General features: G+C 41.8%; 2 protein-coding genes across 5 annotated transcripts; one reads left to right on the top strand and one right to left on the bottom strand.

The window, feature by feature from the left end:
• Positions 1-8,376: 8,376 nt before the first annotated feature.
• Positions 8,377-16,786, bottom strand: LOC104344454 (p53 apoptosis effector related to PMP22). The gene is made up of 3 exons (XM_009948587.2): positions 16,576-16,786; positions 9,247-9,390; positions 8,377-8,612 (listed from the first exon to the last, which is right to left on the bottom strand). Exons 1-3 carry the CDS (start codon positions 16,784-16,786, stop codon positions 8,377-8,379), a joined length of 591 nt encoding a protein of 196 aa, XP_009946889.2.
• A 25,605-nt stretch (positions 16,787-42,391) lies between these two features.
• ARFGEF3 (ARFGEF family member 3) lies at positions 42,392-134,669 on the top strand. 4 transcript variants are annotated; one of them, XM_086461191.1, is made up of 36 exons: positions 42,392-42,476; positions 43,632-43,683; positions 58,228-58,309; positions 62,050-62,181; positions 77,661-77,729; positions 86,994-87,116; positions 88,720-88,762; positions 89,779-89,857; positions 93,206-93,310; positions 96,046-96,370; positions 97,771-97,883; positions 98,650-99,560; positions 102,783-102,866; positions 104,084-104,250; positions 105,501-105,666; positions 107,081-107,188; positions 107,422-107,637; positions 107,897-108,007; positions 109,408-109,558; positions 110,161-110,475; positions 111,993-112,126; positions 113,657-113,802; positions 115,379-115,558; positions 115,928-116,072; positions 117,224-117,346; positions 119,611-119,714; positions 121,269-121,413; positions 124,094-124,222; positions 124,759-124,935; positions 125,514-125,628; positions 126,264-126,366; positions 127,010-127,141; positions 128,745-128,875; positions 130,522-130,530; positions 132,486-133,716; positions 134,478-134,669. In XM_086461191.1, exons 1-36 carry the CDS (start codon positions 42,392-42,394, stop codon positions 134,667-134,669), a joined length of 6,633 nt encoding a protein of 2,210 aa, XP_086317317.1. The 4 variants fall into 4 exon arrangements, with proteins under 4 accessions (XP_086317317.1, XP_086317319.1, XP_086317318.1 ...); XM_086461193.1 differs by lacking the exons at positions 102,783-102,866; positions 130,522-130,530; XM_086461192.1 differs by lacking the exons at positions 86,994-87,116; positions 102,783-102,866; positions 130,522-130,530 and adding an exon at positions 80,409-80,540.
• The last annotated feature ends 211 nt before the right edge of the window (positions 134,670-134,880 follow it).

Genomic DNA, 134,880 nt, shown 5'->3' with positions numbered 1-134,880 from the left:
TCACACTGTGAAAGAAAGATGAGTAGTGTTCAGTCACCGTGGGTGTTTCTGCGTCTTGCCCATCTTTGTCATACTTAAATAACTTAGAACTACAAGCAGTCTTCACGTTCTGTAATTTGTGATATCTGGAACAGCAGAGAGGGAGATGTATTCAAAGGTGACAAAATGAAGTATCTTGTGTAATTCTGATACTCCTGTGGCGAACACGGGAAAATGATTGGAAACTATGGTTAAGGAGTCTGTGATTTGAAGTGATGACTGACCCTCAATGTGCTTTGTCTTTCGCAGTGTACAAGCTGGGTGTTCTCATGAAAGCAAATGTTTGTTCTCCTTTACTAGTATCTGTGGATAATCCCTCCTGGTTAACACCAGCATCATCTGTTGAAAATGAAGATACATTATCAATGTTGAAACTGTTAGACTGCAGTGCACTTTCTGCATCTGAAAAAATTCCTAATGAATCTTCATTGATGCTTGAAGTAACCAAGTAAACAGTAGGATACTAATAAAACAAATAATTCTACAGCATTAGAGCTAAAAATAAAAAAAATGCCCTTTTCAGCCAAGACACAAATGGTTTTCCTAGTGTAAGAAGAAGCTAACATATGATTGGCAGCACATTTTCATCCACTTTAATCTGCTGACCAGGTCAGCAGAGCTATATAAATGACTGGGTCGACAAGGTCTGATGAGCTGTGGTGCATGTTCATGACTTTTGCAGCAAGCACATCTGCATTCTGATTTCATACCACTTATAAACAAGAAGTCCCCGGAGTTTGGTTTTCTAAAGCTTTGCTAAGATTATTTAATGATCTGTTCTCTTGTGTGCTATCTTACATCTAACAAGTCATGCTGAGCAATTGAGAAACATTTTCTGCATGAGCTATCATAAATCTTATGAGTATTATTATTATCATAGAATGGTTTGGGTTGGAAAGGACCTTAAAGATCACCTAGTTCCAACCCCCCTGCCATGGGCAGGGACATCTTCCACTAGACCAGGTTGCTCAAAGCCCCATCCAACCTGGCCTAGAACACTGCCAGGGAGGGGGCAAACACAGCCTCTCTGGGCAACTTGTTCCAGTGTCTCAGCACCCTCACAGTAAAGAACTTCTTCCTAATACCTAATCTAAATCTCCCCTCTTTCAGTTTGCAACCATTACCCCTCATCCTATCACTACCCTCCCTGATCAAGAGTCCCTCCCCACCTTTCCTGTGGGCCCCCTTTAAGTACTGGAAGGCCTCTATAAGGTCTCCCTGGAGCCTTCTCTTCTCCAGGCTGAACAACCCCAACTCTCTCAGCCTGTCCTCATAGGGGAGGTGTTCCAGCCTCCTGATCACCCATCTATCTCTTTCTTTTGCTGGGGGTCCTAGTATTATCTATTAATCCATTTACAACCACAGGTCCTTTTTTCCTAATGCCAATCTGCCTTTTCCCTCTGGAGAGGGCTGCACCTTGCCTTGCAACTGGAATATTGCCCTGCAGTTATTGTTATAATCACAGCCTATACAGTCATGCAACTCAGACAGCCAAATCCTACTTGGGCTAAATTGTACCTTGTGGCCACTTGTTGTACCCTGCATCACCTGGGCACCAAGGCAAGAGCGTTCTCAATGTGGCTAATATTTCATCCACTGTAAGCACATATATAAAAATACCTTTAGACACCGAAGACATTCACAAGGCTATCCAAGCTGCAATTCTTTTATGTTAATTAGAAGGATACTGGAAATGCATTTTGAACGAGGCCTGTCTTTAATTCATTGCAAAATAAAAAAACCCTCCTAAAAAAATGAACCCAGTTGAGGTCTTGTTTCCCACACACTGGGCCTTTCTGAGGGACTCTTCCATGGTGGCTGGACACTCAGGTTTGTCTGTGACACTTGTGGTCACCCGCCAGTGGTTGGTGCTCCGTCCTGCTGCCATGTATCTGGGAAAGCCTTCTTTTAGCTGCCTTGCACAGCGCGGGAAAGCTCTGTAGAGGTTTGAGATCTCCTCTGTTCCCTGGCTGCTGAGCTTGGAGGAAAACTTCCACAGAGTTTTGTTAAGACTTTTAGCAAGAGCCGTTCAGGACCAGCTTGCTGTCAGACCTCCAAAGCCTGCTCCCTGCGCAGTACTCGCTGCTTCTTGTCAGTAAAGTAGACCTGCCTCAACAAGACAAATGTTTAGGCTTAAAAGGTACTTTCTACCTTCCTTGGTGAGGGTAAATGTGCAAAACCAGAAAACTATCACAAGACCAAGGTTTAACAGCCAAGACCCAAATGTGAGGCCGAACCCAGGATTGTTATTTACGTGAGCAATTCAAGACCAAATTAGGAAAATACAAGTCTCTGTGTGTCTGAGCGTGGACTTCATTTCCAGCTAGTTTTTGCTAAATAACATGATTTCTTCGGGGTAGGCTCTGTACTGGAACAAGGTTTAATCCCCAGTTATTTCTTGCAGATACTCTGTAGAAGCTTGATGACTTCAGTTGACCCCCTCCCACCACAGGCAAATAGCTGAAGTCAAGCATGTCCTGTAAACCTACTAAGCAGTTACCAGCTAAGATGGCTTCTGGACATTTGCAACCATGGTGAGTATCTGTATCCTCTTTGGGCAGCTGTCAGGAGCACAAGCTCTCTGGTGAGCACACACGAAGTATGTTGCATATCGGGTTTTTATAAAATTGTGTGTTAGCAGTTAGAGTGGTACAGCACAGCCCTGTTCTACATATGGGATAATTTTACTTAAACTACTTGCTTTGGGCCCCACAATTTCTCTGTGGCATAGCTAAGCTAACTAAATAGTTGTCCTATCGTAGTGGATGATAATGGTAACTCCTTGTAAAACTAAAACGTATACTTCAGCTGCCTTAGGAGAGGCATAAAATCAGCCTTACCTATGTAATTCCCAGATGCCACACTTTTGCTACTTACATTTCTCTGTCAAAAAAATGGCTTTCATTTAATGTGCCTTATGGGTCAGTTGGGAACAGCACCAGGTACTTCTTTAAGGACTTTGAGATTTACAGATAAGACATGCATACCAAGCATATCTTTAAGAGTTTCGACCATGAATTTTCTCTTTGAGATTCACCAGCCAAAAGTAGGGTTTCACTGAACTGAAAATGTTATATGGAAATGATCTCTTAATTTTTAAATGTTTGATATGGAATGGATTTGAGAAGTAGGCTGAAATGAAAATGGTTGTCTCCTACGACATTTTCAATTATCCCTATTGTCTTGATACTAAATGCCAATTACAATTTTAACGACTTTTGGTTTGCAAGTTGTTCTGTCTTTCAATTGCAAATCAGAAGAGAAATTAATTTTCCAGTATCACGATCTATCTAAATCCCTTTTTCATGATGAGTTCTGCTTAGTTCTTGTCCTATGGGATTACTAACACAAAGAGAGATTAAAAACAGGCTGTTTACTGAAAAGGGATTGTAATGGCCACATGTCAGCTCCTGCCCCAGGTATACGCCTCCAAGTGTATTCAAGACCGTGACAGTCAACTAACGTACTTCAATTCATGATCATTTCCCAGGGCAGCACGCTGAGGACAAGTGTTAGGATAGGAGTTAGCTGGCTTTTAGGGTCACAGTTTCATGTCAGTTCTCACTCCAAACCTTTCTGGGATGTCTCCGACTCAGTCAACACTGATTTCTGATGTGTCCCCTTGATGCTGAGCAATTTCTAATACTTATAAAACACTCCATATTCACAAAGATCTCTATGGAAAATAGTATATGTTGCTCACATTCCCATAAATAAATAAAAAACATCAGTCATACCAATCCTTCTAGTAAATATTATCCAATCCTGCAAAGACGAACCCATGAGGAATGTAAATCATGGAAACATTTATATTTATTAATTATATTATACAATGTATATTGCTTATAATACATTATTATTTATTTATATTGTTTATAGTTATAATATTTATATTATAAAGCTCTAGATACGCCTGCATGTTTTCCACTACAATCTTTATTATCTCCATTCAGCCTCACGAAATTTAGGTATTCAAAAATCATAATAGAAGAACCTTTGCATCATTCTGGCAACTCTGTAGTAATTTAAATATAATTTTATAGAGGCAAAATTTGAGAGCATCGGCTTTTTGCCTGGGATTTCTGGATGTCAGGCTCCATAGTTGGAGCAGCTTGGCCCACGCCTTTGGACAACAGGAAATACCAGACAAAAGGCTGCTTACCGTACCAGTATGGACCTGCACTGTGGATGCACTGGACCTATCGTATAAATATACTGCACATGCACAGCAAAATTGACACATTCTTGGTCAATGGGATCTACACATATAAACTGCTGCACCCGTGCACTAATGCTGACATATCCTAGGTGCTGTGAACTCACGGCACATGGATTTTGCTGCTCCTGTACAGACCTGTTATAGGAATCACATATTTCAGAACTTCAGCATCCCTATTTTTGGCAAACATATCCTCCAGATTTGATTATACTTTATTCTGGTTGTGAGTATCGTCTCCCATGTTAATTTTAAAATCTGTTCAGCTTCACCTACTGACACTGAAACCCCTGTTTTTTCAGGGTGCTGTTCTGTATTGCCAGCAACGTCCACTGCTCTGCATTGTGGGACCAGCACTTCAGCTCTCCCTGTTGCGTGCATCCTAAAGAATTTTGGTTTCCATCAATATATGTGCTTGGTTCATTGTTAATCATCTCAGTAATTTTTGTGTGTGTGTGTAACTTTTCCTTGTAACACATGGGTGGTTTTGTTTCTACAGTGCTTATCACCATAACAACTCTCCCCCACAAAAAAAATTACCTTGAATGACCTGTTACTACACTGTCTTGATTGATGTAGGTATTCTAGGTCCAAAAGTCCTTAGATGCAGGATGTAAACGTCAGGTGAACACTTTGTAAGCATCTACCTTGTCAAAGACTTGTCTAAAAAATTAGTCACTTGTTACACCAACTAAAAATACAAAATCCCAGTGGGGTGTGGCAGTTGTTTCCCATATCCATGAGATTTAAGCATTAGTCATCCCACTCAGGTCAGTTAGCCTTCCCTAGCACCCAGTCATGCGCATTTTTGATATCTCATAACTCCCCCTGAGTTGAAAGCCAAGTGCACTTGGATTCTCCTAAGCTGCTCTCTCTTCTCCAGGTTGGGTTAGAAGGAGCTACCCTGCAGCCTGAAGCTCGCTAGAGTTGTTCAGTAAATTATAGTAAGCACAGATTTAGGCTGCAGCTGAATAAAGACTGGTAGGTAAATAAGAGTACAAATGCTCTTCATGTCAGAAAAATGGGCATTATACAAACCCTCCAATTACCTTCAAAGCATTTAGGAAAGCCTAAAAAGAACAAAAATATTTTCCTTAACTCTATTTAAAATTAAGAGTAATTAAAGGAGGGGGGAAAAAAAAAACAAACCAAAAGAAACTCCTGCAAGCCACCAGAATGCAGGGTGGTAAGTTTGTTTTAAAACTAAGACATTTAAGGAAGAGAACAGCTATAAAAATCAGGAGAATGCTGAACCTGTCTTTCCAGAAATTAGAAGCCTCAGGCTGGTTTAAGACAGCGGTAGCTGACAGGAGATTTGCTCTCTGTAAAAACACAGAGGGAGAAAGTGTGGTTCAGGATACAGAATGCCACTAGCACAGGGCGATATGCAGGCCATGCATAATCTCAGGTTAGAAATGGAAGGTTTCTAATCATGGGTGAAGTGCAGTCTTCCACTGAAAATGGCAGACGAGTACTCCACTTTTTTATCACTATTTAAAGTTCTTCATCAGTATAGAAAAGGTACTTAGCACAGTTATTGAACAGGCTTCCCACAACTGAGACCTCCTGTAGACCATTACGTACTAAAAATGTTTAGGGATCCCCCTCAAGCTGTGATGTATTTAAGAGGTTTAGGCTTTGCAAAGAGCTTTCTATGCCTGGTACTTCTGATGAAGGTGCACAGACATGGTTTGTGGTGTATACTCAAGCTTATTTGACTGGAAAATGAAGCTGTTGCCTCCTGGACATGAGGTCTTTAACTTCACTTCATTAACACAACACTTCATGGATACTGATATTCACATTAAGAGAAGGAAAGAATGGCTATTTGCTTGAGTTTATGAAATGAATCTGTGAACCACAAACACCACAAAGTTTCTACAACCACCAGTTGAAACAGTTTTAATTAAGCCACCGCATTTGAAAGGAGTGCCACATACATTAGTAACACTTGAGAGTAATTAATGACTATTTGCAATAGCTTTCTCCCAAACATCTTAATCTTGTAACATGCTGGTTATGCTTCTACCCCTCCCAGTATATTCAGAGCCAAGTTTACTTTACATTTGTGCTTTTTTGACAAGTTATGACAACACTTATAAAAAAATATGAAATACTTCAGTTATGCTAAACCCCATTACCATACCATCTTCCCTCTCATTAGGAAGGGTTCTATTTTCTGAAGTCTTTTCTCCTTCTCAGTTTTAGCTGTGCAAGGATTTTCCAGACTTGGGATTCTATGCTGTGTTTTCAATTTCACTAGAAAGTAGGTTCTATCATTACTCATGATACAGAGAAGTCTACACAGTATTCCCCACCAGCCAGTACTGTACAGAAAAGAAAAAAAAAAAACAACCACATTTGTCACACGATTCTCTTCTTCAGCAGGAATCATAAATACAGTTGATTGTATATGCCACGACTGAGCTTGTAACATGGTTCTGAAGTCTGTAGATGTTTACTCTCTGTAAAGTTATAAAATACAGGCCTGGAAGGGACCTTCAGAAGTCACTTGGCCTTTCCAAAGCAGGATCACATGCAATATATAGAATTACCAAATTAAAAAAGGTGTTTTGAAACAGAAAGCTATACAATATATAATACAAGAAATATTGGGCATTGAAAAAGCTTAGTTCTAAATGACCTTAGCTTTACAGTATGCTGGTTAATGCTTTCTAAATTCTATTTTGTACATGTGCATGAATACATATATCCACACACTTACCCTCTCCTAAGTACTGGTTTCATGATAGTAAGTATTAAGTCTCCAACTGCTCGTTACAGAGTAACACACAGCATTTGCTCTCCACCCTACCTGTACCCCCCCTCAGAAATCTGTTTCTGCTAGAGCTACTTGCCCCATGACTGGAAGAGGAGCTCCACAAATGAGTTTTTTCCTTCTTCCCCTGCTGAAAAAAAGCTCTGGCAAAGACTACAGGCCATAATTAAATATGCTGTAAGCTGCTGCAGCTCCATGATGAACACAGACACCGCTCTGCCTCGCTGGAATGCTTAGTGGGAATTGCTGGCTCCAGAAACACAGGCTAGGAGTCGGACAGATTACTCTGCGAGACGGGTGTCTGTATGAAGTTTGCATGCATAAACTGCTCACAGAACTGCTTTTCTATTCTTACCTGTTATCCCTAGTGACTCACAAAGCATCCCCAAGTTTACTAAACTCTGGAGTACCTTCAGTGTGCTTTAGAAACTTTTGGAGGTTTTCAACACCTTATGCTAAGATTTTCCTCCAAAGCACAGCTGACAATTAAAACACTGCAGTTTTAAAATGGTAGACATAAAGAACAGTGTATGTTTCTACTCAAAGGTATTTTCTAAATCAGCATCCCTCAAATACCATGTAAAAATGTATGCAGTTTAACATCTAAAAGTTTATTGATTCTCTCTGTGATAATGTATATTAAATTATATGTGGCTCTGTCAAATTCTGCAGTGGCCACAGAAACACCAATAAGTGTTACATTAGCCACTGTTACACGCAAGAGCTCCACGCTTTAGAGGAGAGCACTGTCCAACAGCACCAACTGGCGGAAAATAAATTTTAATTTTACTTTCCCTTTAATTCAAATAGCTATTAGTCAACAATGGTCCAGTAATAGGAATGAGAAGGGGTTCTTAGGCAGCAGACGACTGCAATAGTCTCAGGGAAATTCCTTCCTTGGGACTGGCTTTGGTGGAAGAAAAAGTGTTCTTTGGCAGGCTGGTTTTTTTTCTAGTTCCATTTAAGGCAATTTTGTCAGAGGTAAAAACAAAATAACTTGCAGGGTTGTTAAAATCTCTGCTCTTCCTTTCTACACTTGAAACACTACATCTTTATTCATAAGCAAATGTTAGAAAAAAAAAAATAAGGATGATTCAATTAGTTGGGAGGGGAAGGAGCAATTAAACTACCCAAACAGAATCGACATGAGAATACATAAATAATACTTTAGGTAAAAGCTATTTGCTTAAAGATGCCAATGTTTTTACTAATTTATTGCCAGGGCTAGTAAGAAATACTCTTGAGAAACAAGGTGGTTTTTTTCAGTCTCCTACAATCGCACCAAATTTACATTAGAGGTGCTCCTCTGTTTTGACAGTTGATTGTACTTCAATTTAATATTTCAATTTAAGTATGGTGCTCTCTCTGGGGAGGAGTAGTAATAAGTAGGCTTGATGTTTCCCAGGACTTCATCTTCCCAGTTGGGGAGGCAGCAGAAGAAGAAAGCACAACCTATTACAACAACAGTGCTGGCCCAACCAAAGCCATATGCCCAGCTGAACATATTATCTCCCGTCAGTGAAATATCTTCTGTGAATTTCACTGGGTAGATGACCAAGCCTATGATCTGGAATGCAGCTAGAGAGAAAAAGAAAGAAAAGCAGGAGTAAATGACAACGAAATATATTACATTTCCCAATAAAAAAGGTACCTGGAGATAACTGCATATCCTCTTAAGGTATGTGAGGATTAGCCTCAGCCTGACAATCAAATCCGCATTCTTAGAGAGGTACGTGACTTCTGGCCAAGGCAGATCCCCACACCTATCTGACTGAAGCAGCTATGGCTGATATTGCCTGGTTGCTAAGGCACATACCTGCATGCCTTGACCAGCCCTGTCCTGCAGCCAGGCACCGTGAGCCCTGCGGAGCCAGTTACCTCCAGCATGTACCATAGCCCCGTTGCTCCTCTTCCCCTTGGGAAGGTGGGAAGCACCTGGGGCTATCAGCTCCTAAGTCTTAGCATGTGATATGCAGGGTTAAAGGTGTTGGTTGCCCCCATACACTGCTTTTGGGAGAGTGCTAACTGACAAAGGCCACTGGATCTTCCTTAACCTCTCAGAGCGTAAATCAACCTTCCCTTGTTCCCCAGGAAAATGAGTCACAAACCAGACAAAGACAGCTTATTTCATAAAGGAGGCTCCATCTAGCATGTTTTTCTGCTGATGCCCATTTTACATCTAAAATAACTTTGCCTTTGTGCCCAGCCTTACCAACTACAAAGAGCAAGCCTCCGATTCCTCGCACAAAGTTGAAGCGAAGTATCTCGATTGAGAACGCGATGACTGCAAGGGCAAAACAGATGACCAGGATCACAAAGCCAACAAGGTATGTGGCAGCTGCTGCTCTCCCCCATCCTTGAAGAGAAAACAAGAAAGATGTTACGCACAGCAGTGCACTGAACTGTAGGTCACTTCAGGTCTTTAGTTTCCTTTCATCATTTTTTGTTGAAATCCTTTACTGTAAGAAACATGCCTTATGTCAAAGCAATACTGGATGCCTCCGAAGTGCACAGAGCAGAGAGGCACCATTGTTGGCGGAGCAGCACAGAACTCCCTGCCCGCTAACTTGTCCTGCCGAAGACAGGGATATAGTGCAGCATGGTAATGGAGATAACATCTCTAAATTGTGTATCTGTAAGAGACCCACAGACATCTGAGCTGATAGGGCACACAACCGCTGGGAAGGTACTTTATCACTACCATTCCTTTTTGACATGCAAGTTTACAAAGCCACTTCCACACATGGGGAAGTATGAGAGCAGGCAAAAGGGCACCACCACAGGAGATGACTGCTGGGAAATCACAGTGCTGTCAGCATACAGCTTCTTGCCTGTTTGTTTATGACAAGAATAATGCACATGGATCAAAATTAGCATGACCAAAAAGAGATAGATTTGGAATAGCTGAAGTGAGAGATGACAAAGAGAAAGCTCTTGAAGATAAACTATACCCAGCTGAAAAAAAACAACTTAGTAACAGCTGAAATGTAGCAGGTGGAAGAGAAACAGCAGAATCTGAGGTGAAGTGGAAGAGTCCTCTTTGAATCACTGCTTTGATATTTGATGGGACAGGCTGGTGCAGATTCTTAGGATCAAGCAACTGCAGGCTGGAGAGGCTCAGGCATGAAGCAAGTGGCCTTAATGCAGTACCAGCACCCAGAACTCACCCACCACAGGCCAAGGCTGGGGCAACAAACGTAAGAAAACCTCCCAGAAAAACAGCCAGCAATTCCCCTTTCACAATTTCATAAGCCCGTGTTAAGGCCCTCATTACGGCCAGACCCTGCCCTCTTTAGAAACCAAGCAGGAGTTCAGGTGAGCCTAATGCAAACAACAACAAGCAAAGGTGTTCCTGCCCCAGAGGTAGGATACCTACCCACATGAGCTAAGCCATACCAGCTAGTGCTTTGTTTTCCAGTCAGCTGTCATCACAGCTCACTTCCCACATCTGTGTAACATGGTTTCTACTTTCACACATTCAGAAGTAGGGCCAGATCCCGAGCTCCCTCTAACGTAGGTATAAAGAGAGCAATGAGATCTAGGTCAGAACATTTTCAAAAAAATTTTTTTCATCAGAGCTGTCTGTTCCAAACACAGCTGAAGTGACTCTGGGGACACCCTGTTTTCAACATAGCCTCCATTCTTTCCGTGCAAAAAACTAAGAGGAAAAAGACACAGAGACAGAGAACCTTTTCCTAAAGAGTTAAAATCCTCCACCCTAACTCACACACTCTACTAGTTGCATAAATGGGGAAAAACTGGTAATTTGAGTCAGAGAATGCAGTAGAACTATCTCAGACACGTCTACTACATACATCAATTTACTCTCCAAAAGCAAACCATCATTTTACAGTTATTTTTGTCAGATTAGCCTGAACTGGTTTCTTTTCCCCCTATTCCAATGGCAAAAGTGAAATACAGCAGCCATCCATCAGCCAAATCTCAGCCCAAAACCTCCAACCACCACCACTACCACCTGAATTCATGCTGGCACAGAAAGGGTAAGGAAAAGGGTTTTCCTTCTCCTCTCCCTTCTTGGAGCTACTCAAGACAGCAAGAACTTTTCAAATCAGACCTCCTTCAGCCAGTTGTGCTTGCTTCATAGACCTTCCCTAAGAGAGTGCTGTGGGTGAGGAGGGAGGGAGGACACATGATGAGCGTTTGGAGATTAAAGCTACGTCAGTGGTCTGATAAAATCTTTTCGTACAAAATACTCCCTGACATACCTAACACTGGTACTGGATATATCTCCACAATAGGATTTATTTAGGGACAACTAATATAAAGGGATATTTAACCATTACACAGCCAGCCCAGGAAAAGCGATTCAGACTAAATAACCTAGGAATGCTATTGATTGATATTTGCCCTATTAAGAAAAAAAGCACAACAAGAGTAAAGAACACTTAGTTATCAAAGTATATTCCTCTTCTGATGCATTACTTATGCTAGCATAGTATAGGAAGCCAAATCTGGCATCCGCCTGACAAAACTTAGCTTGCAAACTCAAATACACCTGCAGATTAGACATCTTGAGGTTTGGTGCAACACGAACATGACTGGAGGAGAAACAAGCCACAAAGCCCCCAGTGCGCTTTCTGCTATTTCCATATCCCCTGTGCTTACTCTGCAAGTGTAACAAGCTTTTGGATACAGGTCAGCCACGGCTCCTCTCAGAGCGGTTTATTTTCTCATCTCTGGTGATATGAAAATGACAACACATATAGCTGTAGGAGATCTCTTGTCAGGAAGATTAAAGTCAAGCCCAGCTTTGTTTCAGGTCTTCAGAAACAGGGCAGTAGCAGGCGCCACCGTTATGAAATCCAGTGGGATTTGTGCTCACATGTGACGGAGGTCAGTGCTGGTGACCCTGTATCTTCCTCTCCTTCTCCTGCTGGATTATCTATGTGTCTGCTCTGGGCTGGACTAGACAACAGCCATCAAACAGCCAGCCTGACACATGAGCACCAGTAGGAATCACGGGAAGAGCAGTGAAAAGCTGTGGGCTTGTATATGTAGGCAATGTCTCAAATATAGGGAAGTCTCAAAAAATTAACCAAGTCTTTTAACAGATGACTAATAGAAGAAGTTGGGGTGGGAGGCTGCACCCTTACTGAGCATAGGGTGTAGCCCTGGCACGCTCCTTTCCCACACAATCTGTCGCTACCCCTACTGACAAGGAGAGCTTTCAGTGGAGGAGCTGCTACAGGGCTCCGACTGAAATTGCTGTTTCTCCATGCACGATTCCCCTCCTCCCCACACCTATCAAGTCAGGCTTTCCTGGCTCCTTTTCCTCCCAGAGGCTCCTGAGAGCTGAGCCCCACAGGCACCCAGCTCTCCTGTCTCTGTCTGCAAGATCCTCCTCCTACAGCTCCTAGCTGCCAGGAGAGGAGAGGTGTGGGTTTACACTCTCACCGTTTGCTGCCTTCAGAGCTGGAGAGACCAACTCACACCCAGAGAAAGACAGATCAGCCTCAGTTTCTTGCTGGTTTGTGCTCAGAAGTACCTTGTAACCATGAGACATTTAGCCAGAATTTAAGTTTTCCATAAAACCCAGAAAATTCTCAGGGCCCTTCATTTGGCAGAGAGAGTATTTCTTACTCAAAATAGGCATAAATATGATGTCTGCTTATGAAATCAAACAATAACACCACGGTAACTTGGGGCTGCATAAATAAGAGAGCAGAAAAGCAGAAGAACAGTTGGAGGTATTAGCGTTCCCCAAGTCAGCTTTGCTTCAAAGAACAGTCAAGTTCTTTGCATCTAATCCGCAGAAAAGTATTTGTCAATTAGGTGGTGTTGAAAGGACATTTAAAAAAATAATGATGTTTGGGAGCTGAAGGTCTATAATTATTAGGAAGGATTAAGAGTTTTATTACATAGCTTGATTAATGATGACTATGGAAAGCAACTACACTGCAAATGTTATCATGCAAATAACTAGGAGGGGTCAGGATTATTTAAAGCTCATGATGAGCACCAGTAATAAGATGAAATTAAAAAAAAAAAAAAGCAATAGAGCCTTAGTGTTAGGTGTGTTTCCTGATCTTATTCAGCTGTGCCTCAGGCTCACCAGACAGGAGATGGAAGCTATACAGAATAGGATATTTAAATCTAGATTTGCCTTTAGAAATTAATAAAAGGACTGGGAAAATAACCTAGCAGGAAGATGGACTGCTACAGGATTTGAAATAACAAGCTTTTCTCATCTTTGTTCACTTACAAAAACAGAAGCTAGTTTGTTAGCTTGTCAGTAACTGGAATCTTAGTGTAGAAGTTTTTACCGAGACATGCATAGCTGAGGTACATTTTTGCACTGTAGTTATAATATTTTTCTGTATATAAATGGCAGTAGCAATTCTTGTTCAGCCTTGAAAGCCTGTTACATAGAATGCCCAAAAATATCTGCTTTTGGTGATGAAACAAAGGAGTAGCGGACTGCGAGCAAGAGAGCACTGTCAGTAATATTTTCCTGCTCATATAAAGTTCCGTGGTAGCACAACTGGTGAAAAGAAGGTACATGCATAGCCACCAGGAGCACAAGACAGCCCAGAATTGAAGGCTTGCCAGGAGGGCTGCTTGGGAATGAATACTGGGAATCACAGCTCTGTTTTGGCTTTAGGAGTGCAGAAAAGCAATTGCTATACTAAGAAACTATTAAATGAAAGCCCACTAGCACAAACTTGGCTTCACTCACTTGGCTGTGCTGGGAGCTCAGGAGAGGCACAATCCTATAAGTTTCCAACTTTCAATGTCTCCAGGTTGCTAGCAGTAGAAATGCACCTTCCCAGGGACCAGCAAAGCCCACCAGCAGGGATGCCAGCCTCACCTGCCCACTGGGATCTTTTACTAGGAAGGTGCAGTAAATGTGTTCTGGGTGTAGACAGAGACACCAACTGCTACACCTCTTCCATTAGCATTTGCCGAGTGCCTACGCTCGGCTGACGGTGCAAACTAAGTTAGTTTGTCTCGAATACACCCTGGCATTGTAAATCAGACAGACGCATGCCTGAAAAGAGGCATACTGAAAAGATAAGTGTACATGTAACATTCCTCCTTTATTTACCTGGCCCTTCAGTGAAGTCGACCCATGCATTCAGCTTCACCAATAATCTGTGGTATCAAAGTCCATGCCTCTAGGGACACAGGTACAGTGGCACAGCTGCGGTGAAACATGATTCACAAAGGCTGGGCTCCTACTTCTAGGTTCCACCTTTTTTTTTTTTTTCAGCACTTACTAAGGATCCAGATGAATGCTTCCCTTTTTCTAGGTCGGCTGTTGTGTAATTAATGAATACCAACTGGCTGTTAGGAATATAAGAAAAAGCTAACCTCCATGGCATCACCTTTACTGCACGCATACAAGCCCATCTTTTACAGCGATAGTTCAAAGCAAAGTCGCTGGGAGCAGCTGTTCAGAACCAGGAGGACACTGCCACCCACAAAACTGCTCCTAAACTTACAGCCTCATTACTATGAAGACAACCACCCCCTCCAAGTAACCATATTGCAAACAATCCCTGTCATATCTGATGGCTTACTGGTAAGTTTTAAACTCACCATCAACAGTTTAATCCTGAAATGGTCTAGACTAAGTCATCTTGAGTCATATTACAGTGCAGTGCAGCAGCTCTGCATTGCAACATTTTGATAATACACAGACGCTGCCAGCCAGGTATTTCCCAGACACAAACCAGTAGAGCTCTAAACAAAATCCCTTTCCCACCTCCCTATCAAATGACACCCTACTCTTCTTTTGCCCTTTCTAGTTCTTCCCTCTTATGTGGCATTTGCAAATGTGCATTAAGAAGCAATGCAGTTTAGGAGACATTCCTGTTTGCCAATCTTTCTTTGTCTGTTCTGGCCCCTTCCCCCCTCCCATTTAAATTAGGTGACTCGGCTGCTTTTTCTCTTCCTTTTCTTAATACATATTTCTCAATTAAGAAACCGTCTAATGGAGCTTTCTATTAACAGGTATCCACTCTGAAGTTTTGGTTTTATCAGGAAAGGTGCAGGATAGTAGTTATTGTATGCAAAACACAAGTTACGTATCTCAATTAATTAACTTTTATTTTCCTGCAGCAGTGCTGTAAATGCCTGCTAGGCATTATTTCCTTTGTAGATGCCCTCACCTATTTTCAGCCTAATTGCATTAGCATGGAAAAAAGGAAACAAAATAAATCAAACCTGAACTCATATGTTACATTGTGTCTCTAGATGTAAACAGTATTTGAGTAGACAGTGGCACTGATGTCATGAAAATTAGAGAAGAGGCGAAGTCAAGTTGATATAAATAAGCCAAGGATTTACATAAATTTTTTGGTTAAATAAGTGAAGTTAAGGACACTGTTCTTCTCTGACAGCTTGTTAACTAGAAAAACCAGCAGAAAGTTGCTTTTGCCCCACAACACTCAGGGCTCACACAAAGAACACACCCATCAGCACTCAGGGACATGAGAAGCAGTGTCATTACAGGAGAAAGCAAATTTCAGCAGCTCTACTGTATTACCACTTCTTCCGTGTGCAATGCAAATTTCAGCAACTCTGTACTAGTTCTTCTTCTCTCACCTGGCTGAGAAATGAAGCCGCTGCTCTTACAATACATTCAGGATTTAGCTTACTCTTGGGCGCTGCAATGAAAAGCTTCTGGAAGTCAGTCTGCCTGGACAGTAAGGGATCTGTGCAGGGAAGCAGTCCCAGCTCTCCCAGCTGAAACACACCCTTCCAGCTTCCCAGTCCCCAAAGCACCCTCATCCAGGATCTTAAGGCGGGTCTGCTTATTTGTCCAAAAATATTTTGTTTGAAGGAAAAGCAGATGTAATCAGGCCCACATGTTCTAGCAAAACCCAAAAAGTCCCCAAAAAACCCCAGAAACCAGGAGCGTGCAGTAAGAATATTACACTGGCCAGATACAGAAGCAGCTCAACAAGTTAAAACAGAGGCACAATTATCCTGATTCAGGCCTCAGTGCAACAGAGGTATATAGAGGAAACGTCTTTTTTTTTTTTTCCTGCAAACCCACATCAAGCCATTTTAAGCCGCAGGTCAGGAGGCAAAATAATAGCCACGTTCCCTTGGCCGGGCAGGGTTAAAGCAAGGTGCTCTTTCCCTCTGGAGGGCCAGGAGAAGGGCATTTGACTGTTGTCCAGGTGTGCTTCTGCATAGGACACCCTGCATGAAGGTGCCCATGCCCACCACCCGATCAGCGAGGGGGAGCTGGCTAGGGCCAGGCGAGACTGCCTGGACTGCAGTTGAGAGAGAGCAAACTGAAGAAGCGACTTGTGGCCAGTTGGCTCTTTGGTTTGGTTGTAAAATAACTTTTTTAAGAAAAACCAAGCCACCAACACCCTGGCCCCTCACTGACAGAAAAGATTGCCCCGTCTCAGTCTCGACCCGTATTCCTTCGCTGGTTGAAGCCCTCAAACAGCATCAGCACTGGTTCTGCCAGGGAAACCCCACCTCGGGAAGGAGCTGCCCTCCTAGCAGCGGTGGGGAGGCCGCTCACGGTGCCAGCGCCCACCGCCCCTCACCATACGCTCACCGTAGTCCATGAGGGACACGCAGTTCCAGTTGAGGTCCTGCTCGCCCCGCGTACAGCTCTCCCACAGCGACGCTTGCTGCACGTAGGGCTCCGACTCCGACTCCAGCCAGCCCCTGCCCGCCAGGGCGATGATGCCCATGATGATGGCCAGGCCCAGCAGCAGGGGCAGGAGCCACCTGCACCTCCAGCAGGCGAGGCCGCACACCACCATCCTGCCCGGCCCCAGCGAGCCCGAGAGCCGCGGGTAGGGTGCGGTGCGGTGCCGTGGGGTGCGGTGCGGCGGGGACGCTCCGCCGGGACGGGAGACTGCGTGTGTGTCGGTCCGAGCAGGTTTTTAAGGCGCCGGGGGAGGAGGGAGTCCCACCCACATTCCTCTGACTAAGCCTGGCGGCAGAGGAGAGGAGGGAGAGCGGGGCCGGGCCCCGCTCCTCGCCCTGCCCCGGCTCCCCGCCAGCCCCGCAACCCCCCGTCCCTCCACTCGTCCTCCCCGGACCCGGCCTTGCGCTTAACCCCTTGCTGGCTGCCACCCTCCCGCGTCCTGACCCGTCGTGGCCCCGCCACCGCGACGCGGAACCACGGCAAAAACTTTCGGTTCTCACTCGGTTTCCCAAGCCCTGCCTGCCTCCCGGGTGTCGAAGCTCATCTTTCTCCTCCCTGTTTGCTGGATAGACAGACCAGAGTTACCCAGCATCAGTAATACTCACGATGTTAGCCACCTTAGGTACCAAAAGCTCGCAATAAGTTGCTTGTCAGTTGAAATGGCCACCTCCTTGCCCAGCTTTTGGACAACTTTAGAATATTGTAGAATAGTTTGGCCTGGAAAGGACCTTTAAAGGTCATCTAGTCCAAGGCCAAGGACCTGGAAAGGACCTAGTCCAACGCCTCAACTGCTTTAATGCAAAGGAGAAGAAAGGAAGGCATTATATGAGGATGGGAATGTGACATTATCAACAAGGAAGCCATCATTTGTCGGGCATCAAGCTCAGCATTCATGTTCCCTAATGGCCATCTAATGAGTGCCTGATTGCAATTGTGCTCTAGCTTCCGACTAGGCTATGCCAGGCACAGGGCAGGAGCAGTACTCAGGACTCATACGCCCTGATATCTCCCCGTCCCTTGTCTGGAAACGCACCCCCGAGATGACCAAAAAAAAAGGCTTCCGCATCACTTGGCACAAATGAACACCTAAAAATCTGGTCATGGGAGAAACACTCCTCCACAACAAGATCAACACACATCCCATCACATCATCCCACTGCCCAGCACCTATGCAAACTCTCATATGAGCGGACACGTGCCTATCACAGGACTAGGGGTGCATGCGCTTTGGGGATGTAACTCACACGTGTTTGGTCGAATCTTGGAGCAGCTTCAAGGCCTCAGCAAAGAGGATGAATAGGAGGACAAATTTTGAGATCTGAAGGGCTGAAAAAGAATAGTGGCTATGAGGGATTACATGGGTTTCATGGAGGATAGGGGCATATGAGTTCTTATTGGACTGCATCAAACGGGTTTTTGTGACAGCTATGTCAAACGTGACCAGACTGTGCCCAATGTCAATTCCTCAAAAGACACTCAAGGGGAAGTATCCTGTGAGGAGGGACGGTCAACCTCATGTGCGTATTGATTGCTGGCAAATGCTAGGGAATATATTGTGATGCTAGAATCAGAACAATAAGATGGTATCACCATAGACAAGTTGCAAAAATCTCAGGCAGGTTACCTCAAATCACTTAGTTTCACCAGCCCTCTCAACATCCTCCTCAAAGTTCCCACCAGAAAAATCTAGAAGGAAGCTATATGTATCTAGAAAGTATGTACTTGTAGGTACTTGTCGATACAATGGGATTGCAAGAAGTATTAATTCTGTCAATAATAATCAAAGCATACAATATCTATTAAAAAGTTGCTTTAAAAGATTGCCTATTTGTTCTGTAGCATGCCTTTTCAAAGAGCACAAAATAAAAAGCTATAACTAGCAATTATTGTAACATTTCCTAAAAACTGGAAAAAAAAAAAGGTATTTTTAAGTTGATGCTTTTAAGAACTTCCAGTTTTGAATACCGTTGAAGAGCTACTTGCCATTTAACTGTCTCAAGGGATTTTACTGGCAAGCTCATATTGACTGGCAAAATAATGAAGGGCTGGTTTTAAGATCTAATCTAGTTTTAAATCACCTATCTGGAAAAATTAGTGGCCTGCGTGTTCCTGCATAGTAAATTGCATTGTGACAAGGTATCAATTTACTGTTTAATTACACACACACACGTGTGTGTATATATATAGTTTTACACATAAATGCTTTTTATTCATAACTGCTCTTCCACTTTTCAGTTTTTGTCACTGTTTCCTTACAATATTAATTCAAACTATATCTAAGTTTGTATTACTCTTGAAGCCTTGATTACCACAATGTTGTCCTTCCCAAACCAAACAAAATCATCAGTACCACACTACAACCAAAATAATCTTCCTTCTTTACTCCTGATGGTCATTCCCACCATTCATATTTTACTTCAAATTCATAACAAAATAGAGCCATAAATAAATTTCATCTGAACTACTTGCAAGCATAATTCATCAGCACACAATTTTTGGTAGAGGAGAAGAAACGGCAGAACTGGGAACCGTGATCATCTCTTCTTGTCACTATAGCAGAACCTCATTTGTGCAGTGCCAAGAAGTGATTTTCCAGCAGTTTCACTGTCAGCACTAAAGTCACCTCAGAAGGAGTGGCAGAAGGTATTTTCTTCAGCACAAAAGGTGAGAGTTGTTGGAATAGAAGGGAGGTTAAATTTCATCCATTTTGCGAGAAATAGAGTAGGAATGCACTGCTCAGGAAAAGTGCTCACGTCATGACAAGGTCAAAAGTTAGAAATTTCCCCAGTTCAGACAGGAGTGTAGAGCTGGCTGCCACTTTTAGTAGTTGTATTAATTGCTTTCCCAAGGCTGTGCCTGCACCTGGACTGCCTCAGCGCCCAGATGCTGCGGTGGCTGGGGTGGCATGACGCAAAGCACCGAGGGCATCCTCCAAGCCCACTTCTGGCATTAGAGGCTCTCGCGGCCTACCCTGCGGCTCCCAGTGACTCCATGAAGAGAGAAATGCCATCTTCCCCTTTCTTTCTAAACATCTGGCTTTTAAACAACTTGGATATCTAGCTGAAGTTAGAAGATAATGCACCGAAGTTTTCATTCTGTATGACTGAGGGTCAACAACACAGTCAATTAAGTTATCTGCCTTCAGTGCCAATGTTGCCTGGTTTTACTAGTAAGGAAATCTAGCAAGCGAATAAACCAGTGCCTCCTGCAGCAAAATCAGCAGCTCCAGCAGCATGTGTAGTTTTTCTCACCTCCAGGCTGTGTAGCCCGCATCTTCACAGAGACCAGATGGTAGGAGTCAGCTCTGTGGGGCTGCAACAATACACACATGAAAAACACATAGTGCCATGATCATGAGGAAAAAAATGCCTTAATACTAAACAAAATAAACTGGAGGTTTGCTTTACTAAAACAATCAAAAATGCCTGAATCTATCTGGGTGTTCTGGACCAAGCTGCTCCGTCAAAAGCACATTATCTTTGGCTAAGAACACACCTGCAAGTCGTGTAATAATTATGAAAATCTAGACAGTTTTCCCAAATTTTTCTTCTACCATTGAAAAAAGGAATCATAAGCTTCTTTCACCACTATCCTTACCTTTAATTATTTATTATGTAAATAATCAGATAATTTCATAATCTTTGGGGCTCTATAGCAATATTTTTTCTCTGCAGTGAAACGAGGGATATGTCCCTCAAGTAGATGGTGCTTTACATGGAGTAAATCATTTACCACTGCTGGCAATCATTCACTCGCTATCAGAGAAAACCAAGCAGCACTGAGTGAAGTTCGGGCATCAGCTCCAGCCCAGACAGGCACGGCTGGGCTCTCACAGGGACATCTTTGAAATGGGCCAGTGGGAAACTGCAGGCTAGTTCCCAAGAGTGCATATTGGAGGGGGAACACGGCAGGCAGCCGTGGGGAAGGGCAGGGGGCACCCTTAGGGATGGGGTTCCTTTCCTTTTTCCATTTAATCTGAATGTATTTTTCTAGCCTGTTTACCTCTCAGATAAAACCATTAGGAAAAAAAGCAATGTCCGCAGACTGAATACCTGTTGTAAGTCAAATTATTTTATAATTCCTGGGTGTTGCCCTTCAGCAGCCTCTTATGCTCACTTTCCTCCATGTCCAAGTGCCCTAATTCTACTTAATCTCTCTTTAGGCATCACAGCCATAATACCTAATTAGCATCACCAAAACAAGGTAGTCATTCAACCCATAAAACAGGATAGGGATGGGAGAGGTACTTGGTATAACCCACAAGAACCACTCCAGCAGTATTTCCAGATCAAACTTCAATTTCCTCATGTGTGTCAAAAAGCTGCCATTATCTGAATTTAAAAGAAAGCAATTTTTCTGACCAGCTCTTGTCAGTAGCCCTTGGTTGAACTCAGCTTACATTAGAGATTCATCTAAGGCTGGCACAGCTGAAATAAGGTGGCTCTGTGCAATTGATGTGCTATTGAGCCTGCTTCAAAAGCCTTGTGAAAATACTAGGACAACAACGTGGCCCACAGAGGTGTGACTAACCCTTTCTCATGTCAGCAAGAGACAACTTATGTGCCTCCATCAGCCTGAGGTAACCTAAAATCTTAGAAAAAAAAAGGATCGTAAAAGCCCCTCCTCCTTCTGTGCACACTGTGCCTATGATTGCCTTACAGGTAGTCATCAAGGTGCATATCAGCTCACTAACTCAGGGTGTGCAGAGGCCTCTGTATTGTCCTGGAGTTGCACTGGATGAAATCCCGTGTCTATTGACGGAAATGGCAGAATGGCTGGTGGCTGGGATTTTACCCCAGAGCTCTCTAGAGGCCTCAGGCTCACTTAGATCATGCCCATTGAATAGTCAAGGTGTTCAATTAAGGTCTACGGACTTGTTGCTGCAACTTTTCCTTCTTTACCTCACCCATACATTTGCATTTTCAAAATGTAAAAAAGGAAAACATCAAATAAAGAACTGCGTCATCCTTGACCTCCATATTAATTTTGGTTTTGTCCATAAGTCCTTTTCAAGGCTGCAAACTGACCATCTTTGTGCATGATGTGGCAACAACGTGCTAGCAATCGCCTAGCTAACATTGAAACTGCTCCTGCAGGAACAGGAGCTTGGTGCAGCGTGTGAACACTACTCCGTAGAGTTGCTAATATTTCTTTTTGAATCGCCCCTCCAAGAAAACCAAAGGTATAGTGTACACTGATGCATGAGAGTCTGGATTTTTTCACTGGGTTTTGGCTTTCTTTTCTTTTAACATAAACTTCTATTTACTCAGAAGTACAGGAACCACTAACTCTTGCAGAGCAGCATGATTGTATTATTCTGAATCGTGTATTCAGATCAAATAAGCTGAGAGAAGATGTGTTTTGGAAGATATGGTATTTGTGCGGTATCAGGTACAAAGCTGGAAAAGCAGCTACCGTAACTGGGATGCCGTTGGTTTGTCACACCATTCTGAGTAGGGGCGTCAGATCTGAACCTCTGCTCGAGACCCGAGATTTCTCCCACGATGACGCCGTTTTCAGGAAGAGCAGGCGGTGCCCGTACCCTCCCGGCAGCCCGGAGGCACGGGGGGGCCACGCCGCAGGTTCGGGGTGCGGCGGGGGGCGCGGGCGGCAGGCCCTGACCACCAGGGGGCGGGAAGCACCGCGCAACGGCCGGGGCTGCGCCGGGGAGGGCGGCGGGCACCTCCCGCCAAATCCTACCCCTTCCCCCCGGCGGAGGGGCTCCTCGCTCCCGGGACCCTCGGCCTGGCACCGCGCGGCCTCCCCAGCAGCTTGGCCAGGCTCGGCGGAGCCCTTCTGGGGGCACGACGCCAGCTTAGTCCCGCTCCCGTAGCTACGAGGTGTTTAGGTGCTTAACTCCCCCTGAAACTGCAGGCCAGGAGCCCAAGGTGGAATTCCTCTCACTCAGCTGTTTTAGGCTGGAGCTGAAGTGAACAGAAACGCCTGATTGTCTCCCCACTGGTGATGGGGAGTCATCCAGTCTACGAGGTTAGCTCCTGCCCATGCACCCGTGCCACAGGCATGGGTAAGGTAGAGCCTAATGCCTTTGTGCCTTCCAGTGGGAGTGTGGCACTGCCTTCCATTTGTGGGTAAGAGTTCATATAGGGAGCCAGAAGCCGCTGTCCTGCTGTCCATTCTAAGCACTGAGATTTTATATACATATTGACGGCAGCCCTGCGGAGAGAGACTTGGGGGTGCTGGTGGATGAAAAACTGAACATGACCCAGCAATGTGCGCTCACAGCCCAGAAAGCCAATCGCATCCTGGGCTGCATCAAAAGAAGCGTGGCCAGCAGGTCAAGGGAGGTGATTCTGTCCCTCTGCTCTTGTGAGACTCCACTTGCAGTGCTGCGTCCAGCTCTGGGGCCCTCAGCACAAGACAGACACGGACCTGTTCAAGCGGGTCCAGATAAGGGCCACAAAGACGATCGGGGGGCTCGAGCATCTCAGAGAGTTGGGGTTGTCCAGCCTGGAGAAGAGAAGGCTGTGGGGAGACCTTACAGCGGCCTTCCAGTGCTTAAAGGGGGCCTACAAGAAAGGTGGGGAGGGACTCTTGATTAGGGAGGGTAGCGATAGAATGAGGGGTACTGGTTTCAAACTGAAAGAGGGGAGATTTAGACTAGATAGGAGGAGGGAGATTTAGATTAGGTATTAGGAAGAAGTTCTTTACTGTGAGGGTGATGAGACACTGGAACAGGTTGCCCAGGGAAGCTGTGGCTGCCCCCTCCCTGGCAGTGTTCAAGGCCAGGCTGGATGGGGCTTTGAGCTACCTGGTCTGGTGGAAGGTGTCCCTGCCCATGGTGGGGGGTTTGGAAATAGATGATTTTTGGTTCCCTTCCAAACCAAACCATTCTATGATTCTGTGATATATTTTACTCAATATTTTTGGGGAGTCAAATCTAGAAAGACTTTTTCATTCAAATATATTGAGGAAAAGATATTTGGTTTGATAGATTTACAGAAGCTTTTCTTTCCACTGATATTTGCATTTGCTTGCATTAGTCCATATTTCCTGTCTCAGATTGTCCTTCCCCTCTGTAAAGCCATGCACATCTCACACCTGCCCACACAGCACTGCAGAAGATCATCACCTTTTTGTTCTTTCCAGCTTCAGCACATGCAGCTCTTGTAAAATGGTGTCGTGGTTCCCAGCAGCAGCATCAGGAGCTTTTGGGATAAAGTTAATCTCCACATGCACATCCAGAAGCAGACAGGGTATATTTCATTGCACAGCTCCACATTAAAGACCCCGTTTAGCTTTTATAAATGATTCACTCAATAGTTCAGTCCACCGAGGCCTGATTTCTGAGACAGTCTGGTCTTTAAGTACATGCTCAAATGAGGGATCACACCACCAAATTAGCAGCGCATGTGGACGTGACACTGGATTAATGCAGCATGCATGAACGTCAATACTTTGAGTCATTATTTTCAGGGGCAAATCAGGGGTGCTGCTTCTTATGCAATCTCTCCCAAGCCTTGTTACAGCAGGAGCTGCCTTCGTGTTCCTCCCTGGCAATGACCCACTTTGCTCTATTATTAAGCAAAGCAATAGTTATAAATAGTTATAATGCTGAGTCTTCTCTCCCATAGTGCTGGGCAGCTTGAAATATCTGTTTGTTCTGCTGCAAAAAACGTACCATCTTCAAATCAGCTTGATCACACTTACAGGGTTAGCTTCCCCTTGCAGAAACAGTACTGTACCTCTGATTTTAAAAGCATGTCTTTCTTGTGCACCTTGCTGTGATAGGCAGAGCTGAGTGCAGGAAAATGAAAGAGGACTTTGCAGAAGGCACTGTCTGTAAATGCCTAAAAAAATGGGAGAAAACCTAATTTTAAAAATACACACACAGGCAGAGCCAACACAACCGTGCATGACCAAGACTAAGTGTCAGGAGCAGTAGGAAAGGGCTGGGAGATGGAGGAGGGAGAACAGGGAAACACTGTGCTTGGGATGAGTAGTTTCCATTTTGACAAGTGTGCTGCGGGGAAGTGTTGCTTCAGCTCATGAAGTGTGACAGTATCTACCCATTTCCCTCAAGTGTTGGTGAGCTTATTCTGTATATACTTTTGCGCTTTAAAGTAGTAAACACCAAGATGGAAGCATTAGATTCATGTAGAAAAGAGTAGAGATGAGGGATTTAGTTCAAACACTGTCACGGTTTACAAGTAAGCACTGAAGATATGTGCTTACACAGAAAGAGAGGAATGGTAGGCAAGGGAAAAATATCCTCATCTTTTTGCTCCTCTTTTTCTAGTTTACACATAATACAGTAGACAGAAATTAAATTGAAATATAACCTGTGGTACAGTGTGATCAGTTGGAAAAGTGAAACCACAAGAGACTTCAATTGATCACACAATAACAGATGGGGTAATAAAACCTTGGACAATAAGGAATATTTGCGGAACAAATGAAAGATCAACTTCCCTTCTGTTGCAGAGGCAAGAAAATAGGCAAGTGTTAAAGAACAATCTAAAAGGCAAATTGATGAGGGAGAGAACATATGGCAAAGATGGAAACTGTTAAATACACACAGAGGAAAATGTATGTTTTTAAACAGTCTTTACAGCATGCTTGTTTCTAGCCTTTGCATGGGTTTTTTTGCTACCATTTCTGAAGAAATAATTCCTTGAATCCCTGTAGTACAAAGCATGAAGTAACTAGATACAAAATACAGATTCAACAAAATTTAAAGAAAAGCACAACAGACAGAGGAAAGAGAAAATGAGCCTTTATCACAGATGATCTGAACTAAAATGCTACCAGGAGTTTTTTTTTCCCACACATATTATTGTAAAGGAGATTATGTCATGTTTAGAAAGTGAATGCAGTTATAAATGGGATAGGAATCAGCCCTGTCTAGGCACTGACACTGTATTTTTCAATGCAGTATCTAAACAGCAACATCCAGTGTATCCCATACTCCATTCTCCTGGGAAAAGAAGAAACGCAATAAATACGGGAAGTATCAATAAACTACTCAAATATTGGAATCTCCTGCAATTACTCAGTCTGTCAACACAGTCTGCTCCAGGGCTGGAGGAGTGCCCGTGCAGAGATCCAGCCTACAAGGGCAGCTCCAGGCACGGCCGGAGCTTGCTCACTCTCTGTGGGACATAGAATCATAGAATGGTTTGGGTTGAAGGGACCTTAAAGATCACCTAGTTCCCACCCCACTGCCATAGGCAGGGACACCTCCCACTAGACCAGGTTGCTCAAGGCTCCATCCAACCTGGTCTTGAACACTTCCAGGGATGGAGCATCCACAACTTCCTTAGGCAACTTGTTCCAACATGCAGGACCTCATATGTCTGGCACCTCAGCAGCCCCAAATGGTCTTCAGCTTCTGGGTGAGGCAGATTTGAGGGAGACAGTTACTCAGATCAGTGCTCGCTGCCATCCCCAGCTCAGCGCATTCAGAGCAGCATGGGTGCGGCCACTGCTCCTCATCCAGCAGTGACCGCTCCAGGTCCCGTCTGTGAGAAGTTCACTGCAGATTCAGCACCGGGCAGCCTGGCTCCTAACGTGGGCAGGAAGGCTGCCTTTGAACACACGCTGGAACTGCACATTTCAGTGAGAACACCAGGCCCTCTTGCTGCCTCACTCTGTGCTCAGCTCTTAGCTAGGAAGGTCCCACAGAGTTCACTGGGACTGTCCTATATTTAAAAGAAAGACCTGTCAGCTATCTGCCAGTTGCAGGGGTGACAGAGGGTGACAAGGCTGTGGCTCATGCATGGGCACTGCCCACTTGTGTAGTGGGATAAGCAGCAGAGATGTATAAACCCTCCCCGGGCTCCATTAGCAGGATCTAGCCTTGTGTAATTTTTTGCAAGATCAAAAGAACAGTTGAACAGGATTGAGGTCAAACCCCCGAATTTAGAAGTAACACCTTTTTTTTTCTGTAATTCTATGTTTGTTCTAAACAAGTAGCTATTTTTCTTTATGCTGCATTTACTCTTTCTTATGGTCGTATGAAAAAGACAAATATAAGAAAATGAAATGGAGAAGTCCCTACCTATCCCTACCTACAGCCCCATTTGAATACATCATTGTGAATCTTGTCATTCATGGTAATATCAGAGACTGACAACATGGAGACAACAGCAACACTGATGCTTATCACCTGGGCTGCGCTGCAGAGCAGCATGAGCTGCATTCTCAGCAGAGCTTTTTCTGGGTTATGACTCATGCAGAGCCCTGATTTTCTGCTTCTGTCCCACTCACCCTGACAAACAAACAAGTTCCAGATCACAGAGTGGTAAGGGTTGGAAGGGACCTCTCGAGATCATCTAGTCCAACCCCCCTGCCACGGGCAGGGACACCTTCCACTAGACCACATTGAACAAAGCCCCATCCAGCCTGGCCTTGTTACAGGCAAATAAATAAATAAATAACGACCTATTATTATCAACCGGAATACAAAAAAGAAATTTAATACGCTGCTACATGTCCTGCATGCAGCTACATCTGGATATCGACTCCAACATCACACTTGTGCAATCACTTCTGCCTTGCCCTCTCCCACTCAGAAGCCTCAGTCAAAGCTCTCTGGTTTCAGGCCTTCTTCTCATTTATGGTCATCTAGCTATAGCAGTAGGCCAACTAAGAATGGAGGTTTCTGAGGACTCTACAGCCAGGGAAGAGTAGGTGGAGAGGTTGGGAGGAAGAGATGAAAAGGCCCGAGGATGGAAGCAATAGGGTAAGGCGGAAGCGATCGGGTAAGGCAGAAGCAAGTCTGGGCATTGGGTGAGAGCCTGCTGACGGCAGCTCTGTCACTGTGCTTAAAATCTTTCCAATGATGTAGGTAGGGTTTGGGGTTTATTTGTAAGGGTTTTGCTTTTCTCTTTTTTAAAGACAGGCATGTCTATGTGTCTCAGCACAGTTAAAAGTAACCAGATGGAAGTTACACGAGTGAGCCAGAGTTTATCTGAAGTTGGTGGAGACTCCTCAAAGCTGAGCCTGCAGAGATTTCAGAAGTTGAATTTGTGGGCCCAGCAATCTTGTACCATCCGGTTAACTTTGACAAAATGAATTAACATAGGAGGCATCTGCACATCCGGATGGGAGAGGATATGTGCTCCGAGAGCCTGCTTTGCCTACGCCATGTTTCATCTTTTCACCAGCTTAACAAAGGGGTAAAATGTTGACATAATTGTAAACTCTTGACTACAAAGGTAGGCACTGCCTTTATAAGGCTCACCAAAAATGGACCTCAGTGTCTGTTTCACATGTCTAGGCACAACCAGAATTTAAACAGTAATAGTAACACAAGTGCTCATTAGGATAAACCAGGCTGCATAGCCAAGTGACTTAATCTTCTATGAAGATACTTTTATTGGGAGCCCATTAAAAAGCTGCTATAAAATCATTCTTTCAGCTGAACTGACATAAGCACCTCAAAACACAGCAACAGCTTTCCAGTTTCTTGAGTGTTACACTTTTGGGCTGATCTTTCTGAAACACTTAGCAGTTTCCTCTCCTCCAGTCATTTTATGTTTTGTTTTTTTGTTTTGGTTTTGGGTTTGGGTTTGGGTTTTTTTTTTCAGGGTGCAGGGGAAGATTTCTGGTGTGCTAATACTGTAACAGTGAAGCTCTTCCCTCGGGCTGCTTTTATTTTGTGGACATCTGAAACATTTGGAATCAGATTACATACTGGCAAGTAGGACAATGGCATCGCTGTAATGAGCTGGAGGCTAATTTATAGGCTTTGCAGATGTGAATGCATTAGCATGCAAATCATGAGCAGCCCCTGCCTATAAATAAAAGAACTTACCTTGCCAAGAGATGGCTGTCCCAAAAATATAATGAGTATTATAAATTATAGGCAGGTGTCAGATTTCCACTTCCTTTGTATTCCTATTTGCACTTCTCTAAGGGAGAATGAAGAGAAGGGAGAATAAAGACAAAATGTATAATACATTGCATGGCACAGGCAGTTATAATCCTTGCTGCCCAGTGCTATTACTACCTTTTGCCTACTGCGACTCCCTCATTTGTTAGAAAAAGAGCTATTCTGACTTGATAGCAACTTTGAATAATACGTTACTACATGGTAGTAGTGCTCTGAAAAGGAAGGATGAGCTGTGGTGAACGCACGAAACTGTGGCTCAGGAGAAGTTTTCTGATCACAGCTCTCCCTCAGACACAGCTATTCCTCAGACTTTGTGTGTGGCCTTGGGCAAATCGTTTAAGCAGTCTGTGCCATGATTTCTTTAGCTAGGAAATAGGCAAAAATAAAGTTCGTTTTACTTGTGTTTTCTCTTTAGATAGTTTTTGGGGTAAAGCCTGTCTTTACTGTCTGTCTGTAGAGGGCTGTATATGTTGGCACACGCTTGGGCACTCCTGGCAGTGGAAATAACAGCAGAAATAGCTTCTGAAGTTACAACTTCAGAATGTATTTATGAATTAGCTCAAATCCTAAGGAAGCAAAAATCTAAGGTGTTTTTTTCTTTTCCTTTGGAACTTGATGAGAGGAACTTAATGAGACTGCACTTACTGATGTGATTGGCTTTATCAAGCCGTGAACACATACAGTGCTGATGTCTCTATGACTTTGCCAGCTTCCTGCCATTCCCTACTTCCCCAAAATGCCTTTTAATAACAGAAGAGTAGAAGCAGCAAAACTGAGGAATTCCTTCAAGTTTCATCAAAACACATTGCCTTGTGCAGGAGAGAATCCCAAAGTATTACCTTCCTCCACCAAGGAAGCAGCTCTACAGTGAGCTCAGACAGAACATCAGAACTGTTAACTTTTGCTGCTCATAGAGCTACCCATTTCTTTCTGAACTCATATTTTTCTGAGGTTCATTGCAGTGGAAGAAAAATCCTCCTGAAAGTGAAATAGGCTTGCTGGAGAGAAGGCTCACTGACAGCTTTGCTTGTTTTATGGACATGTTACATCAAGCTAAGCCTTTGCCATCTGCTCTGCCCCCGATTGTAAATGGAAAAAAACCTCCAACCAAACAAAAAGAACAAATCACAGGACCATCAAGGAGATAAAAGTGATTTAACCGCCTGTATATGCTCCACCAACAATGCAGCTTGCACTGAAGATGTTCTTTCTCATGATTCAGACACAAATCTTGAGGAAAACAGTTCACACACGACACAGTAAATTTTCTGCTGGGCTGGAGTTTTCTTGAAGCAAACCTGACTCCACAAGAGGGTTCAATTGTACTTAGATGAAATTATGTGAGCTTTATGTAAAGACTGTCCTTAAATATTTTTATATTGTTTGCAGCTCAGGCAGTAAGGCACAATGAGGTGTGAATTATTTATAGGATAATGCCCACGGTGGAGGAATGCGTGAGGCAATAAATGGCTTTTATAGGTAACTGAACACCACAGCAAGGCTGTGAGATATCCAAGAAGCACAGAAGGCATTCATTGAAAATATGTCCCAGTGCCATGTTCAACATGGAAAAAATTAAACAAAAACAAATGCGAAGACTGTGGTTTTCTGGCCATGTGAGAATTTGCGAAATCTATGCAGCTAGTTTGCTAGAGAACAACCATCAGAAAGCATTGAGGTGAATAGATTAATGGAGCAAATAATTAAGAGGGGGGAAAAAAAAGTGATGGGATTCAGCACATGCAGGTGTCAATAAAGATGCACCATCCATGGGAAGCTCACATTTTGCACCCAGTGATAAATCCTCGTATTGACATGCAGCTTGTTATATGATATTCTTGCTGCATTGTTAAGCACAAAGACAAAAGACATGAACCATCCACACAACATTTCATAAATCACTGTAATGCCCATTTTCCCTTAAGAAATGAAATTATAATCTAATGTGTTGTATTCATCTGTGGAATGCAAATTCCTGTAGAACTGGATTCACTGTGATCATAATGGTGAAAGATCATTAATTAAAAGATTAACCAGCACTATATCTATTCCTCTAATTTCTCTTTAAGTTAATTCAGTTAATAAAACTTAATTAGCATCAAGACATTCGATTTTCTCTTCAGATTATGAAACTAGAGACTCTAAATTGTGGTATATATGTATGCTTCATCATAAAAAAATACAGGCCTACCTCTTCTTCTGGCGTCACTCTACTGGATCATCTTCTGTGACACTGAAGGACCTGTGTCAGCTCACAGTCTTGCAGATACCTACAGTGGTTAACTTCTATTTACAGCCTTTGAGAATGGAGGCAGAGAATACAGGAATTGCTGCTGCCCTCCTCAGAGGGTAGAGTGCGTGCACATACCCTGAAGCACCCAGCAACTGCATGAAGTATGTGAGGTATGTTAACTTGTGTTATTGAAAAGGACTGTGGTAGGTACAGTGCTTCCACTTCTGAAGGGAAATCCTAGAACAGTGACTGACCCTTGCTGCAGGAAGGCGTGTCTTCATTCAGTGGCCAATAACAGTAAATTAATTTACAACATTTTGCACAAGGCTGAATGGAACTTCAGAGCTTAATTTAAAAAAAAAAAAAAAAAAAAAAAAAGATACTAATCTGTATTTCATACACTTTGTATTTATATATCCTTAGACAACACGAATAAATCCTCTTATTCTGATATCTACATTGCTATTTGCTAATGAGTCAATGATGATCCGTTCTTCCGCACCATGAAGATCATCTTACCCTTGACATGAGCAACTATTGGACTAATTAGGTCCCAAATGAAGAAATTATTCAAGTTAGACTATCGGTATTTAAGAAGATAAGGTTTTCATCTTCCACACAGATCACAAAAGACACAGTAAATTAAATGAACAATGCTCTCATTACTAATGACACATGACTGCATGAAATAAATATTGTATCTGTAACATATACGCCATTTATAAAGTTGGCTGGCATTATAGGTGGGGCCACCTTAAGGTTACCTGGCAACTGCCACAGTACAACATAATTTTCACTCACTGCCAAATACTAACCGAGGCTGAAATCTTCCATCTGGATGGGAGCAGGGGTGATTGCTTTGCATTTTGATCACATTAGTTTCACTATTTCTAGACAAAAGAGAGAAGATAACGTTTTGCCGATGTTAATACAATCTGATAAGCTTTCTTTGAGAAAATGTACTGTCCCTGTTTGTTGTCATGAGGAATTAAACCAAATGTATGAGTGGCTTATGTATCAGTTATGCTTTTTGCTGCATTGTTGAACACTTGTCCAAATCTGTCCAAGTTTCAGAAAATCAGTCTACACATATTCAGTAAGGTCACTAGTTTTTATCAGCTAAAATCTCTAAAGAGTGGTTTTATAGTTGTATGTTAATACTCTACACTGTATGGGATTAAACACAAGCTGTCCTGTATTTGTAAACCTGCACACGTGTAGGAGGTGACTAGCAGGTGATGCAGGAGCTGAAAGCAAGCAGACTTGCTTATCTTGTACTGTGATGGGGTCCAAGTGCCCAACTGTCCTGGTTTGGGCTAAATCAGAATTCTGTTTTAGTGCTTTCAGTCAAGTCTCCTCTAACTAACGCCATTTTCTGAAACAGCAGCCTGTTTTTCCAAACAGTGACTGCTTCTAGCAGTGATAAGGTCTGATGTTTATAGATCGTACCAAGGAATGGGATGCAGAAAGCCCCCTGCCTCTATACTTGTTCTTATAGCGACCAAGGTCACTGCTAAATCTTGTACTCCATGTTGGGGTGCCAGGAGTGAAAAGCGTCACAAGCACGTAGAAGTTCGCACCTGCAAGGAGGAGCGAACTGGACAGGTGACCCAAACCTGACCTACAGAGTATTCCATCCCATATACATCATATTCAGTATAAAGCTGAGAGATCACAAGGGTCAATCTCTCTTCTTCGATGGCCGACATCTGAGGAGAACTCTGTCTGTTCTTCTGTCGTCAATCCCGATCCATGCAGTCTTTTCCAAACTGTAAAGTCTCTCTCCCTTGTTCTCTCTCCTTTTCCCTTTTGGGAGGGGAGAGGAGTTAATAGAGACCGTCTGTCATTTGTTTGTGGCCGGCCCAGCCTCAACCCGTGACACCAACGTAGACATAAATTGGTTACCCATGTGCTAAACAGAGTACTGAAGTAACACATAGCTCAATCCAAGTTATTCTAACTTAATTCAGACTAGAACTGTCCCACATAGAGGAATGTGTCATCTAACTCTAAAGATCTATGAAGGGATAGATTTTTGTGGTTTTTTTTTTTTTTAAACAAGAAAGCCATAGACAGAAGGGCTGACTAAAGTTAGACATTGGCAAGGGGCAAGGCAGGCTGATGCTTGAACAGGACAAACTGGCCTGGAAAGAAGTATGAGACAGGAATCACCTGTAGAAAGAAAAGAAATGTGCTGAAGCACAGAGGAGCCAGGGCAGAACTGGGCAGAGTCAACAAGGAGGCCGGGACTGTGAGGAGGCATGAAGGTGGATGAACATCTAGACTTTATCACAATGCACAGGCTGCATCTCCATGGTCTTTTAACAGCTGCGATTTCTGTGTACATTCTAACTAAATATCAGAATATATGAGACAGAATGGTGAAGACAGATGAAAAAGAGGACAGTCATCAGTTCTTGCAAACTAGATGTCCTAAGAACAGCAATATTAAATCTAAACACTCTTTAATTCAAGCTAAATGTCAAACATTATTATATATGTCTGAACATTCATTGGTGTTTAAATTTTACACAGAAGAACTTCTGTGTAAAGATCTAATGTCTTTTTGTAAAATATGCCATATACACAAAATTATTCTGAGAAATTAAGTACTTGGAAAGGCAAAAAGATACCTTATCCTCCAATAAAAGAACAATTCTCTTCAGTCCAGTGGTCTGGCTTCTTATTATTCCTATCTCCCTAATCCCTGCAGGCACATGGGGGAAAAAAAAAAAAAAAAAAAAGAGGCAAATCAGTGCAGCTACTCTGCAGCAAACTAGACTCTTCAGATCAAAGGAGAGAGAAACAGCATATTGCAAAAGTAAAGGGCTATGGTGGAAAAGCCCCTCTTTTTTCATATCAGTGAGACCTGAAATCAGACAGTTCTGCTGGTTGCAATTGTGGCAATAAAGCTTGAGGGAAAAGAGTAGCATAGGTCCAGTCGTGTACCGCTGAAATCAGGGAGGCTTACAGCAGTACTGAAAGCAAGACTGCTGCTAGGTATGTTTAAGACCAAGCCAATGAAATACATTCACACTGTATCCCTATAAATAGTCATTGTTCTTTAAAGAACCGTGATTTTAATAATCTCCCAAATGTTTTCATCTTTTTTTTTTTTCTTTCTGCTTACCCTATAGTATACTGCAGATAGCAAGGAATCCAGCTTGATTACTAGAAACCAGATGAATCTGTAGCCTTGGTTATTAGATCACTTTTCCCCAAGGTTTTTCATTTATAGACTGAGTATATTTAATCTAGAAGCTACTGAAATCCAAAGACAGATGTCTGCAATGCCATTCTTTGAAATCCCTTTTCAAAATACATATCGGGAGACACTGTGTCTTTCTGCTAGATTTTCCATTTAATGCAAGAGCAATTTCCAAAAGCCTTAAAAAACCATACATTTGGGTAACAGTGCTCCCCCTCAAGCCTACAAGTCTGCATGCTTGTGAGACTATTGCTGTAGTAAGAGCTTTTGTGCGGTTCAATATCCATTTAGCACTGGATTTTCAGATCATGACTTAGAGGCAATTACTGTCTACTCTTAGCAAGTTCAAAGCTGAATGCGATATTCCCTCTGATTATATCTCCAGAAAGTATATGCCAATAACCATCTGAGCATTGATTTCACACTGATTAATACCAGTAGTGAAATATAAAAGTGCATCACTCAATGTGCAAGTCCATTGGTCAGTTTATAGCAAACTGCTCTCTTGAAGAACATTCCAAGAAAGCCTCCAAGCATGTGACTATACCACAGGCCTACTTACAGGTCAACTTTAGTGTTAATTTGCAATTTAAGTGTCAAATTCAGCAACTCAGTCCTGTGCCCAGTCAGATGGCAGAGACAGATGCATAAGTAATTGACAGTCTCTTAATTCATGTTGAAAGTATTGAACATGCTCTACCTTTGAGATGATGAGAGACAAGAGCATACAGGGAGTAACAGATCCTTACAACCTTTGGAAGAGCTTTTGGAGTCCAGGGCTTACCTTCCTTGAAATAAGTTCCCACTTATTGTGAAGAAAAAAAGCACACTAAATAGGAACCAAGCTGTGTTCTGGAGCTAACTTGCTCTCTTAATTCAGAGAATTTTATCTTTCAGATCTTCTAAGTTGGTAAAATAAACACCATTGACTAACAGAGTCAAACCACATCCCAGGGAGTTTGAGAGCAGCATAGAGAAGAAAAAGGGAGAAATTTGCCCATATTTAGTCTTTATATGCGAGTATTATATGAATGCATAACAAGAAGGCTCTGACTTGAATTTTGCCACTGTTACATTGTAAAACTGGCAACAATCCCCTGAATCAGGGAATTAATTTCTGATAGATCTATCTGTGGCAGAACAGGATCTGTAAGTCAACACTATTAAATAAACTTCTATTTAACCTGTCCATTTGTGCTTCTCTTTACTTTATGCTATACTTGAAAAACTTAGGGATCTGTCACAGAGGAGCCATACATTAAAGTTTGAAATAGTGGCACTAAAAAAATCTATGTATCTATTTTAAAAAGAGCATATTAGGTTAAAAACTTACACAATTTCAGCCTCTCTAGGAGTATTTCTAGTACTTTAACCCATTTATTTATATGCTTAACACCAAACAGGGTAGGCAAATCACAATCCATTTCCAGCAATGTATTTAGTCAGGTCTTGCTGACCTTTCTTGACTTTGCATCACAAGCATTTGACAGCTGTAGATGCCATGATGTCCTTGTTTCCTCATAATGAGAGACATCTTTTACTCAGTGTCACAGGTTGAGGCTGGGCCAGCCACTAACAAATGACAGATGCTCTCTATTAACCCCTCTCCCCACCCAGGAGGGAAAAGGGGAGAGAACAAGGGCGAGAGAGACTTCACGGTTTGGAAAAGAAAACTAAAACGACTTTAATAAAACAATAACAGAAAAGATAATAAGAATAAGGAAATAATGAAATATATACAATATGTACAAATAGATACAAACCCAATACCGAACCCAACTCCCCCCACCCTGATGACGATACGTCACCACTGATGCTGCAGGGCTGGCACTGGGGCAGTCCCAGGCTGGACTCGGCAGCAGACAGGGACGGGATGCAGGAGCTGGACTCAGGCACTGGATTCAGGGATGCACGGACTGGGATCGATGACAGAAGAACAGACAGAGTTCTCCTCAGATGTCGGCCATCGAAGAAGAGAAAGAGACCCTCGTGATCCCTCAGCTTTATGCTGAATATGACGTATATGGGATGGAATACTCTGTTGGTCAGGTTTGGGTCACCTGTCCGGTTCGCTCCTCCCTGCAAGTGCGACCTTTTTCATGCTTGTGACCCTTTTCACTCCCGGCACCCCAACATGAAGTACAAGATTTAGCGGTGACCTTGGTCGCTATAAGAACAAGTATAGAGGCAGGGGGCTTTCTGCATCCCATTCCTTGGTACGAACTATAAGCATCGGACCTTATCACTGCTAGAAGCAGTCACTGTCTGGAAAAACGTGCTGCTGTTTCAGAAAGTGCCATTAGTTAGAGGACACTTAACTGAAAAGTTAAAGCACTAAAACAGAATTAGTCCTGGTTTAGCCCAAACCAGGACACTCAGTCAAAGGCCACAACAGATTTCAAAGCAGTTTAGGGACCCAAATAAGTATAATGCATTTGTAACTTTGAGTGACATACATTTTATATAGCTACATGACAAGTTATCAGTTCAGTCTCTTTCTAGACACAGCTTCAGAGTTTGGTTTTACCCATTTTGCATATTTCAAATATATGACAGCCAGATGGTACAGTCCTGACTTTTGTATTCAGCCCTCGAATGTACTGCTGTTACACTTTCAAGATCTCTTTCCATAGATTAAGACTATGGGAATCCCCTGGATCACAGGCAGAAAAGTAGGACACAAGGAGTCCTCTGAAGTTTAGCTTTCTAGCAACTTGGAACTCTTGTGATATTAAGCTTAACTCCACAGTTACTTGCAATTTCCTTTCTTCCTGAAGCCTTTTCAGTAGAGTCTGGGGGAAGAAAAACAGCTTTTATAGTTCAAATTTCATGCTGCCTTTTCCCATGTATTCACTCTTCTTCACAAACTCTTGTATTTCAGGGTAAAGCAGAACTGGAATTGGTAAAAAGAAGAGCAATTAGTACAACCGAAGATCATATAAGAAGAAAGATAAAATAGCATAGTCCACTGTAGACTGGAATAAAAACAGCTGAAGGAGGATATGGTCAATGCACAAGGAATCATGAACAATGGGGAGAAAACAGGGAATGCTTATGCAGTACTTCTCACAGCACAAAAGGTAGGTAGCACCAAAAACCTAAACAAAAAGCAGCTAAAACTGTACAAAAAGTATTCTTTTTTGTTTGTGTGCAACTCAGCTGTGGAACTTGTTGCCACAGGATGGTTGTAAAGGTCAAATGCATAAAGAGGTTCAAAAGGAACTAGATACATTCACAGAAGAACAATCTGCCAGGTATTACTGAATACATAAAGATAAAACCACTGTCTCAGGAAGTACCTAGTCTGCAAATTAATAGAAATTAGGAGAATTTATCAGAGGAAGAGGCACTTTTGTCTTTCTACTCTTTCTTTAAGAATCCTCAACTAACTTCTGTCAGAAATAAGCTACCGGGTAAAAAAAGACCTTAATCTGACCCAGAATGCTCTTCTGTGTTCCCAATAAGCTCTTCATTTGCCTTTGCAATTCTGCAGGGAGAGGAAAAGATTATGGTAGATCGAAGGCAGTTACGGGGATTTTTGCTTTTCATCTGTCTTCGCAGAAAGTACGTCTCAGCAAGGCCAGAGAGTCTTGTCTCTTATTTCTATCCTGGCATGGATCTAGAGACTTTACTCTTGCTTCAGCTGTTCTTTACAGAATAAACGATGGCAGGTTATGTTGAACAGACAGTGCTGAATATACACTAGTTTTATTCACAGCTCCTACTCCAGAGGGTTTTTCTCCCTAACTCTGTGGTCCCTGTGCTCTGCAGTGCTTTGCTTTTATTCAGCAAGGTCATCTTGTGGAGGGTGCAGAAAGCAGCACCTGCTCAGGAACGACTTCACTGAGCGCTCAGCTAGCCTCTGGTAACTCACTGTGTAATCAGGCAAGAAATGACAGATGCCACCCTGTCATCAATGATGTGGTTACAGTCTAGACAACTAAAACTGAAAACAAACCCCAACAAGGGTCTTGCTTGTCTGAATCTTGCTGCCCTCAGGGAGAGGGAAGGAAGGGTACCTTCCTCTGGCATCAGCTATCACAAAGCTGCTGGTGAGTCCACATTCAAGCTACAGCTCCCTTCACTTCCAGATTTTTTGAGTAATTTGTCCTACATAAGGGGAGTCACACATACTGAGCTTCCTGAGGAAAACAGAGCCCAAGATTCTTTCGCAAGTCTGGTCAGTCCCGTCACGGGGGCGCTTCCAGGAAAAAAAGTAATTTTTAAAAATCTGTATAAGCACCATTTTTGAGCATGGAACCGGGTGGCTTCCTGCCTGCCATTAGAACATATTTCTTAGTACTTTGTAATTAAACTTGAAGGTTTTGGGGACACAGCCCATGTCTTTGGTCCACGCTACCCAGCATCTGCAGGGTGCAGTGAGACCTTGACCGAGCACATTGTTAGAATGGCCAAAGCACAGGTAATATATCAGTGATACTGACTAATAGCAAACGTGTGATTATCTCACAGCCTAACATGCCTGACTTCCCTTAGCTTGTATCCAGGGCTGAACTGTAACAGTTGCTCTATCAACCAATGAACCCTCACCAGCCAGGGAGGGGAACTGGGGGAAGGGGGAAAAAAACCCCAAAACCCAAAAAAAACCAGCAGACCTATAGGTAGAAGTACAACAGGTTTAACAAAAACACCACAAACACAAACAGAAATATACTTAGACAAATGAACATGCTGTTGTCACAATCTACTGGAGAGCAGTCCTCATCAGAAGCTAGGCTAGAGGAGGAGCAGGAGGATTCCCCCCCCCCCCCCCCCCCCCCCCCCCCCCCCCCCCCGAGCTCCTTCTCCTCAGCAAATCCTCCCCCTTTCCAATGACCATGACATTATGGTATGGTCTACACCTGTAGCTGACTCAGGGTGGCTGCCCTGGCTGGCTTGAGCTTGCCTAGCATGGCTGGCCTATGACGCTAACCCAGCCAAACCAGGACACATGCCTTTGTCTCATATTTTTCCACTATGCATTTGGTTTTTAGGATCTCAAAGAGTAGAGTGATAAGGCAGGTGTGTGCATGGGCAATATGGATATATTCTATGGGAAGAGATTTAAACTAGCACCACATTGCCTTCCTTGGCTACTGGAAGGAGCAGAGCCATAGTAGCATGGAGATCTCTAAGGGCAAACATATGCTGCTCCTTAGCTCTGTTTACTAGCCTAGACAGAGAATTGTGCTAATACAGCTCTCTTACTCTGGGTACCTTGAGTAGCTTGGCTTTGCTCACACACTTCTTGGCTGCGTTCAGAGCTATGGTTATATCCTGTGATATAATCTGCATTCATGTAATGCAAAAGATCAGTAGCCCTGCCAGGTGAGTCACAAAAGCACGCTGCATATCTGCCACTGCATCTTAGTGATAGATAGCCACTTCATCCTGCAGATACCAGATCTGCATAGGATCCTTCTGACTTCCAATTGGACAAGGCTTGAGCTGTGCAGGGGATCTTCACAGTAGAGAGTCCTGGGTAGCCTCTACCACTGCAAAAGGCTGCTGGCTCTCTACAGTCAGGATGTGGCAAGGAGGACTTATGAGCTGTAAACACGAGCACAGAAAGCTTAGCTGTCTGTTCACGGCAGAAGGTAGGAGGCTTCTTTGCCATCATCCCTACTCTGTACCTGGACTTCCAGGTCTTGTGACATTCTAGGCCACATGCCTTGAAGGGGAGCCCAAAGCGCATGATTAAATGTGAAGCACATTCAGTGACTGACTTCCAGCAGGACACGGTTCCTGTGTATTTGTGTGCTTACTAGAGACCACAGAGACAAGGACTGATGGACTCCTGATGGAGATGGAGGGCCTCGCAGGAAAAGTGTCAGCAAGCTGACTTGTGGTACTCTGACACATGCTTCCTCAGGAAGATCCATCATGGCTTACCTGTTTTTCCATCTGTGTAATCTTGTAGGCAGACCGTAAGATGCTCTAGAGAGCCTGAACATGACCTTTGTTTCTCTCACTCTGCTGACATAACTACTGGGAGAAAGTGTTTAGCAGCACAGGATTCATTTTGCTTGAAGACATTGGACAGTGAGTGAAACACAAATAAATGCAAATCTTGATTCAGTGACATCAGCATCTATGAAAACACTGTAGCTCTGGCAAAGATTTTGGCTGCAAAGGTCTTCCTGTAGAGATCACAGAGAAATTAACCAGTGAGTTGATGATGCATATAGCTAGAAAATAATCTAAAATTAAAAATTAATTCAGTTTCATCAGTGGCTTCCTGAAAATAAGCAATTAATTATTTACTATGAATAGATACATCTTTTCTTTTAGTGTTCCACAGGTCCAAATGATCGCTGGTACATTGTTTCTACATTAAAAATACCTCAAACACCATCACAGTCCTTTTTGTTGTTTTTCCCCCAGGAAAAAAAAAATCAAATACTTGAAAAGATAGATATTGGCCCTCATGCTCATTTCCACTAACTATGTCACAGAATAAAGAGGAAGCACATAGGCAGGGGACAATTCCTCACTTCAGCTTGAGCCTTGACTTACAGCATCACAGTTCACTGACAACCCTGACCACCAGCTATTATGAGTTTTTCATTCCAAGGAAGGCGGCAGAGCATGGTCAGAGATAATAAACTTTGGGAAACTACTTCCAGTTTCTTAGTTTCTTAAGAGGTTGGTTTACATCCTGGAATCTGAAGCTTAATGCTCTTTCTGTTAGAGTCTGGTTTGTTTGGTTTTTTTTTTTTTTTTTTTTTAATCCTTACTCTTGTAGCTCTAGGCATTCCCTATATATCTCCAGACCTTTCTGGCATCATTCTAAAGCCTTTTATTTAGACACGAGTTTTACACTCTGGCCTTAAAATGCAACTATGGATTATGCATTCATTATACTTCCAAACAGAAGCAGGATCAGCCCTTGTAAGTATTTGGATAAGGGACAGCCTTTGAAAGCCCAATATCCTATGGGAAATGCTATGGCTGATTCACCAGGTGCCAATATCCTGTCTGGTAATTCGCAATTGGTACTCTTCCAATTAGCAGTAGGAGACATAACCGCTAATACTGCCAGCTGCTACCTGGGTTGCCTTTCTTATCTGTTGTCTTTTTCTTTTCCTAGCCTGTTTGTCCTCTTGTATCTTTTGAGGGAGATTCTGCATTAAGACAACAGCATTAAAACACTCAATTAACATTAACTGATGCGGTCACAAAAAGGGCAAGTAGCATATCCTAGAGATAAGGCAAGGAAACAGCAAACTGAAGAAGGCAGGAGTTTTGCTGGGTAGAAAGCATTCACAGTGTGAGGAGGAAGGTCTGAGCTGGTGGAGAGGCTGTTCTCTCTCCCGGGGTGGGGGGCTGTCGTTGTGGGGGGACAGGGGTGTGGTTGGACTAGATGATCTTTCGAGGTCCCTTCCAACCCCCAACATTCTGTGATTCTTCTCAAGGCACAAACCAGGAGGTTGAGTCGTGACCTTCTGCACCTGCCGGCTGGGGAGAAAGGCGTAGAAGCTGCAGGGCTCGTAGCCATTTATTTGATCCCACCGATTTCAGAGGATGATTTGGTGTGTGCAGGCCTGACCCCCTGCGGCCCTCCGCGTGTGGCTCCGCAGGACGCTGCGGGAGAGCGGGGCTGCCCTGCGGCAGGGCGAGGAGCGCGGGGCTGGCGAACAGGCCCAGGCCGCGCTCAGCAGCGAGGCGGTGGGGGGCGGCCGGACGGGCCCGGGAGCAGGCCCCCGCCTCAGCTCTGCAAAGCCCAGAACGTGTCTCCCAAGCCCGGACGCCAGCACGCCGCCTGGCCCCGCGGGTCCACCGGCTGGGACCGCTAAGCCTAAACCACCGGCCGACACCAAGCGCACCCCTCCCGCTTTCCGGGGCCAGGCAGGCAGGCAGGGGGCTGCCGGCGCCCGCCGGTCGCCGTGGCAACCGGCCAGGCCGCAGCCCGCCCGCCGCCTGCCCGCGCCGTGTCCCTCCCGCGGGGGCGGCTGCCGCCGCAGGGTCCGACTCCGGCGGCGCCGTTCCCCGCTCCGCTCCCCAGACCCTCCACGGCCGGCGGCAGCCGCCGCCGCTTCTGCCCTCGGCGCCGCGAAGGGACTCCCCGCGCTCCCGGGGCGGGGGGAAGCCGCAGCCGCTGGGCTCTGCCCGCGGCGGGCAGGGCCAGGCCCGGCCCCAGCCCGGCTGCGCCACCGGGGCCTGCCCGGGGTGGGAAAGAAGGAGGAGGAGGAGGAGGGACTCCGCAGCGGCAACAACTGACGTGTCCCCGCCATGGAGCTCGGCGTGATTCATCAGCGGCGGCGGGGCGGCAGCGGGGTGCCGCGCACCGTTCCCGCGTAGGCACGGCCGCGGCGGGGGCAGCCCCGGCACCGCTCTGCCGCCCGCAACGCCCTCCTCCTCCTCCTCCTCGCCACCTGATCCTCTGCCCCTGCGGCTACGCGAGGATCCCGGGGGAGGCAAGATGGAAGAAATCCTGCGAAAGCTGCAGAAGGAGGCGTCGGGGAGCAAGCACAGGGCCATCAAGGAGAGCTGCACCTGGGCCATCGGTAAGGGGCGGGGGGCGCGGGCAGCGGCGCCGGCTGACCCCGCCGCGGCCGGGCTGCCCGCGGGGGAGCGGAGCGGGGCACAGCCCGGCCCTGCCCGTAGCGGTGCGGGGCAGGAGCCTCCGGTGGAGCGGTTTTGTAAGGGCGGGGGCAGGGAGACCTCGACAAACTTGTTCCGCGCTGGCCGCTGAGCCTCCCGCGGGTGGGGAGCGACCGGAGCGCCTCGGGCGCTTCAGAATATGCGGAGCTTCTCGCTGCTGGAAGGGGCTGTGGCACCTGCTGGCGGTCCCGGAGAGCATCCCTGTCCCTCGCCACCCCCACCTCCTGGGTCAGTCTGCTTCGTGGGTCTTGCGAGGCAGAACGGCTATCGGTAGCTATCCATTTCTGTGTATGGTGGTGGTGGGGGGTGTCTTTTCTCTAAAAGCACTCCCCCCCCCTTTCCTAAGTCATCGTAAAAAAACCTCCGGTACAGTTTTCACTGCTGGCTTATGTTCGGGCATCTGTTTTAAAAGCTGGATTTCTTTTTTGACTGGATTCCGTGAGCTCTTTTATTCTTACTGTATAATGGAAATAATGATCAATAAAATGAGTTCTTCTTTTAAGGGAACATGAGTTTAGGTACGTTTCAGCATCCACCCATTTTCAGAGACTGGCTGTGACTTGGAAGTGCTTTTGACGCTAACTACCTGGAGCACTTGTACTCTTAACCTGTATCAGCATAACTGTGGTACTTAAAATTGCTTAAAATTTTTATTTTTCATCCATATGTAGTTGCAGCAATCTGTGGTAGTTCATACCTGTTGCTGTCTTATTACTGGCCTTTCAGCTGGATGTTCCATGGGCTGCTTCATTAATTGTGTGTTATCCTTGCACAGCAGCCATGCTGATATCCTCTAGACCGTTTCAGTTTTAGTATAGGTGCTTCCTCAGTTCAATGAGGAAAAGGATGTTACTCGATGCCTTCTCATTGGGTACCCAGTGTCCCGACAGATTCGTGCAAAGCTTTAGTGACTGGGAGCAGCAATGATTGTTGTTCTGTTAGCTGGAGTAGGAATAAACTTCAGGATCGTTGGTTCAGAGGTTGTAGACAGATATATTACTATGGTTGAACTCAAAATGTTTCTTCTAAAAGCTTTATTGCTTCCTTTGGTTATACAGAAACCTTGGAATCTCCTGATGCTGCTATCAAGGTACCTCCATATCAGCTAAGGTAGGAACATTTAATGTTGAATCCTGGGGAGCTGTGAGCATATGTAAAATTTAAGTACAAATTTGAATTAAAAGTGAGGTAGACAGAGGAGGGGTCTGAATCTATGTGATTTATTTAGTTTGTAGATGTGCATGTCGAGGCTGGTAGTAGCAGATAATTTGCTGATGAGTCCTTGGCTTCTAGCCATGACTGAAATGTAAGGAAACGTGTTAAAATGCGCATAGGTGTGTATAATGGTGACACTTGGTTAGAAAGGAGGTCTGTCTTAGGGTTTAAAGAGTTTTCCTTCTAAATTACAGCGTTCAGTATAAGTGATGATGCTTCTCGGGCTTCTCGATGTGTTTGTTTTCTTTAAATCTCGATAATTTTTTGTTTACTGAAAATAAATATTCTAGAAACTGAAAGGTTATGTCATCGTAGAGCTAGGACACTGGGTAGGAACTGATATAATACAGTTTCTATACCTCCTTCTTCCTTTAGCTTGCTAGATTATCTTGAGTAAGCCTTCTCTCTTCTTCTTGCCTCCATTTGTACACCTGTAAAATGCAGGAGGTGGCACTGCCCTCATTTGTAGAGCTGTTTGAGATCTCATTTTGGAAATTCTGATTGCTATGGAGAAAGTAAATAGGCAAAATTATTCACTGTACCTTCTGACAGAACCATTAGGAAGCATCAAAAGAAACTAGCAAGTGCACTGTTCAAAACAGGACGCTATTTCACACAGCTTGTAGTTAAGATGTGAAATGCTTAGGCTTGCCTTATGAGAGAGTTTAGTGGATGCAAAAAATTTGCGTGGGTTCAAAAAGCACCTCAACAAACCCATGGAAGAAACTGGTTGAAGTCTATCAGATGCAAAGGTACCCCTTCTTGTTCGGAAGTACATTAATCGGAGATGAATGAGTTATAGGGGAGTATGTAGGGGTGGTGCTATAAATTCGGCCTGTCCCGTAGTCCTTCTAGATATCTGCTATTAGCTGCTGACAGAGGTGACACTTTTTTACCACAAGATTACTCTCCAGGGAGTATTTTGATTGCCTCATTACTCCCCACTGCTCCTTTTGGGTGTGCTTGGTCAACATTGTGCAAGGAAAGTTAGGGATTGAAGAGCTAATTGTTCTAGAGCAGTCGTCAAATAAGGAAGGAATAAGAGCAGTGCTTTTGCTGCTCTAAAAGCCTGTGGCCCACAAGAGGCCTTAAGTCAACGGGGAAGGGATGTAGCACAGGTCTGACATGACTGACATAACCAGTGCCAGACACATGCATTTCCAGCACAGGTTGGGCATCTGAGAACAGCTGGATGAGTAGCTCCGTTAGAATTAAATTATGTTTGCTTGGCACTGTGGTTGGAGAAAACTTGCCTTTTTATCTTCCCATTTATCACCCTTCATCTTTAATACAGTGTGGTGTCTCTGTTTTAAAGTACTATTTTCATTCCCTATGAATTAGTTAGCTGTTACCACATTTCTTCCCTTTTCACTTGCCTACTGCCTCTTGCCAGATATGCCTACCTTTTTCTCTTCTTCCTCTGATGTTCTTAATGCTGTGTTTGGTTGTGGTTTTTTTCCACTGCAAATCCTAATCTTTTTAAATAAGGCCAATACCTTCACAGGTGTAGCTATGATGAAGTAAGCTCTTAATGTTAGACTTGTCAGTAGCAATGTACTCTATTACTGGATGTTTTATGCTAGTGAATTTGAATAAAAGCGTTGGTTGTGGGGTCTTCGGTATGGTTCTGCCACACCACCTCAGACAGTGTTGGAGATATTACTGTCACCACTACTCTGAGCTTACTCTTCTTTCTCTGCTAACAAGCTACTGCCAGACTCCAGATCAGCACACTGGGTCACATCTTCGGCTCGAATTTGCCTGCACGATGTGCAAATGAGATAAAAGTTCATGTTTGCTTGTGTTTGATAAAGAGCAGCACTGTGATGACTTGGTTCTTAACACTATAAAAGAATAGCCTTGAAAATAGAGCAATGGCAATGACCAGAAATACAGCCAAGACAGGTGCAGGATGGAGACATCCTGACCATGCCTTTTTTCCTGCTTTCATCTTTATCAGGTGCAGGTTGTATCATCTGCTGTAACACAGATCAGCCCCTGGCTGCTCATCTGCTTTAAATCTGCCAGTCACCCTTTCTGCTATAGTATTTTTGAGTATAGTAGCAGAGCCTGGGGATATGTTCTGGAATATTCCATGATACTGGAGTTAGAGTGAAGGTGCCTATAATCTTTCCACCAACTAACCCTAGTCCACAGCTCAGATGTGAGATCCATAGCGGCAACATATTGAAAGTGTTAAAAGGCAGTGTGGCAGATAGTTCATGAGAAAAGTACGTATTTGTGAGGTATCTTCCATGAGCAGCAGCTGAATGAGTATTCTGAGGACTGGATGTGTAGGGAGGACCTTACAGCTTTTTTAGTAGGGAAGTTTGGTATGTCCTTAGAATATACTGGAGACAAGGAAAGGACATCAGCACTTCTCTGCAGTATATTTGGGGAAGTTCATGATCTAGGGCACATCTATACTGAATAATAATGGGGGGTGGAGATTAATGAACTGCTACGTCCAGTTGAGATTGATACTTGTTTGGTTTCAGAAACTGTGAATCTAGTAAGTACCCCAGTCAGTATTTTTGTTTCTCCACGGAGCAGTGTCTGGCTTCCACTAGTGAGTTGTGCTGGTGCTGCCCTTACTTAAGTTCTTTTCCTTCTGGAACTGGAGAATGAAGTCTGCTCAGGAGAATGAGAACATGGAAACTGTATACTCCTTTTTTTACTTATAAAATAAAAGGCCATTTAATGCTTTTGACACAACAGTCTAGAGGTAAAGTAGAGGTTCTTCATAATGTTTTCTTTTAAGACTGTGATCCTAGTGTGAGAATGGGGAGGACAAGATACCTCTTTGCATTTCCTCAGACTATGAGTAGTTGAGTTAAAGGGTTTTTTACATGTGTTATATCAGCTACATACTTATCTCCATGATACTGTTGGGGTAAATTCTATGTTCTGGCTTGCTCCTGATCTGTCCATAGCTTCCTCTCTTGTGTTGGGCTTCTGTTAGTGAACACTGGGCAGGCCACATTATAGTTACCTGAAGTCTGTGCAATTAGAGCGTTCAGCTCTAGCATTTGTACAGGAGCTTTTTTTCCCAGCACTTGTCTGGTAGCAGTTCAGATAGCACAGGCTTGCTTTGTTTTGGAGCACTTGGGGTACTTTTGCTCCAAGAGAGTGCAGTGACTGGACATTCAGCCTGGAATGTCATTCTTTAATTAGTTTGATAGAGATCTGTTGGGTGTTATCTTCAGGGAGCTAAATGAGACTATTTTGCTGTTCAGCTTCCTTTGGTGCTAATTTGACTTATGAATCCAAATCCCAGTTAATGACCTTGCATATTAATTCTAGTGAGGGGCATTATTTAAATGTCTCGCTTTCTAAAGAAATAGAAATCTCCAACAAATATGGAGTCTCCCACAGAGTCCTGTCAGCTCTGCCTTGAGATAGGCATATGTGTGTGCTTTTTCAGTACTTTAACTTGTGATCGTAGTATGGAGCAAGGTTATGAAATAGTAAAGAAGATTAAAGTGGACCAGGATGGAAATGACCTTAAGTCGGTTCAAGGCTTTGCCATAGACGTCCTGTAAATTCTTGAGAAGGGAGAGTCCCGTAACCCATTGGTAACTGGTCTGTTGTTGCCTGCCTAGTACAATGATGTTTGTTTCTGATGAACAGGTGTTGTGAAGATTGAATATATACTAAGTGCTTAAGGAGGCTGGATGGATAACTTATAAATAATGAATTAGATAAAAGGAATTGGTGCACTGGTGTTTTAATTGATGAATTGGTCACATGGAAAATGGCTTAAGAGACCTTAATGTTGTCTGCCAGCAGGCAATTGTTTGCTACTAAGTTGGGCCACATTCAATTCAGTATTTTAAAGGTGACAAATTCTGCCCTAAGGCCAACAACCTACACTGAACAAGTCTCTCTTCTTGACTAATCCCTGGCCAGTTTCTCCATTGTGATTTTAGATACCAAAATGTGATCCATAAGAGGTAAATGAACGGACACAAGATCTTGAAAAAGAATGTTTGATCAGAACAGTTTAATACTCATGAGGATTATCTACATACCAGAGAATAAAATAAGAGGCAAGACAGCACTTGCCAGTCACATACTGTTTTGAAAACACTTGCGTTTACCAGAGTTTCTTGGAATGTTTTATGTGATTAAGTCATGACTTATAGACAATGTAAAACTTAGGGGCTGTTTGTCAGCGTGGACTTGGTGCTGCAAAGAGGAGGTTGGTCAGGACTTCTGAGGGAGGCTGTGCCTTGGTGGGTGGTTTAGCTGTTGTGTTTTGGTGTTGCTGTCCTCTCTGGAACCTGGAATCTTATATGCAGAATTTCTTACCACGTCCCTGCCATTTTTCATTAGAATTTTTTTATTATTATTATCCTAGAGAAATTTTTCTCATAGTTCTAAGACATTCCCTATAATTTCCAGGTCTTACTACTGTCCTGTGATTACTTTTCTTCTGACCAGAACAATGGCAAAATTTTTTTTTTGCCCTTTTGTCAGGGTAGCAGAAGCATCACTGCAGGTTTGAGTTTGAGCTGTTCTGTGGAGCTTGTGTGGCTGTTGTCTCTTTACTCCCAGAGGAACATGGCTGAGTGCAGAAGAAGATGCATAGTCAAGACTCTCAATAGTATAAATTGCTGTTCAAGCTAGTTTAAAGTTTCCCCTGTGGACTTCAAAGTAATGACCATGAGGCATGTTGATGAGTGAGGCATTCTGGCATTGTATCTGACATAATTTGCATTCCTTCAAAGAAGAACCAGAAAAGCTTTCCAAATGCTTACTTATCTCTTCAGCATATCTGTGTACTGCACCTCCCTGTACCTACAAGTTGCAGAAGGTGATTGAAATCGAATGGAGGAACAGCCTCAAGCCTTCAGGGCACCAATTCTGGGTGCCTAATCAGAGAGATACAGGTCCTGGCTCTGTGTTGGTGTGTTCCTGTGTTCATTACTGCAAAACCTTGCAATCCCTCTGGTATTTCACATCGGCCTTTCAAAAATAGTCGATATTTCTGGAGATTACATCTGGAAAGTCAGAAGTCAGTGGTGAGCAGGGTCCTCTGTAATAACCAGCTTATGTCCAGTTCTGTCTTTCCTGTTTGTGTCCCAGTCCTATGCATCTTGGTCCTAGTTTGTGAGAGCAGTTTGTGAACGTCGGAAAGCCAGTGCAATGAAGAGCAGTCAGGAACAGAAGTAAGCCTTAAATTTATTCAAACTCTGAAATATTTATCCTTCTTGCATTTTTTTTTTCTACAGTCATGGGAATTTAGGCATTAAATTAGTAGTTCTACTCTGCCGTTTATTTTTGCATCTCTAGCTTTGTATCTGACATACTTCTTGAGAAGTAGCTGGAGCTTACAAACAAATAAAACAACCAGCTCACTTATTTTAGCTTACATGTGCTCAACAAATAATAAGAGCAGTAAGTGTGGTGTGATCATCACCAAACATCCAATGCCATAGAGACTTCCAATCCATTTAGCAGGTAATTCATCCACTTAAAGAATCTTGAGGCTTGGGATGCATTTTGGCTTCTCCTTTGTGAAGAAATATTTGTGATTTCATCATTTCATTCTTCTCCCATCTACTTTATTTTGTTCATTATTTCTGTTAGTTTCTTTCTACTGGGAGAGAGTGGATAGGGGAGGTGATACATATAGCAGATCCCCTGACCAGAAGAAAGGAGTGGGGAGAGAGGAGTGACTGTCTCTGAGGTTTTTTTGGGGGGGATGTTTTTAGCATACCTCTCTATTTTACTCTTTTCTCTTTTTTAAAACACTTTGCTTCCTGCTCGTGCTGTCACAACCACCTGGCATTAAGTGCTCCTGTGCTTTCCTCCTGAAAGTGACTGCTGGATATGTGACTCAGGCTGCTCAACTGTTACACAGTAGCTATCTGGCATTCAGTAAGTGGGTGATGAGTTCCCTGGTAGGCATCTGGCCAAGAAGAGGTCCTAGTGGCATTATAGATTGCTGAGCTGCGTCTCCTGTGTTGGCAGTTTATAGGGTGAATCCAGACTTTTTGGGGTATTTATGTAGCCCAATTGGTGTTTTGAATGGTGTGTATGCTCTGGTCTTGATTTAAAATGTTGCATTTCTAGTTCTAATGTTAGGGGGTGGGTGAGGAGAGGAGATTAGTGTTTAGAAAGGCAGTGGGGCACTGTCTGATACAGTATTTGGATCAATCAGCATGTGTAATCTGGGATATGTTACTGGCCCTATTTCTTGTCAGATGGGCAGGTATTTTCACCTTGGTAGAATGTTGCATCTCTTCTGGGATCCCAAAAGACAGCAGTGTTGGAGAGGAAAGTGGGGCATAGGGTCCATTTCCACTGTGCATGTCTGAACTCTTGCTGTCAAGACAAGATTCCAAAAGTGTTGGAAGGCCTCTAGATCTGCGAGTCCCTAAAAACCTGTCAGCTGGGGTTATGGCTCTTGAAGGTATGAAAGAAGATTGGTATTGCCATGGCAAAGGTGCGTGGTTTCTGCAAGATTATTTCTGTTGCTCTTATTTGTGGATTTCTGGTTTTTGGTTTTTTGGGGGTGTCTTTTTTTTTTTTCTTTTTTTTTTTTTTTTTCTAAAAAAAGGGCAGTGCTTGCTGTTTCTGAAACTAACTTTCTGCCTTTCCTGATGTTCTTTGTAGTCGTGAACCTTAATACTCACCACTGCTTTGGGTCTTTGTTCCTTTTATGGATTCTTCTGAAAGTTCGTTCTAGATTTGTGACAAAACCCCACATTGTAAGAGTTTTGGCTGGACTAAAGTTAGTTTTCTTCATAGGAGTGGTGGGGGAGCAGCTGGGTGGGACTGATCTGCCTGTTCGGGTTAACCCTCAACATTCAGTTACTGTGGGATGTGCATCATTCATTCAGTACAGGAATAACACCGATAAAAGATGAGAGCAGCCATAGTTTTGAGTGTTTATCTAACTTCTGACAACAAATGCAACAGAAATACTGCCCTAAGGGTCTAAGGATGATAATGGGATAGCAGTGTGTGTGTTTATTTTAAACATCTGATCACTTCTACTGCTTGCAAAGGAGAAGAAAGTGAGAACAACAGGAAGCTGTAGATAATTGCCTTAGAATGAAATGGGGGAAGTGTGTGTGGAACCAGGGGATGGAAGAAGAGAGGTGGCACTGAAATTGAGAGGACTGTTAAATGAGGCTTGACTCTGCTGTGGTCTTTGTGTGATGCTGTGCAAGTTACGACTTTTCTTTGTTTTGAAAATGAAGGGGTGAGTGGGAATAATAACAAGCCTCTTCTCACATTTGATTTACATTCCATGAAAAGTAACGAAGCTGCAGGAAATACACTACCTTTGACTTCCTTGAGTGTTTGTTTGCTTAAGAAATTGAATATGCCAAGGTGCAGTGAGTATAAAATTACATAATGCGTTGCAAATATGGGGATATTTTTAACAAACATCCCTTAGGTCTGTCAAGATTCAGCATTGCACTGCTGTGAAAGTTGAGTGGAATTGCAGATTGCAGCATTAATTTTCAAAATGTAACTAGTAATGACCAGAAATATACCTCATCCTCCCATTTCTTCATCAAACTTTTGTAACTAACTCAAGGCCATCCAGCTGTAGTGGAGAAAATAAGGTCATTTGCAAGATCTCTATGCTATAGCCCCTCTGTGTCTCTTTTCTGTCCCTTTGATCCTACCTGGTCCCAGCACTGTAAAACTTCTCCTGATGGAAGTTTAATTTGCATAAGATGCTTTATTTGTTCTTTTCAGCGTACTGAAATTTTGAAACAAAAATGTTTTCACTGCAAAAAGCCATAGCTTCCCTTCCAGTCTTACCAAATATAGGGAAGAGAGGTTTCATGGAATAGTTTGATAAGCTTTCAAAATTGTAGGCTGAGCTAGTCCAGCCTGTGCTCTACCTAAGGCCAGAAGGTGTACGCTAGGAATGGATACTCTGCTTCTCACCTCATCTTCATGCTGTACTTCAAATGATAATCAATAAAATCACCTAAAGGATACAGATTGCTTTATAATGAAGACTGTGTGAGGTTTACATGTGTCATCAAATTCTTTGAGATGAGAGCAGTTAGTAAGTGACTCGTACCTTGTGCACAAGGGGCAAAAATCTACTGGGGTGGATGTTCTAGGGAGAGTGATGTAATCTCTCTGTGATACGTTATTACTACAGCTTTGGAAACTGGAAGCATCCTGATTATTATTTTGGCCTTGTCCGCTTTAATATTGTGTGGAATCTTTTGTTGTCTCTCTCCCTCTCCTCTCAAGCGAAGGTACATTGCGTGCTTGTGTTTTTTTTGTTTCGTTCTGTTTCGTTTTCATTGTGACAACAGTGTCAGGCTCCTATCTGGGAACTTTGTGTTTGTGTTGGAATCAAGATGTTATTAGTGAGTACAGCAAGGAAGCAAATGACCTTAGAAGCTCTCTCCTGCTGTGTGACTGTGCTGAGCTATTTAATTATGATTGTATGAGTTCTGTGGTCTCGGCTGCATTAGGCTGGATGGAAGATTAAATTGTTCACATTTGCCTTTCCCATGAGTAGAGCTATACTTCTGCTGTTATGGCAAATCCATTTCTCTTGGAAAGTATGTGAATAACAAAAATTAGAAATGCCACCATGTCACTCTTTTAATACCAAGCAGTGTTAAATTGCAATCTTATTCAACATTCCAGGTTGAAAAATTGCTAAAGTTCTAGCTAACACACTGTATGAAGTTATATTTAGGCATTATTCCTCACTTGCTTTTCCCTGTGTCGTTAAGCACTGTCTGATAAGCAACTCATATGCTTCCCTCCAGAGGCAGGTTCATTCGAGTGTTGGGTGAAGTGATTACTTGGTGTCTTGGTTTGAAAAGCAAAAGAATTGAAGGGAAGAGGGAACGCATGAAGCAAAGACTAAGGAAAAATGAAATACTGAGTTAGAAGAGAGACCCAGAGGGAAATCCAAGAGAGAGCTGATGTCAACATCTGAGGTGAGAGGGAATGGGGTACGGAAAGAAAAGGACAGTTAAACCTCAAGCCAGATGAAGCTTTTCAATTGTAACTGGATAAAAGTGAAGAGTTTTATACTGTGTGGGGAGAAAAAGAATGAGAATTTTTTAAAAAAGAAGCTGCGAGTGGCGAAGAAGAAAAATGAAAATACTTTCATCCAGAAATCATGAAGTTATTTGTAAAAGTGGAACCTTACCTGATTACGTGAGAGGCAAATCTCTTGACTTGGGAAACATGCACACAAGTGTCTCTATGCTTGTGAGTAACTGGAGTAAAATCCTGGCCCTACTGAAACAAGTCAGAATTTATATCAACGTAGTATGACAGCAGTCTCTCAACTTTTTTTTTCCAGGACCTGTAAACTGCAACACCAGCTGCTTGTTTGTTCTTACGTAGCACTGTATTTACATAGCACCAAAGTTGTTTAACGGTGCATGATCGTCTTGTAAATGGTACAGCATCATAAAGATAATTTGTTGTTGCTTTCTTTTTTCTTGAAAAGGAGGGTTCTAACTGGAAGGCTTCAGATTTTGTCTTTTATACTGTTGCTCTAAGAGGTCTCTAAGTACTATCAACAAACTTGTATTTGCATAGAGATACAAATTTTAGTGTTGGAAGGCTCTGTTGTAGTCATCTGATCTGACTTCCTGCATTGTGGAGGCATGAGAATTTGCCCTGCGTTTATATGCTGCAAACTCCAAACTTCTGAACTTGAATGTAATACTCCTGGTAAATGGGACAGTCATATTTCTGCTGTAGATAAAAATAATCATTTCGTTAGAGTGTGAGCAAGGACTTAAAATCTCCTTTCTTCTTGAAGAGCTATTGCTTGAAAAAGGATGTATTTATTTCTGTTCCTCTTTCAGGTTTTAAGTACTTCCATTATGAGCCATGAAGTTGTTGGTGGAGTCTTTTATCAACATTCTCTAAGCTAACACAGGAAAAGAAGAGTTATGAATATTTCTTTTATCTGTACACGTGTTCATATATACACTGCTGGAATTTGTTTTACACAAATTAAATCATCCCCTTTTGTTTAGGGACAGTATTTGCATCTGTTTGGGTTATTTAAGGGTAACAGCTGGGAGTACCCTCAGAATTCCAAAAATTCATCTTTATCGTTTATTTTTTCATGGTGGGCCAACTTTTCTGCTTGAATAAGTGAGGCTAATGGAGTTACATGCTGTGGTACTTTGTTCATTTTAAGCAGCCAAGACTGAGAAGCTCTTCTCAACTGTCAGTGTTGCTCTGACTGAAAAATGTCAGACTCTGGCTATGACTGTTATCCTGCCTAACAAACAGCATATCGGAAAATGGCGACAGCTGTGATTCAAATTCTTATCTGTTTTTTGGCTGGACTGTGAATTATGCTATGGAATGCAAATTACATGCTGATAAGGCCCTGAGGTTCTAAATTTTGCTTCTCCCATGAAATTTTCAGGGGGAAGATAATGCAGAGAGATATCTTATTTTTAATCTTTAATTTTAATCCCATTTCTGAAAATTTATATGGCTAGCATCGTTTGCATGAAGGGAAATAATTCTTACAGTGGTGACAAATACTTCATTTGTAGTGCCCCCTTCCCTAAGTCAATATGGTGGAGGTGAATGTGGACCATGGGACTGTATTCCAGGCACTAACAAGAAGGAGTTAATATTGGGCAATTTCCTATCTCTGTTACAGTTTTCATCATGAGAGTGAATTAATGAGCCATTATTCTCATCTCCCTAAAGGATTTTTCTACTACAATGAGGATAGAAAGATTTTTATGATCTCTCTACTTACAGTAGTAATCTGTCTTGCTCTGACCTTTTTGGCAGTCTGTTTTGACTGACCTGTCATAGCATCCCTTGTGACAGACCTGCAGGGAAAGGGGTAGGTTGATGAGCCATGGCAAACTCAGACAACTAGAAAGGTCGCTGTAACCCAGCGTGCTGAATATAAAGGCTATTTACGTTCTCGTGACTCATTCTGCAGTTTAAGAAGCTGACAATCATGGAGTGGGGTAGCTCAGGAAGGACAACCTGTGCTCCTGGAGATACTGGTCTTGGATTACTACTTGGTGGTCTGTCACTGACCTTTCTGATTGACCCTGGGCAGGTCACTTGGGATCCAGTCCAGATGCTATGGAGATCTAGTGACAAAACTCCAGGTAGCCTCAGTAGGAACAGGACTGAGCCTTTGTCCTCGGCACTCTCTGCTTACTCTGTTTCGCACATAACAAGGTCCACACTTACCAAATGCTGTTTCCTGTAATAGAGTACCCGTTAGTGCAAATGGCTACTGATTTCTGGTGACCTTAGAATATATATCTTGATATAGTTTTTAATTTTTTTGATTGGTCTTCTGGGTGTTGAACTTGACTCATTCAGGGTTAAGTTTGTATTTATGCCTAAGAAACTGTGTGTATATATATGTCCACACCTGCATACATCAGAATGGAAACTTAGGAGTTCCAGTGTGAAACTAGGTTCTGTACAGTAACGTAAATGGAAAACATTCTTAAACGTGTTTTGAAGTATATTGTTGTGCACCAGCCTATTCTGAGAGCTTCACATATGTAAAATGTCTTACATATGTAGCACTACAAAACCTGAATGAATTGTCACTTGACAGTATAGAACTCAAGACAGTGGGTAAGCAATGAGATCCCAAGGTGTGGGACCGCTCAACAGGGTGGCATTATAAAAGGGCTGTAAGGTATAAGAGAAAGCCTCAATCACTTTCTTCATTGCACTCAAAGTTCTGGTCTGCATTAGCTCTTGCGTAGCCTTATTGAACTCAGTTCTTAAGTGGTAGACCTTAGTACGGACCGACTATGTTAATTCACACCATCCTCTCCTATTCTGCCTGAGGATTGTCTGCCATGTCCTGTGTTCTCGTACTAGCAGATGATGCATTTAAATGGCAGGTTGAACTGAAGTGTGGAAGATGCTCAGGCTAATCAAACATTGTCAGGTGTCTCTTCAGGTGTTTTATAGCTGTAGCATGGAAATGCTAAAGATTTGATAGACTGAGTGTGTAACAAGAACAGGAAATGACACAATGGCAATTCATTTTCTCGGAGAATACAGTGGGAACACAGGCTGCAGCAACCTTAATTAGATTTTCAGCTAAACATTTTTAGCGAGCCTGGGAAGTTCAGCTAATTGAATCTGTTCTAATTTCCATCCTCCTGTTTGTCAGTTTTTGCTCTTCATTTTGGAAGATATCTCAAGAAACAGCTCTCATTGTTCTCTGCTCATTGCAGTATGTGATGACAGATGGTTAGGCAACATGCTGATGTGCAGGGTAGCTACACATAAGCCGTAGGAGCTCCCACCTGTCTTCATTATAATGAAACTGAACTGGATCCAGTCCAGTGACTTATGACTGCCTTCTCTTTCTCCTCTTCTCCCAGTCTCCATCCACTTTAATGTGAGAATAAGTTTGTTGTGTATTAATAACACCCCAAACGTTTATATGCTGTTGCAGTGAACTGTAGAAAGTCTAAAAGAAACGTGATGTTCTGCCCTGAAGAGGATCAGGTCTAAATAATCTCAGTTTTTAGCTTCCCTGCAGACACTATTGTGATTTTTTTTTTTTCCTTCTTTTTTTCCTGTGTGTATCTGGCTGATTGAGTAGCAGTTAATGCACAGGTACCTTGTTTTGAGACCTGTTGATCTACTAATTTCAAATGTGAGTTCTCCCCCAGAGGGTGATAGTGACAACTTCTTTTAAAAGAGAATGTCGAAGTCACAATGTTAAAGTTAGCACTTAAAAGTGATTTCTGGGTTAGAGATGTATTGCTGTGGCACCTCTCTAAACTGGAAAGCCCTGTCACAATTTACCTGCTTGCTACATATGTTCCCAGGTCCAGGCTAAGCTGGCAGTAGATATATAGGCTGTAGCCAGCTCTGTACTGGCTAGAGGATTACTGTCTGAACCCTGGAGTAGATGTTTGGCAGTTTCTGTAGATCTGGATGATATAACACTCTATGAGGAAATATTTCCTAGATGTTCTGTAGTTCAAGCTGTTTTCGAGACTAAACTCACAGGTTTTAAGAGTCCTTCTAGTTAAATTGATTCCAGAAACATTCAAGAAAGGAGCTTCTGTGAAAATTGGACTTTGTGCCTGCCTGTTTCTCAGAATATCCTAAATGAAGCAAATGGTTAGCTTTTAGTTAGAAACCTATTTTAAGATACACATGTAGTCTGCTTCAAGTTCTCTAGAAATCTGTGTAATTCATGTTTCTTTTAAAAAGCTTCTTGTGGTGTTATGCCAAATGGCCTTTTACAAATTCCCAGAACCTGGGAAGAAGGTACAAATGTGAAAAGACCTGCAGATTCTCGAGAGGTGTTCGCCAAGTATAGAAGCTTGCTAGATTGCTTAAGTGAGCCATGCTTGCGACTCTCAAGAAGGGCTTGCATTTTAAAGAGCAAATAGCAGATTTGTGCCCTTGGGGTAGCTTGTGATCTGTGCTTTTTTTGGAAAAGGCAAAGAGAAAGGAATACCCACTGAATACACCCAAAATAGAGTTGACTTTTCAGGTGGACATTCAGTCCCCTCTGCAAGCAGGATCCTCTGAAGGAGTTACAAGCTAGGCTCCTCAAAGATGAGATTGCCAGTGTTTGGAAATCTCAATTTTAAGTTTTTTAATAAGCAAGTGCAGGTTGTAGACAGCCAATTTTGGAGGGAAGTTGGTAGGTTATGGACAGACTGTGTCAAAGCATGGCTTTACGTAGCTTGTGGTTACTAAGTGTTCATCAGATGCTGTAGCCCTTCTCTAATAAGGAGCAAGGAGTAAAGAAAGAAGTCACGGGTCCAGGCGCTGTTTGGTCACAAAATAAAAAAAAAATCAATATCTGAGCACTGAGTCAGAAGCATCTAAAATACTATCCTAATTAGTGATTTATTTTAATATTAAAGAAATGATGTTATTCTGTAATCAAAGTACAGCTTAGTATTAGCGCATGCCAATTCAAGTGTAAACCAAACTTGTTAGTGGACATTTGCTTTTATCTGCACCATTTATAGTTGGAGGGAGTAACATGACAGGGCACACTGTACTGTAGAGGAGGCCATATACCTAAACCTGAGTAACAGAAAGTGGATTATGAAACCACTTTTCTGGCAACTTGAATATTAAACAGAAGGTAAGTGACTGAAGTGTAATGCTTATCACGCTGAGTTGAAGGACCACTGGTGATCTGTGAATCCCTTCTTTATGCTTTGCTCATTCATGCATGCACACAGAAGGCCAACACTTAGGAAGTATTTTGTGAAATTTCAATTAAAAGGCCATTCTTAGCAGTATGTGAAGAAACATGCCAGCTTTCTTTAGAGGGTAAAAATGCTTCGCAGAGTTGTGACATTCTCCTTGATTACTATATGCAAGTGTTATCCTACTGAAAATGTTACAGCCCTTCTGGAACATTACTCATTTGAATACCAATTTTAGTTCCATTGTTCCCTCTCACTTTTTTTTTTTAATTTTCCTCAGGGAGAAGTGTCTCCTTCCTCTCCAACTAGCTTTGGAATCGAAGAGCATGAAGCTGGCCCAACAGGCTCTAGCAGGGATGCAGGTATGGCTTTAGAGTGGGGGTGTATTTGTAGGCAGTGGATGTCAAGGAAATCTAGGCTTTGCTTTTGAAAAATACTACCCAAAAAGTGTCTGTCCGCGGGTGGACCTAACAATAATGCTCGTGTTTCTGTAACAGTGTTCAGAAGTTAGGGTGCAAGTAAAGGCTGGTGATTCTGTAGAAGCTAAAGATGTTCTGCAGATAAGTGGGAGTTCCTGGCTTTCAATGTTGAAATGGAGATATATTCTTCCTTGTGTGGCTCTGTGCTACTCTCAGTAACCCTTGCCACGGCTAAACATCTTAGAAACTAAACTGAGTCAAGTCTTGCTGTTTTCATTGATTAGAAGGGAGGACTGCAGTGTTTGAAAGATGGAGAGGTTAATAAAGGATCTGGGAGCTGCATTCTGTATGTGTGGGCACTTTCCAGGGTTTTCTGTACACTGAAAACAGTAGGAGTAGCATCTGATTTGGAAATTTTGTGAAATTGCAAAAGAAAACAGCAGTGCAGCACAAGCAACAAGAAGACTCTCTTGGGTTTGACAGTATAAAAACTAAAGCAGTTTAGCTTTCTTTTAGTTGGGCAAATGGGTATGTATCAGTAAATACTTACCACTAGGGGTATGCTAGTTGTGTAAAAGGCTGGTATACAGCTGGGGCTTAAAATGCATGCCACCATTTTCCAAAAAGAAATTTTTCCTTCAAAGGGTGAGTGTAAGGATGTAAGTGAATCATTCAAATTCACTTAATTCAGCATATGAGGTGTCAGGAATTTGGTTAGAGAGTGCCCCATATTGGGGCACATCTTGGTTGTAGGAGGCTCTGGCTAAGGAAGAAAGGTACTTTCTAAAGTGTTCCTGTAGTTATTGGGCTCTGCCAGAAGACATGTATCGCGTTCTTGCAGTGTAGTACTCTGGTCCCGCTCTGAGATCCTGTGCCCTGTGTTTCAGATGTTTGAGAGGAGGGGGGTGGGGGTGGCATTTAAAGTGAAAACAAAAGTAGACTGATGAGACTTGAACATATGTCTGCGCTTGTGCTGGTGCAGGTACGCCTGTTAGAAGAACATTGTAGAGTGAACATCAGCCAAGAGTAGTGGAAGAATTATGAATGACGCATTGTCCACTGTAGTATAACTTCCTTGGGGACACTCAGTGAAGATAGAAATTATTTTTTTACTCTTCTAACTTGCTACACATATGCTTGAGTTCTCTAAGAACTGGAATTGCAAAGTTACAGATTTGCAGCACAGCACCTTAAATAAGTGTTACCTCCTATCTGTAAGCCTAAAAAGGTAATCCAGGCGACAATGCAATTCTTCATCTGCGTTTATATTTGAAGGTTTATGAAGGATGAAAAAGTAAACCACGCAAGTGATGCTATGGAGATAGGTTAAAAAATAGGATAAAAAACAAAAATGAGATGAAGTACAACTTGAATTTACCAAAAGTAGGTCACAGGATCACAGGATGGTTGAGGTTGGCAGGGATCTCTGGAAGTCATCTGGTCCAACCCCCGTGCTCCAGTAGGGTCACCTAGAGCAGGTTGCCCAGGATTATGTCCAGATGGCTTTTGAATATCTCCAGGGATGGAGAGAGACTCTACAACCTTCCTGGGCAACCTGTGCAAGTGCTCTGCCACCCTTATAGCAGGGTGTTTCCTGATGTTCAGAGGGAACCTCCTGTGTTTCTGTTTGTGTCCATTGTTTCTTGTCTTGTCACTGGGCACCATTGAAAAGAGCCTGGCTCTGTTCTCTTTGCACCCTCCCTTCAGGTACTTATATACATTGATGAGATCCCTCCTGAGCCTTCTCTTCTCCGGGCTAAACAGTCCCAGCTCTCTTAGCCTTTCCTCATAAGGGAGGTGCTCCAGTCCGCTCATCATCTTAGCCACCCGTCCCTGGGCTCTCTCCAGGAGCTCTATGTCTCTCATACCAAAATAAACTTTCTCCTTTATATAGAAAAACATATTCTTTTCCTTGTAAATTGAGTTAAATCTCATCAGGCTGTACAGTGCTAAAACACTTGATATACTGCTATGTGGGAAACTTTGAAATGTTGTTGTGAGTTAACCCTGGCCAGCAGCTCAGCCCTACCCAGCCACTCACTCACTCTCTCTCAGTGGGATGGGGAAAAGAATCAGAAGGGTAAAAGTGAGAAAACTCGTGGGCTAAGATGAAGTTTAATAGGGAAAGCAAAGCTGTGTGCACAAGCAAAATAATACACGGAATTCATTCACTACTTCCCACCAGCAGGTAGGTGTTTAGCTGTCTCCAGGAAAGCAGGACTCCATCACATGTAACAGTTACTCTGGAAGACAGATAGCTTAACTCTGCATGTCCCTGTTCCCCCCTGCTTCCTCCCTCTTCCCCCAGTTTTTGTTGCTGAGCACGGTGCCGTATGGTATGGGATATCCCTTTGGTCAGCTGGGATCAGCTGTCCCAGCTGTGTCCCCTGCCAACATCTTGTGCACCCCCAGCCTACTTGCTGGGGGGCCGGTGTGAGAAACAGAAGGCCTTGATGCTGTGTAAGCTCTGCTCAGCAACAGCCAAAACATAGGTGTGTTATCAACACTGGTTTGGTCACAAAAAATCCAAAACACAGCGCACTATGAGCTCCTACGAAGAAAATTAACTCTATCCCAGCCAAAACCAGTGCAAGTGTAGAAAATAAGTAGGAATGAACCAGTGAAATGTACTACAGAGTTGAAGCTGGGAAGGAGCATCAGTACAAAAGTGGTGTAGAATGTACAGGGTGAAGCGGGCTGCTGAAAGTCTGCACTGGGACAGAGCAAGGTTGTGTTCCTGGGAACTAAGACAAGGTAGTTTTACTCTGTCGTGGGAGCTTCTAAGAAGGTTGGAGCTGGGAAAAGACTTGAGTGGGGACATCAGTTGCAGGATGCCTGCCACTAATAAAAGGCACCCATGAAGGTAGTTATAGACTAAATGGAAGAGGCATTTCTAGTAGAACTCTGAGGAAATAGTGCCACCAGGAGATACTGGCTCAGATATTGGCTTTTTCCAGGCAAACGAAATCTGATCAGTCTCAAATGCTCAGTCAATCTGTATTGAATGCACTCTTATGTATGTTTGTGGTCCTCATGTCAGTCACTTACTAACAATACTCTTCCTCCTGAGAACTTGATTGCATCCATTATTAGTGAACTTCTGAATGACACAAAACACATCTTCTCAGTGATCAGAAGTGCCATCTCCACGGTGCTTGTGCTCTGTGCCCTGTTGGAGTGAGTGGCACGGTAGCTGAGTCTTTGTCTCCTGCTGGGCAGGGTATCTGATAGCACTAGTTTGAGGCCAGGATACTAGCCTGAGAGGGTTTTTTTTGTTGATGTTGGTTTTGGGGGTTGGGGGGTGTGTGTGAGGGTTCCACCCTCTCCCCGCTTCTAAAATGTTGAGAGGTTCTGCTGAGGGCATTACTTGGGGTGGTTTATGATCTCTCTCACCAATTACTGCTGTCGGCTTTCTCCTGGACACTGGAGAGGTGGGATGGGGAAAGATGATACCAGAAAGGCAGCTGATTCGAAAGATATTAACTGTCCCCTCATCATGGCACAGATCTCCCAGTTTTGCTGTACTTTTGTATTTTGTATTATTGGATGAATTTGAAATTTGTACGTGGAAAACCTAGCCACTATAGTATCAAACACTAATAGGTTTAGGTGTAGTAGTTTACAGCATAAGTGGTCAGAGGCAGTTTTGTCTCAACCTGTATGTTGCCATTTTCTCTCTGCAGAAGCTCCTGTCTGATGAGAGGTTTGTATCCGTGGAAACAGACTCAGATGAGAAACAGTTGCTTAATCAGATGCTGAATGCCGTCAAAGTGACTCCTTCGCTGAATGAAGACCTGCAGGTTGAAGTGATGAAGGTTAGTGTTTCACACACGTCAGTGCTTGCAACAGAGGCTGCATAACTGAATGCTGGGGTTAGCAAACAAATTAGCTGTTGCCTTGGAAATCTTCACCTTAGAACAGTATTTGGTTCCCTCCTTCCTGCTGGCAGATGTCAGTTGTTTTCATTTCTACTTGGTTTGTGTTTCCCTGGGTTAGATAGGAAACAGTTTATATTAAAGAGTCAGTGTGCTGATGGTCCCAGTTTCAGCAAACTGAAACAGGACAATCAGTTCACTCCAGAGTTCACAGATAAATTACTTGTAGATTTGGAAGTTTGTGTTTGGTATTGAGCTTTAGTGCTTGTGAGGTGGGCTGTGCAGGTTTGTAATTTTGAATTGTGTATGCGTAGGTGCTTCTTAGTTTCTTAGCTATATGTTCTCTTTGTAAAAAGCTAATGATGGAGCATGATTTATTTAGGTACCAAAATGTTCATGGAGTAGTGCATAAGGGAAATTATACTCAGTGAAAACGTCCATTTCTAGAAGTGCTTTGGCATTCTCCTGTGTGTGTTAGGAAGCCCAGATGCCAGGAAGTGCCGTCAAATTTCCTTGCCCTGTCATTGGGTTGGTTGTATGACTTGCCAGTACTGCCATAAAAAAGTGATTTCCAATACCTGTATTATTTGTCTGAAGCAATACAGTGGTGGATAGTTCTCAGATGTTTGGGTTCAAGCTTTGTACCACAGAGCTTTTTGTGCTACAGTTGATCATTGGTCAAAATCATTTTGGAATAAACCTGGTGGTCCTTTTTTCATGTTCACTGTATCTAGTACTGATTGATATATTTCGATCTGCTACTTCACCATCTTTTACTTCTAAGTGCATAGGTTAGGTATTTTATTTCTTTCTTACATGTGACATCCTTGTTCTAATGAATATATGTTATCCGCTCTGAAACTGCTCTGTGCTAGCTGTATGCTTTGCTGCTGAAGACTACTACCTGGGTGCAATATGCACTCAGTGTCAGAACATGCGGAAGGGTGAGCCTAGCACCAGAGAAAAGGGAGGAGTATTTGTGTGGACTGTTACCTGCTTTAAGAACAGGCTTTTGCCCATGTACAGGCTTAACTGGTGACACCCAGATCCTCATTCCTAACCCAGCATGCCTCGTTCCGGCCTCTTTTGTCTCTACAGTGGGAAAGAGGAAGAGTTAAGAAGTAGCACTACTACTGAACCAGCAGGTCTCTCTTGATATGCAGTAATTTTTTGCAAGTTGCTTTTTTACCTTCTTGAGTGTTGCAGATTCAGAATCTACGTGTGCACTTTCTTTGAAAGCCATGACATGCATCTCTGAGAAGAATGAGAGCACTGTATTTTAGTACAGTTATGAATGAATATCTTCTCAAGTTGTCTTGATATGTGAGAAGCAAAAAACCCTCAAGTCAACCCCAGAACACCAAACCCAAGCCAAAACCTAAGATTTTATATATGTACACTTTTAAAAAAAAAAAAAAAAAGTCCACTTAAGGGGAATGTCTTCATTCCACTGAGTGAAATTTTCTGTCTAAAAGCACAGTGAAATGCATGTATGGTAAAATCAGGCTGCATCTTTACATCCTGAGAACAAAGCAAAACTTCTATTTTGATTTAAATATTTCAAGAGACCAGAGGGCCAAATGTACTGTAATCAGGGCAGTTAAAACTCAGAGGCATTAAATCTGAGCCTTGCCTAAATGGCAAATGAAGTAGAGAACTTTTTACATTCTAACTTAAGGTTACAGGTGCCATTGCAACACTTAAAAATGTTGTAGCTAACCCAGGTTTGACTGAATGGCTGAAGCCTTCAGGGGTTTTTCAAGCAGCTGGCCTCAGCAATGCATTTATATCCCTGGATCTGCTAAAACGTGTCCTTAAGGCAGCATATGATTGTACATTAGACTGTGTTATTCCATCCGGAGGAGATTAAATACATCTTTATCCAGAGCAGATATTGGACACTTCTGAGTGTGAGCAGGTTTTCATGAAACTGGGTCAGCAGTGGTTCTGGCCTGGTTCTTTGTGACTTGCTGCACAGTTGCACCAGTCTTGCAGGTATTAAGACTGCAGCTATCAAAGATTACACAGAAGCTTTTAGCCACGCAAAATAGATGTAAAAATAGGGGTACAGGAGTACTGACTTCACTGTAAGTTGCTGGCATCTAAGCTCCTAAATCACTTAAATGTGGTGGTTTTTTTGTTTTTTTGTTTTTTTTAAATCCTATCCAAAATATCTGCTTTTGTTCCCAATAAGTGTACACCAGAAATTCACACTTCACGTATTATCCAAAACAAATGTTTTGAATGTTTATTGTAATGGTTTGTTGTCGTCCACCTGTGTTGCAGATGCAAGTGTGAAGGGCTTTGATTAGCTGAGGAAGGCATTCTGTAAAGCTTTTTACATTCAGGAGACTGCAAGTTGGAGTTGGCAGTGAGAGGAGCAACACAGGAGGGAGTCATAAATGCAGTTAGTTGCCTTGCTTGGTACACCTTTGTAACCTCTCAAATAATGTTGTAAAGGGGCAGCATTAGACAGGAATGGAATAGAGTAACAGTAATGGTTGCTGTAGATAAATGGAGAGGAGTGTAGCTGGACCTCTTCTGGCGCTGAAAAAACCAAGCAGTTGGGGCCACTGTTGTAAAAGTGGAACAGCACTTACTAATTTATGGCTGGCTAGGTACTAAATCCTCCTTATTTTTAAGGGTGAGTGTCATGGCATGCTCTACAGACTCCGAGGTTGGAGGATCAGAAAACATCATGCTGACAGTGTTCAGACTTCAGGGCCAAGGCTGGGGGCTGTGCTGGAGTGCATCCTGGGCAGCCAGGGAAGATTTATACTGCCCAAATGCAGCTGTCAAGATGAACTCAAAGCCTTCCTCTCTCACAATACCTCTTTCCTCTATGCTAGGTGAGGTACTTCTTACCCTTTTTATAAACTTTTGATTTAAAGTGGAATTTTACTTTTTGTAATAGCAAATATTAAACTAAACTCCAGGTTAGGGATTGCTGCCAGCATCTCTAGTTCTTCTGAATACCGATTGTGGATTGCACCTTTCTCTTAGATGTTTCATGTAGAATGATTATGCGGGGAAATTCCCCCCTTGAATTTCTGGAGTAGAAGTGATAACCCTGAAGTCCTTGTTTATCTTTTTTACAGGATACCCTTATTATTACCAAGCACCGAGTAGTTCTTATGCCAACAGCAGTTTTGTGCCCAAAAGAAGGCAGTGGTCTTTTCAGTGAGGAGGGGGAAAAGACTATGGTTTCTCTGCGATGTGAATGGGCACCTATAACAAACACAGGTGTACTAGCTGCATTTGATTTCCCACATAGTAAAGCAAGCTGTCTAGGGTGTATAAATTTTGCGTTCAGACTTGCATGTTATTTAAGTGCTGAGCCTAGTATTTCTTTAAACTGTGCTCTCAATGACTGTGCTGTTTGTGTATTCTCTGTACCTCTGATACATTTCATGACAGAGATTTATTAACATTTTCACACTGGGGACTAAACTGAGGTTATTTAAGTGCTTTAAATCATATTAAAAGGTACTGAGAAACCAGGTAATCCAGAAAGTGTGACCAGAGGGAGCGATGTATCTGACACAAGGCCACTTTAGCATTCACCTTTGCTGTTACCATGATACTTTGCTATCACACTGAAAAACCCTCTAGTATATGTATTATCAGTTTGTGTTTTTACTATACTCAGCTGACTGGATCAAGAGAATGGAAAAATCACACAATCATACAGTGCCTTGTTGTCAGTCTTCTTGTAATACATCGGTAGCTTAATTGCAGTTTCAAACAGAATAATCTAAATACTTTTACTTGTATATTTTCTTTACAATATTCATGTGAGTTGGGAAGGAAGAGATGGATTGATCACTAATCAAATTCGGTGTTTTATCAGTGAGGCACCAAAGTGACCCACCGCTATATTTATACACTTGCAGATGTATAGAAAAAATAGGCGGGGCAGTAACTCAACACTTACCTTAGATGAATGCAGTCACACAATATGGCTGGCCCAGAAGAGGGAAGAATTTTATTGTGTGACATGGGGCTGTGTTATAATTGAGTGAAATGCAAGGGTGTATCTTGTGTTGAGGAGTAGGGACATTTTGTTGACCTTAAGCACTAGACAAACAAGCAAATAGTAGAAAGTGGACATGCTGTGGATTGAAGATTAATATGGGTTTGGGTTTGATTGTGGAGTAGGGGGATCCTGATTTCTTTTTTTTTTTCCTGGTTTGGTGCTTTTAAATTCTAGCTTCAGATGTTTTTAAAATGGCTGAAGTACTCCTGCTTCATACAATTAGACCTTTGCTTGCAGATATGGTCAGACCAGCAGTGGAAAAGGAAACTAATCTATAGCCAAGCCTCTAGATTGCGATCCCTTCCACCCCCAACGATTCTGTTATTTTTACTTTCTCTCTTGGACTTTTTTGGTAATTTTTAATCTGTAACTGTGACCCTAAAATTCAGTTCCTCCAGGAAAGGCTCCTGGAAGAACTGGAGTTCAGCCTTGAACATAATTGTGTCATCAAAGCAAGCAAAACCAAATATGAAAGACATGGGTAGGGTGTAAAGAATCCAAAACAGTAAGGACACTCTTTTTTTTCTCTCACTAATGTTGTGGTGACTTTAATTTATGAGTTGACAAGCTTCTTAATAACGCAGTACCTCTCTCTCTCTCTAACTGTGATAACATTATTCTCAAATAACAATCAAAAAAAAGAGTTTAATGGATAATTGCAAATTGGTAGATGAGTCCTCACCCAGAACAAGCTCTCCAGATAAACGAGATACACTGTAATGTAATGGGTACTGACAGTAAACAAGTTCTTTTTAAAAAGAAAGGCAAGGCTGATAATTTAAATTTTGTCTTTCTACTGCCTTCTTTTATTTCCTTCAGTTACAAATAAAGCTGTATCGTTTAATCCAGTGCATATCATTTCAGTCTGTGCCCAGATTACCCAAGAAAGTTATAGGTAGCAAGGCAGAAATTTTCAAGCAAGAATAGGAATAATTACCTTTTATGAAGGAAACTCAGTTTTCTGATTTTATGTCTTTTTAAATATTTGATCTTTATTTCACTATTCTGATTAATGGAGTTGTGATATGCTGGACATGTTACGAATACATGTTTCTGTCAGTGGAGCTTCCAGGCTTAGTTTGTTTCTTATTACCTCTGAAAAGACTTCACACAGCATTTGTGGCTACTGTACCTGTGGTGTTTTTTGAAATAGACTTGAGGATTTTCTGGAATCAAAAAATATTTTTCCAAAGTGGCTTGAGAGAGGGAAGACTCTTCTAATTCCCTTTATTTACTTATTGTCCATGGTGAACAGTTGTTTCATTCAGGGTGCTGGGCCATATAATTTAAACTATATTTTTACCTTGAAAGGTTGGACTAGATGATCCTTGAGGTCCCTTCCAACCTGATAGTCTATGATTCATTTAGGAAAGGTTGGTTTATTCCCAGTGACTCCAACTTGCATTTATTAGTGGATTAGGTGTACTGCCTGCTGATGGGAAAATTTTTATAATTTTCTTGTGTAGGCTTTCAGTGAGGAATCAGCCAGAAGTCATTTTAATCTATGAATGAAGTTTAACGAACCCTTGCTAAATCTGCTGTGTGAAGGCAATCTTTTCTCTTTGTCTCTTCAATGGTTCATTAATACAGCATTTGGGAACTTTCCAGCAATAATACTAGACAGCACTTCTTGTGATTTCAGGTTTCATTTTGGATATATTCAGAACTGAACTCTGAATTAAAGTTCTGTGGTAAAACCTAGGTTGTGTGAGAACAGGCAGAATGGAGCAAATAGCTCTCCTCTTAAATACTGTCTTTAGGCTGGGTATTTGTAATTTTTCTTTCCAAGATTGCTGCCATAATGCTTTAAAGATGCAGCGTCATTCCTCAAGTACTAAGAGCCATCTCCTAGTCTTTATTAAATTTTTTTTCCTGTAATAACTAGCTTAATTGATACAGCCCCAGTAATGGTGTCAAATTAGTCACTTGAGAAGGTCGCTGTTGAAGATCTACAAGGAGTAGCAGAAATTTTGGGGACAATTTGTTTGTTCTTAGTTTTTTAACTATCATAGTTCATCTGTTTTAGGTGCTGCGCAACCATGTTGTTACAGGTTCCGGGAAGTAGTGCTGATCTAATGCAAATATTGGATTAAGCTGAATTGTGCTTGAGAAACAGAGCAAAACTTATTGTTAACTTTTTCAGAAAACTTGGCAAGAACTTTGTTGCCATTGAACAGGAAGCGTAACTTTTTCCTTTTTCCGAGGCGTGGATGGTTTGATGAGGGGGGCTAGTAAATTTTTTTTTTCTTTGCCCTTCCGTGGTAGAGAACAAATTATATTATGTATTTGAAAAGTAACTCTAAACTGATCCAAAATGTTGTCAGAACACAGCTGTAAAATCTCAGCCTTCATGGATGATTATATTCTGCACCTTTTTCTTGAATACTGGTGAATGAGCTGATCACTGTAACAAACTTGCACATGTATATCTCTCTATATATCTTTATGTTCTCATTAGTTTAAGGTTAGTGTTTATGAAATGTATCTTTCCACGTACAGCTTGGTTATGCTTAATAGAATATCGTTTACAACTGTTCTGTTTTGTCTTGAACTGTAAAATTAAATGGAGGAGGAAACTGTGCTGGAACAACTTGCATTGTAAATTACGTTATTCCTTGTGCTATCTCTCTGAGGCAAGGCATGTATAAGAGTTTTATACAGGAGTAAAAAGAGTGATTTCACTGCACCTTAAAAATGAGAATTAATTGGTTCAACAGTGAAAATGTAACTGGTAACTGGAGATGGAGAAGAGAGACTGTCATTCTCAGGATGAGAATCAGCAACCCAATTGCTGATACTTGCTGTTAGTCTATAATTTAATTAATATATCATTTTGGAATAAAAGATCATTTTCCCCCTTGATATCTTTTATGCACCGCATTATTGCAAATATTTTTCAATGTCACTTGCAATATAAATTGCTGTCCTGTCTCTGAGCAGGGAAGGACTATGTTTCAAATAAAGTAAAAAATAAAAAATATTACTCAACTTTATTTGCATCCTTTAATCCAGAACTGGTGTAAAATTTATATTAATAAGAAAAAATGCTGAAAAGTTGTATAAGAAAGTTTCACCTGAATGTGTTCGTTAGTTCTTGTAACAGTGGTGCCTGATATGATCTGTCATAAGCGATAACAGATTTTTGTCCAGTCCATAGTTCAGAGGTGGATGCATTAGCAGTCTGCAGTGTTAAAGAGGGGAGTCTGTAAAGACTTGCATAATGTCATGCAAATAAGATTGTTTTCTAAGGTCAATCAGCCCAGGAATGCTAGCTAGAGTTCTTAGTGCTTACTCTGCTTAGCCTTTTCATAAGTTAAATTGTTGTAATGTAGGCCAACTACAAATCCAGACTCTTGGGTTTGCTTTTCACTTTTTTCCTTTTTTTTTTTTTTTCCTGATTACCTTTTTAAGTCATTTTATTCATGTGCTGAGTTATAAGTAACCAGGTTAGTTCCAATGGATTGAGTGGCCTACCTTGTGTGTTTCAAGATAAGCTCATCCTTTCCCAAGTTAATTAGAACTATGGTAAATGCCTAGTACTCATAATTAAGATTGTGATTTAAGAACTCCCTTGGTTCTTAGTTGCCTGGCCATTGTAGCAGAAACCGCAGTCTTGAATTAAATACCTGAGCTTTCTCCTTAATGGATGTGAAAGAACGAGAATGGTAATGGCCTGAATATGGCCAAACCGTTACTGGATGGGAGCTGCCTAAACCAGTCAGTAGTGAATGCAGTATCTCAAAAATCAAGCCTCTTTACAGGGTCTGTGGCTCTTCCTCAGTACCTTTCTGTGCTTGGCTAGCCCTGAACAACATCTGTGGGTCTGGGCAGCCGTGTGGCTTTAAAAATCTAAGCAGAGGGTTGGTCCTGTCTCATAAAAGGTTTGCAAGATAGAACAGTGGGCTTAGTTTCTTGCCTGGAGAAATTCTAATGCAAAAATTTTAGTGCTCTCAGTGTTCCCTCAGCTGTGAGGTTACGAAGATGTTTTTGGACAGAGGATGTGCTCGTTCTGTCATCTTGGAGCTGTCCTACTTGGTGGGGCATAATCAAAATCATTGGTGTTGGGCACAAAAAGCAGTATTTAGAAGAATGTTCTACCCTGGGGATGAGTCAATCATGGGAAGAGTGAGGGGGTAAGATTCTTGTCTTCTGTCCTCTGTGATTGTTCCTCCTGCAGTCATGGATGTGTGAATGGATGGCAGAAGGGTTCCTTTCTCCAGGTTAACTCAGCAGTGGGTTTCTTTCCGGGTTTCCTGATGACTGACTTGTCTGTGAGGAGAAAAAACCCCAACAAAACCTGTGATACACTGTTATTGAATACTGTATTACAGTATACATGCTCAGGTGTAGAGTTAATAGCGTACAGATTTTGCTGTTTATGTAGGTTTTTTGTTATTTTGGAGTGCTTATGACGGGCATTCTTTTTTGAACCAGTGCAAATTTTGCAGCAATGAAGAAACATAAGCACTGTTGGAGTTTTATCACTGAGCTGTTCTGTGCTGTGCAGCATATGCAAGCAGTGAGTCGTTGGGTCATACCTGCAGGTTTTCCACTGCCAATAGCTCTGGAAAGTGTAATTTAACACCTGTCTGGTGTGGAAGTACAAGTTCTTACAGACTTTCTTTAGTCTTAGACACATACCAAGAACCTGGAGATTGCTTAACCATGAAGAAAGTGAATTGGAAAGACATTGTATGATCACAAAACCAAATATAGAAACCCTTTAACTTTCATATTTAATGATTTTAATGTTTTACCTGGTGCCAGGCATTATTGCTTACTGGAAGTGACAGTGCCAAGTTCTGCCAGCCAAGCTGGCCACATACCAGTGGCATGGAAGGGTCACTTGCCATAGCTTTTACATGCAATTATACACATACTCCAGATGTGCCACACAGATGACATGCACCCAGCTTAGACCTTTTCTGCTTATGAGCATCCCATGACAAGGGCTGCTGCCACTATAGCTGTTAACACCATTTGGTCGTGGGGGCAACTGAGGAGAGAACTATTGTGTCCCAATAAGCTGTTCCGACACTGCCAGCGAGCTCCTGGTGGTCCTCTTCCCTAGATCTCCTTGTGTATATCTCTTGTGAGAGAGGAAAAAGATATGGAAGCTTCATGTGGCACAGTGGTCGATGTTGCAACCACAAAACCAGCTTGTCTGGCTTTCTAGTATCTCTTTCCTGGATGCAGATCAGCAGATGGTCTGGGATAGGGTGAAATCCTCCATCAGGCCAGACAGCCCGTGCAACACCACTTCTTAGGTTGTCTTCAGGCTATCTTCTTGCCAATTAATCTAGTGACTTGAAACAGTAATTTTAAATTACCTGTCGTGAAGTATATTGCCACACAGAAAGTTCCCCTGGTGTAGTTTCAGTGGAACCTTGCAAGTATCTGGGAGTAAGGGAGTTGTCTTCCCTCTCCCCTGTCCAAAAAATTCCCATGTTGTCAAGAATAAATGTCAGAATTTTCCATCCAGAGGATATACTGGTTCTTTTTCCCTTGACAGTTCTGGGTTTACTTACACCCATGTGTTGACATCCTTTCTGATCGTTTTGGTAATGGATACATGTAACTTCATTTTTACTTGAGAACACTTTAAACTTTATGTTGGTATTTTTCAGTTTGGTATTTGTCCTTTTTCAGTTTTGCTTTACTTGGATATATATCGTCTAATTCATAAAGTAATGCAGCATACCTAAACAGACTGTAATCTGTGAAGGGGGAAATGCCACGCTAGCAGTGCTAGTCAGGCTTTTTTTAATCTTCTCTGCCTTTAAGTGTTATAAATCTAAAGGTAAAAGCCCCTGTCAGAGACATTAAGAAAACCTCTTAAATGTCTATTAAGCAATTGCATTAGAATTTCTTTCCCTTCTACAACTGTACTACATAGGTGGAAGTTTCACTTGATTTCATACCACCATAAATAGCGTTCAGCGGTAGTTCTGTTTTAGTTTAGTAAACCAATGGACATCATCTTCTGGGAGCATTCAGCGTGTCACCACTCATAATGTGTGAAGCTCTTCTATACCAGATACCATCCTTTTGTTTGAAGCCCTGGTGCATTCATAATGCTGACCACAAGTTGCTGCTGTGATAGCAAGGTGTTTTATGGGTTACTGATTTCACAGGAGACCCTGTCTCCTTTCCCTCTGTAATTAAAATCTGTTTTGTACAGTGATATGATGACACAATGTACATGAGTTCATTAATGCAGTTTGTTTCTCTTGCCCTTGTTTTCCTTCAAGGTCAAAGAATGTGATGTGAGCAGGTTACTAGTTGTTCTGCTGAATAGGAGGACACCTCCACCTCCTGTCCAAACCGTTGGGCAGAAATACTGGATGACAGCTCTAAATGTCAAATTACTGAATGAGGTAGAGAGTTATCTTGCCTTATCTTCTGGCTAGGTTTTTCTTCCTGGGGGGGAGGATTTGAGAATCATCTGAGCACATATTGCATCTAAGTATATAAGCCTGCAAGTAAAGTAAGTCAGGAGAGGCTGCTTTTTTGAATCCCACAACCAGATTAGAGGTGGCTGCAAAATTCAGCACTCTAAGGACTAAAGTGTACGCGTGCATCCCAAGTAGGAGAAACACAGATGTTCAGGGGATTTTGCCAATGAGACTCTGAGTATTGGAATAAGAAAAGAAAAGCAGTAGCGTATGGATGTTGGACTTGGCACTTAAATGCAGTGAAGTGCTGAAGCATCCTCAGGTGATGACAGATTGCAGTTGTTTTAAGGTTTTGTACCTTTTCCTTCTTTCTCCATCTTGGGGATACTACTTACTTTCATACACACCTTGTTTATTTGATGTGACTCCGCCATAAACTCTTCAACGTGAGAATTGCCTTTTGCTACAAATATGTGCTAAGCATTTCAGGAACTTGGCTGGCAACGCTTAGCGGTCTTACAATCTAAAAATGTTCCCTCTTCTTCCCTTTTCAAGAGACCTCTCTTAAAATATGGTATAGGCATTGTAATGTCAGTTTAATTACATTGCAGTTCAATGTACGTTTTGTGTTGATTGACCTTCATTATATCATCAGAAGCACCCTATTTTTGTTGGTTTTGTTTTGGGTTTTTTCTGCTTATCGTGAAAATTATCTGTGCGTGCGCTCTTCTACTACAGTTGGTACCCTGGACCTCCAGGGAGCCGGTATTGTATTTCTTGTTCCATGATAGTCAGAGCTTCAACAGTAATTAAAATCAATACTTTAATTATGGATAAGCCATTTATGGAAATGTGATCTCATCTGGGCATTTGCAAGATAATGCGAGCCAGTTAAAACATCCTGGAGGTTCTGTGACTTTGAAACTAGCTCTACAGTCAGGTAAGTTCCTTCTTTAAAAAAAAAAAATTTGTGTTTCAGAGTCCATTCCAATTAAGTTCGCATCCCAGTAACACGCAGTAAATGCTGATTTTCAAATTTTTTTTTTTTCACTGAAGATGTTGCTAGGAATTGCTTTGTAGATTTGTTTCTGCTTCCGCTACCAGCAGTTGCAAAAACAAAATGTCATTGCCCAAGAAAACCTATCTTTCTTTTCTTTCTTTTTTTTTTAAATACAGAGTGCTTGAGTTAGCGTCATGTGTAGTTAAGTGGCCTATGGGATATACTGTCTGGATACTCAGTGTTTTTAGTGGGTCTGAATGATTGTTTGATTTTGTTTGTTTGTTCTTAATCCCATTTTTCACCCAGTAATCTAAAAGAGTAGCCTGCTGTCTTCCTGTTTGTTCCACATAAATGGGAAGACACATGAGTTGAGTGTCTGGACCATTGCCAAGATGGTAAATGAGCCCTGCAGCAGCGCTGATGGAAATCATAGCTGAGAGCAGTCTTGTGCGTTGGTCAGAGACCATCTTTCAGATCTCACAAATGATTTGTGAGGGAAGACAGTGGCAAATGGAGTAAGCCAAGAATATGCTTGCTGATAACTTGTTATGCTTCTGTCTTTTGATCACATCAGATCATATGCCCTTTCTCTAGCTAGTAGGTTCCCAGATCTCATTGTATAGAAAAAGTAACAGTCAAAACTAAGTCTTTTTGCTGAAATTCACTCTTGCTTCATAGCAAAGAGCTGATCGTCACTTCCTTACTGTGCTTGATATCTGACTTTTCTGTCATTCACCAGTTACAAGCAGGTTATTGGCACTTGTGACAGAAAGGATTAGGCATATATGTGTGAACTTTTCACAGTTTAGCTCTAAAAAAGAGAAGGGGGTAGAAGAGATTTTGAAGAGCAAGGGCTTATAAGAATGCCTAAACTACAATAATTCCATGTACTGTAGTATATGGCTCCCAGGTTTTGGTCTGTGGAAAGCATTAGATATTAACAAACTGTACAAAGCCAAGATGGTACAAGAGAGCAGAAAATCACATGCAGCAAATGAGGTTTTACGAGTAAGGAAAACCAGGACACACACGCTGTTGAATAAGATTAATCATGGGCCTGGCTGTCCATCTTGGCTCTTAGTATGATATGAAGAGATTTGTCAGTGGGAGGTGACAGTTGTCTGTCTCAGGGCTTATGAACTGTGCGCTACACCTGTGTTTTACACAGCAGTGTATGGAGAGTGCAAATCACAGTTTTTCCTTAAACACCAAATATATCTTTTTAGGCAGCTGCTGAGCTCTCACAACTATTAGAAATGTCAATAAAATTTCAGGGTAGTTAGCAGCTGAGAAAATTAGGCTGGCTGCGAGGCTGGTGAGTAATTTAGAATTCACTTAGTGCCAAAATTGTTCAGTTTTGACGTTTTAAATTTTGCGGGTATGGACTAAGCAGCACGTGGAAATAACAGCCCTTATAACTTATTAACCAAATGACATTATTGAGGGTTTTTATAACTGAGCATTTACTTTTCAGCTATTCTGTAGGATTTGCTCTGTGGACGGGAAAAAAGGGATCACTGTTCCTCATCACTGGCACTTGCCCATGTGCCAGTAAATGCAGTGGACTGCAGAGAAATTTGTAGGGTTCATATCAAGAAGTACAAAGCACAGCATTCTTAATTGTTTGTAACAGAATTAGATTTCCTTCTTCGGCAAGTTCAAGTGCTCTGTAGCTGATATCTCTCCCCATACTACTGAGGTAGCTGTGTAACACTTTTAAGATGAGAAAATCCCTTTTGCCTTCTTCACAGAAAAGGGAAACTATGAAGAAGAAACTTGGCTCAGGAACTTTGCTTTGCTGTAAAGGTAAATGCAAAATACCTAAAAAAGATACTATAGTCCAGGGCTATACTACTTCAGAAGAGTAGTGTGTCCTTTTCTGCTCTCATTACCTCTGGTATTTACCCACAGTACTCAGCTCCTATTTATGAAGGACTGAGTGAGCGTCAAGGCAAGATAACATATATAGACAAATGTAAAATTGCCATTATATAATGGTTTTCTTGGAACACTTTTTATAGTAAAACCATCTTCTGTAAGAATAGGATTGAGCTCCTGACTGGTATTTTATTTGCAAAACAAAGAAGTAAATAACAACCAAAAAACCTCCAACCTTGGAGTAAGCTGTGACATCCTGTAGTGAAATACAGTTTTTCTGCTGAGAAAAACATTTGTAAAGGTACAGTGCTTTTCAGTGCATGGAACCTTTCCAGTCTGACTCTCAAAATTCAACGAAAGTTATTTATATCTGTCTCCAGAAAAATGGCACACTCATCTATGGACAGGCTCTTCTGCCTGTGCCTGTAAAAGCAAGTAGCTAAAGCTGCTCTTGTACAGAGAATTCAAATTCCCCTACAGTTGTTAAATGCCTGCTTTCAAGTAATGGATTTTTCCCCCTCCCTGGTGCAAAATAACTGCAGAGTATTATTCCAAGCAGCGATTCAGCAGTAATGATGGCTGTTCAGTGGCTCCAGCATGCCAAGCGATGCTGTATGAGAGTTGTCTGCTGCTGTTAACCTGCAGATCAGCATTTTTTTTGTTCTTTGTGAAGGCTCTGAGATGCCTCTAGAGATCATCACTACCTAGAGAGAAGAAACAGTTGGCACCCGAGGTGATATAGTTTTGTTCTTCAAGTTGTTACATTATAACTTTTTGCTGTTGCACCATAATGTGGAAACTGCACGACACAGTAAAGGGTCAGAAAAATGATGCTTTACAGGAACCAAAGGGCAATAATCCTTCCAAACCCGCGTTGCTTTGCCTTCTTTTTTTAGTTTAACTTGCAAGCTCTGATCAGACACACTGTGGCAAAGTTGTTTGTTGGTATTGCATTCTACACTAAGGAGATTACCTCAGGGTCTTGTGCATTAGTAGCTGTCACAGAACCTACCCATAAAATAAAAAACTAGTACCACTGAAAAGCATGTAATAAATAAGAGGAATGGCTAACAGCCGGTAATGCTAGCTTATCTGATGCCCCAAATTTCCTAGTGAATCAGAGAATAGTAGTTCTCAGCCCCTGAGAAGTTGTAGGGACCAATGTATTAGTGTTAATGTGATTAATATTTACTGGTACGCTTATCCCAAGAAAAACATGCTATTTCAGAACAAGCAAAGCATAAAATCTGGCACTGGGGGAATTTTATGCTTTGAAGGAGAGAGGACAGTAGCTCAGACTCTCTGTCTTCTGTGGTGCAGGAAGGACTGGAAAGAAAGACAGAGAGGGAGGGAGGGCATCTCCAGACACTGAAGGCCTCATACCACAGCACCTCTCACCATGTTGCTGCACTCACCTACCACGCTACCCCTGGTAGATCACATCACATTCCCACTCCCTTTCTCTTCAAAGTAAGGCGTTGGATGGAGCTTTTTGTTGTTCTTCCTCCTGCTGAGTTCAAGACAGGACAAGCCTTCCCTCATGAATTGGGGCTTATTAATTGCTTTTTAGCTGCTCCTTATCAAATGACTATTTATAAGACACTTACTGGAAACATCCTAGACTGGGAAATCTTCATGTCAAGCAATAATTAATGGCTGGTTTCACATAATACGTATGTATCTGTGTCACCTAAGTAGTAATTTGTATATTATGCGTTTTTTCCTTCCTCGTTTGTTACACTGATAGAAATGAATGAAAGGACTGATTATAAAACACAGAAAACTTGTGGGTAAAATATGAATGGATTCTAGCTATCAAGTCCAGTGCCAGAGTTGATCACTGGATTGTCTTTCCTTCCATCATCAGACATCGGAGATGGAGAGAAATAATCTGTTGGGCTGTACCTCTGGGGCCAACAGTTGCAGCTTCTCAGGAGGAAGCAAGCTGATTGTGCCGTCTCCTTTGTCCCAGTAACACATGGTGCTAAGAAGCTTCTGATATCTGCTCTAAAAATGAAAGGGGCTGTGGCTAAAAGCACATCGGTGGGGAAGGGAGACAATAACAGATGAAACTCAGTTTTTTTCTTTCCTTCCTCTCTTTTGATTCAAGGTCTTGCTCTGTATAACATATACCTCCACATTTGAGCTGAATGGAAGTTCAGTGTTGAAGATTGCTGAGGTAAGTGCCTCTGTCATACCAATGCTTGTGTCACTTAACGTTCCCATGCTACCTAGAGTATGTCTTCCATACATACCCTGAAACTGAACTAGTCCAAATCACAATTACCATCTTAACGACTGATATTACCTTATGTCTAGTGTGAAGAAATAGTTGCAAACAGGTCAGGGTTGATGGGCTTGCATGGGAAGGCACTTTTGGAAACTGACTGACAATTGTATATTACAGCATTGCACGTTTACTACTCATCATGTTGACTTAACTTTGCCTCTTGCAATAGAAAAATTTCCTTGAGTGCTGATTCCTTATCTGGTGCAAGTCTAAAACTAATGAAGTTTCCTCAAGAGAAATGTGTAGGCCATAATGTGCCATGTTAGCACAAGTGCCACAATGTGCCTTGTTAGCCTTGTGTGTTAGCCTTTTTCCTAATACATCCAAGTAAATGATTTATTACACCTCTAGATATATGGTGTTGTCCTGGTGCTATTTGTAACTCTTCTCCCTTTATTCCATTAGATTTTAGTCTGAATTAAGTTGTAAAGAAGCTTTGGCTATAGAAAAACGTACCTGCAGGTCTATTAAGTGAGCCTTTGTAGATGGGTGATATTTTTAGTACAGTGTGTAGCAAGCCAAGGGGCTGTTTGTTCAGGTTAGAGAAGATGCACAGGAACACTTGATCCTCCTGCACAGCATGTGCTATTGTGTGCAGAACATATGATAAAATTATATTGTTAATGTATGGGGAGAGCTAATGTCCATGAAGCAATGTAAAGGTTATATACCTGTCCTACACTCAAATGTATGTAGGCATTTAGAGACATGTTCCTTCTCAGGTTTTGGTATTTTGGGTGGGTTTTTTTGTAAAAAAAGAAAAATCCTATGTGAAAATACCTCACTTTACCTGGAAGTTACAGTATTTTCTAAATTTGGGAATAAAATTGACCTTGCATTGTCCTGTTGGAAGCTGAGAATGGGGTTGTAGGGATAGCAGGGAACCAATGGGAGCAACTGACAGTTTGTAACAAAAGGGCTTTAAAAGACAAGGATACAGCATAAACAGTTTGTGTATGTAACAGATATAGGATAAAAAAAAGTAGTAATCATTCCAGATGTTCTGCACAGCTTAGACTTTTGTTTCTTTTGTGCTATATGAGACCATAAGGTACAGCTATTTTTGGAGGTCTTTGTAAGCCCCACCTGTAGATGCTGCAGCAAGGATGAGCTGAATTGGTGTTTAGAGCAAGCCACAATTTTTAAAGTTTTACTAAGCCCTCTTTATATTAGTGTCCCAAACTGAAGAAAATACAGATAGTTTCTCCTGCTGCAGTTTTTCTCAGCAGACTTTCTAATATGAAAGGCAAAAGCTGATGAATTCAGCTTAGTGCATCTCTTTGGTGTAGGTAAAGAGCTCTAGCTTAGACAAAATACTTGCTGGGAAAAGTATTTAATGGCTCTAAAACCTTCAGATTTCAGTATTTAAGAGCACTGCCTAAGACTGGGGAAGATAGTCAGTCAGTCATGCTCTGTGTGCTATAAGCTGTATCAGAAATCATATTTTCTGTTCTCTCTGTAAATTTGGATAACAACAGGGTTGTCACTCATTTAAAGTATCCTGAAAAATGTTAGTTTTCTTTCACAGATTGGATTTAAACTCTGCTGTTCTTGTTAGCTGTACTTTACTTTCATTCCCAAAAGGCTGGCCTGGCTCCTAAAAACCTTTGCTAGTATAGTTGTACAAATTAGCACAATGATAGTTTGTCCTTTTTCTGTTAAAGTGAACAGGAGTTAAAGTGATGAGATATGCCAGCAAAGCAAACAAACCTTCCATTTCCTTCAGGGAACTGGAACAAGCTGTAATACAGAGCATGTGCGTTCCTATTTGGAGTGTTTGGAGGTACAGATATTTTCCCCACGCTCCTTGAGAAAATATTGCCTCAGTGAATGCATAGGTCTTTCTGATTAGCAAGTCCCGCCAGGCACGTACATGCTTCCTCGGGTTCCTCCTGGCCAGGTTTTAGGTAAGGCAAAGACTTTAACAGCTGGAATCAGTATGCTTTTGTATCCGAATTCTGCAATGTGTAAGTAGTGCAAAACAGGAAATTATTTCTCAGTTCAGCATTTGCTTAGCCTCAGCATTTATTGTTCTGACTTGCTCTTAGGGAAAAGTGGCAGAGAGGAGCTTTCTGCTCCAGCGCCCCTGCTATTTGGTATTTCTTTCCAAGTCAGTCAGTCTCTTAGTTTTCCTAGTGTGACCTCTGTAGCAAAGTGGAGCCACTGCAGAGTTGGAAAGGTGCTGCCTGCATTACTGGTAGAACTCTCTGAGGAATCTCTCTGACAAACAAGGCTACAGTCTGGCCATTTTGCACTGCCTGACTGTTCTCAGTTCATGTGTACAAAATAACGGCACCCCAAATCTTTCTGAATATTATCAGCTTCAAATTAAGGAAGCATCCAACATGGAAAGTACTATACTTTGTGGCTGAAGTATTAATAGTATTGAAAACAGACAAAATCTTGCTCTGTGCACATTCCCATGCTTGCCTAGACCCCTGCAAGAATATTTAATTCATACTGTTGCTTGGTTTTTTGTGTGTATTTGTTACTCCCATCTACCTTTGGAGGTTTGTTTTGTTTGACTGTTGTGTTTCGTTGGCTAACCCTTCTGTGTTTTGCTCTTAGTTGTGTTTTGCATGCCATAGATCTGGAAGTCCCCGAATGCATGAAATGATCAAAATGTCCATTGCACACCTCCTTGGGGCCCTGAGCTCTCGCATTTTTACTGGTGCTTCTTCATCAATGGCTTTTCAAAAGGTACCTTGCCCAGCTGTTTTAGAACACAGGCCTTCTGTAAGATCAGAGCTCGAGTGGACAGTACTGTTGCTCATTAGCTGGCATGGGGAGGGGAGAGAAGAAGGAGATATCAACTATGCTCTTTCCAGAAAGTCAGCCTACCTCTAAGAATAGTATTTTCATCAGTTAATTCAGATACTCTAGAAAAAGACTTACAGCTCAAGAGAATGATCTCGGCAGCACTGGAATGGTTTGGCTTCTGTGAAAGGCTGTACGTGGTTAAAAGGCTTTGGGGTTCAGGCGACAGCTGAATGATGGGCGGAGTTGGTCCAGACCTTCTTTTAAGTTACAAGGCCATCTTCATCACTGACTTGATTGATTTCAAGCTAAATAAAATCCCTTATTTATTCGAGGGGAATCTTGGAATCTTTAAAAAGGGCAACAAAAATGAGATGTGCTGGCAAATTGGTCCCTTATATCTTGAAATGTGTACAACTGTAACCTGTTTAGTGTCTTTCAAGACTTTTTTTGACTACAAATCAAAGGAAATTGTAGAGTCGGGGCAAAACACAGGATCAAAATCTGGGTTTCCAGATAGTCATATATAGTAAAAATAGTATTACAGCCAAGACGAGGGACAAAATTCCCTGGATGCATTCAAAGTTGGCGTAGGCTAATTCATCTGTCCACCTGCAGTTCATGCAGGATTCCTGTGAAAACAAAAGGAAAGAAAATATGCTTGGTCATATTTGACCAGCAGGGTTAAAAAGAAGGTGAAATCCACCAGGTGCTAATCCAGTGTACCTTTTCCTGAGCAATCTCTGGCTTCCCATGCAGAGGGATTTTTGGATGTAGTTAGTATCATTGGTACTGTTCCAGTCTGAGGCATTTTCACCAGTACAGGTTGTCCAGTGTAAAATCCTGTCAGATATTTGCCTGGCTTGGTATGAAATTTTGGTACGATTGTATTAGCAGCCATCCAAAGGTGAGCATCTCCCTGTATCAATGTCACTATTTCCACAGTGTTTGGAACTGCGGCAGATAAAGGTGCAGTATTAGCATTTAAATGTCGATAATCCACTTGAAATGCAATTACTCAGTTGTTTTTGTTTGTTTGTTTTGTTTTTTTTTTACTGGCCACACCAGTGAATTGTAGGGTGAATGGGTCCTTTTAGCGATGTCTCTTTTTTGCAATTGTGTCATCACCCTGTCAGTCTGGCAATGGATACTGCCGAACATTGGTGATTATAGAGTGGGGTAAGGGTACAGATGTTTCTAACAGGCTCAATCTCATTGTGCCTGATTGCTTTTTATTTCCTGCAAAACTCCACACAGTTCCATCTGGGAGTTTCCACATTCGTCCATGCAATATATCAAATCCTAGAATGTCAGTGTATGCAGCACCAACTAATACTTCTGCCCTGGTTAATCTCTGTTCCCCAGGCAACCAGAGGGTGATTTTGGCAGTGGGGCATTCCCTTATCACACCATCGATTCCTGTGAATTTAACCCTTTGTCAGCTGGGTTTTATGCTGAGGGTTTGTGCTGTTTCTTTTGTAACTAGTGACATTTGGGCCCAACTATCAATGAGAAAGTTTGCCAGTACTTTCCGAGGTCCAACTGGAATGGCAATGATAGGTTCAGAGCATTTATCAGAGAGCCATTGAATTGTTAGTACCTGCCAGGCAGGGTGTCTCACTGCCCTCCCCGAGGATGGAAGTTTTATTTTGTCAGGATTCTGACCAGACAATTAGATTGTGTTCTGGCACAGAAGTTGCACCTTCATTATGGGTCGAGGATTTTTCAGCTAGATAATTTTCCCCAGTGGGGTTAGTTTGTCTATGCAGAGATTGAATTAATGTACCTAGATTCTCCGTAGAGGCACCGTGCAGGAATTGTCGAGGTACACAGAAATCCAGGGCTTTATGCCCCAACTCAGTCCGTTCTTTATTAGATTTTAATTTCCCATTCAATTTATGGTTTTGGGTATGAACTTGGCGAGCTCGTGGTCTGGACAAACTGACCCAGCCCATTCGGCACCTGTACCCGTCTCTTTCTTGTACAAATTCACTCCAAGTGGATGTGTGGGTGTGCTCTCTCCTTTTACAGCTGCACCCAGCGTTTGCATGCGCATTTTGTATACGACCTTGAGTATTTGCTACGAACATTTTGAGACAATCATGAAGACCGCGAATAAGAGGGGTTAATCGTGCCCGGTCAATAGGAGCTAACACTGGTGAGGGGATTTCCTTAACTCATCTCTCTGATGCATCAGCTTGTATGCAGGCTGCCTTCTGTACTGCCACAGCCAGATTGGAGTAGCCTGTAGCTTTTATCTCCAACAGTTCCCCTCTCTCCTGAGGGTCTATGCCACCTACCCAGTATGCAGCTCTTGCAGTTAAGGAATAATAATGATCTTCTGGCATGGTGGTTAAAAATACCTTGGGTCCCCAGTAGCCTCCTGCTTCCTCCTGACTTAACATAATTCGGTCTCCCCTCTCAAGAGAGACTTGTGACACATACTCCACTTCCAATACTCCTGATCTCCTGGAGTATTTCTCCTGTATTTGTACCAACTCCGCTGGCGATTTTGTACAAATATTGTACGTACAGTAGTGTGAATCTCATCATCACTATCAACAGCGATCTAGGTTTTAACCAAGGGTCATAAGGGAATCAGTTGAGGTTTGGAATCGGGGATCTCTTTGATATCATCATCATCATCACACCAAATATCTCCATTCTAAGTTTTAAGGTTTGTGCAACGCATTAATCCATGAATCTGCCTGACTGGAGCAGAAGTTTGCATCTTATCTAATAGCCGATTTACCTGTTCCAAGATTCATTTGAGACTATCATTCTCACTCAGAAGATGCTCATTTTCACTCACAAACTTATCAACTTGAAGTCCTAGTTTTTTCCCTGTCTCCCCTTCAAAAGCCAATGACAGCTTCAACACCTCATTTTCGATTTCTAAGTTGCATATTCTACACTGGAAATCTGTTTGGGAGCAGGGGCTTCCTTAGCTTCTTGCTGAGCACAAGACAAACAGGCTCCTAACACTGCACAAATGATACCTTTACCTTTTCTTACTCCAAGCTTTTGCGCAGCCTGACACAGCTCAATACGTTCTACCACTTTCTCTTCATCCTTCCAAAACTTTTGAACCCGCTCCTTCCCAGCCGGGCAAGGGGCACAGTTGCAGTTTTGCAGCAGTTTATCCATGGCAATCCTGTCCGTGATGCCAGTTTTCTGTTGTGTTAAAGGGCAAAGGAATTTGGCAGAAAATAAACCCCCTTGCGTTCCAGTTTGTCCTCAGATACCAGAAGAGCTGGGGGTGGCTGGGCTTAGATCCTGAGTGGTGCCCTATATGACTCTGTGAGCCTGCTCGTGTCCAGTATCAGTCTAGCAGCACTTGAAACTAGTATGGCCACATGTAGGAGTGTGGTCACGTTCAAAAGAGCTCACATGGCTAAACTAATAATTGAACTATCATGATTGTGGAGTCACTTCAGTCTAGCGGCATTCAACAAAACTATCACGGCCACGTGTGGTCACGTTCACAAGGGCTCCCAGGGCCAGATTAATGATAGTGCAGTTTAATGGGGCAGCGACAGATACACAAGTTCTTTGGATTGCCGGTGATAAATTCACTGTCTGCAAAGCTTGTGCAAATTTCAAATAAGAATAACACAGCCTGGCTATACAGCACTCTGAGCTGTAAAAGCAACTCTATAGAGATTTCCGAGTTTCCTGGGGAGTGCTCGGTGTGACCAAGTGTTCGAGTCTTACCCAAAGGCGTCCCTATGGGGGGGAAGAGAAGCTCAGCCTGTTAACTGATCCCAGAAGTCTAAGATGTCCGTGACTTGTCATTGATGGTATCTTCCCTCATATCCTCCTCTCTTAAGCTATTTTTATACTATTTTTTTACTTTTCAGGTGGAGCTTGAGTGAGTCTAGTCATACAGACCTTTGTTATGATTGGTGTAAAGTTCTTTTGCTTCACTTTTAAGGATATAGACTAGAAAAATTCAGAGCGCAAGCTCAGTGAGAGGTGGTCATACCTTGAAGGTGGGTAGCTCTTGGGATGGAGGTGTGTTTTGGTATTAAAATGATACTATAGTGAGCAAAGTTCACACAAAGGATGGTGTTTTGTCAAAAAATGACAGTGTGTTGGCCTAGGGTAGCAATTATGCAGCTTCTCAGTTCCATGGTACCATCAAGTTCCCATCCCGGGGGTGGTACCACAGAACCTGGCTGCGGTGTCTTCACTCTGCTCCAACCTCCATTCTGTTTTCTGTTAAGAGTCAGCACATCAAGCTCCCCTGATGTTGCCAACACCCAAGGTCGCCTGGGGAACTTCTGTGGAACGGATTCCTTGCGTACCCACTGCACTCTGTTCCTCTGTTCTGTACCTTTCCTTAATGTGTGAACAACGGTGTACCTTTAATATAGGTTTAATTCCCAAGTCATCTCTATCAGTTATTCCACAAAAGGGGATAATCAGTTTGTCATTTGCATAGTGTTTCTAGCGTGAGATAACGAGCAATATACATACCCTTGAAAAGCTCTGGAATACTATCTCTCAGTGTAGTTGGGAAATGAGGGAAAATAAGGCAAGAGCCATAATTAAGTAGCTTCCATGTGTGATGATGTCTTAGATCTTTTACTTAAGATATAGTTTGTATCCAAGAAACTCAGTCATGTTTTCTTGTGCTTGTGGTTTTGCTGAAATGCTGAAATGTGAGGTCACCCAAAGTGAGGAGGTCAGAACTGTTTTAGGAACATACCTATATTGTTTTCCACTCCACTCTAACAAATGCAGAAGTGGGCCAGCAACATGTTCATCTTAAACTTTATAGCCTTGAGCCCACCCTTTCTTTCTTAGTCAATGGAATAGCTTGGTTTCATTTTAGTAGGAGTTAGAATCAATCAAGGGTCTTGTCCATGTGCCTCTGTCAATACTGATTAGCCTATGTAATCAGATTACTTAAATTTTAGGTTGTGGGGTCTCCTCTGGAGACGTTCAAAACCCGCCTGGACATGTTCCTGTGTGACCTACTCTAGGTGGTCCTACTCTGGCAGGGGGGGTTGGACTAGATGATCTTTTGAGGTCCCTTCCAACCCCCAACATTCTGTGATTCTGTGATTCTGTGAAATTTTTCCCTTTTAAAAAGTCATCCTCATTAGGGAGCTATAAAAATGGCTTTACATCATATAATATCCTTCTCATTCAAAAGTGTACACCAGGTGCATTTATGTGTGTTCCTCATGCATATAATGTATACTATGTATTTATGGGTTTTAAATATTTTTTTTTTTCCACACCTAGTTTAATCTATATTCATGGTTCTTCTCACTAGCTATATATGCCAACTATGGCAGAATAAAAACACAAAGACCGAAAAGTATGTGAACAGTTATTTACTTTTTTTTTTTTTTTAAATGGTCGTTGTTAATGAAGCTCAGTAAGCCAAAGGACCAAAACTGCTTCTTGGGATCACAGTCCCAAGAAGACTGTATTGTACATTTCTGTCACAAACCCACTCAGCTCCATCACGTTATCCACTTAGTAGTTACTGTGCAGTAGTTACAGTGGTTACTACAGCTACAGCAGCTCTTACAGAGACCAACACTTGCCACAGCAAATCTGATCAAGGATAGAAACTGCATTTTACAGCGTGCTGTCTCCAGGATCCTAGCTGCGTTGTCTTTGGCAACTGTTTGTATAACATCATCTGGGGCAAAAGTCAAGCACAACTCTGGTCCCAGCAGTGTCAAAAAACTGCCAGCAGCTGGGCATGGAGCTGGGAACTGGATGATCTGTCGATGTTCTTCCATTGCTACCTTGGCTCCCGTGGGATCTCTGAGCTGAGGAGCCCTTGGCTTGATTGCTGGTTATTAAAAGGCAATCGTTTGTGTTACTTCTGATAAAGCACTGTGGTATTTTCTGTATTAGGAAAAGCCTTCCAAGCCTTTCAGATATGCTGCAGTATGTAATAATTAATTGTAGAAAAAGTGGCAAATACTTACACAACAGAGGAAGAGTTAAGCATGAACTTACACAACAAATACAACTTATACAACCTTAAAGAACTGGAGGGTATCTACATTGTAGATAGAGACTTGCAGAGGGATAGTTATGAATAAGTATCTAGAAATGAACAACTGAAGCAGCATTTAGTGAATTACCTACAGAGCAAGGCCAAAATCACTTGGGTTTGACAGAAGGAGACTTTGCCGATTTTGCCCTACCATTCCTGCAGCTGTGAGACCGATGAATTGCATGCTGCTTCTAGATGCTGCTTACTCAGTTTTCCATATTGCTGAGAACTTCTAATGTGCTAGTAAAGCAATATGAAATAGTAAGGAAGGCTGACTATCTGCATGCGAGAGACCTTGGTATCCTCCTAAAAATGTGTTACTGGTAAGTTACAGTTCATATCTATGTACTGCTATCTTGTTTCCTCATCAGGTTTGCATTGAGACATATGTATCTAGCTGTCACCAGCGGAGCATTAACACCGCTGTGCGGGCAACCCTCAGCCAAATGTTGAGTGACTTGACTTTACAGTTACGACAAAAGCAAGAAAACATGGTGAGCCTTCTGGCATCAACACACGGTTCCATGTCCGTGGCTGCGTACCTTTTTGTTTCTCTGAATGCAGTGTATTGTACTGGCTTGTTGTGCCTTATGGCTTCTGTTTGACACTTCCACAATTAATCCTGTTTAAAAGCTTTTTTGGGGCTCTGACTCTGTGCCTGCCTCAGAGCAGTCTATCAGAAACGCAGCTCTCATGTTGTCAGCTCTACTTGGCTGATTTTTTTTTTTTTTTTCTCCTTCCATTAGACAAAAGGGGCTTTGTTCTGTTGTCAGGCTGCCTTAGCCTTTTCCTTTTCCTTTCTTTATTTTGTTTGCTTGTTTTCCTAAGGTTTGTTGAAATCCTTTTGCCAAAAGTGTTTGCATGACCAATATTTGCGTAAACAAAACAAATTCTCAACTGAGAAAAGTGTAATTGAGGGTTTTCTTTTACTTTTTTTATAGAAGGTAATTTAAACTCATGAAATTCTATGCTTGGTTGTTAGTGAAAAGGTTAATTCTATTTATTGCATTATTAAAATCCATGAGAGCTGTTTGAATGAAATCCCAGCATGTTGTCAGCAAAACTGTAAATATTCTGGGCTGATGTGAAATTACATTGGCTTCTTACATTTGTTCGTGCTGCTTTGTACGTTATCATATTATCAAAAAAGTACTCTTTGTAAAAGTCAGTTTCTATTTATTAGGAAATTTAAGGACAGTGATTGTACAGATTATTTTCCTTACACCTGTTTTGGGTTAAGATGATCGCTTCTATTTTGGATTACTTTTATCCTAATGAACAACTGCAGAATAGAATTAATTGGTGTACTTAAACTTATTTTCTATCTGTGCTAAGTAGGTTCATTTTACTGGCCAAAACATTTAAAAAAAAAAAAAAAACCAAAAAACAAAACCAAACACACACGCACCCCCCTGCCCCAAAAAACCCCAACAAACAACAAACCAAACAAAAAAACCTCACACTAGTAATTTTTAAATTTCAGTATGGGTCTGAAAGCTGAATTTTGTAGGTGAAAGCACATGAGAGCTGTGTTTAATTCCTGGCAGTTTGTTGTTGATGCTTGAGAGAAGCGTTGTCTTGATCCCTTTGTGCACTGCTAGGAAGAATCCTATACCACAGCTGAACCAAATGATGTAAGAGGTTGTTTCTGTTTCCTGACTGCCATTAATTGTGATGGCACTGTAACATTAACCATGACAATGTGATTAAACTCATTGTAATACTCAATTGATTTTGGTTTCTAAACACTCCATGAAATCTAGACTATGCTTTCCTCTCAGTTATTTTCAATGCAACTTACATGCCTAGTTATTACTGAGTTGTTTTAGTTGTAGGAAAACCCTTAAGGACTTACAAATCCTAGTTCAGCTCAATGAGATGTGAGTTCCTTAAATATTAGTGACTGTTAAAATAGATCTTAAGGAATTTTTGAAAACATTTTGCAAAAGCTTCACTTAAAAAACCCCTAACAAACAAAAAACCCAAAATAGACAGAGGATGTGGATTTGTTAAGAAAGCTCTGCTGTTAAAGTATTGGTTCTGCAGTGGTTTTCTGCCCATTGCACCAATTACACCACCTTTGTCTTTCCTCAACAGACAATTGAAAACCATGACGCCTTGCAAAAATTCAAGAGTCAAGGTATTTGTAGCACTTTTTTAGTGACTCCTTCCAATCCAGCTTTGTTATTCTTCACTTTCCTTTCATCAGCACAGTACTGTTTGATGTCATAGGAATTGCATCTTCAGGATTTCTTACCTTCTCCATAGCTTGATGCTCTCAGTGTTACCTGTGCTAAGAACTGAGACAACCCTGTGGGCTCCTGGTATTTTCAGTTGTGTCTTTATTTGGACCATTATGCTCAACATAGTAATAAATTACTGTTTCAAGGTGCTGACTTTGTAATTAAGGAGTTTAATTTCTCTGGAGAAAGTTTTAGTAAGTGGCTTTGCTCCCTGAATTGAAACAGATTCGTGGAGTAGGATGTGGAATCTGGAAACAGTTGTGTTACTGTACTTCAGGCCAGAGACACGGTTTATATATTGACAGCTTTTGAATGCACATCACTAGCAAAAGTCTGTTCATGTGTGCCAGCTGATTATTTTACGAAATAATTTTTTTCTACTCCCATTCTGGCTTAGTTTACATCTTCCCTGGTAGGTAAATATATAATCCCTGCTTTTGACCTTCTCACTGGATTTCTGCAGGAGAAGTCCTGTGGATGGAGGCTAAAATCTTTGAAGTGCACAAGCATTCTCCTTTAAGATCAGAACCTGATCAGTCGTCAGAAGCTGTGTGGCACAGAAAAACTGCAGGGAGAGATACAGAGATTTTAGCTGCCATGTAGTAGTGCTGGAGCCAGTCCTTTTTTATTATTTATTTGTATACTTATTTTAGTGTCTGAATTGGATTTCAGCTCACCTTCTGTAAATGCATGTAAGCAATCAATGCTCCCTCCAGGTTTAATATTACTGCTTTTTCATTGTGTGGAGATCACTTTCCAGTGTAGAACTTTTCCTACTGCATCGCCTGTATGAATTTTGGCAGCCCTGCTCATTTTTTAGAAGCTCTGACCAACTCTGAAAGTCCATGCAGTAAATTGAGGTTGTAATCCAGCTGCACCTATGTAATGCCTCTGATCTTTGTCCTTTTTGGAGGTACTTCCGCTGAGTCGCTTTGTGATGATGTTGTGTCTGTCCTCACTGTGCTCTGTGAGAAGCTCCAGGCTGTCATAAAGTGAGTTGTTTCAGTTTATAATTTGAATTTATTACCTGAAGATTGACAGTTTCACTGATATATGTGATTGTACTGTTGTGGAATTATAGAGGAAAACTGTGCTTAAATGAAGTGTTTATTAGAGGAAGTATTGTTCATGATGCCTTAATTTAATCCTCACTTGAGGACCTAATTTGCCTTCTTTGTGCATTGTTCAGCTTTAAAGAGCTTTCAGTAAATCTAATCTATAAACAATTTCCATACAGCGGCAAAATACTTGTCAAAGGAGAAGTTTTCTTTTCTGGCTTGAAAGCAGCCATTGTAGAGAGAACAACAGTGACAAGAGACATGGAAAAACCTGACAGAAAAAATACACAGAATGAGTTAATATGTCCTTCTTAGGCAACTTTCATCGAATTTGCATTACCAAAGCATTCCTTAAATTTAGGTATATCATACACTCTACCTACTTGAAATTGCATGAGCCTAACTTCTAAAATGCAGTTGTTATGGGCAGTAATAGGGTGTGTTACACTGCGTTAAAATACTAGAGTCTCTTGTTGGCCAGTACTGTAAGAGCAAATACTTACTCAAGAGTTAAAAATTACTTCCTGTGGCATTTGAGCATAGCTCAACTAATGGTCTATTAAAAAATGAGACAAAAGAAGTCTTAAGTGTTAAAGAGGTGACAAATCAACCAAAAGCAACGCAAACATTATACAGCAGTTATTTAAAAAATAGAAATATAGCAAGTTAGAAATAATACCAAAGTATTAAGGGAACAACAAGTTCTCACTTGACAACATTGTTTTTGTATCAGTAAAATGAGATTTAACTTGCTACTACTGCCAGTTGCAAATCACCTGAGTGTTAGTGAAAAAGCCAGCCTGAAACTATTTTAAATGAAGTGTAACATTGTCTCTTTGGTTGGTCGGTATGTCTCTAAAAGTAGCCTGTGATGAACTCGGGGAAATGGAAGATAGACAAAAGAAGGATGCATTGGTGCTTCCATTTATATGCTCTACCATTTTCAGGAAGCCTATGGCTTAGGAGCTACCAGAGCCAAAGACAGCGCAGACATCTTTGTGTGCAGTTCTTCTATCGACTTTCCTTCCATGAGTGTGTCTAATTACAGCAAGATTTGAAAGGGAAGAGTGCCTTGCTTAGCATTATTTGATCAGTGTCAGCATTTGGGAAAACAAAAGCATGTTTCTGAATCTTCTAAAGGAACATTTATTTATTTTTTTAAGTTATGTGCATAGTTACAGGATAATAAGAAGAGATCTTCAAAAGTGCGTATCTAATAATAGTAAGTGGCAAGACCAGCTGAAAGATAATTTTGCCCACATGTGAAGCTGTAAAGAGCCATCATCTGATCAGTATTGTCCACCAAAAGATAATCACTTTGAATTACAGGTTATGAAATATCAAAACTAAACTACCTGACAGGATCTCTCAAAATCACTGGAGATCTTTTTTAAAAAAATGATCTGCAATCCCAGCTCCCCGTAAAACTTTACTGAGTTAGAACAGGTTGAGGCGTGCTGTACATAGAGTACAATAAGAAATTCAGAGGACTTAAAAGTACTCACTGAGCCATGATTTATTTCATGCTTGTAATTATGTACCTAGACTGTTAGGATCTCTATTTATGAGCAAAGCATAGTAAATGATTCTGATTGAATCCCATGAAAGTAAATTCAATTAGCATGGCTTGTTAAAGAACTAACTTCATGAATGAAAAGCCATTATTTCTTTCAAGGCCAATTTTGGTATCTCCTTCAAAACATTTTGTTGTCAGCAACTTCACTGACCTTCAATGACCTGGAGGTTATAAAGTTAAGTGAGATTTTAGTATGCTATACTGCGTGTTCTAATTTCTTAGTCTGAAGATTACTTTAATTCCTCCTTCTAAATGTCAAGCTTATTAGAATTTGGTTTTGAGGGAGGCACAGCTAGGACTGATGAGGAAGAGTTCAGGGAGGTGAATCTTTTTCACGGAACCACTGGTGACTTTGGTGACTCTGGGATTTGTGGCAGAAGTGATATAAAGACACCAGCTACACCAAGGTGTGCAGGAGTGCAATATTCATTTCTTACGTGCAGGAAAACAGTTTGATAGTAAGAAACATCAGAGCAATCAAGACTGCAGGGATGCCCTGTGCATGCTCGTGCAAATGTTAACTGCAAAATGACGCATTAAGATCTGCAGTAAGACACATTGTAAGAAAAGCTGCCGGGAATGAAAGCAATTGTACCTGGCATGTGTGCCTCTTTCCAGATAAGTGTGGACTGTTGTGAAGAAAAGGCTGTCACCTCTAAAATATATAACAATCCAGCAGTTTTAAACCCTCCATAGCATAGGGTTAGAAAACTAGCTTTGAGCCTCAGGATTCACTGTTTTCTGCATGGCATGGGAAGCAGGTACTGTTCTACTTGAATGAAAATTCATCTATGTGAACAAAAGGAATTCAGGCAGTGACGGAAGAGCAGACATTTCTCATTCCTTAATTTCAGTTAAGATAAATCCATTCTTTACAGCTTCCCTTACCTGCCATCATACATCAGAAAATACATTCCTCCAGCATTCATCTCAAACCAAAAAAGAATGCTTAAATCCTAGTCATCTCAGGAGTGAAAACCAGAATGTGAGTGTGGTTGGCATGGGGAGCTCATTTCATAAGGCAGACCTCAGCCTTGGTTATCTCCTGAATCATGCAGCTAATTCGGAGAGTAGGTACAAGCACATTGTACCTTACAACTGTATCAATTCCAGGTGTCCACAGGGTATTTCATGTTCTTTCTCGTGAAGCTGACTTTGTGTTTATGGTTTTGACAGGGTAACTGGCAAGGCTCTGAAAGGTGGCCATGTCATCACACAACTTTCTGCCTGTAGACATTGAGTTTTGACCATTGTGGCTGTCACCAATAAAAGAGAAAAAATAACCAGAAGAGAGCAGCCTAAATGCCCTTCAAACTGCCTGAAGAAACTATCCAATAGTCCAAAGTCTTCTGATTGTCTTCTTTTCCTCTGTTTAAGGATTCCTTCCTCCTGAAGTTTTTAGATTGAGTTTGAATAATTATTTGCATTTTCTTCTTCCTCTTTTTTCACATAGGTTTTTTTGTGTGTGTGTGTGTGGGGGTGTTGGGGGTTGGGTTTTTTTGAGGTAGCAGATTGCTGCATGTGATCAGTACAAAATAAATGGGATGATAAAGGTGATCACACCATTGTAAATCCATAGGAAGAAGCAACATAAATCGCCGCTGTAAATTGTGGTATAGTTTTCAAGTGAATTAATGTAGTTATGTTAGAAAATTAAATAATCTTTGTTTTAATGTGATGTAAATGGCATCTTTTCTCTTTGCCAGTGACAATCGGCAACTTCAGCTTCTTTACTTGGAGTGCATCCTCTCCATGCTAAACAGCTGCTCTCCCAGCATGCACCAGCACAAAGGATTCACTGATCTGATATGGTGAGTACATCTGAAGACTAATGTAAATATTCAGTTTGTAGGTATAGAAGGACTTTCTCCCCCAGCCATGCAAATAAACCTATAATAAATCTCCAGATGTGACCAGAGCTTGCTGTTAACCCACTGTCGGTTTATTCTGTGCCTTGTATAAGATTGGTTAGGACCTCGTGCTCAGCTAGCACGCTAAATCCCTGTAGTGAATTATCACTGTAATGAAGTCTAATGTATTTAGCCAGAACAGAAACTCTCTTATGCTTTCCGCAACAGTTTGACACATTAAATACACAAATATCCTGCTTACCATAGGATGTTGCTGTAGAGATTCTTGCTGGCCTGATGGAGTAACACAGGAAAATAAGGAAAATTAATGTCAGATGGTGTGCTGGTGACCAGAAATGCTTATGACCTACATTGCATAAGGGCCGAGGCTAAATGGTCTCTGTGGTGCTTCCACTTTATCAAGAAATCCTCTTTAATACACTTCACCAGAAAGGCTTGACATCCTTAGTGTTCGCATCTAAATTGTCTGATACCGTCACCTCGGAGCACCTGAAATAATCCTTTCCCCTCTTTTTGTTTGCGATAGTGCTTTTTTATAGCATTTGGATAACTGAGTCATAGTAATAAAGTAAGAATGTAAGTAATACGTAGTTCCTTGCATACCATGCCCATCCTGTGACCTTGGCTTGATTGTGTTAAGCAAAGATACTGTTAATGTGGTGTTAAAAGTGACTGTTAATGGCAAATGTGTTTCTTGTGCTTTTACACTGTAATTTTTGAAATGGAAGTGTTTGACTTGGGCCCAATTCTAAGGATGCAACATGCAAAGGCATGCATAACTTCCTTTGCTGTACCAGGACTGCTGGACTGGGAGGTCTTCAGGTTGATCACACTTGGCAGCGTTGCACAGGGACCCTGTGCTGAGGCCTCTTGCACCTCTAATGTAAGAGCAGAATTCTGTCTTTCATAGGAAACACATTTCAGGAGTTTCTGCCCTTGAATTTCACCCAAACCTTTGTTTATGCTTATGTGACTGACTGTGGGGTCATCCTGTGATCAAGATCACTGAAATGATCTTGGTTAAAAGAAAACACTTCCTGTTTTATTTTAAATGTATGTAATTTTGATGATCCAGTTTACACTGCAAATCTACAGGTGTTTGTATTGGTAACTGTGTATCATGAGGGCAAGCCGTCAGGGGCAGGGCTTTTTAACCTCCATTGCTGCCAAGGAATATGCTTCCTCTAGCTACATGCTTAAGATGAAGTGGAGGGAAAAAACCAAACAACAAAACACTAGGAAGACACAAAACGGTTTAAACTGCAAACATCATTTTGAATATGTAGCAGTATTAGTACACACTAATCGATTAGCTGTCTAGTGAAGTTGTGAACCAAATTGATAGTGGTCTTTGTTCTTTAAGGAGCTGTTGCCTGCAAGCACACAACTTTCTCTCTGGCTGGCAGTTTGTAGTCAGTTCTCAAGAGAAGCTAAAGAAGGGAGCAGACAGAAGATTTAGCTCTGTGTTCTTCTGACAATGTTCTCCATAGTTTGATACAGAAGCACTTTGATGGGGCTAAGATGTGTGGGGAATTTGTTGCTGTTGCAACCTGTGATTACGCCTGCTTCAAGGCAGGCATGTTTCTTAAGTAGTGAATTGATATATTTTGAAGTGTACCTGATTGGAGAAAGAAATGGAATAAACAGACTCAAAGTAATTTCCTAATGCCTGTTTAATAGCTGTTTTTCTTTCTGTGACTTCAGGAAGCCGAGCTGTTTTAGCAAAAACGTTAAGAGAAGCAATGAAAGTTCTGGACTGCATAAAAATCTTGAGAAAAGATGATGTACTTACCTATGAGGACGTGTTACTTTTTATGTTGAATCATTACTTGTCATTGGGTGCTTGCTCTAGGCGCCAGCTTGAACCTCCGAGGCATGTGGGTGAAAATCAGGTTTCGGACTGTGTTCTCATGCAGCACTTGACTTCTTAAATTAGGGTCTTGCAGACTGAAGTAAAATGTCAAGTGCGTGAGTGCAAAGCTGAAATAACAGCTAATGGAGCAAAGTGCTGAGTTGGTTTTGGCTCTGGTTCCACAGAAGAGTGATCCACTGGTGTGGAATCACTTGAGTGTTCATGCAGAAAGGCAGTTGAAGGAAGGGAGGTGTTGTTAGTGTGTGGTGGCATATGAGAAGTTACAGTGCACACTTTGAGTTACTGTAGAGGGCTTGAATTATGTTCTCAAAAGCCGGTAAAACAGAGGCTCACAACTAAGGGTGCTTACTAAAATACATGCATGTGCAGTTCAGTGATGGAACACTAGGCCTTCTAGTTAACACAGATTGGTTTTTTGTTTGGTCAGTTTTTTTTAAAGCTTCCAAGTTGGACTGAAGAAGGAACACTTAGCAGTAGAAACCTAGAATTCCTACCTTGCAATAGGTTGCAGCCAATGAGAGGCAGGCATGCTATCCTGTAAAGGACAGCACTGTGCAGCAACATGAACTTGCAGAATCAGTACCATGTTTACAAAGCACTCAAAAGTATTGCCGTACATACTAGCGTGCCGATGCTTGGGAGATGAAAAAAGCCTGGTGTAATTTGGTTTTCTATCTAACCACTGCTGTTGACTGATCATTAAAACAAGAGTGTGTATCTCATTTGACTATGCGCTATTTTCAATCTGTTCCTGTGAGATTATTTTTTTCCAGTTACCATCTGCTGCTTTTCTCTTTTTCAGGAAGCAACTGTGTCCAGCCCTAGTAGTAATCCTGGGAAATCCAATCCATGACAAAACTATCACCTCTACCCACAGCAGCATCTGCCTTGAGGCTGATTCACCTTCCTCAGGGATCTCTGACCACGGTCGGGGTTCAGGTTGTTCCTCCACAGCACCTGCCCTTAGTGGGCCCGTTGCACGGACCATATATTATATTGCAGCAGAACTGGTTCGACTGGTGGGGTCAGTGGAATCCATGAAGCCTGTGCTGCAGTCTCTCTATCACCGGATATTGCTTTACCCACCACCTCAGCACCGAGTAGAAGCCATTAAAATTATGAAAGAGGTAGGATAATCACATGTGCAAATCCAGGCATGTAAAGCAAAAGGTTTGTTTAACAGTAAATGTTGCTGATACGTGCATACCAGTCCATTCCATACCTTAGCACTAGGGATGTTGAAATCGCCCTTTCTGAGCACAGCTGTTACGTCAAAGCCACTCTGACAAATATTTTTAGTTTTACAAAGTCGTAATAGCTATATTTGTCTCCGTAATTCAAGCTGCTATGGCAACTTCGTCAGTGTTCATGCTGTGATACTGCATGGAGCAGATCTTATCACTGAGTCATGACTGCTCTTTTGGGTGAGGTACAGTATAGTGATCCAGTTCTCAACTTCTTTGGCGTCTTTCCCTGCTCTCTGCTCTTGCTAGGAGAGACATTCATCCTCACAATGTAGTATTCCAGGCATTAAGGTGAATATATGCTTTGATTACATGCCATGTTTTTGAAATACAGTTTCCTTGAGCTTTATTAGGATAGCCACAAGGAAGCTGTCAATGGCTTAAGCGGCCGGGTCAAGATCAGTCCATTCTGGCCTCTTGCCCAGTGCCTCTGGCAGCACTAGAACTGGAGCATTTTGAGACTTCTTTGAGCAACAGCTGAAATCATGGACTCACCTGTGTGGCATTCTTCTCATGTTGTGGGACACAAGGCAACTTACGTAATTCGTAGGAACAGTGGGCTCTCTCAGAGGATTTTTGTTCTAGCTTGTGCGTACCTAGGCTGTTCTGTGTCTGAAGATCTCTCCTAACACCACACAGTCACCCACTGGGTTGTTGTCTGAACTGGTAGTTACCCTGGCACTTGTCTTCCTCTAATTTTGAACAATAGCAAGGCAACAATTGAAGTCTTAGGAGAAGCTCAGTCTAACGTTGTTTCCTGCAGGACATATCTGTTGTATCTTTCTGCTTATTAATATGGGCTTGTTTGTAAAGCCTTCTCCTTGTGTTTCCTGGTGGGCATTAACCAGACGCCACCCAGCAGGTTGAGTCAGAAGGAATCACTTTGCCTGTCTTTGCATGACTCTATCTAATTTTGTAACTGGGTGACTGTAGAGAAAGGCTGTCTTTCGTATATAATGCAAGGTACTTGCTCTATATTTAGGCATAAAGATTGTCTTGTGTGCAGTATCGGTTGAAACATACTCAGTCAAAAATGTAAAGCACTGGAGAAGGTTCTGTATGTGATTCTTGCTGAATATTCTGCTCTTCTCTATCTGTATTTCTGTCTGCAAAAAGAAGGGTAGCTTTAATGAGTCGAACATCAGTGTGCTGTTTTCCTTTGCTATGAGAAATTACAGTACTGCTACTTCAGGTTCCAGGGCTTGGTAGAACCATGACTCATTTGTTGTGTTTAAGTAATGCTTAGATAATCCTCTAGTAACTTCTGTTTCCTTTCCTTTCAGATACTTGGCAGTCCTCGGCGGCTTTGTGATTTGGCAGGGCCATGCTCTTCTGAGTCAGAATCCAGGAAGAGGTCTATTTCTAAAAGGAAGTCCCATCTGGATCTTCTCAAGCTGTATGCTTTGTTTCCTCCTTTAGCCTCTTCTGTCTTAAACCTGTGCACACAGGACACTTAAACGGTTATACCTTCAGAATCATACCCAAGTATGAGCCAGGATATCTCCCGGGTTAAATAAGCTGTGAAAATGGAAGAGGGGTAAAACCTTTTACTGGTTTGTTGTCAGTCTGGGCCTGTTTGTAAAGGCATAGATAACTACTTTGTGGAATTTGCCAAAATACCCCAATGTGTTGGTTTACAGCTGGAGATTCTTGGGTTTGGGTCCCTAACCTTGCATGAAATAACTGTGTGCTTATTTAGAGGTACATTTCCAAGATGAAGTCAAAGGAGGTAATTGAAAATTTAAACATTGTCAGATTGAGCAAGAAGGATTCTCAGTTTTTATAAAGATCATATCTTGTAGATAAGATACTTTTCAGGACGCAGATGGCTTTAAATTTATCTTCAGTTGAGTGTTGAGGCTTTTTTTTTTTTTTTTCAATGTAAGTGCTTGTCTGTAATGGAAAACATGGTGTGAATGCTGGTACAAATGCACAGTAACTGTTTCCTGCTTGGCACTCCCATTACAGAACGGCCATGTCCACATGGTAGACTTAATAATTTGTTCTAATACTAGTTGTCTTTCTCAGGAGTCTGACAGAAGTCTTCTTACAGAAGTCTTCATTTCTTTTTTTCCCTGTTATGGAGGGATGGTGTTGGGTGATAGTGACATGTGCTCACTATATGTGCTGGATCGCTTAAATAAACTCTGTTTTAATTGTAGTATCATGGACGGGATGACGGAAGCGTGCATCAAAGGTGGTATTGAAGCATGTTATGCTTCAGTGTCCTGCGTCTTTGCCCTGCTTGGAGCATTAGATGAGCTGAGCCAAGGGAGGGGTCTCAGTGAAGAGCAGATCCAGCTGCTGCTCCGGCGCTTAGAAGAGTTGAAGGATGGGACAGAGACAAGCAGGGACTCCATGGAGATCAATGATGCTGACTTTAGGTGGCAGAGGCGCATCCTGTCCTCAGAAAATCCTGCCTGGGAATCAGGAAATGAGAAGAGTCCTGATATCAGCATTAGTGTTACCACAGACACTGGTCAGACGACTTTGGAAGGGGATATGGGACAGACAACTCCAGAGGATAATCCAGAAAGTCAAAAAAACTCATTGCCATCTCCAGCTGGACATGAAAGCAAAGAGATTCATTATAGGGAACCAGAGTCAGAAACCATCGACCAGCCAGATGTTGTCCAGAGAAGCCACACCATAGTCTATCCAGATATAACTAACTTCTTGTCAGTTGATTGCAAGACCCGGTCCTATGGATCCAGATACAGTGAAAGTAACTTCAGCGTAGATGACCAGGACCTTTCTAGGACTGAGTTTGATTCATGCGATCAGTATTCCATGGCAGCAGAGAAGGACTCAGGCAGGTCAGATGTCTCGGACATAGGCTCCGACAATTGCTCTCTGGCTGATGAGGAGCAGACACCACGGGATTGTCCAGGTCACCGGTCCTTACGTACTGCTGCGCTCTCTCTGAAATTGCTGAAAAACCAAGAAGCAGACCAGCACAGTGCACGGCTGTTTATCCAGTCACTTGAAGCTCTTCTTCCTCGGCTTATAGCTCTTCCTAGCATAGAGGAGGTGGATGGAGCACTGCAGAGCTTCTCTTCAACATTCTGCTCAGGTTTGCAAGCAAATATTTACTATCTAACCAGCATGAACACTGCGACAGCACTGTACATAGATTCTCTTGTAGGATTTCACCTTCAGAGAACATACCCAGAATAAGGACATTTGTGCTTTACAGAGCACATTCCTCCACAGCAGCATGCTTCGTTTAGGGCAAAGCAACTTGAACATGCAGGCACTGATTCAAAGGGAGGTCAATCCATTGCGTCTTAACAGGCTCTGGATTAAGTCCTCAGTCAATCGAGAAATGGAATTTTCTGTAGTAAGATACCTCCTCACAGGTTTGAGAAGATCTGTTGAGATTTGCACGTGCTCTCATTAAAGAGAGGTTGGGGTTGCCCCTTAGCATGAAAGGGGTGTGGGGAAGACCATCACCTGTTTTGAAAGAGGTTTAAGTAGCTTAGTACATCACTGCATTACTATTAGTAATGCCAACCTCACAAAGAAGGTGATAAAAATTCCACAGCACTAAGCTCTTGAAAGGGTAAGAAAAGAGGAGTGACTCTTTTCTTTCTTCTTTTGTTTTACTTTGTACTGCTGCCTATCATGAACAGGAAATGCAAAGTTCAAAGCCCAGACCAAGTGAAAAATAATTAAAAGATCGTACCTTTTTAAGAGAATAAATACCTGCAGTTCTTTCAGGGTTAGAAAGTTTGGGATCTTGACTTCGTCAATCAAACAAAAAACCACCATGGAAAGGCTTTGTTTGTCCTGTTAGTAGTATATTTAAAATATGTATATATATTTTTGGAAGGGTTTCTTTTTTCTGACAGTGACCAAAGTGAAAATGTTTGTTAAAATATATTTCTCTGTTTCTTTAACTTAATTCACCATAGTTGCCTTTCCTATTGCTCCTTTCCTAATCATTGCTTCATTCATTTGTGCTCTCTCACACACATTAAATTCATACAGGGTCAGAAAGGATGCCTCCCATCATCATACAACATAATTTAGATATGAAGCTCAGTGAATAACTTGATATTCCTGATACCCTGTTCAGATGCTGCCCAATTAATCCCTAAGTCAGGAAGATGGTCATCCTGGTTTCGGCTGGGATAGAGTATACCGCTTCTTTTCTCTTTTGTCTGTCAAATCCCTTTAGATCATTTTAAAGCATTGGAAGAGATAGACCTAGCAGACTTCTAGATTTTGAGGCTAAACACAGTTTTTGTCGTTATTCAGTATGACTAAATACAGTGAGAAAGACAGAAGAATATCACTCAATTTCTGCATTAAGCCCATAATTTCTGGTTTGTACATCTCTCAAAAAGATAGTTAGTCTTGGACTTAGACTGTTGAGTTAAGAAAGACCTTTCACTTTCCTAAGAAAGCCACCCCCATGGCTAAAACTGTACTTAAAAATGTGCACCACATTTCCAGTCTAATTTGGTGAAATAGTATTAGAAGGTGCCACTCAGTGAGGAATCATGGTAAAATATAGTAGCAAGTTACTGTATTAAAATAGCTCAAAAGAGGTATCCTGGTGTTTTCGCAGAGCTGTGGCTATTACAGAGTTGTAATTTTATGCTCTCACGAGATCTGTGCAGTTCATGTTTCAGCTGAAACAGTCCCTAAACTTGTACTTCAGATCTTAAGCAGAAGTCCATCAGTCCTCCTGAGGCGAGGACTTGTGTTCCTGTGTAGGTGAGAGAAGCGCGAGTTCTCTCGCCTTGTAGAGCTGTAGAGTGAGAGAATTACTAAAGCTGAAACGCGTGTCTGGGGGTAGCAACTCCCCATGGAGAGCTTCCGAGACACCAGTCTGATCTGCCTCTATAGGCGACGGTTGAGTCCTTACTTCATTTTTCAATTTTTCTTATGCTTTGGGGGAAAAATACATTAGGTACAATTTAGTAATCTTTCCTGCAAGCTGGGTCCTTAACTAGTATTGTGATATTATTATGATTTCATAGGATTGCAAAGCAATGAAAGGAGGTAGGAATTTGAAGCACTGGCATGGGAGTATAAGCATGGAAAAAGTGAAGTCAGCTAAGCAGAGTTATAGTGAAATTAAGATTTGGAACTTAGTTGGTTAAAAACCTTCCTAATCTACAGTTTTCATCTTTCCTTAAGAAGTTCCTCCTTGTTGCTAGATAAAACCAATGCCAAAAAATTTCTTGATGACACAGGAGTGTGATATCTATCTTAAAAAATACAGAATTATCTAAAAATTCTCAGCATCATCTTGACTTGCGCAAAACGTTTGCATTTTTCCAGGACCACCTTTTACCTGGCCAAATTAAATGAACTGTTGTCTCTGTTAAGACAGTGTTAACAGTCTTAACTGTTAATTCTCTGTTAAGACAGTATAAAACAGTCTCTGTTAAAACCTCGTTGTTTATTATAGCTGGCAGATTTTTGCGGTTATAGTTAATGATCAGTATTCTCTTAATTCAGATGTAACTATTCTCATGAATTGCAGTGTCAAGACGTTAATTCTAAAAATTGTGTGCCATTGTGTGAATAATCATAGCAAGCATTTTTAGCACCTCTTTGGTTTTGATTCCATGGCTTTTGGCATTAAGGTTTTCATGTTGGTAAGCATCGTTGCAAGTTTAAGCATCGTCTGTTCTTCTGCTTTTGAGATCTCAGCATCTCTCAAATGCAGTTGTTTATTTTCCCATATTTTAGAGGAAATTAGGGACCATATTTTTTTCCAAACACTTTTGAGTGCTCAAATACATACCCAATATGTAGTAGCCACTTTTATATGCAGTTATACACCTTCCTTTTTAATTGTAGTCTTGTATAGGAGATCACACAATTTTTAAAATATTTTAATGCAAAATAAAGTGGGCTTTTTTTTTTCTTTTGCAACCTCTCTGCCTTGAGGTTTTTATTATGCTCGCAGATTCTAGTCCCCAAGGTACATATTTAAGAGGGATAAGGCATCAAATCAATGTGTTCTAGCTACATCAATGTCATGATCCTCCATCTAACAAAGTGTTAAGATGCATCTTTGCCTTCAGTGATGAAGGAGTCACTGGAGCTACTCACAGGCTACTTTCAAGCACGTGGTTGCAGTTTTGGTACTAGGTAAAGATTCTCTGTTAACATTCACCATGAGAAATCTACCCCAGGCACATGCCAACCCATGTGGGTGTGGTTTGTGGGCAGCCCTCTCACCCCTCTTCCACAAAGGTTGCTCCCTTGAACAGCTATTCATTTTTTAGACCCACCCTGGAACAGTTACTCTCTTTCTAAATCCGCCCTCAAACAGTTACTCACCTTATCCACGCCCCCAAAGTGACGACAGTGGAAAGTCCGAGAAGGCAGCAGCACAGAGCTTTCAAACCCTCACGAGGCAAGAAAAACATTTGCTTCTTTTCTGTGTGTGGATTTTTTTTTTTTAATGTTAATGGTTTGTTGTATTTTGTCTAAGAAGAGGTATGAGCTTTATGGTGGGAGGAATATATTCACAGTAAACCACTGCAGCAGTTAACAAATTACACAGCTTTGCTTCATCACGTAACTAACCTTGGAAGCTGCGTTTTTTGTTTCATTTCAAATGTTCCTCTAGGATAAAGCTTACTCCTTTATCTTCCCTAATTGACATAATATGAATGGATTTCACAGTTGATGTGAAAACCATGAAACATTGTGGGTCATGTGGTGGGAGTCTAATATTTCTGGTTTGTTTTTTTTTTTTTTTTCATGGCTCCAACTACAGATCATGGGGATTCAATTAGGTGTTGCTCATACTTGATTTATGTTTTTCTACCAGTAGGTCAGCTAACTCAGAGGAGTATGTATGTGCCGTCCATCCTACCTGGGAAGAAGGGACTGTGCCACTGGGCATGGTTGTAGGCTGTCATTGCATACAAATAGTGTTTTCATGAGTACTGAGCTCTTACAGGCACAGCTTGTGGATCTGACAGAGCTACAAGTGCTCAGCTATCTAGAAAGCAGGTCTTGTATGAACTGAACAGGGCTTGGAGTCATAACAAGTTCCAGGCAGCTTGGCCACAAATATTTGTCCACACACCTGTAGGCCGTGGAGAGAGTAATGATTAACAGCCTGATACTGCAAGGTGCTGAGCATTCCAGTCCCCATCCAACAACTCACTTAGCCAGGACAGATGTACTGCGGGTTTAAATGGGCTGTCGCCCTCGTGAGCACCATTTGGTGCAATGTGTGCTCAGTTAAGTGTGCAGGCTTTGCTTCTGCCCTTTCCCACCTCACCTTTCCAGTTAGCATTGCAGACGTAGCCTGCCTTTTGCTTTGTACCTGGCAGTCATCCCAATGAACGCTGGTGCTCCTTGTGTATTATAAATTTAGCATGTTGCTTTGCTGGACTGTGACTGGAGTGTTCGGTTTGCCTTGCAGCACTGCATTCTAGATGGACGACTTATTTTTGTATTCCCTATTCTAGTACACTTAGTAGAGTAGTTTCTACTGATGATTCATTAACTATTCTAGCAATCTGTTCCTGCTGAAGTGCTAGGGTTAGTTTCTGATTTTTTTTTTTTTCCAGGCAAAATATATGTAGAATGTGAGAACTCACATGGTGTTTTTGTTAGGTATGATGCACTCACCGGGATTTGAGGGAAACCTAAATTTCAGCTTCCAGACTCTGATGAATGCAGACAGTCTCTACATGGTCTCACATTACACTCTACTGCTCAACCTAAAATTGGCCAACTCTGATTACTACAGGAAGAAGCCTGCCCAAGCCCCTGTGTTGCTGGTGAGTTGGAGAATATGGTAAAACTGTTAAAAAAAGAAAATTTGTTTTGCTTCCTTTAACATAAAAGAGCCCACACATAAAGCCTTCAGGCCGCTTGCTAAGTGGAGAAATAATAATTGCAAATGAAGCATTCTCCAGGCTGCTTATGAATCTTGCATGATAAATGTCATGCATCTGAATTACACAGCTTCTCTGTAATTTGGGGAATGAATGCTGCTTACTGATTATTGTTAAAGTAGCAGTCACTTTGATGGATACTCTTATCTTCAGAACAAATCTTCATTAGCATCATGTGATACAGCAGGTATTGTTCGTGCAGGTATTCAAGGGACAAACCTTCATCTTGCAAGTGCTTTTGAGCATAATGACAAATTTCTTCCTTAGTACTTGATTTGTGTTTATGCAGATGAAGACATCAGAAGTTAGAGTGAAAAATAATTAGGTTTTAGTAATATATGATATGATGATTTTTTGTGGCACCTGGGATTCCTCAGCTTCTGGGGCTTTTTAAAAATTGTTTCGAAGGCTGCAGGAGTTATAAAACATTAATCTATGTTTTTCAACTAAGTTACCCAAGAGGAGTCATTTTGGACTTTTCCTAAAAATAAAAAATGGGTAATACATGGAACAAAAAAATTGTGTCAAAATGTACCATTATTGCTGAGCTGCCCATGTAAGAGAATTTATGTTCTAGAAGACCTCAACACCAGTCGGTTTTAACATCATGATCGGTTCTGGTATGTTCTTCAGCAGCTGTGAGATCAAATATTTGACTCAGAACCTTCTCTAGGGGCAGCACTGTGCACAACAGGCCTGAGCATGGCCGAAGTATTGTCAAAAATAGTTCAGATATCCAATTGGACCCCAGTTCATCTGTGGTGACTGCTCAGTGCAGAAGGGCCTGATTGCTGGACAGGCAGTGTTAGGTGCCACAACTTCTTTTTATTGGAATTGAGATCTTACCCCTACCTTGTGGAAATAGTGAGAGATCAGCATGTCCCATTGTTACTGTGTGAGAACTGTCATTGTGATTTGCACCTTGCGTGAGCTACAATAAGAGAAGGGAGAGCTCCTTGTTCGTGTCGTTCTCCACTAGAGACACACATTGTGATCCTCAGTTAATTCTTATTTTTGCGTGACTTCATTTCTACTCCTGCGTTCCCTTACACTCAAGAGTAGATCTAGGGGCTGAGGCTCATGCTGTAGGGCTTACTGTTGTCTTAACGTCTGCCTTTTACGGTTCTCTGCAGAAGGAGTTCATGAAGCAAGTCCAGTCCAGTGGGGTGTTGATGGTATTTTCCCAGGCCTGGGTTGAAGAACTGTACCACCAGGTGCTAGAAAGGAATATGCTGGGGGAAGCTGGATACTGGGGAAGCCCTGAAGAGCACAACCTTCCACTTATCACCATGCTGACCGGTAAGTACTCTGTTATGGTGACAAGGATAACTTCCAAACACATGTCTAAAACAAGCTACAATAACACGCTCCTTCATTGCATCAGATACGGAACAGCGTGTCATCATGCAACATGTGGTGTTTCATGAAATCGCTGGTAGAGAAGGAATCAGACTTAACTGTGGCAGGTATTTAAGTATTTGTTTCGGATCAGACAGAAAGCTTTTGAAGCTTTAAAAACAAACTGTCCCTGGATGGCAGGGAGAGTAGGTTTGTTCACTGAACCAAAACAGCTCTTAATTCTCTCAGCTTCAGTTCTGATAGACTTGGTACTTGTTAATGACAAGGCTGCTGTTTTTTTGATGTCATAGTAAAGCCATTTTAGTGTGCCTGTGGTACAGTACAAATATAAATAGTGGCGTCTGATCCTGGAAGCCTTCCACAGGTTGGGCTCCCCTTGGTTCAGATTTGTGCTGTGCCAGGGATAGGCCAAATGGTGCTAGAGAGAAGCTGAAAACCTGGAGCACCTCTGACAAATGCTTAAAAACAATCCTTAGCTTCATTTGAGGGAAAAAAATCAGCTGTAAGGCAGCAGGATGTTTATGATATTGATATAAAATGCACTATCTGCTTGAATGTGTATCCTGTATGATTACAAAGAGGTAATTAGAACAATGTATGCAGGGAGAACACTGGCTTCGGCTGAGCAATTAACTGGTAATCAGAGGGCACTGCTCTGGAAGTTTTTTGCTGATTATGTTGAGCTCAGTGTTGCTTTTAGCTACTGAGCTGGGAACCTGCAAGAAACACTTTGGAAGAGCAATAGCCATGAAGTATGAAGAGAAGAGACAGACAGGTAGGGGCTGCTAGAAAGGAAATCAACCTGACATCCCTAACGTTAAACTCTTTGTGAGAAGCTGCTCTTTTGTTGTGTTGGAGGAAGGGTTGTATTTCTTTTGGTGAGAGTAACTTACATAGGCCTGCTAAAAATTGCATTTAGGACATAGGATCCCAGTGCATCTTGAGGAGTCAGACTGAAGTCTGGGAACATCTAGATACAGGATTTAGCGAGATTTCAGAGGTTATACTAAGAAATGTGGAGAACTGAAGGTGTGGGAAATTCTGAACTGTAAGATACCATGAAGTCTTTGGTGAGAGTTCTGTTGACTATTTAACTTCGGGGCAGGGGGGAGGGCTTTTGAGTGTGGATATTTCCCCTCTTCAAGAAAACTTGGTTGTACTGGAAAAAGCATAAGATGCCACAGCTCGTGTTTTTGCCAAGGCTTCAGAAGGCTTCCAGAAAAGGGCAATTAAAAAGTATACCTGAGAAGTCAGGAGTGGTAGTACTTACTCGGACCAAGAGCCAGTAGGAGATGCTTTCCTTATACCATCTGTGTGTCAAATAGTAATCTCTTGGGTTTTTATGTTCTGGTAGACATCGATGGCTTGGGAAGCAGTGCGATTGGTGGCCAATTGATGGCATCTGCTTCAGCTCAATCTCCACTTTCCCAAAACCAGAAGAAAGAAGATTCTGTTGTTGCAGGTATTAAGATTGTGTTATAAGCACAAGTGTATATACTAGCAGTGGGTTGTTACGTACTGTAAGCATATTCAGAACAACAATTTAAGGGTTGTGGGAAGCATGTCGGTACATCCTGCATGTGAATTGGTAGTCCAGCTTGCAGAGAACATATATGACTTGGTTTTTTACCACTGATAAAGCTGCTGTTGTGTCATTTCCCAGTAGTACTAGCAGTAATGCATTTCTCACTCCAGGAGTTGCTTTTGCCCGATATCTTTTAATCGGCTGTTGGAAGAACTTGATTGACACTTTGTCCACACCACTGACTGGCCGCATGGCAGGCAGCTCCAAGGGGCTGGCCTTCATCTTGGGAGCAGAAGGAGCCAAGGAGCAGAACCAAAAAGAGAAGGACTCCATCTGCGTGAGCCTGGATGGACTGAGGAGGGCAGCCCGGCTGAGCTGTGCTCTAGGTACGGCTGCATGTGGAGTGGCATGGCAGACCCAAAAATAGGATAGTAGCTTTCCTTGAAGGAATTTGGGAGAGAAGGAAAAGTCCAGTCCTGTTCCAGTCTTGGATAGGAACCTGGACTGTAGTACTCCCCCTAGAGTGCACCTGCCCTACAGCATAGACGTATCCAGCCAACTTTCCTTGACCCAACCTGCTGTTGAGATTGCATGGGACTGGGGAGGCAATGCTGGTTAAACAGTGCTTGTGTTGTTACTTTATAGGAGTTGCTGCTAACTGTGCATCTGCTCTTGCCCAAATGGCTGCTGCCTCCTGTGTCCAGGAAGAGAAAGAGGAAAAAGAAATCCAAGAGCCCAGTGATACTATAGCTCAAGGTAACTATGTGATTAAATTACCTGCCTTATCTCATATTGCCTGCAAACTCGAAAGTACTTTGCTACATATAGAAGGAGGACAGAAGGGAATGCCATTACTTTGCACCACTCCCTTGTAGGCATATGGAATCTGTGTCTAGACGCTTCAGTACATATCCTGCTGTCCTAGGTTTTTAACATTATGTCACACTAATTTTGTTTTATATGGAACTGCAATCAGTGGAACAACAGATGAGCCAACAGCATTTTTGAAGTGTGGACTCTTTAAGCCTTGTGATACTAGTACAGCCAGAGGGCATCAGGGGAACAATTTTTGTGTGTTTTAATATGTTAGATGGTAATATAAGCTGAGTTTACTTGCCTCTCCCTGTCACATGTGTGCATCCTTGGTTGTCTTTTGTCATCATCAGATATTTTACACTGTTTCTGAATCATGTTAAATGAAGCTGGAGTAAAAAAATTATATATTTATAACATGTAAAAAGTTCTGCATCTCTATACCACTACTTCAAACCCACTGGAAGTCAGTAAAGTCAATTGTTGCCTCTAATGGCTGCTTGGAGAAGTACATAAAATGTGTCTGATAACATCTGATTTCTGATGGCAAGAAGCCCGTAACAAAACACAGTGTTGTACAAATAACCCTGCTTGGCACTTAAATTTGGTGTCTCGGTAGAGAAAGCAAAACTGAATAGGCCTGAGCACAAACTAGTTTTTGACCACTCTGCTAGATATGACTGAAGTGAGTTGGCCAGGCCACACTGAAGCAAAGAGGAGTCAGTAGTGGTGGCCAGAGACCAACAGATCTGTTCTATGAAAGCTTGCAAAGCTTCAAAATTTGTTCCCATGCCAATGCAGCAGAGATTTTCACAAAAAAGAATGAGGTCCAAATGCTTGTAGTTCACATCAAGATTAGTTTTGCTTTGACAAGAGTATCCATTAACAAAAGCTCTTTGGTGAAACTTTTGTATGGAAATTGATGTGAAATCCACAAACTCGTATTTTTTTTTTTTTTTCCCTGTAGCAAAGGAGACTTTGGTAAAAATGAATAGATGGCCAGCCAGCCAGCTACAAAGAGAAACGTGTAATATCTCTGGCAATCAGCATCTGTTCTGTGGGCAACAAGATGTGAATTTAGGGGTGGAGGATGTCGATCTGACGTTGATTTTTTTTTTTTAATTTTTTTTTTCAAGCATATGAGATCAGTCAAAAGGGATTTTACTTTTATAACTGCTTTATGTTTATTAGGAAGAAATGGGTTTCTGTGATTTGGTTTTTGTTTAAAATCCGTGTTCTTTTATAGCTTTCAGACTACACCTTTGCCATCACCCTATATACAAACCAGTGTTTGTTTAAAAGCTGGAGAAGCTAATGCTTTTTTTTTATTTTTCATGCTGCAGTGAAACAGAAAGTGGAGCAGAAACTGGAGCAGATGGGTAAAGTGCAAGGAGTCTGCCTGCACACTGCTCATGTTTTGTGTATGGATGCAGTCCTTAACGTGGGCCTGGAAATGGGAAGCCACAATCAGGACTGTTGGCCTCATGTGTTCAGGTATTTATCAGCTTTCTCAAAAGAAATAGAATTTATACCATGTTGCCTGAAAGTAACAGACAAGAAAAAGGACTTTACATGCTCTGGGAGTGTCCTGTATAAACAACATCAGAGTGAATTAACTGCTGGTATCTGTAAGAGACGGTGCTGTTTTCTACCACTATTCAGAGACAAAATCAACACTTAGAAACATCAAAGTTGCCAGAAGACTGTGGCAGACCCAGGAACCTAAATGGGCTTTTCAGGCACCTCCACTAAACTATTTGCTATCTAGGCACAAGGGAGACCAAAGGATGTAAGGAGACAGGTTGTCTATGTGTAGTCTGAGAGTTAGAGATCGTCTGTTTAGGGTTTGAGGAGAATGTCCTATGCATCATATCTGGTTCAGATGTAGAAACCAGTACGTGTGAACTGGCAGCACATTTCCATGTAAGCTGGCTCCTCACAGCGATGGGGCTGTGAGGCAGCTGTATTTGCACTGTCCTGTCTCACCTCTGGACTACAGACCCAAGCATTCCTTCAGTGAGCCTGGTGATGAGTGGGGGGAAGAGTTGTTGTTTTGGGGGTTTTACTCATCTTTTGCTTTTCCTGTTTGTTCTCAGGGTGTGTGAGTACATCAGCACGCTGGAGCACACCCACTTCAGTGATGGTGCTTCCCAGCCCTCCCTTACCATCACCCAGTCACAGCAGGCACCTGGAGGGCTGCAGCCAGACTCTGAGCCTGGGGAGTCTCCCCAGGCACTGACCCCTGAGCAGGAGACCACCCTCAGCAGCAATCCTGTCATTCAGCCAGTTTCTATCCAGGAACTCATCAAGGAGAGCAGTAAGGGCAGAGCGTTTGACTTCCGTGGAGGCAGCCTGTTGTGTGGGACCAGTGCTGCCAAGGCAGTTCTCACACTCTCCACACAAGCTGACAGGTAAAAGCAGCGCTGTCAGGAACCAGCATCCTTGTTCCCAAAACAGGACCAAAATGGACCTTTTTGTGGTGCAGCGGGGCCTGATATTTGTCTGTTGCAGCCGTTTGCTTCAGCTGAGTTTCACAAAAGGGCTGTGTGCGCGTCACAGCCAGCAGTTCCTAAAAGACCTGGTTTTCTGCATCTCTGCATTAACTACAGGTTCTGGGCTGACTATGTCTGGGCACAGTGAATATGCCAAGTAAATCAAATGGATCCTGAGAGTGGTGGATTTATTGCTTGCATGTAAATTAACCTATTGCGTTTATTAAAGCAGACAAAATAAGTAGGTGTCTTGTCCTGACAGAAAGGGACTGAGGGACAAGACCAGTGTCAGTTAGAAAGCAGCTGCTTCTGTCAGGACTCTGTGGACAGCTTGGCAGCCTGCTGCAGTGTGTCCAGAGGAGGAAGGGCCACCAAGCATGGTCACAGAATGACTAGGTTAAATGTCCCCACAACACAGTCTGCAGACTGATATGTTGCAGGCTTTTTTTGCTTTTTCTGCTGTTCTTTCGGCAGCCCAGGCTAGAGTTGAAAATTTTCTGGGTTTCCATGCTTCTAATAAACTTTTTTGCCACCTGACTTCTTGCGTTCTTGATCTCTGCCCATAGGAGGGTGTTATTTGTAAATTCAGAGGAAAAAATAAAGCATACTGATACTGCTTCTAGGAGTTCGACTCTGTGCATGGAAAGTAGTACTACTTGGTTCTGAGGATTAGAGAATAGCAGAACTGTAATTTTAATGATATAGGTTTGATTTCTGCACTTCTACATCAGTGTGAATGTTAGTAGGACTCAATCCCTAGTTTCCTAGTACAAAGTTTTTCATTAAAAGCAGTGTCAGAAAATCGTATTTGTGTCAATTTGTGGCTGTACCATGTGAAATGTCACTGTAATCTCTGTGGAACCCACCTCCTATATGAGCATGTTTACTGGTTTAAGGGTACAGATTTTAACTCTTTCGAGCTCATTGCAGCTGACAATAACAAGTCTTGTTTGTATTCCTAAATAGCAATTCAGGTACAGCAACTTTATGTCTAAGACTTGAATTAGTTTGTTTTTCATGTAAGGGGCTGTAACTTCAGATGGAGTAAACTGGTGTAACTGCAAAGTCAGTGAAGCTATGATGATCTGTGTTGTGAGTACTGGGCATATTCTCACTGGTTTTTTGATTACTCATTCATGAACTGCTTACAGCATTAAGACATAGTAACAGGGAAGCATCGATTCCTTGAAAAAGTGACTTTTTGTTTTTAGTACCGCAGTTGAATCTTGGAAGGGTTCTGGTTGGTCCTACAGCACCCTCCAATTAATAAAGCTCCTGGATCAAAGTCTTTCTGTAGCACTGTATAAATGAAAAAGCCCTCAATAACCCAGTGTATCACCAAAGGCAACACATAGCAGCCATGTACAGATAAGGGTTTTCCTCTTACATACACATCTTATGAATTTTTCAATTAGATTCTGTTCTTTTACTCACAGGCTCTTTGAAGATGCTGCTGACAAGTTAAACTTGATGGCATTGGCAGGCTTCCTTTACCAGCTCAAGAAAGCTTCTCAGGCCCAGCTTTTCCATTCAGTCACAGATACAGTTGATTACTCCTTAGCAATGCCAGGTAAATCACTTGAATTTCCCTTACAGAGTTCTCTGTTTCATATACAACTGTACTACTTAAAGGACTTACTTGTGTTCTTATAGTTTTAATTTTTCCAGTTGAAATTTCAAGGTATAAATAAAAGACAGTATTTAGTCTAATAAGATCTTTCTGTAGGAGCAAATCAAAGTCTTTAGAAAAGGTTGAGTGCTTCTTTTTTTGGACAGGGACCATATCCACACCTGCTATGAAACACTTCGGTTCTTGGACTTTGGAGGTGTTAATTGTCCACAGGTATTTAATCACAGCTCCATTTTGGAGCCTGATCCAGTAAGGAAATGGGTGAACGTAGACCTAAGACAGTGGATTTGGGTTAGGCATTTGACAGCGGGATCACCTCAGAAGTGTTCAGAAAATGGGTGATAGCAAACAAAGCAGACAACTGAAGAATGTTAAAGAAAGCAGTGGGATTTGTCCTGCTTGCCATTCCCCAGCAGAGTGGAGCGTATACCTTACCGTGCAAAGCCTGTAAATTGTCGTTTATATCATTGTCTCAAATGGAGCAGAAGGATTGGACCCAAAGGAAGATATTCACTTAAATTTGTGCTGTGCCTTTAGATGTTGCATTAGTCATAGGGGTTTTGTTGTGTCCTGTGGCAGACATGTATTTTATCTGGTATATGTCTCCAATTTGATCAGTTTGCCCTCTCCCTGAAATGCTACTTGTCATTTTCTGAATGTGACACTTCAAGTGTTTTGGGTTTTGTTCGAGCTTGTCTCCAGGTCTCAACATTCATCACTTTATTTTTAATAAATAACGATCCTCTTATCATGTAGTCAACCAACAGTAGTTAGTAATAATGAAATTAAAATTAGGATGAAGCAATTAACTGCTTTTAGAAAATATATATTAGAAGTGGTATGCCCCCTGATTACGTCTTTTGTTAGAGATAAAAGCATCGGTGTATTTTAAATGAGTGAATGAAGTGTCTTTCCAAACATTGCAAGAGCAACAGAAGATTAATCCCTTTCAATAGGAAATAACGAGTATTACTGGCTCAAGAAAAGTTTTCTCTGACGTTCTTTGCTTCGTATCCTTTGCTTGATAAGAAATACAGAAGGACAAACCAAAACTAAATAATTTGCAGTTTATATTCTTTCCTGTAGATGTCACCAAAGGTTTTTGCAGCTACTATTTTGAGTCTTAATATCGATTATTTAACTCCTTGCTTAATTTTTCTGTACTACTTCTCCAAGCCTTTGTCTTTAAAATGTTTGCAAAAAAAAAAAAAAAAAAAAAATCACCTAAATAATAATAAAGTGTGTTTAATAAGTTGTTCTTAAAACTTGAGTCCATCTCCTGTTCTTTTACCGACATAGGCATAGGCTGTGTTTTACATTGATTTTTTTTTTTTTTTTGGTTCTTTTTTGTACCCTACCACCCTGACTTAATACCAAATAATTTCTAACCTGAGTTAAATTCCAGTTTAGACATGTAGAGATGGAGGAGATGCTGCTGCTTAGCTTCCATTTATTTTCTTATACTTGTAGGTGAAGTAAAATCTACCCAGGACAGAAGAAGTGCACTTCACTTGTTCCGACTTGGTGATGCCATGCTCAGAATTGTAAGGAGCAAATCTCGCCCTTTGCTCCACCTCATGCGTTGCTGGAGCCTGGTGGCACCTCACCTTGTAGAGGTAGGAGTGGGGGAGAAAACAGGAATGTGTGCAAGAGGTGGCGAAGCTGAAAAAGCTGGAGGAGGCTTGATAGCTCTTAAAATGTATATCAACCCTCAACGTTGACAAATCTTACTACCCTTCTGGGGTACTGTATGCACTGTGTCGTATATTGTGATAGTGCCACTGAGGAGTGCACTTTTAAATGACTGAAATGGGCAGATCCAGGGACAGTGTGTTGGATTTTTGCAGTATGATACTCCCTGTCTGCCTGTGTTGAAAAAACTGAAACCACCCTAAGAGGTGACAAGTAACTCGTCCATCTACCTATTTTCCCAGTCAAGGTCTGCATCTTTTTATTTCCCATGAAAGGATGCAGGCTTCCTTTTCCCACATAAAGACAGTTCAACTGGGAACATGGTGACATTTTTCCCTTTCCTTCTCCTTCCTTGTGAACCCTGGTCCATGGCATGCCAGTAGCAGCCACATAATGCATTTCAGTCATAAAAAATTACTTTTCCTCAGCCAAAGTTTCAGTCTTTGTCTGGTGAAGTGCTGGTGTCTTGACTTCTCAGAGCTTTTTGATTTGTATCATTGGTATGAATAAACCTGCAGGACTTCCTTTCTTTCTGTTGGTGAGGTATGTGGTGTTATCTGCCCAGGTCTGTTGGGAGCGTGCTTCTCTGGAGTTTTAAGATAAGCTGTTCAGTGAATTGCTATAGCACTTCGTTTCATTGACTCACGAAGATGCGTGGACTATCTTACAGCAAAGTTCAGACATTGGGGAGTCTCAGTGGACTGCCTCTAAGCGAAGCAGAAATAGCAGCGCATAGTTCTGCTGTATGCTTTAACAGCCCTTTATCTTGGAAACTAGTGTCTCGCTTGCCTTTGGATACCAGCCTGAGACCACTTTAAATACTTTCTGTGCTTTGAACACTTCTAAGTCTTGAGATCCCAAGCCAGTTTAAACTCAAGTACCTTCCAATGTTTTTAGAATGCAGGGCTAGTCAGTCTTTTTGGTGGACTTCAATGCAGATGAGAGCATTACAGGGAAGGAGCAACATCAGGGAAAGGACAGAATTTAGCATAACCTGCATAGTTGCTCAAAACAGTAACTATATGCAGATTCACTAATGTTTAATTTTTTAATGGCTCTTCCAAAAATGATAAGAACCTTCTTACTCTTAAGTTCCATAAATAGACAAATAAAAAGCGACAGTTGGTCATGCATAGACAGGTATGGTGAATATATGCAAAAACTACCTTTTTGAAGGGAAAAAAGGTCACATGATAGAAACAAAAGACAGTATTTCACATGAGTTCTGTTCTGTGGGTTTTATTATTTAATTTAATTATTTTTAGCTCTGTGCTTTTTGAATTGTCAACAAATGCGTGTGGGGGACTCCAAGCAGCTCAGAGTCCCAGTCACCCCTTTCCATGGCAGTACTCTCCCATCTTCATTGCAGTGGGGTCCCTAGTCACGTTAGTGGTGAAGCTCCTTTTAGGGTTCAGCAGCATGCTTACTCCCCTTAAAAGTGTCTCACTAAAAGCAAATTTTTTGCTTGGACAAACTCTAATACTCCTCCTTTCCCTGCAGGCTGCCTGTCATAAGGAGAGACATGTGTCTCGGAAGGCTGTCTCCTTCATCCATGACATCCTCACTGAAGTGCTGACGGACTGGAATGAGCCTTCTCATTTTCACTTTAATGAGGCGCTTTTCCGCCCCTTTGAGCGTATCATGCAGCTAGAGCTCTGTGATGAGGATGTCCAAGATCAGGCAAGTCAGCCCTGATCAGAATGTCTGTATCTGGCTTACCATGCCCGTAAGAAGGATCATCTCCAGTGTGCACTTACCCAAATTCCCTTCAAATGGTGCCCCTTAGTTGTCTTCAAGGAATCAGGAGGGCCCTGCCTACCTAAGCCTGCATTGTGGTAGAGCACAAAGACAGTACACCTGGCTTGAAAGCAATTAAAACTTTTCTATTATCTAAAAAAAAAAAAAAAAAAAAAAAAAAAATTTGTCTAGACTGATGTAGTGAAATCTAGGAATGTGTTTAAAGCCACCCTTGTTCCTTCTGAAGATCCATCTATGTATCAGTTCTGGGGTTTGGTTTTATTCTTTTAACCTCTCCTACACTGCCTGCAGGTGGTCACCTCTATAGGAGAGTTGGTGGAAATGTGTTCTACCCAGATCCAGTCAGGATGGAGACCCCTATTCAGTGCCCTGGAAACAGTGCACAGCAGCAGCAAGTCAGAGGTTAAAGAGTACCTTGTAGGAGAATACTCGATGGGTAAGGACTTACTGTGGTGACTGTTTCATATGTGCTTTTGTTTCCCTGCCTTATTCCTTGGGGACACAATAACTAAGTCAGTATATTTAAATGCCCTACCTGAGCAGTGGCACTTCGCAGTGGCACTGCAATACTCCAGGACTGTACTGAAGTATCTGGTTTATTAGTTGGGGTGGGAGGGAAAGCAGAGGTATTGTTCTGACTTTTTATCCTCTAGATTATGGCAGATGAGTAAAATGAGAAAGAAATGCTTCAAACCTGCTTGAATATTTTTGAGCAAAACAGTAGTGCAGGAGTGAGCTTGGCTGAGCCCTTGTCACTGTCCTGATAGAGAAAGGAAAGCACACTGTATACAACCACCATGTCTCGTGGACTGTCCTTCTTACTCTGTGAAGCCTATTGCTCTTACATATCAGGGTAACTCAGTGTGGTAATCTAGGCAAGTGCCTGTCCAGGTACTTAATCACAAGGCTTCAAATTGCTGGCACTATTACGAACGATGTTTGCTGTAAGAATGATTGTGCAACCTTCACAGAGGTGTTTGCTTGTATGGAAACGGAGTAATATGGGAAAATCACTTTAATCTGTTCTTTTGCCCCATTAGAAGGTATTTTAAAATGTTACAAGTCAGATGTATGGGATATGGTTTTCCTCCTAAATTTTGTCTTTCAGATCTGTTATGATCAATGGCAAAATGCAAGCGTATACGGCTTTTGAAGACTGCTAATCTACTTAGCAAAGCAAGGCTTTTCAAAGAAGAAAAGCAAGGCTGATTTGTTACTGTATAGTCTGAACAGTTTTCTGCATGACTGCTGTCATCTTGGCAGTTATCAAGAACTAAACCAGAAGCCTCCACCAAACAGAAGTGTCAGTTACTGAGCTGGGTTCAAGAGCTCAAACCTGCTCTTACTGTTTGAGCAGGCATAAGCTGATATTTTTCATAGATGAGGCACAGGAGGGAGTCTGTATTACTTCCTATGAAGGGCTACATGGGTTGTCTTAGGAGCAAGAGAAGGTTTTACTTGTAAGATTGTTTCTATCTTTGCCCAGAATAGAAGAGATTCTACAGATTCAGTTAAATTCTTGGAAAACTGTTGGAAAATCACCTTTATGGGGGATGGGGAAGATTTCTCATCATGTTATTTCCACAGGGAAACGCCAGGCTCCAGTGTTTGATGTCTTTGAAGCATTTCTAAACACAGACAGCATCCAGGTCTTTGCCAATGCTGCCACCAGTTATATTATGTGCCTTATGAAGTTTGTCAAAGGACTGGGTAAATATTTTTATTTTCCTTTTATCCTATTAGGTCATGATATATCAATCTCGGTCCTACAGAAGAGGAGAATTCAGTTAGGTAATACACAGTACGGTAAGGAAGAAAGAGGTAGTGAAGAAATTGAGTCCAGAATGCTTAAAAAAAATAAAATCAAGACCGAGGGATTATTTCAGAAATGTTTTTAGTGCTGTCAATTCTTCAAGTTGTTACAGCAGCAAAGATGCATCTCACTGTTAAATGTCTGCTTCATTTGATCTTAATTTGCATCAGGACTTGCTTACATTCATTTAAATAATTAAAAAAACCCAAAACCAAACCCCAAACCCAGAATATTGCAGAAATGGCCTAGCATTGTGAGTGACAGCATGGAGTGTCTGCAGCAGAACAGGGTATGTTTTACCTTCATCGGCCAAAGCCACAGCGCTCGTTTCTACCCATGCCCACCTCAGCAGCAGTAGTAGTTTGGCATGTGCAGTGCTGAAAACCTGCTGAACCTTCCGTGAGATCATGAGTGTTGCCAACTCACAACACTGTCCCCGTGGTTAGTTTTTTTGTTGCTGAGGGCAACGGAGACCAGGCGTGTCAATTCAGGGTGACCCTGCAGAGTAATTGTGGTGCTTCACCGAACTTCAGAAAAGGCAATTGGCGTTGGGTCGTTCTGCCCCCATGTTCATGTTCCTTGGCTTGCCCTGATCATTGGCATTTGACGCATTTCACTGAACTGTGGCAATGGCTGTTTTTTTTTCCTTATGTAAATTGCAAAACTTCTAATGATTGGTGAAATGGGGCACTTTTTTTTATATGTATATTAATTCACAGGGGTATCTAGGTCTGTAAGGGACTTCCTTTGATTTAAATGAAGCACCTAACTGCAGCAGAGCAAGTCTTTAATGTTACTCTCATCTTAAGCTATTTCACCGCTGATTTCAACGGGGACAGAATTCAGCTTGTGATGACAGACCAGAACTGTAATTATTACTACAAAAGAGAAACAAACTTGCATGTCCAGTGCCAGTAGAAGGAACTCATGTTCCTTCTGGAGAACTTAAAAGCCTGTCTTATATTTCTCTAGGTTTCTTACTTCCATGAGATGAGTTTGTCCCCTTTATGGTCAAAAAGCAAGATCTTTTTTGTATTAAAAGTAGTAGGCCTATGGGATACTTCAGTACTGAGCAATAGCAAATATACTACCATTTATGTGCAGTTTAACATCAAACTAAAGGATTCAAACTTCACTGGCTGACTTGGCTGATCTCAATGGTAGACAAGACTTTAAAATACATTATGGAAGGAATGGTTAAGGGCATAGAAAAAGCAAGTAAATGTAGTGAAATGAAAATAAAGTAGGATTTAGTAAAAGGATTTAATACTTATCTTGTGGTTTTTATGAGAGGAATATCTTTCAAGGCAGTAAAATGTTAATGTATATCGGCATTTAGTAAAGCTTCAGATTTGGCACCGAATAGGAAGTATTTGGCTAAACTGCAAAAATCGTTATGAGCCAAGTATTCTAGGGTGGGCAGAACATCGGCTGAGAGGGGAGGAAACCAGACTGTGCAGACAGGGAAAATGCTGGAGTGAATGGAGTTATCCAGGGAGGAGCTCTGCAACAGGGTGCCTTGGAACTGACCTCCTTAGCTAGTACACTTAGTGAAGCTGACCTAAAAGTAGGAATCTGCTGATGCCGCAGAGTTAGTAATATCTGTGGCACTGTGACACAAGAGCCTGAGGGTATCATACAGTTGAAACTGTGAGACCTTGACACCTGAATTAGACAGCAGGAGGAAACAGCATAGGACAAAATATAAAATGGTGTATTTAAGGAGTAAATAAACTAAAAGGAAGAACTTGTGATAGAATTTTCCAGGACACTGGACTGCAAATGAATAGAAAAAAAATCAGTATCTTAATTGAGCAATGGGTGAATGTGAGCAAGTAATTCGTACACTCATGGGAAAAAGCGGAGCAGAGTCAATATGACAGATGACTATAAGGTGTGATTATAAGAACTCCCAAAGGCTCTGCTAAAGGGTTATTAGACAAGTATTTATTAAAGCACTTATAAAAGTCCCTGTATGAACTGTGACCAGTGTTACTGTATTGTTTGTATGAGAATCATCTGGTTGTTGGCCAATAAGATTGAACAAAGAATGTTTTCTGGATTCTATTTAGACACTAGGGCACAGCTGAATGAGAAAGGAAAACTAATGCTGTGTTTGTTTCTCTTCTGTCCTTCCCAATGCTGCCTTGGCTGTCCCCAGGGGAAGTAGATTGTAAGGAGATGGGTGACTGTGTGCCAGGATCAGGATCTGCATCTACAGACTTGTGCCTTCCCGCGCTTGATTACCTCAGGAGATGTTCTCAGGTATGATGAATTATCTCACACAGGTACTAACCTGGCCTAGGAAACAGTTCTAACCTCCAGGCGTTGCACCAATGGTTAGATGGTTGGCACGAACACAACAGAACCTGTGGTAAGCCTGATGGTAAAAACCTGCGCTGCCGGATGGAGAGTGGTGATCTGAAGGAATCTCGTATCTTCCAGGCCAGCTAATGGTGGGAAAACTAAGGAAATAAAAACACTCAGAGCCAAGGAGCATGTGGGAAAACGTGAATGTTCAAAACCTAGTAGTAACATGTTCAAAACTACATTCATTCTTATTTAAACAGTTACTGTAAACAGTGTTGGGAATGAAGGAGGAAAAAACCCCAGTCCTGAGAATTCTTAGATCTTAAGAAGAGCAACAGGTTACACCCCCTAAAACGCAGAGGCAGCTTATCTGTGCCCTGAAAACATATCTGAAGCTCAGGGCAAATCTCTTAACAATTAAAATGCTGGCATGTTTCCTGTAATCTTCTTGCACACAGCACAGATTATTATCCAGGGTTGTTAGGATGGTTTTTGTCTGATTTTATAATGTTGTTTGTATTTCTGTAGTACCTGCAGGCCTTTTTGTTGGACCCAGGCCATGTTTTTTCTGGGTACAATAGAAATGCATAACTGAGGATATTACTATAGCTGAAAGGACTTAATATCTAAATTCAGAGATAATGGGTGGATGCAGTACACAGACTGAGAGGAGAAGGAAGCAATAAGGCAGCTCAGAACAATAAACAGCAGATGTGTCAAACTGTACTTGGTATCTTCTTCACCTAAAAAGACTTAGTGAATATCTATGTGCATATCTAATGTTTATTCTACCTGTACACTATGTGCAAAACATCACTTTCCCTCATTCTTACAAACCCTGGCCCACAGCGAAGCATAAATATTTTCTCCTCTTTAAAAGATGCAGCCATTTTTATCTTATTATACCTTTTAACTTGCCAGTAGAAGCAGAACCAGAATGACTGAAAAGAAATCCTGTCTGTATATCGCAAGTGAACGGTTTACTTAAGAAGGGCCTGGTAAAATACTGGTAGCATCCCAGCTATAGCACAATTCTGTAAAATTTCTATTTGGTGTGTAAACTACAGCCCAGGCAATGAAGCTCTGAAGTAAACACATACAGGTCCTTTTATCAGTATTTACTTAGACCTTCAGAGCTCCAAAATACTCTGCATACAGCTAATGGAGCGTCTTAGGCCATAGGTGCAATCAGTAAGTAGTAACATTTGTCTTTCACAAATGAGGAGGGAGCACACACCCTTCCCAAAAAATGTGTTTTATTTAAATTGCTTTTCTCCCTCTCTTTCTCCCCCCCTTACTTGTCAATGAACAGAAGACTTCGGGCCTCTAGTTGTGCTTTTCATTTACACTATTGCTGGATGAACAGAACAGATGCTGACATTATGCTACTTTCATAGCTTTTATTTTATTTTACATACCTGTGTTGTGTGTGATAACTTTTACAAACTTTCCCATATATATTTATTTTTCCTTGTCTTCTTTTTTGTCTCTCTCTCTTCCTGCCCGAAGTTGTTAGCCAAAATCTATAAAATGCCCTTGAAACCCATCTTCCTCAGTGGCCGGCTGGTTAACTTGCCGCTAAGAGTGCAGGAACAGTCAGCCAGCAGTGAGGATGGTATTGAGTGCATCCTTTCTGACTTTGATGACGACACTGGTAAGTGCATTGAAAGCAGTAACAGCGGAATTAATCAATTGCTTCTTCCACATGTCACTGTCAATTTTACAAACTGCTGAAAGCAAAAAGGAGGAGAGAAACTTCATAGTTTATTGTCTCCCTTTTGTCTACACACACATGTGTGCTCACAGAGCTTGGAAGTTCAGGTCACATCACTTTCTTTACATCAAAAGACACAGCTCGTACGTGAGAAAAATACAACCTCTCTCTTGGGACAAGATAATGGTAGTTTAATTACTAATATTTTGATTATTCTGATAGTAGTAGTATCACCAGTATGTATTTCTGAGAGCTAACATAGAAATCCTTTCTAGACCACAGCTGAAGTAAAGGAGTGAAAACCTTTTAAGGTTGGTATTGGCAGGCCTGCCTGTAACAGGAAAAAAATATCAGTGTTAAGAGTTTATACAGATAAAGAACATTTGTTTAATTAAGTTTCCAAACATATGTCCTGTGGTCTGTTGAACTAAACGGTGTATTTCTAAAGTCCATAAAAAGCACTCTGACCTCTGGAAAAACGAGCCGTCTTTGTCTCCTGATTATTTGTGTGGTTCATATGGGTTGTGCATTAATCAGATACTTGACGAGCTAGATCTGTGTGGAGCCGAGCAGTAGAGGAATGCAGCCTTACTGCTTCTGGACTCACGATGGCCCTTCGAAGCAGTACCGCCACTTTTGAATATCTGAACTACTGAGCGGTTACAACTTGGCTGCCTCTGTGAGGAGCCGGCTCCACCCAGGCAGAAAGCAGGCTGACTCCAATGCATTTCGTTCACATGCCTCGCCAGAATGACTCTTGGTACCTACTTTTATCTAGCCTCTTCCATCACAGAGGTGGTCCTGTTCCACTGCTACCCTGGATAAAGGAGAGAAAAGCTACTCTCTGAAAAAAGTGCATCACAAGTCCTAGTTTCAAACAAACAAACAGCTTTTCTATGTTTGGGGTTATTTTCCTCTCTGGAAATTTTAGGATGTTCGCTGGGATGTGGGAGACCCAAGTCACTGAATTCTCTGCATCGAGTCAGGCTTGGGACTTGACTTAGGGTCTCCCCACCTCAGGTGAACGCCACTTGCCTGCTGTTCTGAAGTGGCTCTGCCTATCAGTGTCTTGCTTGCTGTGAACAGAAATGCCACCCCGCAGCAAAGAAGCCTTCTGATTCGGTTCTTGTCAGAGCTCAGGGCTGAAACTTTCACTCATTTTTTTGTTTAACTGGGGAACATTGCTAGGCAAACTGACTTTACAGAGACAGTAGACAGTGCTCCACCTGGCACTCTAGTGCTGAAAGTCAGTACCAAGATGGGGCAAAAAGTTTTAGCCTAGTGGTGGTGCACTGTAATTTCATAGCGTGTTTGATTCCATGCCAGACTCTTCAAGAGCATGCTTTTAAAAGCTGCTTAGTTCTTACAGATTTGAAGATGCTCAGATTTCATGCTGAGTTTCTGCCTTTTCCTTATCTAGAAACACAGATTTGTGCTGTTTCCTTATCTGGAAACATAATTAAAGTCTGTGACTCCAAACAATGTCGCCATACGTACTGCCCTGTGGAAGTGGTGTGAATACATAAACGATCAACACAGTTACTAAGTAATGATTTAGCTGTTTTTTTCCTTGATTCTCAGGAAGACTCGCAGTCAACAAACTCAGTCCATCTTAAAGTTCCCTTGTAGCCTTTTTTATTGTTTTTGGAATGTAATTAACTAGCAAGCATCATTCAGACAGAGACTACATCAGTACGGCTGCTAGTGGCGGAGAAGATGGGCTTATTAGTGAACCAAAGTGAAATCCATTTTAGCCAAATAAACCCATAGCCTTTTAAGGAGCCTTAGCTCAAGAATAACATTGTACATTGCAGGAGTGTTATGAGTGTAATATGCAAGATCCTTCTAGTCATTCATAACGTCATGGGGAACTAACAAGTACTTAAGTGATCTGTGACAAATTAAAGGGCAGCAATTTCTAACCATCTTCAAAATTATATTGAAAACTAGTTGTGTGCCTTAATCTTTTAGGGATACATGCTTGCTAGTGTAGGTATGAACTCATAGTACCACCTGTATCCTAACTGCAGTTCTGGTAGTTGCCCAGCTCTGCCATATCCACATTTACTACTCTTCTAGCTGTGACCTCTTTAACATCTAAAGATGACATGTGAGGCAGCCTGATGATACTTCACTTCATGAGGCATTATTACTGTTCAATTCTCGGTACCAAATAAAGCCAGTTAAATTATGGCTTGTCGCCTTAGGATCCTTACCTAAAAATATAACCTAAATGAGTACAGTCCATTCTGGGCAGCATTTGTAATGCTAGTGAGGTGTGTGAAATGTCCCATTAAAACAAATTAAAAAACGCCCCCAAGGTTAAAGAGATTGGACTAGTGGGGGTAGTAAACTAAGAAAGAAGACCAGAACAAGGTGTATATGGAGGAGGAAGGATGGGACAAAACACAAACTTAATAAAAAGGGAAGGAAAAGGAGACCATCATTTCAAAAATTGCTATTGCCCACAACCATTACACAGCAACAGTGAGCATGCAAGAACCCATGATCTTTAAGTTAATTAATTTCTTAGCCTCCATCACTTTCTGAGGGCAACTTCCACCTGTGGTCACTGCAGGACCTCACTCATGGTTTTTAATCTCTGTTTCCTTACATGTAGGCCTCATCAATGTCTGGATTATTCTGCTGGAAGAATTAACAACTGCCATATCCAACTGTCCCCGTCAGCACCAGCCTCCTACTTTGGATCTGCTTTTTGAATTGCTGAGGGATGTTGCCAAGACACCTGGTAATGAAAGGGTTTGATAAAATGTGAGCTAGTAGAACCCTGACCCGAACCTTTTAGAATCCTAAACCACTTCTGTAATGTGTGTTACTCATGCTAGAGCTGCACAAAGACATTCTCAAGTAGAAAGGGGGTTTCTTAGAGGCTGATCTGTTGTTCCAGTTAGTGCATTGTTCTATGTTGACAAAAGGCACTGTAAAAATATTTGGAACATACTCTTAGATTTATTGCACAAATAAAACAGCGCAGTACTCTATTGGTGTCCTAGCCACAGAAAACCTTTGCCTGGTGTCAAGGAAATGCAAAAAGTCCAGTAGACCTTCTGGGAAAGACAGTAGGTAAACAGTTGGCTAAACGTTCTTGTACTGCCTCACAACTAGATCCAAAACTGCTTACCCCTCTTATACCATAAAAACAGTTTCAGAACCTGGTTTCTGTAGCATCGCCGCTGGCCTCAAGCTTGAAAAACCTTAACAAATTTACTGTGCATCTAGGCTTTGTAAGCAAAAATTTACAACCATCATTGTGTTTATTTTAAGGACCTGGATTTGGCATTTATGCAGTCCTACATCTTCTTCTTCCCACGATGTCTCTTTGGCTCCATCGCAGCCATGGTGACCATTCTTACTGGGATGTGGCATCTGCTAATTTCAAGCATGCCATTGGCCTTTCCTGTGAACTTGTAGTGGAGCACATTCAAAATTTCATACACTCAGGTATGTCATTGCACTGTCACATCTACTGACAGTCGTCAGTAGCATGTTCCTGAATAGCTACTTGGGGAGATGGTTTTGTTGGTTTTTGGTTGCTCAAGCGTAAAATAAGAGGAGAAAGGTTGAAAATTTGTGTTTGTTTGGGATTTTTTTTTTTCCTTTATAGGGTTTAGAATTATGGAAAAAATTAACTTGTAAGGGACCTATGGAAGTTATTTAGCCCACCCTTCTCCTCAGAGCAGGGCTATCTTCAAAATTAAATCCTCACAATCTATATTACACTTTATAAAAGAAGATAGTAAGACTTTGATCATAAAGAACTAGAATATCAGAAACAGGATCTAACAGCATTTCTCCAGTACCACTTAAGTCCAGGCATTTTATATTGTTAGCATGAAAAAGATTGTTCTTATTTCACTTTGATGTGATGCATGTTTCAAAGTTGAACTCTAGTGATAGCAGCATAAAAAAACCTGGTTTTGCAAAGTCTCTGAATAGCAGTAAGTGTGGCAAGGCGATTTATCTCTAATTATAATGAAAAGGCGATGATGTTAAAACCAGTCTGTGTCTTTTCCTTATAGACATTGGTTATGAAAATATGATCAATACTATGCTGAAAGATCTTTTCAAGTTGCTGGTAGCCTGTGTAGCAGAACCAACAGAAATTATTTCCAGAGTTGGCTGCTCTTGTATCAGGTAACACAGTCTGTTCACTCTGTTAGGGTGTTCAAAAAAGATGTCTTTATATCTTTGAAGAACTTGTGGACTGATTAAGTTGGCTAACATCTCAAAAGAAATCTACAATATATCTATCTTTTGTTATTTAAATAACGAATTTTAGACTTACTAACCTTTTCTTGCTGTTTTTGGTCTGCTTCAGAACCTGTGATTTTAAACATTAGTATGGTATGAATCCCATAAAAAGCACTTGTACATTACTTACATGCAGCTAGTCAATAATTAATCCTTAGGAAAAATAATCAAAGGTCTTTCTGTTGGAATTCACAGGTCTTTAGAGGTAATTAATACCTTTCACAGTCTTCGGGTTATTACAGTCATAGTCAAAATAAGCACTGCGTTATATAGTTACACATCGTGTGGTTCTTGCCCTGGCAAGATGACTACTTAAAGAGGAAAAGCAAAGGAAAAAAAAAAAAAGTCAAAACTGCAGTGTAATTACAAAAATAGATCAGGGTAACAACGGAGGAGATTCAATATCATTAGCTAGCTATGGAGTAGGCCTTTTGTTCTGTTTTCAACGTTCTCCCATTACAAGTAAGAATTGTCTTGTTCCTTCTTGAACACGGTAACCTTTTCCTGTGTCCTTGCAGGTATGTGTTAGTCACAGCAGGGCCTGTTTTTACTGAAGAGATGTGGAGGCTTGCGTGTTGTGCCTTGCAGGATGCGTTCTCTGCCACTCTGGAGCCAGTAAAGGTAAACTGCCATTTTGCTGTCAGTCACAGTGACATCACGCTGGTTACAGACTCACTAACTTTTGACAGGTTCCTTTTTTTTTTTTTTCAGAAAAGTTTTTGGATACAGAGCCAGGAAAAGAAGTGTAGGGATTATGTGGTATCTTTTGTTATTTTGTCGATTCACAATGCAAGGTGTTGGATCAACAATGGAGGTTGACATCAGTTTTTCTGAATATGTACAGACAGCACTAGTTGCTAACAGTCCAGACTTATTTTAAGTTGCCCTGCCAGTATGGAATCAGAAGAGTTAAGCGTGTGAAAACTTACTTTTTGTTTCACTTCTTCCCCTTGCTTGTCTACAACTAGACAGAAGGCAAAGTTGCTTACTTGATCCTGTAGCTGCATGCTCCATATAGATTATTCCTCAACTCGCTGTCTTTCTTGTAACAAAAAATCCTGTTAAGTCATCATAGGCCAGAGTAAATAAGAAGTTGTAATGGCTTTGCATCAGATACATCAAATGCTAAATAGCAGGTGACCAGCTGATGGTAATCAGACAGATCACTCTAAATCTTGTATTATACGCGAACAGGCTGGACAATGCTACAGTCACTGACTTCATTTAACGCACAGTGAAAGTCTGATATTGTGTCTCTCTATAGAACCTGTTGGGCTATTTCCACAGTGGTTCTGAAAGCTTTAGTGGAGATGCCTGTGAAGTGAAGGTGGCAGCCCCCTCCCTCTCGCCAAGTGCTGAAGCTGAGTACTGGAGAATCAGAGCCATGGCACAACAGGTACTGGCTGACATTTCAGGGGAAGTCAGAGAACCTTTTAAACTTGGGGCTTTTCCTTATGAAAGTATATCTTTATCACCAGCTTCCTCACAAACCCTATAGGCAAAGACTTCCTCATCACCAGACTAACATTTATTTGTCTAACAGTAGTATGGAGAAAAAGTAATAAAAACAAGAAAAAAACCACCATTAGAACTGTCTCCCTGTAAGTAGGAATTAGGAATGCCTGGGGTGGGGGAAGATGCATTGGTACCTGAGGAGGACTGACGATGAACCTATTGTGTAATGTACCTTTAAAAGCAGCAACCCTGGCATACATCAGTGGAAATGTTTCTGATAAAAGGAAACAGTAGTGTCACTGTCAATCCTCATCTAAAATGTCATATACTTTTCTGATTACTCTGTTAAAATTCAAAGGACAAAAAATGCACTAGAACAGAGACCATGATGTGAAACTAGAAAAACAAGATTTGTTCAACCTATCAAAGCAGAGTTTGAAGAGGAATGCAGATTTTTTTTTTCCTCTATAAATACCTGGATATAGGTTGCAGAGAAGACAGAGAGTGCTGAGAACTCGAGGATAATGCTGACATTTAACAAATTATTTGAAACTCAGCACTAACACCTAATCAGCAGAGCAAGCTTGGAGCCAACCTTCTCAGGGTCCTTTTGACTACAATGCAGATTGTTCATTTTATGAAAGTGCTGTATTTCAAGGAACTTGTTTCATATAACCAGACTGAACTTAATCACCTGCAGGGTACTGTAAATACTGTCTGACAGTTTCAGCATGGGAAAGCAGCTGGATTAAAAGAGCCAGCAGATGTTTGGTGTCAGTTTCTGACTTGATTAATCATACCCTGATGCTGCTTGAAAATCTGAGACACACAGACCAGGATTTGTGATCACAAATAACATGGCAGTGGCAGACTTCATCTGAAGTAGAAAAAAATGGTTTGAATTAAGTTTTAGAGACACAGAACTCGAGAAAGCAGGGAATGTGGCATTTATACTTTTCTTGAGGACATTATTAGTGGCGCTCCCTGAGTCCTCCTTAGCTGGGCATTTGGCACAACTACTAAGCTACAAAACAAAGCTAAAGCAACTGAGAGTTGTTTCCACGTTTCCCACCCAAAGAACTGCAAGTTAGGTGTCTGTTGTATGTCTTCATGGCTGGAAATAATCCTTCAAACATCCAACCTTTCTAGGCACAACAGGCTAACTATGCAAACAGGTCCTTGTCTCCACTACACATAACATCTGATAGGCATATACAGCCAGCAGAAAGCTTGTTTGGTGTTTGATATTATGCTTTATACAAGTTCAAAGAAAAATATGTCTGCCATTTGCACTGTGCTTTATTGGGTGCCTGGAGGTAGCCCATGGCTCTGAGGCTGTTTTACCAAAGGATCATGCTCCAGGGAAGGTCTGCCTGAGGGGATACCTTGCATTCTCTCCCTCGCTGTAAAATAAGTCATCGTAACACATCATCATAACACATCTTTAACAATGCAGGAAATTGTATTCTCAGCCCCATCCCCACCCCTCAAGGACCCGGTGCAAGTGCTAGACTGATTGTTTTATGTAACTTGTTGTTTTCTAGGTCTTCATGCTGGAGACTCAGTGCTCCCCAAAGACCCCTAGCAACAAGGAGGGGTTTGAACATGCCCAGTCGTGCGTGCTCATCATTGACCTGCCACCAGATAAGAAACCAAATGGGCATACACAGAGAAGGTAAAATATCTTCTCAGGAAAATACTATACCATTAAAAGCAAGATGAAAATGTCGTCAGGCTGGCAGAGATGTGAACTGAGGCTGGCAAACCAAGCCTCTCCATCGGTCTCATCGAAAAAATGAAATACACCAGTCAAATAAAAATTATGTTTTGTCACACAGGAGACAATAGGTTAACACTATCTATTCTCCAAATGTTCCCGTGATCATACACTGGTGAGCAGGCACGTGCAAGCGCTGTTACAGTTATAGACAAGCCTGTGTCAGGGTCTATAATGTGGCCCTTAGAAAGCTGAATAAGGAAAATGCTTCTAATAGATAGTAAAAATTGGTAGGTTACAAACACCTGAAGGATACATGAGGTCACACAAAGCGTTCAAGTAGAGGAAATGCAGATTAAATTAAGAAAAGAATTCTCACAGGAAATACTAGGAAAATCTTTCCAATATTGAGATTCTTTAAGAAGTAGAGTTAAAAATACCAGTTTGAAGAAAGCTTTGGAAGTACTGTTATGTTTGTAATGATACCTAGCAAATGAAATAATGTCTGCTTCACTAATGGTCTTTTAAATTCAGTATTACTGGATTAAGAAGGTAGAAATAGTTACTGGATAAACTGGAGCAGTATAAATTTAAGAGACCACATCCTGAGCTGCAAAACTATCAACATATTGATCTAGGGAACGTTGGTTTTGCTTGGCGCTTTATTTTTGTGGAAGTTCTTCTGTATGTTACCACCTCAAAAACTCGTGCGTTTGCATGACAGTCTGATGCTGTCAAAGAATATTTCTTTTTGCTTGCACTCGGTTGTTTAAACAATTGCTGTAACATCAGTAGGGCCAAGAATTAGAATTCTGCATTCAGGGTTTGTGTTTGTATTGCAAGGTATGTAATACATGGCATGAAATTGTCTTTTACCGGATACCAAACCTGCTTCTGTACCACTTCAGGCATTCTCATTCAAACCTAAACTATTGCTTGCAACAAGGAGCCAGAGTGTGATGGTCCTCCTTTGGATGGACAGGAAGAAAGACCATGCAAGATGTCTCTGTTCTTACACAGCTGTACAGAAGTCTCCCCCAAGAGCAGGTGCTCCGTTGCCTCATGTTCAGAGAGCGGGGCCCTGCACAGAGATGAAGAAAGGTTGAGATCACAGTCTAAATCCTTCCATCATGGTGGGAAAATATCTGCTTTATCCAAAGGTTTGCAGATCGTTCTTCTCATTGTAATGAATGCAAAGCGAAAGGCTGGAGTACTCCCCTCTCATGGCACATAAGGCCATGCAGTCTAACAAGCTGCATTCGTAAAGGTCGTGTGGGTCTTGCTTGTCCTTCAACAAATAAATAAATAACGCTTGCAATTCATACAAACTCTGAATGCCCTTACACTGCGCTTTGTCTAAACAACTGCAAAAAGTGTATATGCTGATAGGCAAATGTTACCCCAGCAGTGCTCATTTTTCACCAAAACAGGGCTCAGAAGTTGACTGTGCCACTGTTTTTCATATTATTTGCTACAGCAGTGCAGTAATATGCCAGTCTTGCATGCTAGTAACTGTGGCCTTTCAAAAGTTTTACTTTAACCTTAGTGGGGTTTCTCTTCTCCCTTTTTTGCTTTTGTTTCCTTAATGCTGCATCGTTTCACAGGAAGCTGGGGTAAGGGAGCGTTTCTTCTTCCTAAAAAAGTAGTAATATTTCAGTTTGAAACTTTGGGCCAAATAAGAAAATACTGTCCTTAACCAGCTTTAGCGTTGTGTGTTTTCACCTGTGGTTCTGTACCTAGTTTCTTTTGGAATTGAGCAGTACTTTAAACTGGCCTTGTAAATTGCCTGTTTGGCTCTTACAAGGAAAGCAGATCTCCTTCATTCTGATCCTACTTTTGGAACAGGATTAGTCTCTTAAAATCAATGCAAGCACTTATTTAACTTTATACATGCTCTTAAGAGCTTTTCTGAGTCAGAGCCTGTAATGATTTTTACAGCAGAAAACTACTTCCCCATAAAGAGCTCCACAATGTATGCATTAATCATCAAGGTTTTAGGTTTTAGCACTGTCAGATAATAAGACTACTAAATTTTACTGATGTATCAGCACTGACAGCTGTGTCACGGTAAGTGAGCTGACGCAGGTAAATTAACTTGAGAAGCACAGGTTTGTCTCACTTTTTTTTTTTTTTTTTTAAATTGCATTCTCAAAACTGAGTTTCTATATTATTTCTCGAACAAAAATTAGACTTTTTGTTTTGGTATTTTGAAAACACTTCTGAAAGTTGTTTAATGAAAGTAGAATAGTTTTGGCAACAAAAAAAATTAAAGGTCTACAACTGAACGTCTCATGTTGCATGAAGATTTACTTTTACTTAGACCTAAAACTTCAGTATTGCAAGCAAACGGAAAAATCTCTTCCTCACTTGATAGCAGTGCTAATTAAAATGCAGCCCATCAGAGTTCCCTAAATCAAAACAAGTAGTACTATGTGTACTGGAGCATCAGCTCCATTTAAAACGTTGACAGTATAATCTTATGCAAAGACTTCTTTTCAAATGCTGTAAGATAGGTTTCACAGTTTATAATTTTAAATCCATGAGGTACCAAGCAACGATCCTGCCCACCCTTTCTTCCTAGCCTCCCTTGCCTGTAAGCCTCTCAGTGTTATTTACTGGGGAATGACCTGAAAACTTTGGTTAGAGGAATTCGCCATTCCTGGGTTCCCTGTGCAAATAAAAAGTCCGTGAGATCTAGAACAACTCGAAGCATCTCTCTAACAGGAGCACAGCTAAGAATTACCCAGTATTATATATGAGAAACAGGGATAGGAGCAGATATTTCTAGGCTCTCAATGTTCAAGTTGAAGTCTTAAGAGCAAACAGTGAAATGTGCCTTCAACAAGACTTAAGCTTCTTTGCATGCTCCATTGCACTGCTGATGTTTCTAGAGATGTTTTTTTTATTGGTTGGTTGGTTGGCTCCTTGTGTTTTATTTTGAAGAAGAAGTACTGCTGGCATTAGTAGAAATGGAAAATGCGTAGTAAACTAGTTTTGGCCTCGATTTGTCGTGGCAAAGTTAAGGTTGGTTGAAGTGCCGGTGGAGGAATGTTAGGGATATTGCAACTTCGCCAAAGTTCAGCAACAAAACCACAAAATACAGCCAGGGACTGATGGCAGAAGTGCTACATAACTCGTGTGATAACAAATTCCTCAGTAATAGCAGGCTGAAATATTGAGAGTACTTGCAGCTGCCATGAAATAGAAACACAGAATATTTAATCCCTTAGACATCTCTGGAGAAAAGGACAAAAATTATAATAGAGCTTTGTTTTAATACCACCTCTGCGCAAGTGCCATTAGTGTGCTTCCTGTGGACAGTTACTTTTCTTAACCAATGTAAGTGTCTTCCTTTCTAGGAAGTATTTGAAGAGTAACTGGAAGACCATTCCAGGCACCTTTCTGTTACTCCACTTTTTTTGTAACAAGGCTGTGAAAATTTGGCCTTTCATTCACATCTTTCATGTTAGATTCTAAAACAGGAGTTATTCCTGTACTTCTGGTAAAAGCACAATGCCCCATTTTAATTTAATTTTATTTTTTTCCTCCCCATGCTTGGTTTACCAAGTATTCCTTTCAGGACAATAGTGGTGAGCTTACTGTCCCACCAAGTACTACTCCAGAATTTATATGACATCTTACTAGAAGAATTTGTGAAAGGCCCTTCTAACTTGGAGGAGAGAATGACAATACAAGTCCCAGAAAACAAACTGGCTGGTTTTCTCAGGTACATTTCCATGCAAAACCTGGCTGTCATCTTTGACTTACTGCTGGACTCCTATAGAACAGCCAGAGAGTTTGACACCAGACCTGGGTTGAAGTGTTTGCTGAAAAAAGTGTCTGGCATTAGCGGAGCTGCCAACTTGTATCGCCAGTCAGCAATGAGCTTCAACATCTACTTCCATGCTTTGGTTTGTGCAATCCTGACAAACCAGGAGAACATCACTGCAGAGCAAGTGAAAAAGATCCTCTTTGAAGACGATGAGAGAAGCACAGACTCGTCGCAGCAGTGTTCTTCAGAAGATGAAGACATTTTTGAAGAAACTGCCCAGGTCAGTCCCCCACGAGGGAAGGAGAAGAGACAGTGGAGGGCTCGAATACCATCTCTGAGCGTACAGCCTGTCAGCAACGCGGACTGGGGCTGGCTCATCAAGCGGCTTCATAAGCTCTGCATGGAACTGTGCAACAACTATATCCAGATGCATCTGGACCTGGAGAATAATGTAGAGGAGCCTCCAGTGTTCAAAGGCGACCCTTTCTTCATTTTACCATCCTTTCACTCAGAAACCTCCACCCCATCGACTGGAGGGCAATCTGGGAAGGACACGCCATCAGAAGACGACCGGAGTCAAATCAGGGACCAACTGGGAGACAGCCTGACACCCCGAGGAGGGAGTGGAGAAATGTTGCTGCTACCTCCACCCCTAAGTCCTAAACCAGAGAAAAAAGAGCAAACCAAGAAAAAAGAATGGTGGGAGAGTGCTGGCAACAAGATCTACACCATAGCCACTGACAAGACTATCTCCAAACTCATGACAGAATACAAGAAAAGAAAGCAGCAACAGACCGTGACGTCCTTCACCAAAGAGGTCAAAGTGGAAAAGAAAGGGGAGCTCCTGGGTTCCAGAGGGCCAGACTCACCCATACTCCAGCGGCCCCAACATCTTATAGATCAAGGTCAAATGAGGCATTCATTCAGTGCTGGTCCAGAGATCCTGAGACAAGAGAAGAGACCACGCTCAGGATCCACAGTCAGCTCCCTGAATATATCTGTTAGGGATGCCGAGGCCCAGATACAGGTAGGACATACTTGTAGAGTGCTAATAACAATAGCAATAATTAAAAAGATACCTATAAATATTTTTTCTATTGATTTTATTATAATGATTATAATCTCTTCATTGAATGTATTTGTTCCATAAGGAAGTCATAAAGAGGACTGAGTATTTCAGTAGCTGGCACTGACAAAAAACTGATTCTGTCCTATTGAAAGAAAACCAGGGAAGTGTTATCAGGCGTATACCAGTACAGCTTTCAAGACTGCTTCTGTGACTGAGGCCAAAGCAGCACTTAGTTCTTACGGCTTACAACCTACAATGAGCTCTGTGCTTACTGCTAAGGGCTGTAGCCCACCTAAGGCTTTTGAAAATGTCACGCTGCTCATCACAATGCCTTTGTATTTAAGAAGGGTTTTTTTTTTTGTTAATCCCTCAGCAGAAATAGTGAGCTCTGTTGCTAAACAGCAACTTGCTGCTCACATGTGCAAGTGAACAAACTGGTGAAAGCATCGAACTCGAAAGTCTTTGTTCACAGTGGGGTGAAATAAAAGGTGATGAAGGGTGAGCATGATGCCTGCAATGCAAAGTCAAACAATGACGTACAGTGCTGAATGCGTGAATTAGGAAGACATAGTGAACATGAAATGAATATGCTGGCATTACTCAGTCCTCTTCATGAGGCTGCAGCCACCAGATACCATATTTTCTGCCTCAATCAACAGGCTCGTCTATTCAGAAAGGTCTTCTAAAGAGTCTTTCTTTTGTATCCAATTTGTTTGTAGGCATGGACCAACATGGTACTGACAGTTCTCAACCAAATTCAGGCCCTGCCAGACCAAACTTTCACGGCCCTGCAGCCAGCGGTGTTCCCCTGTATCAGCCAGCTGACTTGCCACGTGACAGATATCCGTGTCCGCCAGGCAGTACGGGAATGGCTGGGAAGGGTGGGCCGCGTTTACGATATCATCATTTAAACCTAGCTGTGCTCTATTGCAAAGGGGAGAAAACGTCCAAGGTATACAGCAAAGTAGTATTTGGGGTTCATTAAATGCCTGTTTGTTGGTGATCAATTGAGAAACAATGAGCTTGTCAATGTATATCCTCTATCCACTTGAGATTGTGTGTCCCTCACTCACAGTAGCAGAGGAGGCCAAGCCTGAGTGGGACCAGGGGGGACTGGAATGG

Source organism: Leptosomus discolor, chromosome 2 (assembly GCF_034619465.1).
Source record: "Leptosomus discolor isolate bLepDis1 chromosome 2, bLepDis1.hap2, whole genome shotgun sequence".
In the NCBI taxonomy this organism is placed as follows: domain Eukaryota; kingdom Metazoa; phylum Chordata; class Aves; order Leptosomiformes; family Leptosomidae; genus Leptosomus; species Leptosomus discolor.
This window is presented reverse-complemented; position numbering and strand designations above follow the sequence as displayed.

Coding starts and splice junctions, on each gene's coding strand:
- LOC104344454 (XM_009948587.2), bottom strand. CDS start 16,786: ATGGTGGTGTGCGGCCTCGCCTGCTGGAGGTGCAGGTGGCTCCTGCCC. Junction 9,391..16,575: donor CGTGTCCCTCATGGACTACG/GTGAGCGTATGG, acceptor TTTCTCTTCAAG/GATGGGGGAGAGCAGCAGCT. Junction 8,613..9,246: donor AGGCTTGCTCTTTGTAGTTG/GTAAGGCTGGGC, acceptor TTTTCTCTCTAG/CTGCATTCCAGATCATAGGC.
- ARFGEF3 (XM_086461191.1), top strand. CDS start 42,392: ATGGAAGAAATCCTGCGAAAGCTGCAGAAGGAGGCGTCGGGGAGCAAG. Junction 117,347..119,610: donor GAAGTTTGTCAAAGGACTGG/GTAAATATTTTT, acceptor GGCTGTCCCCAG/GGGAAGTAGATTGTAAGGAG. Junction 124,223..124,758: donor GGATGTTGCCAAGACACCTG/GTAATGAAAGGG, acceptor GTTTATTTTAAG/GACCTGGATTTGGCATTTAT.